Below are 144,179 nucleotides of genomic sequence, written 5' to 3'. Positions count from 1 at the left end.
GTAAAACTGAGGTTCTCCTCATTGGTACAAAATCAACATTATCCAAAACTGATCATTTTTCATTTGTTATTGATAATTCCTCTGTCTGCCCTTCCCCACTGGTGTTATCCTTGACAGTACTTTATCCTATCAGTCCCACACCAATAACATCTCCCAGTCTGTGTAACGTTAATCGTATTCACCCCTCCGTCACTCCCCACACCACTGCTATCCTTGTTCATAGCCTCGTCACTTCTCGTCTGGATTACCGCAATTCCCTTTTCTTTGGTCTTTCTCGCAAATCTCTTTATAAGCTTCAACTGGTCCAGAACTCACCTGCCCACCTGCATCATTACTAGAACCCCCTCTATTCACCATATCACGCTTGTCATGCAGCAGCTTCACTGGCTTCCAGTTCAGTTCCGTATTCAATTCAAAATTCTTCTCTTAACTTTTAAGGCTCTCCACAGCTTCACCATATGAACTCCTCCATGTTGCCATTCCCTCCCGTACCCTTAGATCCTCTTCCTCTATCCACTTGACTGTCCTCTCCGTCCATCTTACCACTTACCACAGCTTTGGAACTCACTACCACTCACTTTTCAAATCTAAACTCAAAACTCATTTTTTAAGACTGCGTTTTCTCTATGATTACAATTGCTCTGTCTGATTATAATTTTTATTTTTTAGTTTTGTTTATAATCTGTGTTTTATCTGTTGTTTGGTGACCTTAAGTGTTTAGAAAGGCGCCTACGAATAAATTAAATGTGTTATTATTACGTCAGTCTTGGCACTACCTGGCAGGTAAACACTGGAATGCCAGTCCTTCATCCCTGTGCTCAAAGCATTCCTAGTCTTCTAGTGAAGGGATTTTTTCTCCCTTTTTTCTTTGTAGCATGATATGCATAGAACATCCACTAGAGGGTGGTATTGTTTCATCATAATCATTTTCTGTACAGGCCCAGCAACAATTACAAACCCCTTTAATAATTATTTACATTTACAGTGGGTATAGAAAAGACCCCCTCGAAATATTCCCTTTTTTTTGCTTTACAGCCTTAAATAAAAACTCACACAAACCAATATTTATTCCCAGCTGTACTTACTCAGTGCCACCTCTAACATCCAAGTGAAAGATATCACAGCTACAGTTCAGAAAAATTATAAAACATCCGAACCAAGACCTACTGTGATGAATAAAGGATCACCCCCATGTCAATGTCATTTTGTTGTCCCCCCTTTTGTTTTAATGCCAGCCTTGACTCTGTTGATTCTTCTTTATCAGCTCTGCACACCTCGACTGAGCCCACTCAATATTTGTCCCCCACTCTTCTTTACAGTTGAACTGTTCAAGTTCGGTCACATTGGCTGGTGAGCGTTGGTGGTCTGCTATCTTCAGATCTTTCCACAGATTTTCAGTGTGATTTAGGACTGGCCACACCAGGACATTCACTTTTTTTTCCTTCAGCCACTGGATGGTCAATTTTGCTGTGCCCTTCAGGTCGTTGCCATGTTGAAGGTGAACATTCTGCCCATCTTCAACTTTCTGGCAGAGGATAGCAGGTTTTCCTCCAGAATTTGATGGTTTTTTGCCCCATCAATTTTTCCTTCTACCCTAACGAGAGCCCCAGGCCCCCCACATCAGGACGCTGCCCCCTCCATGCTTTACTGTAGGTATGGTGTGTTGTTTGGTGAGCTGCATTAGTGTACCGTTTGGTATCGAGGCCGAATAGTTTGATTTTGGTCTCATCTGACCAGAAGACCTTTTTCCACTTGGCATCAGAATCTTCAAGGTGCATTCTGGGAAAGCTCAAACGAGCCTTAATGTGGCCTTTCTTCAGAAGTGTGACTCTCATGAACAAGCCACAATTGTGGAGCGCTTGTGAAATTGTTGTCATCTGCACACCATTAATGACCACTCTGTGCCGTCAAATCCTGTAACTCCTTCAAAGTGGCCATTGGCCTGTTGGTGGCCTCTCTTGCCAGTTTCCTCCTTGCTCTTCCATCAAGTTTGGAGGATCCAGGGAGGGTCCTAGTAGAACCAAACACTTCTTTATGATGGACTTTACTGAGCTCCTTGGGATTAATAAATCCTTTGAGATCTCCTGCCTCATGTCTGTCCACATCTCTATCCCTGAGATCTTTTGAAAGTGACTTGCCACCCATAGTCAGTTGTGTGCTGCCAGTTGCTCTACCAAGCAAGCGAATGAATGGACCAGGAACAACTTTACTAATCACACTCATTACAACTGATCACCTGTGGAAGGAAACCAGTAACGGATGTTAGAGATTGCATGTGAAAAATGTTGGTTTGCGTGTTTTCATTTAAGGCTGTAAAGCATAAAAAATGGGAATATTTAATCCTTTTCTATACCCACTGTATATTATACTTTTCCCGTTACTCAAAGTGTTTTTCATAGTGAGTGGGGAGCCACTTCAGCCACCACTAATGTGCTGCATCCACCTGGATGATGTGATGGCAGCCATTTTGTGCCAGTATGCTCACCACACATGAGCTGTTAGGTGGTGAATTGGTGAGATAATTAGCCAATTAAAAACTGGGGATGATTACAGGGCCAGAATGACCAGGCCATAGTGGGTAATTTATCTGGGACATCGGGGTACACCCTACTCTTTACGAAGGAGGCCCAGAGATCCTTTATGACCACAGATAGTCAGGACCTCAGTTTTATGTCTCACCAGATGGATGGCGCCATTTTTACAGCACTGTGCCCCCGTCATTGCACTGGAGCTTTGGGATCCGCATTCAGACCACAGAGTAAGCCCCCCATGCTGGCCTCACCAACACCTCTTCCAGCAGCAACCCAAACTTTTCCTAGATGGTCTCCCATCCAATTACTCAATGGGCCTGAACATGCTTAGCTGCAGTGTACAGTAGGTGGCATGGCTGCTGTCTAAAAGGGAAGAAAATGAAAAACGTCTGACTTGACAGTCCCAGTCCCTGTGAGGCGCTATACAGGATTATTGCCATTGGTATAAAGGAGCCCCTTGTTGTGTTTTCTTGACACACTTCTGCTTTTGATTCATTGGCTGAAAGTCCTCAGAGTTACTGTGTCATGAGGAGGATGTGCAGCGTTGTTCATGATGGCGCTCAGTTTGGTCTTCATTCTCTCCTTGTCTTCTGCCTCCAGGGGGTCCAGGATGCATCCCATAACTGAGCCCACCCTTTTAATTAACTTGTTGATTGGGTGGGCCCCTCTTGAAGTGATGTCACCAGCCCAGCCCACCACACCGGCCATCACAGAGTTGTAGAAGATGTGAAGGACGTCACCTCCCACAATGAAGGAGCCCAGTCTTCCTCTGTAGTAGTTACCCTTTGTTCTGAGAACCGTCCAACTTATCATTGATGTGGACCCCCAAGTATTTGCAGAAGTGGGCCACCTCTTCATCCACTCCCTGAATAGTGATCAGACACAGAGGCTCTTGGATGCGTCCAAAGTCAATAAGCAGTTCTTTGGTTTTGCTGATGTTAAGTTGCAGACGATTCTCAAAGTTCTCAAGTTCTCCCCCTGACTCTCCTCCCCCTTTATCAATAACCCCCATAAGTGCCAAGTCATCTGAGACTTTCTGCAAGTGACATGACCTGCTCTTATATCTCTAGTTTGAGGTGTACAGATTGAACAGGAATGGTGACAGGCCTGTTCCTCGTGGTGCTCCAGTTCAGTCCATGAGTCCCACAACCTGTGCTCTGCCCCACAGATCGCTCATCATCCAGGACCCCCCGAGGCTCATCCACCTGCATATCTCTGACTTTACCCCTTAACAGTGTGGCCTGCAGGGGGCGCTCCTGTCGCCCAAACCTGACACAGGCAGACGCAGGACACAACTGCAACACACATGCTTTTATTCTTTTATCCATCTATCCATTATCCAACCCACTATATCCCAACTACAGGGTCACAGGGGTCTGCTGAAGCCAATCCCAGCCAACACAGGGCTCAAGGCAGGAAACAAACCCCAGGCAGAGCGCCAGCACACACATCAAGCCCACACTAGGGACAATTTAGGATCGCCAATGCACCTAACTGGCATGTTTTTGGACTGTGGGAGGAAACCCAGGCAGACACGGGGAGAACATGCAAACTCCACACAAGGAGGACCTGGGACGCGAACCTGGGTCTCCTAACTGCGAGGCAGCAGCGCTACCACTGTGCCACCCAAAAAGTTTTCTTTAAATTTTAAATAATCATTTAAAATAAGGGTATTTTAAATATTTACCATCCAAGGTTAAAATTAAGATCAGGGACCTGAAAAGGATATTAACATAAGGAGAACCCCCAAACAGGTTCCTTAACATACAGGACCCCTATAAAAGATCAACCCCAACATCAAAACCTCCCAAAGGAGAGTCTTAACATTAGAAGCCCCAAAGGGAGATCTTAAGATTAGGACATAAATATAATGACTTTAAGATTAGGGTTTTAGGAAAGGGGTAGGACACATATGGAAAATATTTTTTAAACTGGTCCACATATAACATTCATCCAGTACCCCAATAATGCATTGGCACACTCGCAAGTAAAGAGTTCTTTCTGATCTATTTGTCTCTCTACTTGAAAAGGTGGATTTGGTAGAGTCACAAATTGATTAAACCCGGGTCTCCTAACTGCGAGGCAGCAGCGCTACTCACTGCGCCACCGTGCCGCCCTTTATTCTTTTATCCTTGTGGGAAATGCTTTCCCCCGTATCCCACGTGTACAGCACAAGCACTGTCCAGCACTAAACGCTCTTCCTTCTCTCTTTTTCTTCTCTCTCTTCGTCTTCTCCCACCCGACTCTGGGGGCTCCCGGAGTAGCGGCTACTGGCTCCTTTTATAAGGAAGTGCTCCAGGTGCTCGTTGACATTCTTCCAAAAGCACTTTCGGGTGTGGCGGAAGTGCTGCAAACAAGGGCACAGTAGTAGCTGCAGCACCCCCTGGCACTGCCCATGGAACCCAACAGTGCTGCACCAAACTCCAGCTCCCTTGGAGCCCTGCGGGAGTTTGAGGCACCGCTGCAACCTTGGGGGGCTGCCACCTAGTTCTCCTTTAATGCTCTGGATATGCTTCCTCTTCTGGTCCTTCCAGCGTAGAGGCGACCCCTGATGGGCAAGTGCCCCGGCCGTACTCCATAACAGGGATGGCTGGATGGTATTGCAGGCGCTGGAGAAATCAAACAACATCATCCTCATAGTGCGGCCAGCTTTGCCTGGTGGAGCAGACAGACAAACTGCAGTGGGTCCTGGTGGTCTACCACAAGAGGACTCGGGCTCTCAAACTGCAAATAATCAAATGTCGTGTTATCTTCTCGAGCGGGTTGATTCAGCCTGACAGGCTTCAGATTGGCACACTTTGTATCGACGTGACATGTTTGAAATCGCATTCTTCATCCTGGGTCACAATGATCCACTGAGTGCCATCTTCACTTCCATGGCCGCCGATGACATTACAAACCTCCAATGTGTTCCTCCTGCAGATGAAAATCAGATTTAGTTGGAACTAATCGGTGAACTAAGTGGAGGGGGCCTGGCTGAGTGGGTTCGCCTGCACAGGTGGTCCTGCTGCTAGAGGGGGCCGTCATGGCTGACAGGATGCTATTCTATGCCTCGTCCTCTGAGCCAGGCACGCCCGTCCAAATGATTACATCCTCTCCTCCTCGTAGCCGAGATGTCAGTGCCAGCCAGCAGCTTTTCAGGCTTTGATTGATTAGGTTGAATGTCAGCTGGCGTCGGAGATGTTTCGTAATTTTTTTTTTTTTTTTACGCCTGGATAGAAGATGACAGGGTGAAAATGAGATGGCCATTTACATGTGAAAGGGAAGTCGAACTGAAAGGTCTTTGAGGGTCTCTGCTGTGTGTGTGCGTGCCAGCGGCGCTGTGATTTCTCACGTTGTACAGCTGCTGGCGTTGCTGATTTTGTAACTGTGGTGGCGGCAAGAGGTGGTAGGGACGGGGGGCTCAAAGCCATGTAGGAAATAAAAAATGACACAGACAGGGGTTTGTGAGTGGTGCCACGTGCACTGCCAATACTTATGCCCGTCAAAAGGGGGCACGGGAGTGGTGCAGTCACACTTGAGCATCCCGTTCAGCAATCTGTTTTCTGAATTCTCTTACTCCAGTAACTCCCACCAGGCCCGTTTAGTGTCACAAAGAGCAGACGCAAGAGTCATAAAAGGGTTTGGGGCAGCCACCCGTATATAATATTCCCTGGCTGCAAAAGGGTACATTGATGGCACCGATGTGCTCAGAGCGGAGACCAAAACATAACTGATCAACTGTTTGTGAAATGGCGGTTTTAAAGGACAAAACAGGATATGATGTCAACAGCGGGCGGATCTGAAAGGGTCTTCCTCCATAGGCTCGGACCCAGAAATGACATCATAAAAAGGACCCTCCTCCATGGGTTCAGCACTGTGATGTCACCAGAAGGCCCGGAAATGGAAGTGACATCAACAGAAGCCCTGGAACCAGAAGTGATGTCATCAGGGTGAGGTGGCATTTCCTGTGAACGGTCTGCATTAAAGCAAGAAAAAAGGTCAGCGCACTCTGCCATCCCCTGGTCTGGCGTGGTATTACTCTCATTTAGACCCTTTAGCTGCCTCCCCATGCATTCATTTGTGTGACATTAGACACGCCAGTTAACCTGACTTGATGTGTCGCCTCTTGGGTTTGTTGTTTGGGATGAGCGGGCATCCTGACTCAGATGGAGGATGGTTCCCTACCAAGGAGGGAGGCCATAAAAGAAGGATACGGTTGGGCTGCCTTTGTTGAGAGGAACAGAAGGTGTCTGCCCGTCAGGGTTATGCATTCCCACATACTCATGGTGGAAAACACTTATACAAATACCCATAGGGCATGCTGGGAATTGTAGTCCAGGGGGAGTTGCCTGGCCCGGAACTACTTCCAATGTACAGTACTGTGGCATCACAAATACACCCCAATCCCATCATAAAAGAAGTCACAACTCCTACATTGGCAGTTAGAGTCGGGAGGAGGTGGATGGGACTACCTGAGAGGTGTGGAAGGAGGAATGAAAGCCTGTGATTGTGTGATATTACTTTGGAAGAGGATTTGGCTGTCTGTGGAGGTATGGTGTACAGTAAAACATCTTGTGTTTGAACTCAGGACTGTGCTGTCTAGATGGGTTTAGGGGATTTAGGTGTTGCTACGCTCCCTGGTGGACACATTGTCAAAAGACCAAAAGAGTGGCGCCACCCGGAGGAGGTGAAGATGGTGCCTGCTGTTAGGCTTACAGTGCACTCAGAAAGCATTCAGACCCCCTCACACTTTACACATTTTGTTGTGTTGTCATCCTTGAGCTAAAATCGTTTCATTTTTCTCACTGTTGACTCCATGTGTGACTCTGAGCTTGCCCAGAAGGCCCAGCCAGAAAGAGTGGTGCCCAACGTAAAACTACAATTACAGCACACAGGTGACAGGTATGGCCCTATACCCCAATAAAAAAAAAAACACTGTAGTTTGGCTTTCGACAGGAAAAGGCGCTATATAAGCTAAAGTGTGATAGCTTATGTGAGAGCATGAACTGTGCCCTCTAGTGGCCAAGGTGTTGAAGCATACTACACTGTTGGTAGTAGAAAGGCAGAAGTGATTGAACTACACCTTGTGGCCGGGTGTGGAATGACACGCAAGGCAACTCTTAAAATCTGGGACACCAAGCGGGTCGTCCCATTTACTTCGACTCTAATGTAAAAAGAAACTGCCGCCAGCCGGTGGAAAAGAAGAACAGCCTCTTGGGAAATAGAACAGAAATCACTCTCGGCCCCTTCATGAAAATAGCGGGTCATTCTTGGGAGCTCCGTCCGGCGGTTCGCTCACATGAGGAATGACACCTCCATCCATGCTGCCAGCTTCTTTACAGCAAGAACACAGGAACGTGGGCTAAGGGCCCTCAGTTGGGCGGCGAAGGAGAAGAGAACGTTATAGTGACAGCGCCCCCTCTTGCCCCGGTGGGTTATCACATACCAAGAACAAGCCTGTGAGGAGTTTCTTCGATGCGCATACGTGACAACTTATAACAGATGGAGGAATATTTCAGCCAGAATTAAAGAAATAAATACATAAATAAACAAATAGATAAAAAATGTGACAATAAATAAAATAAAAGCATGAAATCCATCCATCCATCCATCCATTTTCCATCCCGCTGAATCCAAACACAGGGTCACGGGGCTCTGCTGGAGCCAATCCCAGCCAACACAGGGCACAAGGCAGGAACCAATCCTGGGCAGGGTGCCAACCCACTGCAGGACAAAAGCATGAAATGTCGTCATAAAGTAATTTGGACGCGAGTGTCAGTAGGCTTTGTGCCCTGGGAACCAAGTTACCCAAACTTTTTGATAACATTTCACTAATTATTTACTGCTCTGATGCTGATCTTTCTGATCATAAAATTGATTTGGCTCAAAAACTAATCAGCACATCATCAACTCATCACAAGCTTAAGCGTCGGGTTTGGTATTTTTCCATCCTGCCGTTTTAGCTGTAGACCATCCTCAAGAAACTGTGACACACCCGTCCTTGAGATATCGACGTTTTTGGTATCGGGGACTCTGAAACATTGAGATCTGCCAAAAGCCGAAGATTGAAATTTTGGCCAAATCTAAAGTTTTTGCCCCTATTTCTCAAATTTGTCCGTCTTTTAACCAACCATTTTAATTTACACCATATAATCATTAGGTTAAAATTGTAGGAAAATCCATTACAAGGATTAAAATTTCTCTTTTAAATCATATTTAAATATAGTATAAATAATACTATATAAAAAATTATTAAAAATGTCATGGGGTTCAAAAATAGCGCCCCCTATTGAAAATTTTTAAAAAGTAATTAATTTAGACTTTTAAAATTTATTGATATAAAAGCTCAATTTTTAACTATAATTGAATGGATAAATCCTACAAAAACCTCATATATTGTGAAAAAAAAGTTTTCTTTAAATTTTAAACAACAATTTTAAATAGAGGTATTAAAGGATTAATCTTTAACATCCAAGGCTAATATTAACACCAGGGACCTGAAAAGGATATTAACATAAGGAGAACCCCCAAACAGGGCCCATCTTGAATGCTAGGGTTACCCCAAACAGGTTCCTTAACACAAGGGCCCATCTTGAGTTAAAATTAAGATTAGGACATAAATATAATGACTTTAAGAATAGGGTTTTAGGAAAGGGGTAGGACACATATGGAAAATATTTTATTAAGTTGGTCCACATATAACATTCATCCAGTACCCCAATAATGTATTGGCACACTCACTTCTGATCTATTTGTCTCTCTACTTGAAAAGGTGGATTACAGACTGCATTTGGTACAGTTGCCACAAATTGATAAAATATTGTTATATTTTGCATATTTTTTTTATTTTTATTAGTATGATAAGGTGGAATCTGGGTCAAATAGATCATTGCCTGAGGAAAAACCTCATGCAAGGCAATCATCAATTCTGAAATCATACTTCTTTCATACAGTCCAGTATTCCCATTGACAAAAGTAATTGTTTTACATTCATCTGGACTGGCCTTTTTACAAAAAGTCACAGAATATCTTTTTTGAATATCTAATGTATTTATTTAATTTTGTCCACAATATTAAGCATGACAAGAAATTCGGCTTGAATTTGAAACTGTCACTTTCATTTGTCAAAGCTGAGAGGCATGAGCCACTATATGAACTTTTTCAGCAATTTGTGCTGCCGTGGCTCTTCTGTGGGATTGGACCAGACGGACATCCGTGTGCCTTGGGCGTCCATGACCCTGTTGCCGGTTCACCAGTTGTTCTGCCTTGGACCACTGCATCCTAGGAACACCTCATAAGACGTTTTTGGGTTAGGATTTTGGAGATGCTCTGAACCAGTGGTCTCTTCATCACAATCTGGGCCTTGTTGAAGTCGCTCAGATTGTCACGCTCGCCCATGTCTCCCCCTTCCAACACATCACCTCCAAGAACTGACTGTTCACTTTCTGCCTTTGACATCCCACCCACTGACAGGTCCCATTGTAATGAGATACCTAATGGTATTGCCTTCACCTGCCACTGGTTTTAATGGTGTCACTGATTGGTGTGGGAGATATCCAGAAACAGTTGTGCTGTACCTGCAATGCATCTTGGGATTGGGTTCAATAGGACAGTTGCTATATAAAAGATCTGAAAGGTGCAATGCATTGTGGGATGGGGTTCAGCAGGAACTGAAAGGTGCAATGCATTGTGGGATGGGGTTCAGCAGGAACTGAAAGGTGCAATGCATTGTGGGATTGGGTTCAATAGGAAAGATGCTACATGAAAGAATTGTGCTCTGCCTGCAATGCACTGTGGGATGGGTTTCATCAGGAAGTGTAAGGTGCAATGCATCTTGGGATTGAGTTCAATTGGAAAGATGCTGTATAAAAGATCTGAAAGGTGCAATGCATTGTGGGATGGGGTTCAGCAGGAACTGAAAGGTGCAATGCATCTTGGGATTGGGTTCTATAGGAAAGATGTTATAATAAAGAATTGCGCTTTACCTGCAATGCACTGTGGGATGGGGTTCAGCTGGAACTGAAAGGTTCAATATAAAACATCACAGGCCGCAGGTTTTTGACTCCTTGTGTGACGTCAAACGAGTTGCTTTACTTCCCAGAGCAGACATCGTAGGATTGCAGAAGTAATTGCTGTACTTCTGCATGGGCCTCAGGATGCAGTTTTTCTAGGAAAGGTGGCGTATTAAACACAGGTCTCCAATTCATTTAATTCCATGCATGATTCAATAATTGTCATTAACCTTCTCAGTTTATAAAAGTGAAGAAGCAATCGTGCTCTACCTGTAACATATGTTAATATGGGGTTCAGTAGGAAAGGCGCTATATAATGATATCAATGATGTCAGGTTCGTGCCCACTCTTAACTCTTCATGTAACATCAAGTAAAGTCCTTCACTTGCCAGTGCAGACATTGTACTAATACTGACACATATTCACTACAGATGGCCACTGTATTTATACAATAAAATGTGCTTATTGGATGAAATGGGAGCCCTCAGTGTAGCCCCCTAGTGGCTAAAGATGACTTCATTCTTACACTGAGGTATGTGCCCTACAGGGTCTTCCTAAAACTAGCCCACTATGCTTCCCCTGTGAAATTTGGAGCCACCCTTCCAATCTAAGACTCTGCATTGAGACCAGATGAGGCCATGACAAGCTCCGCTGAAGACAGGGGGCGCTCTAGAGAGGCTCGATTTGACTTAATGAACTTTTGACTTCAGTCACAGAGAAAGAAATGAACCGCAGTCACACTTTCCCTCGTCACCCCGTGAAGGGGACAAAGTTTTAAAAGTGCTGAATTCTGATCTGCTTTTGAACAAATAACGGCTCTAACGTTCAAGATACGTGCCCTCTGTTCCACTGCTATTGTTAGCGCACTTGGAGCTTTTGCTTAGCAATCCGCGTTATTATTATCTTTTTTTTTTCTTTTTTGTCAAAATGCAAAATTCTTCACCCTTGGGACACGCTGAGATTCCGAAATCCACGTTGCTAAGCAACCAAATCCAGCCTGTTTAATGGACTTCCGCAGCCTCCTGGCGCCAAAAAAAAATAAAAACACCTCAAAGAGAAAGACTTGAGCGGGCCGCGCCTTTGAACTTTTTTCCTCTCAAACCTGGCGCACCCTGTTCTCTCTTTTGATTACTTCAAGCATTATTATGGAGACGAGGAACACTCGACACACAAGCGGAGCTCGCCATCAGCCGATGGAACGTCAAAGCAAATGCGGAATAAAGCAGAAGTAAAATGTCCTCTTCTCTTTCAAGGAGATGGGAGATCAGCTGTGCCGGCGCCTCAGCCATCACTCCCTGGCAGCTCATAATTCATCCTGGCAGCAAATGATGGTAGTATGTTTGGGTGGTGAGGGTGGGGGGGGTTCATGTTAATTGTGTCACTTCTCGGATTCTTGCATTTCAGCCTTATGAAGGTCAGTGTCAGCTCACTAAATGTGTGCCTTAGCCGCGATTGGATGATCTGCTTTTTGTACCCTAGGATCAGACTGTTCTGATCTTCACAAGATGCAGAAAATATTTTCAAAAAAGGATCAATTGAACGAGGGCATGACCAAAAATACGAGATGAAAACCAAAAATGTCTCCAATATGAATCGTTAACCAAAAAATCTGACCAACGACTGTAACCCCTAAAAAAAACAAAAAAAAAAAAACAAACAAAAATAAACATAAAAACGCGGAATGCCCTTTGAATCCAAAATGGACTCTCACAGGACGGCCAAAATACTGTTGTGTCAATGACGCCTGCAATTGCGACCTCCTGGTGGACAATCGCGATTGTCGTCAAAGTAACGGGAATGCTAATCTCTCAAAATGGTGGCTGTGGAACAGTGTGAAAAAATATAAAACTTCTGAACCAGAATCCAAAAAAATTTGAATAATTTTACAAAATGATTGGTAAATTTGAATAATTTGAAAAAGTTTGGCAAATTTAAATATTCTGAATTATCGGCTATACCTGCAATGCATCTTGGGATTGGGTTCAATAGGAAAGATGCTACATGAAAGAATTGTGCTCTGCCTGCAATGCACTGTGGGATGGGGTTCAGCAGGAACTGTAAGGTGCAATGCATCTTGGGATTGGGTTCAATAGGAAAGATGCTATACAAAAGAATTGCACTCTACTTGCAATGCACTGTGGGATGGGGTTCAGCAGGAACTGTAAGGTGCAATGCATCTTGGGACTGGGTTCAATAGGAAAGATGCTATATAAAAGAATTGTGCTCTGCCTGCAATGCACTGTGGGATGGGGTTCAGCAGGAACTGTAAGGTGCAATGCATCTTGGGATTGGGTTCTATAGGAAAGATGCTACATAAAAGAACTGAAAAGTGCAATGCATCTTCTGAATTATCGTTAAATTTGAATTCTGTGGAGTTCAAATACAAACAATCAATATATTGTATGAAAGGACTAAAATAATGGGAGGAAAATGAACCTCCTTGGCGTTAAACCCGTACACGAATGACTCTGGCTTGGAATTTCTTTACAATTACGGTTAAACCCGAGTCAGGCTCAGGGTGATGTGTAATGATCCATTTTAAAGTGTTGAGCCCGAGTAACTTTCGGGACAGTGTTCTGCTGCCATCTAGTGAACAAAATGAATTTTCTATGTTTTCTGGAACTTTATGGTAACTATAAGGTAACTCATCAATATTTATGAGTAGGGCGGAGCCTCCAACAAGAAACTCAATGGCAAACGAAATGCTGTAAGGGCAGTTTTAATGAACTGAACCATCGGTCGACTTCAGCGATAACGATGACCATGTGAATCGTTCATCAGCCGTTGACATGAAAAGTGAAACTAATGCACTGTAAGACCAAAGTGCCATGATATGCCTGGTCGAGTGAAGCTTCACCGTGGTGGGGCAGTAGCTGAATGATAAGTGGAAAGACAAGAAAGACGTTAGCCCACTCAGCAATTGTTGATGTTCAATTTTGGAGAAACGTGGAAGTCACTAAGCTTTGCATCGTGGTAGCCTAGAAAAAATCCACAAGGGGACACGTCCATGGTGCAGATCAGGCACTGATATTCTACCCATTTATGTGCAAGCAACAGAAAAAAATATAAGAAAAGGGCACAAAACTCTAGTGTCCCAAACGTGACGTCAGGTTAGGCGTTGGTGACTGTTTCAAAAAGATGTCACACAAAGGACGTGCACTAAATCCACATCAGTACACCAGTGAGCACTCGAGAGGCCTCTCCTACTGCATTGAAGTTGACGCTTTGGTATTTACAGGTTTCTGTGCCACGTAAAGATGTTTTCTCTTGTTGTTTCACCAAGGAGGCTACAAGAGACAAAGCCAATCATAACGCAGACAAACAATCTGCCTGCCATATTACCTGCTCCGACTAATGGACATGACGCTGAGTCACACTTGGTGGCCTGTAGCGCCCATTTTTATTTCATTTTGCCCTCTGGTGGCAGTTGTTGTTATAATTTGTGGTTATAAAATCCATCACCTGTTTTGTGAGTTCTTGGTTTTGTTCTTGAGGCTTTATTTTACACCCTAGAGCCCAAACTTACTGGTAGATTGTAGATTAGTGGCTTAGTTTTCAGTTCTATAACTTTAGTAGGGTTGTTTTTTGTCACCGTGTTTGTTGTTTCACGATTACCTCTTCTTTGTAACTTCCCATGTTGTGCTGAACCCCATCCCACAGTGCATTGCAGGTACAGCGCAATTTTTTTAAATAGCATCTTTCCTACTGAACCCAATCCCAAGATGCATTGCACCTGTCAGTTGCTGCTGAACTCCATGTCAATGACACGACAGGTTAAAAGATCATCGACTTTCTGTCCGTATCGGTGCTTTCCAAAACCCTTCTCTTTCGCTCAATTCAAATTCTTTTCCTGAAAGTTTTCTCCCGTCTCGATTTGTGCTCTTACTTATGACGTTGTGTTTGATCCACAAATTGGCTTTGGTAAACGGTGTGTCTGAGCTCCCGCTCTTCGTCTCTTTTTGGGTTTTAAATTCCTCCTGGTTATTTTCAAAGAGCACTCGCTAGTTTTCTAGCAGATCAACTTTAAGTGTAGCAAGCATTGAAATCTAATGATTCACATAGATATCCTCATCAGTTTCATGCACCCTGACCCACCTCTGGATTTCATCACCCAGTTGATGTGATGTCAGAGCGCAGACTGGGCTTGAGACTGTGGTGGACGGTTGGATCCTTACCCGGCTGGGACGCCCTGAGCATGGAAGGACCAGGTGAGAGAGTATTTCCAGGACAGTTTCTCCTCCGTGCCAACAGGGGGCAGCCCCCTTGGTTTCTAGCAGGGCCACAGGTCATGAGTAAGGGAGCTCAACCCTGCTGGGGTCCATGGCCACCACCAGGGGGCACACGGACATTTTCAGGCCCTATTTGGCCACACTTCTACCACACCCATAAATATGGCCAGAAGAACCTCGGTGGGCACCTGGAGAATAAAGGGAGCCAGTCGCCACCACTCAATGGCCAGAGTCAGGAGGAAGAGGACAAAGCCTGAGGAGGAGGAGTGGAGGCGGAGGGGCTGTCGGCAGAGAAGGGACTGTGTTGTGTTGTGTTGTGTTGGTGATTTGTGCACTGTGTGCTGAACTGAGAATAAACGGGGTGTTGTGTGGCTAAACCTAATGTCCTGCCTGTCTGCTTCAGGGTTAGGGTGGCACTTGGGCATTACAAGACGAAAACCGATCAGAAAGAAAGGCAAAATGAGATGGCGGTTAAAAAAAAGGAAGGAGTAAAGAAGTCGTTATTGGGGATCGTTTAGTGAAAAGAGCGACTCGGATGAGGAAGGTGACTTCCTAGCGGACCCGTTCGTCTATTCTCAGGCTCTCTGTCTCTCTTTCTAGTTTTTCATAATCTTTCTCAGACAATTTGTGATGGAGATTAATATGTCATATTCTGATAATTGTTTGTAAATTGTCATTCAAGAATTAATAGCAACTTCTTTAAGTAATTTCCTTCTTCCTATGCTTTTAGGAATGCCATTACCTTTTTGTTAAGTGCTGCTCTGGAAGTGTCATTTATTGCTGGGGGATTGCTATGTTAGGAGCATGCATCGAAACCAGTTTAGCAAGGGGGGGCTTGACTCTGGCTAAAGGTGCCACCGGGATGAAGACACCCACCTTGGATGAGGGTGTCTGATTCTGAAAGACTCAAAACACCCCACGGACTCCAAGGCTACTGTCCGGACTCGGCAGGAAAAACAGAAAACTAGTGTAAGCGTAAGTTTAACACGTCCATGTGCTCTGAGAAAATCCGTCTCATAAAACCTGATTTTTACTCACATGTGGTACGGCAGACACACAGCCGGACTAAGAACAGAAGGTGACAGAGAGGTGGACGAAGACAAATGGAGGCCGTGCGCAGTCAGACTGCGAGATGCTGTAGCCGTGTGCTGTTTACGTCAGCACAGAATTGTGTCCTTGTTTGGAATTGTATCTTCATCTGAGGGGGTCCTGGACGTGAAGAAACAGTTGTGATGGATGGCCGGAGGTTCAGTCCAGCTGGGACGTCCCAGAACAAGAAGAAGGGAGAAGAGCAGCCTTTTCCGGACACTGCCCCCGCCCCCGCGGGACGCTAGGTGGCAACTCCCCTGGATGACAATGGTTCCCCGGATTCCCTCTGGGCATCCTGGGACATGGAGTCTGTTTCTTCAGCCCTGTTGGGTGCCGTGGGTGCCGCCAGGGGGAGCTCACAAAGGAACTGAGGAGTCCTACTGTTACTACGGCCCGGAAGTACTTCAGAGGCACGAGGACGGAAGCCCGCAGTACTTCTGGGCTATTTGAGAACTGAGGATGTGGCATTGACCCGGAAGAGAAGAAGGAGTACAGTAACCCCTCCTTGATCGCGGGGGTTGCGTTCCAGAAGTAGAAACCATATGTTTGTGTAGTTATTTTTATATATTTTAAGCCCTTAGAAACTCTCCCACACTGTTAACATTATTAGAGCCCTCTAGACATAAAATAACACATTTTAGTCAAACGTTTAAACTGTGCTCCACGACAAGACAGAGATGACAGTTCTTTCTCACAGTTAAAAGAATGCAAACATATCTTCCTCTTCAAAGGAGTGCGGTCAGGAGCAAAGAATGTCAGAGAGAGAGAGAGCGAGAAAAGCAAACAATCAAAAAATCAATAGGTGCTGTTCGGGCTTTTAAGTATGCCGAAGCACCCCGATAAAGCAGCATTTTTTAGAGGCGCGTCCGTATCTTCTAAGCAAACAGCCCCTCTGCTCACAGCCCCTCCGTCAGTGCAGAGAGAGTGAGAGAGACATAGAAAAGCAAACAATGAAGCACCGCGCAGGAAGCACATCGTATAGCATTGAGGAGTTTTAGTTAATACGTAATACATGCTCTGATTGGGTAGCTTCTAAGCCATCCGCCAATAGCGTCCCTTGTATCAAATCAACTGGGCAAACAAACTGAGGAAGCATGTCCCATACATTAAAAGACCCATTGTCTGCAGAAATCCGCGAACCAGCGAAAAATCTGTGATATATATTTAGATGTGCTTACATTTAAAATCCGTGATAGAGTGAAGCCGCGAAAGTCGCAGCACGATATAGAGAGGGATTACTGTACTTCCGGTTCATGGACTATGGGAAATCCAGCAAAGAGAGCCGGAGTTGGGAGGTTGGGTGACGAAGCTGCTGGGAGTGGAGGATTGTTGTATTGTGGTTATTGATTATTGTTATTGTTATTATTGAGTATTGGAAAATCGTGGAGTGTGCTGTGCTTTGTGCACTTTATTAAAGAGAAATATTAAAAATTCTTCTTAGTGCTTTTATACAGTACGTGTGTCTTGGACGTCTGTCTGTTGGGTTTCACGGGGCAACAGTGCCTCTAGCGTCCACACAGTTTAAAGCCTTGGGACACTGCCCGGAACACCTTTGAAGCCAACGAACAGATGGGAGACGTCGCCACCTGATCCTGAGAATGCCTTCCACAACAGACTCCACTCCTCAGACCCCCACTCCAGGACTGGGGTCTTGTCACTGGCTTCATTCGTCATTGTCCTGTCTCCAGTGTAAGCCGACATTAATCAAAGCTAAGTTATTTCTCCTATGTGATTTCTTACCACCGTATCACCAGGAAGGGGTTTCGTCTTTTCTGTTATATCTATATAGATTCGGGTTAAGTAACATGCGGCAATCACAAAAGAACTCATTCCCAGCAAAAGAGCAAAAGGCAAAACAAATGAAAATAAAAATAAATGAAGAGAAGAGGGACGAAATTCAAAGCGAAATAGCAGGCAATACATCAAAAAACCCGGCAAGACATGTAAAGTAAACCCACAGACTAGACTGGATAAGGCTGTCTGCTGATTAAGTCAAGGTCACGACCCTGGAGACCACGCCCCGAGACACGTGGGACGTGAGCCTGACAATGGTACACAATATGGCTTCCCTAACAGGAAAACGCTACAAAACCTCAATCTTCAGCCTAAATCATGACATCACTTCCTGTCAAAAATGAGTCCTCTGGACGTATCCATCCTGCTTCCCAGGGAAACGATTATGAAACCGATTTAGAAGACAAGGGGCATGAAGGGCATTAAACTTGACCAACGAATGAACCTCAGGACCATAACCCTTCCAAGGCACCAGATATTCATTCCACTGTCGACTGTCGTCTTCTAGAATTCCCCAGATATTGTAACCTCATACTCTTCAGTACCATCTACAGAAATAAGGGGTGGGGAATACTGAGTGTAATATGGGCTGCCACAAACCCATGTTAACGTAGAAACCTTTATCTCCGTCTACTGATTAAGTCAAGGTCACAACCTCAGAGATCACGGGGACCTGAGCCTGACAATGGTACACAATATGGCTTCCCTAACAGGAAAACGCTACAAAACCTCAATCTTCAGCCTAAATCATGACATCACTTCCTGTCAAAAATGAGTCCTCTGGACGTATCCATCCTGCTTCCCAGGGAAAAGATTATGAAACTGAGTCAGAAAGCGAGGGGCTTGAAGGGCATTTATCTTGACCAAGGAGAGATCTTCAGGACCATACCACTTCCAAGGAACCAGGTATTCATTCCACTGTCGACCATCGTCTTCTAGAATTCCCCAGATATTGTAACCTCATACTCTTCAGAAGCAGAAATAAGCAGTGGTGGGGGAATGTGGAGTGTATGGGCTGCCACAAACTCGTCTTAACCTAGAAACCTTTATCCCCATCTACTGATTAAGTGAAGGTCACGACCCTGGAAACCACGCCCCTAGACACGTGGGACGTGAACCTGACAACAATACACAATATGGCTTCCCTAACAGGAAAAGGCTACAAAACCTCAATCTTCAGTCTAAAATATGACATTACTTCCTGTAACAGACGAGTCCTCCAAAAGCATCCATCCTGTTTCCCTGGGAAACGATTATGAAACCGATTTAGAAGTCGAGGGGCATGAAGGGCATTACACTTGACCCAGGAATGAATATTCCAAACCATAACCCTTTCAAGGCACCAGATATTCATTCCACTGTCGACTGTCGTCTTCTAGAATTCCCCATACTCTTCAGAACCATCAACAGAAATAAGCAGTGGGGGAATGCGGAGTATGCGGACTACCACAAAGTCGTCTTAACCTAGAAACCTTTATCCTTGTCTACTGATTACAGTAAGTCAAGGTCACAACCCCGGAGACCACACCCCTAGAAACACGGGACGTGAGCCTGACAACAGTACACAACATGGCTTCCCAAACAGGAAAAGGCTACAAAACCTCAATCTGCTGCCTAAATCTTAACAGCTACAACACCAAGGATGCGTCCCAGTGCATTTGTGAGACGTAATTGCATAGGTGAAAATGTAAAGAGACGAATAGGAAGGGAGACATGGGCAGCAAAACACTCAAAAGGGTCAAAACCAGAAAATGTTGCAAAATAACATCAAAGAAATTACAAGGAAAGATTTTTCAGGAAGTTCAAAAAGTCTTACTGTGTTACCATTATTGCTTATTGGTGTACACAGCCATTTTTGACTCAAGGATAGCCAGGAGTGCCCAACTCTTCCACCCCTTGACTGCGATTTTGGTTATTGTTAGGCCTTTGGTGAAAGACATGATTGACATTTGGCTCCTTCTTCTAACTCAATTTCACCTTTTAGTTCTACATTTTCTGCCTCTTTCTGCTGAGGTGCCTCTCGTTTCGCTGCCTCGCCTATGCCAGGGGCTGATGATCGTACAGAGAGGCTGGGTAAGGCCAATCTCCTAAGTACCGCTGCGGACAGTTTCCTTTGACCCCAAGAACAAAGATAAAGCTCTCTATTAGTAGCTCCAGTGGACATCTGCAATATCATATTGTTCCCTTTGGACTTCATCGACTCCCACGACCTTTCAACGTTGTTGTGGACAGACTGCTTAAGCTCCAGAATATGCCAGCACCTGAGTGGAACTGAAGAGTCGCATAGTGTGGGGTCTTCTCAGTCTGTCAGTGGAGCAGGACGGTGACAGCAGTCTGTCACTGAAGCTGTTCCTCTGTCTGGAGATGATCCTGTTCAGTGGATGCAGTGGATTCTCCATGATTGACAGGAGTCTGTCTGCTCAGATGTCAAACTGTCCAGTTACGTGCCTACAACAGAGCCTGCCTTCCTCACCAGTTTGTCCAGGTGTGAGGGGTCCCTCTTCTTTATGCTGCCTCCCCAGCACACTACCACATAGAAGAGGGCGCTCGCCGCAATCGTCTGGTAGAACATCTGCAGCATCTTATTGCAGATTATGTTGAAGGACGCCAGCCTTCTAATGAAGTATAGTCGACTCTGTCCTCTCTTGCACAGACCATCAGTATTGGCAGTCCAGTCCAGTTTATCATCCAGCTGCACTCCCAGGTCTTTATAGATCTGTACCCTCTGCACAGTCACCTCTGATGATCACGGGGTCCATGAGGGGCCTGGGCCTCCTAAAACCCACCACTAGCTCCTTGGTTTTGCTGGTGTTCAGGTGTAGGTGGTTTGAGTCGCACCATTTAACAAAGTCCTTGATTAGGTTCCTATACTGCTCCTCCTGCCCACTCCTGATGCAGCCCACCATAGCAGTGTCGTCAGTAAACTTTTGCACGTGGCAGGACTCCGAGTTGTATTGGAAGTCTGATGTATGTTGGCTGAACAGGACCGGAGAAAGTCCAGTCCCCTGTGCTGCTGACCACAATGTCAGACCTGCAGTTCCTGAGACGCACATACTGAGGTCTGTCTGTAAGATCGTCCACCATCCTCCAAGGACACCAGGTGTGAATCTACTGCCATCTCAGTCAGCTTGTCTCTAAGGAGCAGAGGTTGGATGGTGTTGAAGGCGCTAGAGAAGTCCAGAAACAGAATTCTTACAGCACCACTGCCTCTGTCCAGGTGGAAGAGGGATCGGTGTAGCATACAGATGATGGCATCCTCCGCTATCACCTTCTCCTGGTATGCCAACTGCAGAGGGTCGAGGGCGTGGCGGAGCTGTGGCCTCAGGTGGTGAAGCAGCAGCCGCTCCATGGTCTTCATCACATGTGACGTCAGAGCAACAGGCTGGAAGTCATTCAGCTCACTAGGACGTGATATCTTTGGGACTGGGGTGATACAAGATGTTTTCCAAAGCCTCCGGACTCTCCCCTGTACCAGGCTCAGGTTGAAGATGCGCTGTAGAGGACTCCCCAGCTCCAGCGCACAGGTCTTCAGCAGTCGTGGAGATACTCCATCTGGACCCACTGCTTTGCTGGCACGAAGTCTCCTCAGCTCTCTGCTCACCTGGGCTGCTGTAATTGTGGGTGGGGATGTCTCACCTATGCTGATATCAGCAGAAGGATGGGTGGAGGGTGCAGTACTCCGAGGTGAGGGTGGGTTAGGGTGGTCAAACCTGTTAAAGAAGTTGTTCAATTGGTCTCTCCACGTCTCTCTTGATGGTGGCACACCCATTCGAGCTGCAGCCAGTGATGATCTTCATCCCATCCCACACTTCCTTCATGCTGTTATTCTGCAACTTCTGCTCCAGCTTTCTCCTGTACTGCTCTTTCGCTGCCCTGAGCTGGACTTGGAGTTCCTTCTGCACGCGCTTGAGCTCATGCTGATCACCACCTTTAAAAGCCCTTTTCTTCTGGTTCAAAAGGCCCTTGATGTCACTTGTAACCCATGGCTTGTTGTTAGCATAGCAGCGTACTGTTCTTACTGGAACTGATTACTGATTACCTTTTGACAAAAGTCGACATCAACCCTGAAAGAGTTAACAATGGTCAGTGTCATTGGGCAAGGTGATGTCAATCTGTAACAGCTGGCCTTATCCCAAAACTAAAAGGTAGATGCGGGCTTTCTTTGGGCTAGGGGGGTACTATTGGAAGTTCGTACCCTAAACTTCTGAGAAATCTGTGTCTTTGGCAGACCTTACAGGGAATTGGGTTTCTAATGTGGTGGTATGGAATGATCCTGAATTCCTCTGACCGCTCCTAACTTTTCTTTGCCTTTTCTCCTCCAGACGGATGCATCTGAAACTGGACCGGGTGTTGTGTTGAGTCGGGTCGTTAACACTGCTGATCATCCTGTGGTGTTTTAAGGATCTGAAAATGATGGACCAAGAAAAGAAATGAGGTGTGGAGTGGAGAGAAAGATGCTGTCACCATTCACACACATTGCGTATTGGGATGGCCACATATGAAGACGGGAAGCCACAGGTAACAAAATGGTTTTTGGACCTCATGTCCCACAACTTCAATGCACTGCATTGTAAAGGAGATCATGTAGGTGTTCTCTCTGGGGTCACACAGGTCCACTGAGAAAAAAATTAACAATAAAGACGAAAAGGACAATCATAGTAATAATGAGGTGCCCTGTAATGGACTGGCGCCCTCTCCAGGCCTCTTTTCTGCCTTGCAAATGTTTATGTCAGAAATGGCTGAATTAAGCTGGTTAGAGAATGTTGGGTGCTACTACTACTACTATTATTATTATTATTAATAATAATAATAATAATAATAATAATAATAAATAATAATAATAATATGATAATAATAATAATAATAATAATAATGACGATAATAATAATAAAAATAATAATAATATAATAATAATAATAATAATGACGATAATAATAATAATAATAATAATAATAATAATGACGATAATAATAATAAAAATAATAATAATAATAATAATAATAATAATAATAATAACAATATAGGGCAGCATGGTGGCACAGTGGGTAGCGCTGCTCCGTCACAGTTAGGAGACCTGGGTTCACTTCCCGGGTCCTCCTTGCGTGGAGTCTGCATGTTCTCCCCGTGTCTGCGTGGGTTTCCTCCCACAGTCCAAAGACATACAGGTGAGGTGCATTGGGGGTCCTAAATTGTCCTTGGTGTGTGTGCTTGGTGTATGGGTGTGTGTGTGCGTGCCCTGCGGTGGGCTGGCGCCCTACCTGGGGTTTGTTTCCTGCCTTTTGCCCTGTGTTGGCTGGGATTGGCTCCAGCAGACCCCCGTGACCCTGTAGTTAGGATATAGCGGGTTGGATAATGGATGGATGGATAATAATATAGGCACAAAATGACATCATCTGCTTCAGGTCCAGCATGTCTAATCCACATTTCCTCCAATGGTTAGAATGAATTGTCCTGTTTTGGGTGTTCTGGTGAAGGGTCCTGTCTGCTTCCTGCCTTTTGCCCACTGTTGCTGGGACAGGCTCTGGTCCAACTATGACCAAGAACTGGTTTTAAATGGTTTAAAAATGAGATAATCCCACAAAGAACAACCCAAAAGATCGGCTTTCATGTCACACTCCCGTTGTGCCCAACAGTCAGTGTATCTGACAGACCTTCAGTCTGTGGGGCACGTCAACGCTCTGTGGAGGAGGCGTCCGCCATGCTGCTTCATGTTGCAGCTATGCGAGTCTGCCATTCGAAGCAACATGTCTTACCAAATTAAAGTCAAAGTCGTCACTCGCGTCTTTGGGGAAAACTGAGGGGCAAAGTCAAGGGCTGCCTTAAGTCGGCTGCTCTCCCATTACCTCCAGCCAATGATAATTCTGATTTCATATTAAGGTGACATCTTTATGACAAGCTCATTACAAGTTCAGAATGCATGGCTGCCAACTTACTTGGGGTCACATACAGTAGGTGACAACTGAACTGGCAACCCCACACAAGAGCCACCAAGCCCCACTGGAAAATAAACGGCAGGTTCAACCAAGACATGGAGCAGAAAATCACCTTAGAAAGAGCAGCTGATTGACAACACCCTGGGAATGGCAACGAGTCCCTCCACGTCAGTCTGTTTATTATATAGCGCCTTTCATATCTCTCTGTTCTACAGTATCTGTCTGTCCATCTGGATCAGTGGTTCTCAGTCTGTGGGGCGGGCCCCCCTAGAGGGGCGCAAAGTAACAAAGAGGGGGGCGCGAAGATGTGAAAAAAAAAAACAAGAATCGAAAATATGAAAAATACATCTATTGAAACCAAAACAAATGAAATTAAACTACATTCTGATACTCGAAAAATAAATATACAGGGGTCCTCGGGTTACAACGTCTCGACATACAACGTTTCGAGTTTACAACGCTCACTCCCATAAAAACTTTAAAAAATTGAGACGTGATAAGAAATAAAGGTAAGTATTTTTTTACACTCATTTTTTACAGTGTACAGTACAGTATATTTATGTCCTTTTCCTTTTTCTGTAGCTTAGTTGTGTTTCTGTGTTCTAGATTATGATTTTGCAAATGTATTAAGATAGGTAAGTGACTCAGGCTAAGGTGTGTTTCGACTTACACCAAAATTCAGGTTACATCACTGTGGTGGGAATGGAACTGAGTCATAACCCGAGGACCCCCTGTACTGTAGAGTTAGATAAATGTCGATAAAAGTTAAGTAGGTATAATAAAATATGCATCTATGATATATCATTCATTAAAAAAGAACACATTGGTATTAGTGGGCTCCTTTCAAAAAAACGTTAGGGGGGCGCAATTAAAACTGTTATGAAAACTCGGGTCGCAAATACGTAAAGGTTGAGAAACGCTGATCTAGATTTAAAAACTGAGTTTAGTTAAACCAAGCTTAGAGATTCCACATCTGTAACGTATTTGGTTATTTGTGTTGTGAAAGTTTCTATTTATTTTTATTGTTTATTGCAATTTTTTCTTTGACTTCTAATAAAGAATCTTGAGCTACCTTCTTGGTATGAAAATGTGTTACTGTCCACTATATTGTGACTTTCCTATCTATCACAATGCTTTACTCTGTTTAATTCAAATTGTAACATCATGTAAAACAGGAGCATGAAGGCACAGAAAATGAAGATAAACCAAAAGTGCAGCCATCCTGGTTTGTCTTAAGTAAAACAGTTGGGTCGGTCTGTCTGGGAAAGAGTGCCATCCTGTGGTCTGCTCAGTTTTTAAATGAGACGTCTATCTATCTGATCCTGCCTACTACACTAACACTAAAATCTATCTATTATATAGTGCCTTTCACTTCTATCTATCTATCTGTCTATTATATAGTGCCTTTCACTTCTATCTATCTATCTATCTATCTATCTATCTATCTATCTATCTATCTATCTGATCCTGCCTACTACACTAACACTAAAATCTATCTATTATATAGTGCCTTTCATCTATCTATCTATCTATCTATCTATCTATCTATCTATCTATCTATCATATAGTGCCTTTCACTTCTATCTATCTATCTATCTATCTATCTATCTATCTATCTATCTATCTATCTATCTATCTATCATATAGTGCCTTTCACTTCTATCTATCTATCTATCTATCTATCTATCTATCTATCTATCTATCTATCTATCTATCTATCTATCAATCATATAGTGCCTTTCACTTCTATCTATCTATCTATCTATCTATCTATCTATCTATCTATCTATCTATCATATAGTGCCTTTCATATCTGTCTGTATGTGTCAGTCTGTATTTTTTGCCAGGCAGCCCCCTCTCTGAGTGTTTTATGCTTTTTGTCGTAAGTCTCAACTTGTTATTTCTGCGTTTTTCTGTTTACTAAATCAGGTTTTTCAGTTTTCCTGAATCCCCAGTGCTCTGTGTTTTTATCATTTCTCCACCATTACCATCTGGCCTTAATATAACTATTTAAACATTTTATTGCTATCAAGTGCCAAGAATTAAAAAAATATAGTGGTGCTCAGGCTGTCACAGTGTCAGTGCTTCCATCTTACGGTTAGAATCCTAACTAGGAAAAGAAGCACATCACCCCAGTTTTGATGTCACTACACTGGTTACCTGAGTCATTCAGAATTGCAGACTTTAAAATCCTGCTTATGGTTTACAAAGCCTTAAATAATCTGCTCCATCTTATATATCAGAATGTCTGACATCTTAAATTTCAAATCATAACCTTAGATCTTCAAATGAGTGTATCCTTAGAATTCCAAGAGCTAAACTTAAAAGAAGTGGTGAGGCGGGCGGGCAGGCGGCCTTCTGCTGTTATGAACCTCAAATCTGGAATAGCCTGCCAATAGGAATTCACCAGGCTGATACAGTAGAGCAGTTTAAAACACTGCTGAAAACACATTACTTTAACATGGTCTTTCTATAACTTCATTTTAATTTAATCCTGATACTCTGTATATTCAGTTTATTATCATTACTATTAATGGTGGCTTTAAAATCCGCACTGACCCCTATTCTCTCTTCTGCTCTTTTCCCGGTTTTCTGTGGTGGCGACCTGCACCACCACCACCTGATCAAAGCCCCGTGATGTCCCTTCATTGATGAATTAAAGGCCAGAAGTCCACATGACCGTCATCATCAAGTCCTTGCATGAGAACCCTGAATACAAAGAGGGCTGATTGAGGTCATTGATGTGAGGTAGAATGCCTAGAGGGGGCTGGGTGGTCTCGTGGTTGGGACCCCCTGCAGATTTGATGTATTTTTTTTCTCCAGCCGTCTGGAGTTTTTTTGTTTTTTTCTGTCCTCCCTGGCCGTCGGGCCTTACTTTTATTCTATGTTAGTTAGTGTACCCTAATTTTAATGATTTATTTTCACCTTCACCTTGTAAAGCACTTTGAGCTCCATTGTTTGTATGAAAATGTGCGACAGAAATAAAGGTTGTTGTTGTAAGGAGACTGGGGTCCACGTCGCGGGTCCTCTTCTGACAGCCCAAAGACATGCTGCCCCCTGATATGTCTGGTGCCCACTACGAGGTCCGGTCCTGCCTTGCGCCCTCTGCTTGACTTAGAAATCTGTGCGTTTTTTTTTTTTGTACATTTTTATTTCTTTATTCTTCGCCCAGGTTCAAAATACGAGGTACAACAATTTAGTTTCTGTTTTTACTTTTTAATGAATTTTAAAAACCTTTCTGAAGACGGACGTGTCGTCACTTTGGGTTACTGTGTGTATCCATTTCAAATGAAATCTACAACCTAGTAAGGTGTGCAGAAAGTGAAGGGGTCTCATGTATGTGGGGGCGAGCATTAAAACTGTAGGGGGCCCCTCCAGAAGAGCCCAGTGACACAGAGGTCATTGCAGGCTGTGACTCCTCCAGGGCACTAGAGGGCAGCGTGCAGGACTAAGAGCTGAGCGACCCTGTCCTGCAGTGAGCACATGAGGCCAGCAGCAGCCTGACGTGACTCACAGGTCAGTTACGATCGTCTGGGCGTTTCCACAGTTTGAGTACCGCAATGCAGACTGGGGGGCTTTTGATATTCTGCCCTCAGAATACATCAGTAATAATTTGTTGTATAGTGCCTTTCAGAGCTGACACAATTCCAAAGCACCTTACAATCCAAACACAAGAGAGGTCACAGGACTTGATGTTTGGCATTAGAAGTCGTTGTCACAGTCAAATCAGATGAAAAGGGAAGCGAAATAAGAGGAGCAGAAGAGAGGCACAGATGTTCCTTTTTATTTGCTTTTCATGTTAATGGGCTCTTCCTGCAGAAAATGAGGGAGGCAGCAAGAAATAGAAGGATGTGCCAAGCGGCGGTACTTTCAAGGGAACAAGATGGATGACACCAGTGAGCACCGAAGAACAGGAAAGGTGACTTTAGTTTAGCGCGTGTCCTCGGAATAAACCCGAAAGCTGCAGATCTTAAAAGGGGGTCGGAAAAATCGCTTGGATTGGCTGAGCTGCTAGTCTCTACTGAAGAAAAAAAAATATATAATGTAACGAAACACACAGCGCTTTCTAACCTAAAAAAGTTAAAAAGAGGGCACTGTGCCCAAGGAGTGCATTGAGAGGTGTCACCTTCATTTTATATGGTGCCAACATGGCCTGGCGCCTCAGCTCCAGAGTCCTGTGTTCCAGTATCTTTGTGGAGTTTGCTTGTGCTCTCTGTGTTCCCTACACTGGACTGGCAGGAGTGGGCATTGGTGGGCCCTGAAATGGACTCACGTTCAGAAAAGTTGAGTACCCACCTTGTACTACATGCTGCTGGCATAAGCCTAAGAAAATCACTGAATGTATAACTCACTGGTGAGGCCTCATCTGGAGTGCTGGCTACAGCTTTAGATACTTGTGCTCGTCCCCTTTTACAGAAGCTCTCTCTATGTATTGTCACCAATGTGTGTCAAGGAGCCACCTTTCTGGCTCTGATGAGGTAAGCAATGCCACCTCGGGACGAGAGAGGGCGTTGACACTTCTCCTTTCTTTCCCCCAGCCAAGAACAGAACACCCAAGAGGGACGGCTGATCCCGCCCCCCACACCTGAGAAGCCCCGCCCCTACACCTGAGAAGCCCCGCCCCATCTGGTCCTCAGAATCTATGAACGACTTCTTCTCGGCAGATGGTGTCAGATGCTAACCTGACAAAACACGGTGCACAAAGTCACACACAGGCTGTCTTTTCAGTTATTCAGGTGGTACCCCAAACTTTTTCTGGGGCTCTGCCTTGTGAAAGATGGCCCGGACACAGACAGACAGACATCTTTACTTCACCCAACACACTTTTATTTTCCACAAATATTTACGTTACGTGCACCCCCAGTGCCTTCAGCACCGATCCCCCAATGTCCAGGCCTCACAGTCCAGATGCCTTTCTGGCCGCCTCCAGTCCTCTCTCTCCAGCTCCGTCCTTCTTCCACCCGACTTCCGCTACTGAATGAAGGGAGGCCCTATATAGGAACCCGGATGGGCTCCAGCTGCTTCCCGGCTTTCCTCCGCAGACACGCCCCAGTGTGGCGGAGGTGCCGGTTGCGCACCTGGAAGCCCTCTGGGTGTCCCCTGTCTTCTTCCCCCCAGCACTTCCTAGTGTGGCGGAAGTGCCTGGCGGTGCAGGGCTGGGCTTTCAAGCCCTCTACCCGTGGCCCCCAATACAACCAGGGCAGTTGCCCCCTCGCGGTCTGGAGGAGGTACAAGCCCTCCTCCGGTCCTCCTGGGCGTCCCGACTAGGCTCCACCCCCAGCCGGATGCCACAGCCTTGTCTACCCACCTAGCTGCTTCTTCTTGCCAGGTAACGCTTGTGGTTGCTCGACCAGTTGATAGACGTCCTCTATGCCCTTTAGTTGCGAGAAGTAGATCACAGACATGTCATTTAGCATAAGTACAGTAGGTATAGAAAAGATTCCCCCCCTTTGAAATATTCCCATGTTTTTTGCTTTATAGCCTTAAATGAAAACACACACAAAAATATTTCTTCCCAGCTTTACTTACTCAATGCAGCCCATAACATCCAGGTAAAAAACATCACAGCTACAGTTCAGAAAAATTAGAAAAAAATCCCTGGGCTGCAGCGGTGCCTCGGACTCCAGCAGGGCTTCGTGGGGGTTGAAGTTTTGTGCAGCCCTGTTGGGTTTCATAGGCACTGCCAGGGGGTACTGCGACAGGAGCGGCTGGACCCTTCTGGGCACTGGTCTCGCTACACCCGGAAGTGCAGCCGGATGTACTTCCAGGTGCCCAATAAAAGGAGCCAGCAACCACCACTCAGCGGCCAGAGTCGGGTGGAGGAGGACAAGGCTGCCTGGGAGGAGTGGTGGTACAGAGGAGCAGAGCATTTCATTTGTGTGTTGGTCTGTTGGGACTGTGTTGTGGCTGGGGGACACGGGGAAGAAAAATGAAAGTTTAAAATGTGCCTCCGTGTCCAATCTGTGTCGGGTCGGGCCCATAAATAGCGCCTTCTTACAATATATATATATATATATGTATATTGTGGAAACTCAGCCCTGTACACAGACAGACAGACACCAACTGTCCAAAAACACAGACGTTTAATTACATTCTTGCTTAAAAGCACCACACAATGCCTTAAAAGCCACAAATTACTCAGTCCCTACTCCTCTGTCGCCTTGCTAGCTCCGTCCTCTTCCTCCCAACTCCGGCTCGACAGATGGAGTGAGGCAGCTGCTTTTATAACACCCCAGATGTGCTTCAGGTGCTTCGTGATGATCTTCTGGTGGCACTTCTGATTGTGGCCCTGATCCTCTGAGCGCCCCCTGGCAGTGGCCAGGGGCCTCAACGGGGTTGAGCTTTTCAGCTCTTATCCCCCATGCAGACCAGTGCGTCTGCCCTCTCGTGGCCCAGAGGAGGTATTGTCCCTCTCTCCTGGTCTTTTCAGGTGTTCCAGCTGGGCAGGATCCCCAGCCGTCCGCCACAATGGGGTCTAACCTTTGCTCTATTCCTTAAATGAAAATCTGGTAATCTGATGAATATGTGATTTAAAATTCAGGTCAGGGTCAATAATGACCCCTAAATTCTTTACCTCTGTCTTTTATTTCTAAAATCCTCATTATATCCATTGTGAAGGACAGCTGGGTGCCATGCCCCGCAGGGACGCCCCTGCTGCTTATGTTCCAGGGGAGCCACCATGGGCAGCCCTATACCTCCCCCGGGACACTTGGTGGCAGCCTCCATGGCCGACGGTAATTCCCCAACCATACGCAGGTCCTCCACAGCTTGGTTGGCACCCGGGGTGGCCGCTAGGGGGGGCTGTCTGCTTCCAACAGCCCGGCTGGACGAGTCTTCAGCCCCACCTGGGCAATCACCTGGAACGCTTCCGGGTGGGCTATAAAAGGGTCCAGCCACCACCACTTGAGGAGCCAGAGTTGGGAGGAAGGAGACGAAGCTTGAGGAGGAGTGGCGGTAAAGGAACAGTGTTTCGATTGGGGTTTGTTGTGCTTTTGGACTGTGTGTTGTCACATTGAAGAAAAATAAAAACCTTTAGTTATTTCATACGTGCCTCAGTGTCCATCTGTGTCGGGTCGGGCGCAATAAAGCGCCTTTCTTACACCATTTTTGCCAATCACTAAAATTTCTGCTTTCTCCTTAATAAGTTTTGAGAAAATGACTACTCATCCATTCAGAAACACAAGTAAGACATTGGGGTCAGTGAGATAAGAGAGTCGGGGTCATCAGGCGCTATTGTGTGTCGCCAGCATGTCGTCCCTGGCAAGCCCGTGGTGACCTCCTCCACATTCCTCAGAGCTCCAGCGGTGAAGGGGATCTTGACGTGCATGACGCGCGACCGTCAACGGTAATTAAGACTCTCGTTTCCAATTGCATTTTTCATGATCCCATGGCTGCTCGGTCAAGTGCGTCCTCGGAGTGGGAATACTGAATGGCCGCTAAGTGCATGGCGTGTCTGCTTACATTACACAAACGAGCCGTCAAGAAGAAGTCGGATTTCAATTAGAAGTGAAACCTGAGAAAGTTAGTCGTTCGTTTTGGTGTTCAGGGGCCACCCATGAATGTTCAGCCTTGGTGACGCTTGGACTTTCCTAAATTGTCACTTCATTCCTGCAGTCCCTGCTGACAGCGTCTCGAGTTTGGGATGAAGAAACTCATGTCGAACGAATCCATTATGACGTCAGCCTCAGGAAATAACACGACGTGACATTTTGAAACCTGCTTCATCAAGTTCGAGGCCATGGTAGGTTGGTGTCTATGGACTTGGTATGAAATCAGCTTGACAGATGTGGGCAGTGCCCCCCCATTCTTGAGTCAGCCTAAAGTGCTCGGCCTGGCTGCCTTTCTGCTGCTGACCATCGTTTCACTAGATTTTTGGCGGGCAGCACCCCCTGTAACTTTGCACCAATGCCCATCCTCATGGGTAGTTTTAATCATATAAACCGTGTTTCAATTGCCAGTAAAATCTATGGCACTGCCATCTGTCTCTGGGGAGCTCATCTGACTCAGACCGCATTATGATGGCTGATGCATTATCTAGTGGTCCCAGATTTGACCATCTGTGATTTAGCTTGGCATCGCTGGCACTCATAGATATTGAAGAACTCTGTGAGCTGTAAAGTCTCCCAATGCCATCACCTGATGGGCACAAGAAGCTGCACTGGAGGCTTGTTTGTAGAAGTCAGGGCATGGCTTCTGTAGCATCACCACAGCTTCACATGGTGTGCCAAGGCACGTCTACCCGGCCATCTGCTGTGGTATGTTCATCTGCAGATGGCAGCAGACGTTTTAAGCTGCAGGATTTTTGCTGACACTCTTAGTCATTGGCACTGAGGCTCTGTCATATGGGAGTCAATCCAGTATGTGGCCAGGCTGGGCAGGCTGCCTGCTGGCATGGATAGAAGTGGGCATCAGAGAGTTATAAAGGTGATAAAAGCTGTGGATGAGGGGGTTCATATTTCAAAGGACACAGATGACAAGGCATTTCTGTGCCATGGATTGACACGTAAGAATCCAGAGGAGTCCACACTGTGAGACTTACAGGGCTCCATGTGGCCTCGTTAAAATAAGCAGAGATGCCCCTTAAAGAGACGTCATCCAGAAGGCAGCAGACACTCGATAAACATCTGCACCTCAAAACTAGCGAGGCATCTCGACTTTTCCCCATCTGTGTTTGTCAAATCGTTTGTCGTTGTGCAGACCTCCAGTTTTCTGTTTTATTAGGCCATCCAGATTTTCATGGTTAAATGGGACGTCCAGTCAGCCTATTTAATAAAGGTCTTAGACAGACGTTCTTGTGTGTGTTTGCTAAGGTCATGGACTAGGAGTCCCAGTCCCAAAACACATAAGTTCCAAAACACTTAGAAAGAAAGACGAAAAGAGGGGGGAAATCACTGCCAAACCCTGGCAAGTAATAAACGCAAACACAGGTCAGGTCAGGTTGGGGAGCATTCACTGGTACAGCGCGTTGCCACACCCTCCACATGACGAAACAGCTCGGGATCCTGGTTGACAACCCCCCTAGGCCGACGCACGGTCCTGTATCATCCTTCAGAATTGACCAGGTGTTACGTGGGTGTCCCCTTGGCCTGGTCCTGTTGCTTGGGTCCTCAACAGTGAGGATTACCCCCAGGTAATCACACTACATGGTCGCAGTGCCATAACTCACACTCCCTCCCAATGCAGGGACTCCATGAGCAACACAAAGTCACACCAGCGTACCCAAGGATTCTCCGAGGAGACACACATGGAGGAGTCAAGCCTTCATCTCGGGTCGCTGGATAGCGTCCATGTTTCGCAACCACATAGGAAGACAGGAAGCACCAGGACTCTAAAGACTTGGACCTTCGCCCTTTTGCAGAGATATCTGGAGCGCCACACACCCCTTTATGACCTCATGACCCCCCATGCTCTCCCAATCCGTCTACTGACTTCATAGGTAGAGTCACCAGAGTCACATGAATGTCACTGCTGAGGTGAGTAAACCTCTCGATGACGAGGTCGACACTCTCTCCGCAGACAGACACACTGCTGATGGCCGTGCCCAAGAGGTCATTAAAGGCCTGGCTCTTGGTTTTTATCGGGACACCTTGCCACACACACACACGGATTTTATAATTAAGAATATTTATCATCTCAAAAATACTTCATCTCACTCCAAAAGGAACAAAAGGCAAACATCAAGGACCAGAAAGGCAATCTCAGAGAGACAAAATCCCAAAAACGCAATTCAAAGGTGAACTCAAAACCAGACCATGAATACTGTAAAAAAAAAAATAAAAAAAAATAAAATCAATACATTAAAACACAATCACGCCCTCTGAGATGGACTGGCGGCCCCTGCAGGGTTTGTTCCTGCCTTGTGTACGGAGTCAGCACAAAACCTTTCGTGTATTGGGGGCTCACTAATTTTTAGTACATCCCTCCCCACTCCACAAACCTGAACTTAACATCACTGCTTTTATAGCGCCTTTCCCTTTCCTAACCCTAATCTTAACCAATCTGAAAATCGCAATACAGCCCTAATCTTAAAGTTTGTTTTGGTCCCTGAAGTTAAACTGCTCCTCAGGGTCACACCATCATCCCTTAATGTATTCCCCTTATACTGTATTTGATTTTTTAGAAAATTAGATATTTAACTATTTTGGATACTCTGTTTATCTTTTGACTGGTTCTTAAACTTTAATTTAGCCGGTTTTAAAGTGACATGAACTGTTTTAAATTGAAACTTAAATTATTTTGGATCAAATTTTATAACAGATCTTATGGCATTTATTTACACAGTTGTGGAAAAGAATGGGAGGCACGGTGGCGCAGTGGGTAGCGCTGCTGCCTCGCAGTTTGGAGACCCGGGTTCGCTTCCTGCATAGAGTTTGCATGTTCTCCCCGTGTCTGCGTTGGTTTCCTCCCACAGTCCAAAGACATGCAGGTTAGGTGCATTGGTGATTCTAAATTGTCCCTAGTGTGGGTATGTGGGTGGGTGTGTGTGTGCCCTGCGGTGGGCTGGCACCCTGCCCAGGGTTTGTTTCCTGCCTTGTGTCCTGTGACCCTGTAGTTAGGATATAGCGGATGGAAAAGAATTTTCAGTCGTAGACAAGCAGGATCTTTAGAGTATTTGATAATGGGGACGTCCTATAGTGATAACAGATATGGGGATGGGTCCTTCAAATAAGAATTCATTTACAGAATGAGTGTGCCACACTTGGGCAACCTATGCTAACCTGGATAGGCTCTGGCAACGTCACCTCCGAATAAGCAGGTCAGAAAATGACATGACATGACATAATAACAAAAAGCGGAGCAAAACACAAGTAAGCTCACCAACTCCCAAGCGCATTCAAAATGAACCACCAGGAATGCTATAGGGCGGAGGGCAGTTCCTGGCACTGACTGGCAGCTGGCACCGCCTCTTGAGTGTTACCACCCACAAAACACATGGAATATAACAGAGGCATCTTACTTACATAAAGAAAATAATAATAATAATGCACACAACAACAACATTTATTTTTATAGCACATTTTCATACAAATAATGGAGCTGAAAGTGCTTTACATGATGAAGAAAACACAATCACAAACACAATCAACCAAAGTAACATTAACAAAATCAACATGAATCAAAGAATCAAAAATGAACAAAAGAGACACCAAACGTGAATCTGAACACCCCTGGCTGAGACACGACAGCTATAATATTTATATTTTTCTTGTGTTTCAGGAACTTCAAAAACGTTCTTCCCAAATATTACGATTCGGTTGTCGTGATTTGGTAGGATTTCGAGTCCTCAAAGGCCCCCAGTGTTTATTTCTGATGTTAGGTCCGCTTCCAGTGTTGCTAGGGGCGTGGCCTCCGAGGTCGGGACCCACACGTAATCGACGTGACGGGATTAAAGGACGGCTATGAATGCAAATCCTTATCTGTTCTACAGACATCAGATCTCTGAAGTATTCCAACTTTATCTTTGTGCTCTTTTTCTCGCACCTACTTTCGGTTTTGAGCCTCTTGTTCTGTTGACCACAATTATCGTCTCTCGTATTGGGCTGCACTTTCGTTGAGGTTAGTTTTTTTACACACGTCTCCTGGTTTTTGTTGCCAGTTCACTGGTGGAACATTTGGCTAAACTCTTGTCTAAGCAATTCCAAGGAGACAAAACATGGAATGTTGGCGTTATACATAACCGATGCCCGTTGAAGCGGTCTCTTATCCAACGGCGACATAATAAACACAATCGATAGTCAGGATACGTTACGCATACCTTCTGTCACTATATCTACGCTCGCTGTTATTCCTAGTGTTTCTAGTTATGTTAATGACCTTCATGATAAGTGGAAAACAATATGGCGGAATTTAAAGACAGCTGGTATTTTGGCTAAACAATCGCCGGACAGAAAGTGTAGAAAAGCGTCCATCGTAAAAGTGGGTCAGGAGGTATAGTGTCTATCTTTGGGTGCCATCATGCAAACTGGTGCCTAGATATATTAGTCCTTATGTTATCAGACACAGAGTGAGCCCAGTATCTTACGGCTTCCAGCAGACTTTAAAACCCATACCGCTTGTCACGTGTCACAGTTACAACTGGTTCATTGTAGGCCTCATTATACCCCCAGTGGACGGAACCGAGGAGTATGAGGTTCAGTATATCAGTGATTCTAGGCTACAAGGATCAACAGTGGAGTATCTTGTCCATTGGAAGAGGTTACAGACCCTAGGACCGCTCATTCCATGGTTTGGTTTGATGCCCTTCATGCCCCTCACCTGTTGGCTCGTTTTCTGTCATTAACATTAGAACATTAGAACCCTCTAGATGAGAACAGGCCATTCAGCCCAACAAAGCTCGCCAGTCCTATCCACTTATTTCTTCCAAAAAAACATCAAGTCGAGTTTTGAAAGTCCCTAACGTCTTGCTGTCCACCACACTATTTGGTCGCTTATTCCAAGTGTCTATCGTTCTTTGTGTAAAGAAAAACTTCCTAATGTTTGTGCGAAATTTATCTTTCACAAGTTTCCAACTGTGTCCCCGTGTTCTTGATGAACTCATTTTAAAATACAAGTCTCGATCCACTGGACTAATTCCCTTCATGATTTTAAACACTTCAATCATGTCACCTCTTAATCTACTTTTGCTTAGGCTGTAAAGGTTCATCTCTTTTAATCTTTCCTCATAATTCATCTCCTGTAGCCCTGAATCAGCTCATTTGCTCTTCTCTGGATCTTCTCCAGTGCTGTTATGTCCTTTTTGTAGACCAAAACTGCAGCCAGGACTCCAGATGAGGCCTCACCAGTGTGTTATGAAGGTTGAGCAGAACCTCCCGTGACTTGTACTGCACACATCAAGGCGCTATATAACCTGACATCCTGTTAGCCTTCTTAATGGCTTCTGAATACTGTCTGTAAATCGATAACTTAAGAGTCCACTACGACTCCTAAATCCTTCTCGTAAGGTGTACTCTCAATTTTCTGCCCTCCCATTTTGTATTCAGACCTCACATTTTTACTTCCTTTGTATAATTCTTTCCATTTACTGACATTAAATTTCATCTGCCACAATCTGCCCAAGCCTGTCTGCTGTCCAAGTCCTTCTGTGATGATATAACGGATTCCAAATTATCTGCTAATCCAACTATCTTGGTATCATCTGCAAACTTAACCAGCTTGTTCTTTATATTCCTATCTAAATCATTTCTATATATTTTAAATAGCAGCGGCCCCCCACACTGCCCCCTGCTGGTCACCACTCTTAACATCGGCCAGTTCTGAGGAGATTCCTCGCACCATCACCCTCTGCTTCCTGTGTCTGAGCCAATTCTGCACCCATCTACAAACATCACCCTGAACTCCCACTTCTTTTAATTTGATGCCCACCCTCTCATGTGGCACCTCATCAAATGCTTTCTGAATCTCCAGATAAATAATCTCATCTGCTCCACTCTGATCGTATCCTTTTGTTGCCTCCTCACAGAATTCCAGCCTGTTAGTAAAACACGACCTCCCTCTTCTGACCTCACGCTGACTGTCCTGACCTTGCCAGGTGTTGCTTAATCTTCTCCTTAATAATTCCTTCCATTCATTTTCCTGTGATTCACGTTAAGCTTACTGGCCTCTAGTTGCTCTGATCTGCCCTGTCACCCTTTTTATATAATGGGATGATATTTGCCATTTTCCAGTCCTTTGTAATATCTCCAGTGTGCAGTGACTTCCTATAGATATGTGTCAAGGGTTTATATCTGAACTCACTGGCCTCCTTAACAACATGAAGATAAATATTATCTGGGCCTGGTGATTTGTTTCATTTCAGCTTATTTAATCTGAGCAGCTCTTCTCTCTCTACATTTCCAAATCCCTGAGCACCTCCTTAGTAGTCCCTGTTACTGCTGGCAGGTTATTCACTTCTTCACTTGTGAACACCTCAGAAAACGTAAGTTTAGGGCATCCGCTATTTCATTGTCTGTATCTTGTAGTTCCCCTTTACTTTTTCTGATGCATTTCACCACCTCCTTGACTTAACGGGTGGTTAGCTCAAGTTTCGGTATAATTTTGGATCTTCATTAACATTAATATAATCAACATGAATCAAAGAATCAAAAATGATTAAAAAGAGAATAAACATACAGTATCAATCTGAATACCCCTGGCTGAAACATAACAACTATAAAATTTATATTTTTTTTGCATTTCAGTAAAAAAATGTTCTTCCCAATTATTAAAATTCGGTTGTCATGATTTGTTAGGATTTTTGGTCCTCAAAGGCCACTAGTGTTTATTTCTGTCGTTAGGTCCACTTCCAGCGTTGCTAGGGGTGTGGCCTTCGAATTTGGGAATCGACATGGTGGGATAAAAGGACGGCTATGAGTGCAAATCCTTATCTGAACTGCGGATACCAAATCTCTGCAGTATTCCAGCTTCATCTTTGTGCTCATTTCTAGCACCTACTTTCAGTTTTGACCCTCTTGTTTTCTCAACCACGATTATCTTCTCTAGCATTGGGCTTTGGTTTCATTTCGCTTTATATCTTTTATGTTTTGTTTTTTTTTCATCTTACGTTTTTTGTTGAAAATGTTTTTCTGCCTGATCACTGACAGAACATTGGTTTGGCTTTTGGCTTATTTAATTATTAAATTAGTTCCCTCTTGTACTTCAATTGGGTTTTACTTGAGGTCGAGGATTCTGTTCCTGCTGCTGTTTGCTTGAATTTCCTAACTATGTAGGTTTTTTTTTTTTGTAATGTCTTGTACAACATTTTAGGTCCTTGATTGCCACCATTTTGAGGTCTGTGTCTTATAATTCTAGAGTGTGAGAGAATAGTATAATTACCTAAGGGATTTTGATATGCATTCCATATTCAATATAGCATTCATCTTGGACGTAGCATAAAGGGTGTGGAAATAATCACAAGGAGAAATGTGAAGGTTCTTGGTGACCACCCCGTATACTTGACAAAAGGCCAAAATGAAGCAATATTATGATGTTTGCGAGAACAAAACAGAACTGCCGTACATTGAGATAGATAGATAGTTAGAGTGAAAGGCACTATATAATAGATAGATAGATAGATAGATAGATAGATAGATAGATAGATAGATAGATAGATAGAGTGAAAGGCACTATATAATAGATAGATAGATAGATAGATAGATAGATAGATGATAGATAGATAGATAGATAGATAGATAGATAGATAGATAGATAGATAGATAGATAGATAGATAGATAGAAATGAAAGGCACTTTAAATAGACAGAATGAGAATCCCATGAATTCAGTCAGCTGTCATTTATGTGAGGTAGAATGCCCAGAGGGGACTGGGTGGTCTCATGGTCTGGAATCCCTACAGATTTTATTTTTTCTCCAGCCGTCTGGAGTTTTTCTGTCCCCCCTGGCCATTGAACCTTACTCTTATTCGATGTTAATTAATGTTGATTTATTTTGTTTTATAATTGTGTCTTTTATTTTTCTATTCTTTAATATGTAAAGCACTTTGAGCTGCTGTTTGTATGAAAATGTGCTATAGAAATAAATGTTGTTGTTGTTGATGTTGAAGATTCCCTGTACAGTTCAGGATGACTTATACAGAATTTTCGAATATACCCCGACCCCCAAATGCCATTATAGCGCGGTATGAGCGCTGACAGTAATCAGACCCCCATCCCGCCCCCACCCTAAGAGACCCCTCTCCCAACCGAGACGCGGCGCTCTAATTGTGTTTGTTGCGCTGACGTTTTTTCTTTCTTTTCTTTTTTTTTCTACTTGTCCTACTTTTTTGTTTTCATTTCTCAGACGGCTGAATTTTCCCAGTGACATGTGCAAGCGCTGGATTTTAAAGCTGTTGGAATTTTGTTTTTTGGTTACGTTTGAAGCAAATTACATGAACGTTTGTGTTGTTGATAAACATAAAGAGATTTTTTTAAAGAGTGGACACGATTCGCACCAACATGCCCCGGGTAGGCTGAAATCAAACCTCAGCACAAAGTCCAGCACAGGGCACGGGGCACAGAGTGATGGCCTGTCACAAATACTGAGACAGAGTACCGCAGGCAGACACTCTGAATGCGTCACCTAAAGATGTGGCGGAAACGAGCACCTCGGGGGCCGTCAAAGAACGACTTCAGGTTATTTTGGAAAGATGAGGTGAAAATGAATTGACGAACCTCTTAGAAAATGTCTTAATAAACTTACTATCCACTATGAAATATTAAAAGTTAAAATAACAGAATACAATAACACTGTCTGTCTTGAGAGGCACTGCTATTAATCTAAGATTATAAATAACAATGCTAGTAATCCCAGAGTCTTATTTTCTACAATTGATCACCTACTAAACCAGGTAACACAAAGGAATGTCTCCAAAGTTCTTCCAGTAAAACCTGTGAGGCTATCGCTGTATTCTTCAATCAAAAAATTAATGATATTAGAAATAATATACAGTGGTGTGAAAAACTATTTGCCCCCTTCCTGATTTCTTATTCTTTTGCATGTTTGTCACACAAAATGTTTCTGATCATCAAACACATTTAACCATTAGTCAAATATAAAACAAGTAAACACAAAATGCAGTTTTTAAATGATGGTTTTTATTATTTAGGGAGATAAAAAAATCCAAACCTACATGGCCCTGTGTGAAAAGTAATTGCCCCCTGAACCTAATAACTGGTTGGGCCACCCTTAGCAGCAATAACTGCAATCAAGCGTTTGTGATAACTTGCAATGAGTCTTTTACAGCGCTCTGGAGGAATTCTGGCCCACTCATCTTTGCAGAATTGTTGTAATTCAGCTTTATTTGAGGGTTTTCTAGCATGAAGCGCCTTTTTAAGGTCATGCCATAGCATCTCAATTGGATTCAGGTCAGGACTTTGACTAGGCCACTCCAAAGTCTTCATTTTGTTTTTCTTCAGCCATTCAGAGGTGGATTTGCTGGTGTGTTTTGGGTCATTGTCCTGTTGCAGCACCCAAGATCGCTTCAGCTTGAGTTGACGAACAGATGGCCGGACATTCTCCTTCAGGATTTTTGGTAGACAGTAGAATTCATGGTTCCATCTATCACAGCAAGCCTTCCAGGTCCTGAAGCAGCAAAACAACCCCAGACCATCACACTACCACCACCATATTTTACTGTTGGTATGATGTTCTTTTCTGAAATGCTGTGTTCCTTTTACGCCAGATGTAACGGACATTTGCCTTCCAAAAGTTCAACTTTTGTCTCATCAGTCCACAAGGTATTTTCCCAAAAGTCTTGGCAATCATTGAGATGTTTCTTAGCAAAATTGAGACGAGCCCTAATGTTCTTTTTGCTTAACAGTGGTTTGCGTCTTGGAAATCTGCCATGCAGGCCGTTTTTGCCCAGTCTCTTTCTTATGGTGGAGTCGTGAACACTGACCTTAATTGAGGCAAGTGAGGCCTGCAGTTCTTAGACGTTGTCCTGGGGTCTTTGTGACCTCTCGGATGAGTCGCCTCTGCGCTCTTGGGGTAATTTTGGTCGGCCAGCCACTCCTGGGAAGGTTCACCACTGTTCCATGTTTTTGCCATTTGTGGATAATGGCTCTCACTGTGGTTCGCTGGAGTCCCAAAGCTTTAGAAATGGCTTTATAACCTTTACCAGACTGATAGATCTCAATGACTTCTGTTCTCATTTGTTCCTGAATTTCTTTGGATCTTGGCATGATGTCTAGCTTTTGAGGTGCTTTTGGTCTACTTCTCTGTGTCAGGCAGCTCCTGTTTAAGTGATTTCTTGATTGAAACAGGAGTGGCAGTAATCAGGCCTGGGGGTGGCTATGGAAATTGAACTCAGGTGTGATACACCACAGGTAGGTGATTTTTGAACAAGGGGGCAATTACTTTTTCACACAGGGCCATGTAGGTTTGGATTTTTTTCTCCCTAAATAATAAAAACCATCATTTAAAAACTGCATTTTGTGTTTACTTGTGTTATATTTGACTAATGGTTAAATGTGTTTGATGATCAGAAACATTGTGTGTGACAAACATGCAAAAGAATAAGAAATCAGGAAGGGGGCAAATAGTTTTTCACACCACTGTAGTATATCCCTCCAACACTAAGGATTCTCCTAAACCCCAGCATTCTGTTATAAACAAATTAAACCCTTTCACTAGGATAGATTTACCTGATTTAAAGAAAATTATTTCTCAATTAAAATCCTCCACCTGTGTCCTTGACTCAATACCAACAAGGTTTTTCAAAGAAGTATCGGGCGTGCTAATTGATAATATTCTTGACATAGTTAATTCGTCATTAGATACGGGGGTCTTCCCAGACTGTCTTAAGACTGCTGTAGTTAAACCCCTTCTTAAGAAACATAATCTTGACCCCTCAGCTCTTGAAAATTTTAGCCCCATCTCTAACCTGCCTTTCTTAAGTAAAGTTCTAGAGAAGGCAGCCATTATGCAGTTAAATGACCACCTCAATAAACCTGCTATTCTTGATAAATTTCAGTCAGGTTTTAGAACAAATCACAGCACAGAAACTGAACTCGTTAAAGTAGTAAATGATTTGCGAGTCAATGCAGACAGAGGCCATTTATCTGTTCTCATCCTCTTAGATCTGAGTGCTGCATTTGACACCATTGATCACAACATTCTTAGAAATCGCCTTAGTCAATGGGTGGGCCTCTCTGGCAGGGAGAAAATTCTTTGTTAGTTGTAGTAATTACAACTCAAAGACACAAGATATCCAATATGGTGGTCCACAAGGCTCTATCCTGGTCCGCTGTTATTCTCAATCTACATGCTTCCGTTAGGTCAGATTATCTCAGGGCACAACGTGAGCTACCACAGCTATACTGATGACACACAGCTGTACTTATCAATAGCACCTGATGACCCCGACTCTCTTGATTCACTAACAGAATGTCTGACTTGTATCTCTGAATGGATGAATAGTAACTTTCTCAAGTTAAATAAAGAGAAAACTGAAATCTTAGTGATTGGCAATAATGGATACAATGAGGCTATTAGAAATAAACTGGATACATTAGGATTAAAAGTCAAGACGGAGGTAAAAAGCTTAGGGGTGATTGTTGACTGTAATCTGAATTTTAAATCGCATATTCATCAGATCACTAGGACAGCATTTTTTCACTTAAGAAACATAAGTAAAGTTAGACCTCTTATATCACTGAAAGATGAAGAGAAATTAGTTCACGTGTTTGTTTTCAGTCAACTAGATTACTGTAACGCACTCCTCTCAGGACCACCCAAAACGAGTGCAGAATGGAGCTGCTAGAATCCTAACTAGGAAAAGAAAATCCGAACACATTTCTCCAGTTTTGATGTCACTACACTGGTCACCTGTGTCATTCAGGATTGACTTTAAAATTCTGCTTATGGTTTATAAAGCCTTAAATAATCTGCTCCATCTTATATATCAGAATGCCTGACACCTTATATTCCAAATCGTAACCTCAGATCCTCAAATGAGTGTCTCCTTAGAATTCCAAGAACAAAACTTAAAAGAAGTGGTGAGGCGGGCGGCCTTCTGCTGCTGCAAGTAAGAATTCGCCAGGCTGATACAGTAGAGCACTTTAAAACACTGCTGAAAACACATTACTTTATCATGGCCTTTCTATAACTTCACTGTAATGTAATCCTGATACTCTGTATGTTCAATTCTTCATAATAACTATTCATGGTGGCTCTAAAATCTGTACTGACCCCAAATCTCTCTTCTGTTTCTTTTTCTGGCTTTTTTGTGGTGGTGACCTGCGCCACCTCCACCTACTCAAAGCTTCATGATGCTCCAACAATGATGGATGGATTAAAAGGCAGAAGTCTACGTGACCATCTTCATCAAGTCCTTCTGTGAGAACCCTAAATCCAAAGAGGACTGTTTCATTTATGTGAGGTAGAATGCCCAGAGGGGACTGGTCAGGTGGTCTCATGGTCTGGAATCCCTGCAGATTTTATTTTTTCTCCAGCCGTCTGGAGTTTTTTTTGTTTTTTCTGTCCCCCCTGGCCATTGGACCTTACTCTTATTCGATGTTAATTAATGTTGATTTATTTTATTTTCTTATTGTGTCTTTTATTTTTCTATTCTTTATTATGTAAAGCACTTTGAGCTACTGTTTGTATGAAAATGTGCTATATAAATAAATGTTGTTGTTGTTGTTTTAGTTAAGAAGGTCCAACACTATATAAAAAACAATAATAATAGCCCGTGAGGGGATGACGCCCTCTCCAGTTGATGTTCCTGCTTTTCTCCTGACTTGGTGGGAAAGGCTCCGGCTTCCTACCGTACTCAAGACAAGCAGATTATAAAGATGGCATAACTTTACTTGAGCTTTTATTATCTCTTACACCTATCCATCTGTTTTTACATCCATCCAATTTCCAGCCTTAATCACGCCAGGGTGGAGGGGAGGCGGAAGCACCAAGTACCAGACGCCAGTTCAAAGAGCATACAAGATCTTACACACCCACATCCACATATAGTCACACACACACACACACACGCGGGCCAATTCAATATAAGATGACTGAACATTTCAAAAACCTGCCGAATATTCTTCTGTTTTCGGGAGTAGGGGCGGAGCCTATCCTGCCAATATAGTGCGCAAGGCGGGAACCTAGGCGCGTGTTCGTCGCGGAACCCACTCACTCACGCGCTCGTACCAACACGTGACCAGACCAGCGCCAGCTGCCAGTTCATCTTTGACATGTGCGTCTTTCGGATCTGGGAGCAGACTTGGGCGAAACGTGTCCTCGCCCGGGCACTTTAATTATTATTATTATTATTATTATTATTATTATTATTATTATTATTATTATTATTATTATTAGAAATACTACTAATAATAGCTGCAGTACACCTGCGGGATAGGAAATGAAAGCCGCTAAGTAAGAGACGGGTACAAATGAAAGCCACAGTGTATGGAATAAAAATAAAAGTCACTATAGGAGAAAGGTAGAAATGAAACATACTTTATAATTGAAATAGAAGATAGATAGATAGATAGATAGATAGATAGATAGATAGATAGATAGTGTGAAAGGTGCTATATAATAGATAGATAGATAGATAGATAGATAGATAGATAGATAGATAGATAGATAGATAGATAGATAGATAGATAGATAGATATGCAATACACTATAAAATATATTGAAAATAATGAATGGCACTATATTTCTTGGTATAACCGACAGATACAGAGAAAACGACGTTTTCTAGGACAAAGACAGAAACAATGACAGACACTATATAAAAGACAGATTGCAATGAAATGCTTTTTATTACGAATATCGATAGATAGCAGGATAGGAAATGAAAGACACTATAAGAGACCGTAGCACAATCGGCTCTGTTCCGCACACCGAGGCGTGGCCACATGACTCTGACGTACAGCTCTTCCTTTTTTTTGCGTTCTGATTCAACAGAAGGCGCGTCAGCCGCAAGCAGAGTCGGACTGACTTACCGCCCAAGGACCTGAAGGACTCTGATTCTAACTTGAGGCTTCATTCAGCCAAAGGAGTTCTAGTGGGATTTGGTTTCTCTAATCCGCAGCGCGTTTCTTCAAAGTTCAACTGTTGTCGAAATCCAGGTGATGCATCGGCTTGCAAGGTCACATCGACTTGTTCGCTGTCGTCTCCTGTCCTCCTCCTCCTCCGAAGATACAAGTTGTCAAGGTGGGTATGTGGAGAAAAGTGGGGTGGAGCTGAAGCCTGATTGCATGTTTGATCGAGCAGAACGGGATCTATCTATCTATCTATCTATCTATCTATCTATCTATCTATCTATCTATCTATCTATCTATCTATCTATCTATCTATCTATCTATCTATCTATCTGTGTCCACCGATGAGCGCCAGTGCTGGATGTTCGGACTTGTGCGCCGCCTGCCAGTCCAGATGTAAGCAGTACGCCGGTTCAAACTGCTCACCGACGAGATGCGCCTTCATGTTTGTGCAATCCAGTTGTTGCCATAGCGAGCCGATCGGAGCTGTGAGGTAAAGGTGTGTGTGAGGTCTCACTGCAGAAGGTCGGCGGTACGCCTTTTTTTTTTTTTTGCACACACGACCAGACTTTGGCACTCTGATCGCCTTCACGGTAGGATTTTTGTTCCGTGATGTTCTTGTGGTTTAGCGACTGGCACGTCAGTAGTGAATCCGTTAGCCGCCAGAGCCGAGCAGCCGGCTGAAGGAAGCTTTGAGTAATGAATGATTATAAATAATAAAAAAAACGGGCAAAGCTCCGTGCCGCTGCCTGTGTCGCCTTCTGTCATTGTTTCGTTTTTTTCATGCTGCTTTGTCGCTTGCCTTCCGTTACGGTCAAACCCGAAGTTTGTTAATTAGCTCAAATAAATTATTTTATTTTTAGTCAGATAGTCCAGAAAGCAAGGAGAACGAGGTGAATCTTCTCCAAGGCGAGACGGTTTCCTGCTGCGCGTGTGGCGCTATACTGGCGTTATCATTACTGCCGCATTTGTCGTGTGGTGAAAGACGTCCGGCTGTCACACGTTTCTTGTACACCTTTGCTTTTCAATGTCATGGCTACAGTGTGCAGTTTCGTTTCTGGAGTCCCCTAAACATGGTTTCTACATTAGGGCTGTACACACACCCGTTATTATCAATGCAGATGGGCATACTGTGCTGTGTGCACTAAGAAGCATCCTGGTGCTCCATCGTTGTGCTCACGCATCCATTTTTTTATTTAACCTGCTTACTCTAAATCACGGAAGCCGGTGGCCAGAGTTTGTTCCGGTGTTCTGTCAATTTGCGCTGCCTTGTCGAAATAAGCTGCATATGCAAACAGTTATACGTTATAAAGTGAAAACGTCGAAATGAATATAACATTTTTATGGTACTGCTCATTAACAGCCAATTGTTTTTCTAAGATTGCACATACCAATCACGCTCGGCTTACAATCACAACAATGTTTAAAAAAACAAACAAACAAAAAGAAAACAACAAAAGATTAAAATGGGAAAGGCATTGTATTGAGGCATCGGATAAGCGTCCTACTAATGGCTTAAACGACCAATACTGTTTTATTAGGATCTGTTTTCATTAATTTAATTATGCAGATGTATTAAAGAAACTTATTTATTGACTGTCGTTTTAGAAAAAAAAATGTAGACTACGCATGCGCAGAAGCATATTTCGATGGGTTACGTGGTTCTACAGAACACTGGCCAAAACGGAGGGGCGCTGGAGGAGGCATCAGCCCATAGTGGGGGCACTCACACAGTCTCAGCTGAGACCACCAGTGTTTGAACACGGAGAAACGGGGGTCCCACGTATAGGAACCTTGGGGCAAAATCGGTGTCGGTGTCTTTCCGTACACCTCTAAGGGCCGTTTAGACAGGTACACGCAAACACAAGTCTGTCCTACGCCAGACGGTACGGCGTCACAGCTCGAACCCTCCAGTTCGCTTTCTGACAGTGAAGTCATCTGTGCGAGAAGATCCGAATTCGTGTTGACTGGTCTCACTAAAGTGGTCCGGTGTTGGCACCCTACCTCCGTTTTCATTCCTGCGTTCGCTACAGGACTGCATTGACACAGAATAACGGACGGCGCCTACCTACGTATGTGCTGCTGTTGTTAATCATCGCCCAAAGCAGCAAATACAGTTTATTCATTTAAGGAAACTGTCTTAGGTGGCTTTCATTATCCGAGAGACACACGTTGTTAAGTTTTGATTTCGCGCACACTGAGCCTCACCGTGGGCGGGAATCAAGCGTGGGCGGGGCGTACTTCTAACCCCCACCTTCTCTGAGGTAGGACGGGAAATGTGGGGTTGCGGGCGGGGGCTAGACTGCAGACACGGGTGCAAGGGACTGCCTGACTCTGCGGAGTTAGTGACTTCCCCAACACTTCCACATAGTTTGCTTCAAAGATTAATTTGAAAATTAGGGAAAAATACGAAATAAATATTTTAGAAAACGAGAGCAATCATCCCTCCAAGGATTGTCTCCAGCCTTACCGTTAATGCACTGATAAGCCCAACGGCCTTTGCGGTTTGACTTTTTTCCCCCAGTCAAGTCAAGGTCGATGGGTAAGTGGCGGCTCTACAACATTGGGTAACGACGTGCCAATATGTGATTACACTTTGGAACAGGATTATGATACAGACGTTTGTTCAAGATGGTGTGAGCCTGATTCAAATGATTTGACTGAGCCATCCTGAGCTTTTGGGCGAAACATAACGGGTGATGAGACGAGGTTGAAACTGTTGGCTGATGTTCTGTCCTCTTTTGTTTCTTTTCTCATTGTCTAGTTGTATTTTAAAGTGTCAACTTCATAACTATGCTGATACCCAAAGAGAATAGAAAGAAATTACATAACAGATAGATAGATAGATAGATAGATAGATAGATAGATAGATAGATAGATAGATAGATAGATTGTGAAAGACAACTCACTATATAGTAGTTAGCTGTAAAAGACATTACGTGACAGATAGATATATGGAAATAAAAGGCACTATATAACAGGTAGATAGAAATTAAAAGCACTATATAATACATAGATAGGTGTAGAAGGCACTATAGGATAAATGGAGAGGTACAACATTAGAATGTCTTCTATATGATAGCTAGATGGATATGAAAGGCACTGTATAATACAAAAATGTAAAAGACACTATTTGATAACTAGACAGATAGGTGTAAAAAACACATAATAGATAGATAGATAGATAGATAGATAGATAGATAGATATGAAAGGCACTATTTAATAGATAGATAGATAGATATATAGATAGATAGATATATAGATAGATAGATAGATAGATAGATATGAAAGGCACTATTTAATAGATAGATAGATATGAAAGGCACTATATAATAGATAGATCGATAGATAGATATAAATTAAATTCACTATATTAGATATATAAATATAAATAAAAGGTATTATATAACTGATGTAAATGAAAGGTACTATGTAAAAGATAGGTGTAAAAATACAATGTGATAGTTGGATAGGACCTTAGAACATTAGAATTTGTTCTGTATGATAGGTAGATAGATATATCCATCTATCTCTCTCTCTATATATATATATAGATAGATAAATGTAAAAAGTACTATATAACAGATAGATAGATAGATAGATAGATAGATAGGCACTATATAACAGATAGATAGATAGATAGATAGATAGATAGATAGATAGATAGATAGATAGATAGATAGATAGATAGAAGTGAAAGGCACTATATAATAGATAGACAGATCACCTCAAATTACTCACAAGTTCTTTTTCATTCACCATACCCTGGTCTCACTTTTGTCTTTTGAATTCTCGCCACATGTCAGCTGATGCTGTGGCTGACCACGAGAGTCCAAGGGGGGCTCAATGACACAAAGACACGTGGCCGTCCAGTTTGTTTGTGGCTTATTGGGTAAAGGTATGAAAATTTCAATGTGCTTGAGCTCTTTTAATTCTTAAAAGGATTGGCAAACCAAACGAGTAACAAACACAATGAAGTCGCTGGTTACACTTTGCCTGAAGTCTAAACAGCCACCAGTGACACCTTTGACTTTTCTTATTTCTTCAGGAGTCCCACTGAGCCTAAGTGGTCTTTTCTTGTTTTCTTTTAATTTGAGTTCATTCTCAAGATGTCACTCCTCTGCACCCCAGAGCTTGGTTAGAAAATGCCAGGCCACATTCATTTGAAATTGCAGCTCTTTTACTTACTAATATTTCTGAGTTGGTTAAAGTTAAATAACGTGGGTTTGAATGTCAATGTGTGCAGCTTACCTGTTTCATGACATAATATTCTCCACCACACTTAATCCTAATTCGGGGTTGCAGGAGGCTGGCAGCAGTCGCAGGTGGCACACCAGTCCATCACAGGCCCCAGTTAGTCACTCAGCTCTATAAGCTGAGCAGTCGAAGTGTCTGCTGTGTGACTCGTGTTTGATGGGAGGACATGCGGTGGCTGAGAGAGCGACTTTCTGGCCAGTGATGGGCCATCATCATTAAGTGACAGTCTCCAGCTCTATAAAGGAAGGCTGGCAATTGAAGTCCAGTGCAGTTTGTTACAAATGTGCTGTGGTGTATTTTGGAGGGTCCTGTTGTATATTCTTGGATTTTTTCTCTGGTTTTTGACTTATTTTGTCCCGTTACTTGAATTATTCTACTGGATTTGAATTTGCTTGGAATTGACTTTTAGGCCAGTACGTTTTTTTTTTTTTGCACCTTTGTTGTGTGTTTTTTTTTCTTTTTCTCTTCATTTTCCATTATAAAGAATTCTTATGGTCTTGCTCTGTACAAGCCAGGAGTTTACAGGGGTCCTCTCCCTTGTGGGACATTTCAAGTGCTCTCTCTCTCTCTCTCTTATTTTTGGTCATTTATATACGTGTTTCATTTCACCCTTTTTAGTATTTTTTCATGAGGAATCCTGATTTTGATGCTTATTTGATTTTCTGTGTTAATTTTAATACTATTAGTATTTTGCAGCCTCCTGTAATTTTGCATTTATTAAATGCCATTTAGATGTCATGTAACCTGTCCTGTCTCACCAGTGACACATTGACCATTACATATATTTTCAGCACCACTGGATCTCCGAGTTTGCCTCAATGGATAAAGAAAACACTTCCACACCATTTTGGGTAATTAAGTTTATATAACAAGTAGTGAGATTTTATTTGCCTTTTGCTTTGTTTTTTGGTTCTCTCCTTTAACTTGACACGCAGTTTATTGTTCTTTGCCTGTCTGACTTGTAAATTTAAAACTCATAGTAGCCTTTGTGTACCTGAGTGAGCCATGACAGACAGACATTTCTCTTGTGCTAGACGAGCTAGCAAAGTAAAGAGAGTGAAACCAGAACTAAAGGTGTAAGTCAGAGGGAAGCCGATGTTTTATACTATCTGAAATTGGAAAACATCAAATACTCAGTTAGAGGATCTGTACAGAATTTATTCAAACCCTGGCAGGATCTAATCAATAATATTTTAGAATAAGCGCTTAAAGCACCGACGAAGCAATTATCTCCACATTTCTTTTTCTTCTCCATTCATCTCTGTTGGCCTATTAAACTCATCAATTTAGGTATGTTTACAAGCCTTAAGCTTTACCCCGTTGGTCATGCGCTCTCTGTCTCTCTCTCAATTTGACTTGTTTTCAATCCTATTTTTTGTAAAAATTGATCGATGTGTATGGAATGATTACAATAAAATTAATAAAATCTAAAAAAAAAAAAAGAACTAAAGGTGTAGTTGAAATTCAAAGACAAAAGGGCCCGAAACTGGAGAGCAAATCGTACTCAGGTCAGAAAAGTCAAAAACAATGCAGACCGAGGTCAGTGCCCAAAAGATCAAAGACAAATGTGAGACAAACTTACTTACAAAAGTTAGGCAGGTTTCATTTCGAAATTCTACGCACAACAGTCATAACTGGAACCTACTTTCGTCCATATACTGTATACGGCCATAGCCTGCAGCTCGGTCGCCGTGTGAGGCGGAGTTCTGCCTGCCCATATAAGGCCTTCCGTCAGCAGCTATCCAATAGACACGCTGCTGCAAAATATTCGCGGGCGGAGGACCGTGCTTACAATTGAGAAGGCAGCAAAAGAATATGAAGCGAGTGACGCATACAAGCATATTCATGAGTGCAGCTACTGCGGAAACAAAGCACACGGTGGAAACCGTAAGTTTAAATTAAGTTCATAGACAGGCTGCCGCTGGCGTTTGTCATGCCTACGACGAATACGATATTCGTGAGATACAAGTTTATTTAGAAGACGCAGGGAATAAACGAGACTTTAAATCACTTTGTAATGGAGTTAAAATTGCTGGTGAAGGACTGTGCTTATGCAAACTAACATGAGATGGTCAGGGATAGACTAGTGTTAGGGATCAAACTCAGCAAAAGTGTGACAGAAACTTTTAAGTGGCGGGTCTGAGCTAACATTAAATAAAGCCGTGGACATCGCGAGGTCGCACGAGACAGCACAAGCACAGCTGAGAAGCTTCAATGCATGTACTCCGAGCGGCTCACGTCAACTGACTGACTGCGAAGCGCAGGTATTTTGCTAGTTTTTAAATAAAGTAAAAGCGATTATTATAAAATGAAGAATTGTGCAGAAAACAAAAAAACTTTTCCAAGAAGTAAACATAATGCAATCAACAATGGGAAAAACAGAACGTTCCACAAACTAGTCATTCATTTTGTGTTCTTGTTGGTTTTTCTTCCAGCTCGTCACAAGCCCCTCGCTTGATTTTCGTTTGTGTTTACTTATTTATTTATTGGTGAGGGGAGCTTTGTCTTTTGCTAATTAGTTTCATTCTGAAGTGTTTATACATTTGTCTTAATTATTTACGCTTATTTCTATCATTCATGCACCTTTTGTTTTCGGTCAGTTAACTGATGGATGATTGGTGGATCTACTAGTGTTAATCCCTGTCTCTCTGTCATAGGTATTTCAAATGGGTTGTTGCTGGTTAATGGTCTTATGTTATTTTTCATTTTTCTGTTTATATATATATATATATATATATATATATATATATATATATATATATATATATATATATATATATATATATATTGTTTAATCACACAACATACATTTATTTACAATATTTACACCAGTGAAGCACACACAACCCAGTGCCGCAGCACCAATCACCCTCAAGTCCAAGTCCAGGCCTTTACACAATACCTCTCTTCTGGTCCGCCTCCATTCCTCTCCTCCGAGCTCTGTCCTCTTCCACCCAACTCCAGCCATCGAATGGAGAGAGGCGGCCCCTTTTATCCTCACCCAGACGAGCTCCAGGTGCCTCCCGATAACCTTCCACCGGCCCTCCCAGGTGTGGCAGAAGTGCCAGCTGTGCACCCGGAAGCACTCTGGGTGTCCCTGGTCTTCTTCCCCCCAGCACTTCCAGGTGTGGCAGAAGTGCTGAGGGCCAGGGCTCTACAGGCATCGGGGCACCCCCTGGCAGTGACCACGGGTCCCTATAGGGATAAGCTCTGTTCCCGTGGTCCCCAAAGCCACCAGGGTGGTGCCCCTTCGTGGTCTGGAGGAGGCATAAGCCCTCCTCCGGTCCTTCTGGGCATCCCGGCTGGGTACACAACATTATATATATATATATATATATATATATATATATATATTTAATTTTTGAAGTTCATTATTGGTTTGCTTCATCCTGAAGAAGTTCTTTCTTGAAACGCTTTGGCCAGATCTACACCTAAGCAGGTTCTGAATCCAGTGACACTTCTTCTTATGTTATGTCTATTCAGGCTTCATAATATATGTTGTTTTTGATAATTAATTAAACAATTAGGGCTGATAGTTCTTCTTCCAGCTGGTTAACAATGTTTATTATTTTTTCTATTATTGTTTCTATTGTATTGTTTGTATTGTGATGGATGGTCAGGATTATTACCAGGCTGAGACACCAGTCGGGTGGAAGGACCGAGGGAGTAAGCATGGCTGGGACATTATCTCCCCCGGGATGCTGGAGGGCAACCCCCTCTGGGTTGCTGAGGCACCACAGATTCCCGCAGGGTATGCTGGGAGTTGGAGTTCAGAGAAGCCCTGTTGGGTTATGTGGGCACCACCAGGGGGTGCTGCAGAGACGATGGAGCCCTTTAAGGCTACACATGGAAGTGCTGCCGAAAGAAGATCAGGGAACACCTCACTCCAGTCGAGGAGCCAGAGGCAGGAGGAGGTGGACATGACTTGCTGGAGGGGGAGTGGAGGCAGAGAATGAGGCCAGAAGAAAAGAAGGGACTGCGTTATTTGGTGCTTGTACTGCGCAGTGTTGGGGGGAGCAAAAGAAAAGCGCTGCCCCAATTAAATAAAGGCGTGCCGTGTGAGAAGACTCGCGTTCGCGTCTGTCTGTGTCGGGGTTGGGGCCTAGTTTCCACAGTATATGCTGTATATATTTATTGTATTCTTTTGTGTCTCTACAGTATTTACAATATACTCAATTCATATTTTTTGTTATGATCCTTTGGCATGAGTAGAACACCAATTTTGTGTATTTTTTTTGTTGTGTTTGCAAATTTTGTTGTATTACACGTGGCCTACTTTATAACTAGCTTGAGGGAAGATTCTGTTTTTCCATTGTTGAGTGCATTGTGTTTACTTCTTGTAAAAGTTTTTTGTGTTCTGCATGATTCTTCATTCTATAATAATTGCTCTTACTTTATTTAAAATATTGAGTGGAATTATATACTGACAACTTTTTCTCTTTTCTTTGATATGCATTTAAAATTCATGTAGGTACCTGTTTTGGGTTCTGCTTACTTTATTTTTTGGTAATTTTCCCAGTAAGCAAGTTGTTTACATCTTTCGTATTTTTGCAGTAGTGGTTGTTCTAATGGAGGCTCTGATCGGGGGTCCCGAGAGACTGAGCGAGGGGTCCTGATAAAAAACAAGAGCCAGGCCTTTATTGACCTCTTGGTCACGGCTGTCAGCAGTGTGTCTGTCCGAGTCGACCTCATCGAGAGGTTTACTTACCTCGGCAGTGACATTCCTGTCTCTGGTGACACTTCCTATGAAGTTGGTAAACGGATTGGGAGAGCATGGGGGGGGGTCATGAGGTCGCTGGAATGGGGTGTGTGGCACTCCTGATATCACAATAAAAGGATGAAGGTCCAAGTCTTTAGAGTCCTGGTGCTCCCTATATGGTTGTGAGACATGGATGTTATCCATGGACTCCTTCATGTGTGTCTCTTCAGAGAATGCTTGGGTTCTGCTAGTTGGACTTTGTGTCAAATCGGCCATGTGGCGCGATCACCCGAGGGTGATCTGGCTCACAGGATTCTCATTTTTGAGGACCCGAGTGGCAGGACCAGGCCAAAGGGATGCGCTCATAACACCAGGCTGCGGTAGACAGAGGGTCATTTCCAGAGGGTAGGACTGGACCACGTGTCTGTCTGGGGGGTTGCCATCAAGGATCCTAAGCTGTTTCATCATGTAGTGGGTGCGGCAACACACCGTACCAGTGCATGCTCCCCAACCTGACCTAGTTGTTCTATGATTTAGAATCCCAGACATAACAAAAGGGGTGTGAGGCCTCCAAAACAAGCCCCAAAAGTAAGGCCTACCTGGAATAGACCTCAGCCCAGGAGCTTGATCCCAAACTCTACAGGCCTGGCTTCGGCCTACATGAGTCTCAAAAAGGCTTTGGTGTCAAAAGTTCAAAAATACTACAAGTATCTCATAGTGGATAAAGAATGTCTTACAAAAGATGGGAACTGATAAACTCTGGCACAAGTAGAGATCATTTTCAGCACAAGGTCATTAAATAACAAAAATGTTTATTCACAGACTAGGAAATGTTGTGTTTTATTCAGAGTTCCTCTGCTAATTTGGGGTCAAATTCCTTTTTTATGTCTTTCTTGTTCATTTTTGATTTTTCATTTATGTTCATTTTGTAATTCATGCGTATTACTAATATAATTATGTAGTCTTTGTCAGTATTAGTAATCATTTAGTTTTGATCTCTCTATGCTTGTTTTGTTATGCCCCTTATATGTAGAAAGTGGTTGTCCAAGAGGTGGGGACACCTGCCCTTCAACATCAAGGGACCACCCACAGCCCTATACAGGAACTACGAGGAAACCCTCAGTCCCTTACAGTACATCGTCTGCACTGGTGTGTGTTGGTGCATTCTTGTGATTATTATCATTGTTTTTATTCTCTCTGTCCAACCCCTCGTAAGTGGCTACTGGTGCTAGCTAACATAGCACCCCTGCAACGATCACCATGGGGCTGCTACTTCAGGCCTTAGAACAAAACATGACAAGCAAGACTGTTTACTGGTTTATGGTCCGCCATTCGAGACTTTGTCTCCTTTCCAGGCACCCAATTTTGTGGTCGCCTAGGGATATTACTGTTGATGATGCATGAAAAAAGCTATGAGAGGCTGACCCTCCTGTAAATTCTTTCCTGGGTGGGACAAGGTCACGCTGAACCGCAGCTGAACAGGGGCTTGGCAGATGTGCTGCAGACCTACATAGATGGTTTTATTGCGACCACCCGGTCTGCTCCTGTAGACAACAGCAAAACAAAGCCCACGTCGTCAGCAGCTGTTCCATCCTAAGGTTCAGAGGTGGTCATGCCATGCTGCATAGAGCCTTGGCATCTGCCATTGACTGGCTGAGATGAGCAACAAACACCATTAGATAGATAGATAGATAGATAGATATGAAAGGCACTATATGATAGATAGATAGATAGATAGTGAAGGTCACTATATAATAGATAGATAGATAGATAGATAGATAGATAGATAGATAGATAGATAATTTTAGTGTAGTTGGCAGGATCAGATAGATAGCTAGATAGATAGATGTTTTAATAATAAGATTTTGATTAGGGCGGCACGGTGGCGCAGTGGTATCGCTGCTGCCTCGCAGTTAGGGGACCTGGGTTCGCTTCCCGGCTCCTCCCTGCGTGGAGTTTGCATGTTCTCCCCGTGTCTGCGTGGGTTTCCTCCGGGCTCTTCGGTTTCCTCCCACAATCCAAAGCCATGCAGGTTAGGTGGATTGGCGATTCTGGATTGGCCCTAGTGTGTGATTGGTGTGTGGGTGTGTTTGTGTGTGTCCTGCGGTGGGTTGGCACCCTGCCCAGGATTGGTTCCTGCCTTGTTGGCTGGGTTTGGCCCCTATTCGGATTCAGTGGGTTAGAAAATGGATGGATGGATGGATTTTGATTAATATAATATTATATATTATTTTAATAATAATAATAATAATAATAATAACAACACGAATGCTGGTTTGTAAATTAACTGGATTTTCCTGATTGCGATGACAGATGAGGTCAAACAGGAGTATCTGTGGACTATCTGTGGTTTTTCGCAGGTAACATTGTGGTCTGTAGTGAGAGTAAACAGCAGGTTGAGACGAACCCAGAGAAGTGGAGGAACACACTGGAGAGAAGGGAAATGAGAGTCAGTTTTAGGAAGATGGAGTCCATGTGTGTGAATGAGAGGGAAGGTGGCGAAAGGGTATGACTGCAAGGAGCAGAGGTGGTGAAGGTGGATGAATTTATATACTTGAGTTCAATAGTCGAAAACAACACAAAGTGCATCAGAGAAATGAAGAAGAGAGTGCTGGCAGGGTGGACTGGGTGGAGAAGAGTGTCAGGAGTGATTTGTGACAGATGAGGACCTGCAGGAGTGAAAGAGAAGGTCTACAGGGCGGTAGTGAGACCGGCTATGCTGTATGGTTTGGAGACGGTGGCACTGACAAGAAAGCAGGAGACACAGCTGGAAGCGGTAAAAATGAAGATGCTATGATTTTCACTCGGAGTAACAAGGGTAGACTGGATAAGGAATGAGGATATTAGAGGGACAACACAGGTAGGACAGCTTTGTGACCAAGTGAGAGGGGTGAGATTGAGATGATTTGGGTGCATTCAGAAGAGGCACGAGGGGTACATTGGGAAAAGAATGTTGAAGATGGAACTGCCACGCAAGAGGAAAAGAGGAAGGCCAAAGAGGAGGTTTATGGATGTGGTGAGGGCAGTCAGTGTGGCAGAAAATGATGTACGAGGTGTGATCCAAAGACTCCAGGAATACATTTATTCTGAAGCCAGAAGGGTTTGGTTATATCAGTCGCCGCTAGATAGCAGTTCAAGTTGTCCTTGAGAGCTGTTATCACGCGTTATAACGTCAGCGCAGTTGTTTTTCAAGTCTCAGTTCTCGTTTAAACTTCGGTTGTGTCTGTGAAGGGTTGTTTGTGAAAATGAGTGATTTGAAAGACCCAAAGCTTGACAAGTTCACAGCAACACCAAGTCAATGCTCATTTGCTTCTTTGAGGTGAAGGATGTCATCCACAAGAAATTTGTGCCTCAAGGACAGACGGTGAATGGCGCATTCTACAGGGATGTTCGGCGTTTGCGAAATGTGGGCTGGCAAGTCATTTCTTTCGCGTCACGACAATGCACCAGCTCACATATCTCTGATTTTTGGCTTCTACAAAGTTTACTGCCATTCCCCACCCTCCGTACTCCCCTGATTTAGCGGCGTCTGATTTTTTTTATTTCCTAAGATAAAGATGAGGCTCAAGGGACGCAGATTTGAGACGGTGGAGGAGATCCAAGCGGTAACAACCGACGTCTTGAATACACTGACAAAAAAACGACTTCCAGAGGTGCTTTGAAAGGTTGAAATCTCGCTGGGATTGGCGTATCAACTCAGCGGGTGACTATTTTGAAGGAACTGTTCACCATTAATTGTTATTTGGTGTGTATGCTTTTAAATAAATGCATTCCAGGAACTTTTGGATCGTAAAAGACAGGGATAGATCGAGACGGATGATATGCTGTGGTGATGGAAGCAGCCAAAAGAAGACGTTGCTCTAATTTATTTTTTTTTGAGCTCTCTGCATTTTTGACTTGTTCACCACTGGCTTGCCTGTTTTTCTAGAAGGCACCTCTTTCTTTGCTTTTTGTTCTCTTCAGAACTTTTTGTGCTTCAGAGCACGTGAGTAAAATACATTTTTTTTTATTTGATAAAGATTCTTCTTTATATTTTTACAAGCTGGAAGTTGACAGATCTTTCCCCTTCTGGAGCTTTTTTATTACAGGTTTTGGGATTTTTATTAAGGTACTTCCAACCACATGACAATGAAATAAGACTCAGAAAGAGCAAACAATTCCTAATACACAAGTCCAATAGCAGAAAATCCAACAGACAGAGGAAAAATGATCAATAATCGAAATGAAAAACAATACATACTGTACAAACAACTCACTCCACTGCAAACTCAATGCACTACTGCTGAGGTCCTCTTCCTTGACACAGAGAGCACAGCCAGATCTACCAACAGGGTGACTTGGGTGCCCACCCTGCGGCATGTGGGGGTTTTTGTGTGACTTTGAGTAAGAGGGAGGTGTTAGCAGCACTGACATCACTGTAGCTCCGCCTCTTCGGGTACCCCCCTCAGAACAGGACGACAGTAACAAAAAAATATAAAAGTTACAATAATTATATGAATAATAATAATTTACAATGAGCAAAAAAGGCACAAAAAAGGAAAACAAGCATAAGTCAGGGAACACACCCCTGTTGTAACATAAAATGGAGCCACAGAGTGTCGGCATGTCGCATTTTTGATTAGCACGCCCACAGAAGGATTTCACTGCACTCTCTGCATGTGATAATAAGGAGCCTGCAAACATGTAAATTAAATTAACTCTGGGAGATCAAACAAAGAAAAATGGCACAAAAACATCCTGGCAGATTCCCACAACTGTTATGATTCACAGCACACAAGAATGGAGTCACAGGGCGTGCCGGGCTCCATGCCAGCCTGCCTAGGTAAGGGTCACTCCTGGGCAGCCTGAGGGCCTACTCTGTGTTAGGAACTGGTTGTGATGAATTGTTCCTGTGGGATTTCTCTTTATCAATTGACTTACCACTCATTTTAGGGGGCTTTTCTAGCTCCACATTTCAAAGCTGTGATTCTGACCCTCTGTTTTATTTGTAGTTTTTGTCTGTCATGTTGGCCACCACCATTTTGTGTCTCGTCATTATGGTGGTGCACCACGTTGCTATGGCTGTATCTCTTATGATTTTTACAACACTGAATTATAAAACAAGAGTTTCCTGTATGTTTTGTAGTTTTTATTTGTTTCATGCGGATTTAATAGACTAGGGGGCTTTGCTAGCCAACACCCCTGCCTACCCTACGCCCCAGCCACTTTGCGTCTCTGTCACTCACGTATGTTGATTTCACTTTCACCAAACAACAAATCTTTTAATTCTCGCAGGATAGGCCCCTTCATTATGGAGAAACACTACTTTTCTTTGATGGCAACACAAATTAGATGATCTACAAGTCTCAGACTTAAAGTTTAAATCCGAACCAAATCTACATACTTCTGTCATGTCACCTATATCCATATATTCGATCTCTTTTCGCTGTTCCATTATTTCACAGAGTAATAATTTCTGTTTGTTAGCGCTAATGTGATCTTTACTCTCAGTTTCTTGAGACTTTTGAATTTTAGTACTTTCATAATCTCTAACCTGCTCTGCATGTGTATCACGCCAACGTTATTGAACCCTTTTGACGACGTTCTACTCTGTCTTCTACTCTTTGTCTTTTATTTCCGACCCCGCTTGGAGCTGAGAGCTCAGGAACTGTGTCTGACCATAGCATTCACACGAATGAGAAGTGAGTCGACCGTGGGCGTGGTTGTAAATATTTGAGAGGAGGGCGGGACTTGTCAAAATCTCTTGGCAAAAAGTCTCATCTCGCGGGACCTGAAATTATCTCTGAGAAAGACTCATCCCTTTTATAATAGACATTGGCGCTACAGACTTATTTGCGCATTGCTCCGGCCGTAACTTTCGATCAGCCGCAGCTTGTTTCCTTGGTGACTTGTCACATCCTCCTCACCTGCGGCTCGTTATGATGTCATTATCGAGCGCCTGTTACAAGCCAGTAAGTTGTGGGCCAGTTTACTGAGTGTGCGCCATATTTTCCTAAATGCCAATCATTTGAATTCCTTTTGTGATCGTTCTTTTGACTTTGAGTTGTGTCTTGCTTCTTGGCTTTGTCTCTTTAGTTGGCTGATTTTTTCTTGTTTCTGAAGTTTTGCTTATTTAAACTGATTTTTTGGCCCATCTTCACTTCTTCATCCAGGTTTTGCGGATTCCTAAACCTTTTTTTGTTTTACCTTGTGTGCTGTTCTAAAACTTAACGCTTTAATCTTTTTGGTACTGACCCTTGCCTGAGTATTTTAACTTTGACTTTTGTCTCTAAATTCAGTTTGGCACAAGTTTGGCTTGATCTCCTGGTTACAAAACTTCTATTTAACGTTTTGACTAGGCCTTTCGGTTTCCATCGTTTATTGAGCTACCTTGTCTAGCTTAACATTCTGATGGCTGGCACGTTGGGTTCAAAAATTGTAAAATTATGGCAAAATCCCAAAGAATATTCAAAATTCCCTAAAAGGAAAGGGATTACCATCAACCCCTGGCTTATCCAAGAAAGGGCAGTGAAAAGAATCTTTAGATATATATAAAAAAGATTTATTGACAATAATAACAAATTACTCAAAAATAAAATAAGTTACCTAAAAGGCTATCCAGAATGAGCAAGTCGAAATGCAAAAGTTATTGATATCCAAATTACAGTCAAAACTTTCAAGAAAACCAAGTAAATCAAAATAAGGGCGATGCTCACAATAGAAATCTCTCTTCTACCAAAACACATTCAAGTGAACCACAAGGAGCTCAACTTCCCCAGCATGCCTTTATAAGCTAGTGATGGGTGGGGGGTCCTTGTGGTGAGGCAATGGAAGCCCCACCTGTTGGGGGTCAACCAAGAAAACATAAACAGCATCTGAGAACAAGACCACCCATAGAAAAACTAAATAAAAATAAAACTGACGTTGAGTGCAGAGAAATAACAATAATAATATAGTGTAAACAAAAAACATTAACATAAATTATATTAATTAATCAATGAATAACGAACAAAAAAGACACAAAAAAGAAATTTAAACATAAACCAAGGAAGGAACCCTGACTTAAATATGGCATCAACAAGCCCTGAAAAAGGAGCTGATTATGGACAAACCCGCAAGGGTTCACTCCACTCATGTGAGTCAGGAACTCATTAAATATCGTGTTTTTTAAAAATGATTACCTTTGTCATTTTTGTTATTATTTGTTGTTATTTTCATTTACATGACGTCATTGTGTCTTTTTACTAGGAATTGTACGTTGACGTCATTACTTTTAGTGCAGTTGTCACTGTTATTATTTCTATACTAATGTCATCATTTTGTCCGGGATTCTCTTCCATTTGCCACCATTTTGCGCCATAACAACACCTAATGTTAGCTGATTTATTGTCCTGATGATCAGGAATTTGTTTTTTTATTTATTTATTTATTTATTTTCAAAACCTTTATCCTTGGCCTCTGAAAAACATGCTGGTAGAGATTTGGAGGTTTTAGAGGTCATGAAATTGAATGATCTGTTCTATTTTGTTAATTTTGAAATACGTCTTCCAAAGGCGCCATTTTTTTGAGTATAGTTTGCTATTTTTTTAATGTAGTGTTGTTAGGGAAGACGTTCTGGAGTGTGTGATGTTCTTCTGTCTCTGCAAGAAACGGTGAAAAAGATTTTAATTAAAAGATTAGGAGAAGAAATGAAAAAATAGGAGCAGGGCGCAGGACCTAAAAGACAATCCGATCTCTCGCCAGGCCTGAACCATAGAACAAGAATCAGAACGAGTCTCAAAACACAGATAAACGAGAACGGCACAAGCAGGAAACTGTAGATCTCTGGGATAACGATACGCGCCGCACACTCCTGCAGAACTCTGGATGCTGAACGCTTCTGCCACAACATAAAAGGCTGGCTGATTGTGCTCAGTGGGTGACAGAATGTCCTGAGAGTCGTGACAAGTCTGATGCCTTCTAATGAAGAAACGCCTTCGAGGGCCACACTTTGCATCCATACCAGAGTCTATGGGATCAACATCATCTAATCGGTCCTCACTATCTTTATCACTGTCGTTATAATAAAACAATTCACACTGCAATAATTCTAGATCGTTTCCAAACATCAGCAGCTTTATACCTTTTTTCACAATGACCTAACTGCGGACCATCTATTTATAGCAAAAATTTCCACAAACTGTTCCACCAAAAGAAATAAAAAACATCTGGCCAGCCACTAGATGGCAGCAGTGCAGTAGGTAACTGAGACGCGGCACATAGATAAGTTGACTGCGTCAATGGTGGCTGCATGCTGAGGTCCGAGTTCCTTTGTATGTTGCATCTTGGCAGACTTAATGAGATACGACTTAACTCGTACCTCGCATTCAAAAGAGTTAAAAGATTTCTCTATCTTTGATTTACAATACTCTGGTTTTTGACTCTCTCGCTACGTCTCTCAATTTACGACTTTATCCGTTGTTTGTTCAAATCTCATCCTTTTGATTTCAACTTTAGCTCGACTTTTTTGTTTTACGTTCCGTCTCCTGATTCCACCCTAATAAAAACTGCCACCACCATTTGTGATCATTACAATTATCGATATCACGTGATATAAATCCTCACTGGGTCTAAATTATGTTTTCAAACTCGGGAAAAAAAAAAATCAAACAGTCAACCTCATTGGCTAATTAGGGAAACGATAAACAGGAAGTCAGGAACCTCGCTGTCTTGTCTCTCTTTCGACTTTGTTTTCCTGCGAGGAATTTCGGTGTTTGGTTTCTTTTGGTTTTACATCTCAAATGCTTTCTCTGATTATTCTCGCGCTTAAAGTTGACGCGGTTTTCTCGTCTGATCCACAAAGGTTATCCTCCTGGTTGGACTTTTCCACTCTGCTCAGTTCCGCACCATTTTGTGCTTTGTCGTTCATGGTTGCCTTCATATTGTTTAACCCAATGATGCCCGCTGTCAGCTATTGTTGTGATTTTGTGCTATTAAAAATAGTTTTCTGGTATTTTTCGATGGATTTATCTTGGTTTTTTTTTTTCATTCCCATTCAGTGGGATTCATTTCCCTAATTATTTTGTGTATTTGAGGTCGTTTCAAGAGTCCTAAATACAGTGGGTATAGAAAAGAACCCCACCCCCCCTTTGAAATATTCCCATTTTTTTTGCTTTACAGCCTTAAATGAAAACACACAAACCAATATTATTTCCATGCAATCTCTAACATCCAAATGAAAGAAATCACAGCTATAGATCAGAAGAATAATAAAAATTCAAAAACAATAAATCCTGAGATGAATAAAGGATCGTATCCCTCCTAAACTCACTCAGGTGTCAGTGCCCACCATTTCCATTTCCGTTACTGGTTTCCTTCCACAGGTGATCAGTTGTAATGAGTGTGATTAGTGAAGCTGTTCCTGGTCCATTCATTCCCTTGCTTGGTAGTGCGACTGACAGCAAACAACTGACTATGGGTGGCAAGTCACTTTCAGAAGATCTCAGGGACAGAGTTGTGGACAGACATAAAGCAGGAGATGGAGACCAAAAACATCTCAAAAGGCTTTATCAGTCCCAAGGAGCTCAGTAAAGTCCATCATAAAGAAGTGTTTGGCACTACTAGGACCCTCCCTGGATCCTCCAAACTGGATGGAAGAGCAAGGAGGAAACTGGTCTGTCACATATGCTCAGGTTGACCCTGCTCTCATCTGTGAAAAGCACAGGGCGCCAGTGATGGACCTGCCAATTCTGATATTCTATGGCAAATGCCAATCCAGCTCCGTGGTGCCCACTAGAGGACATTGTCGGGCTCTCAGGCCTCCCTCATGAAGTCTGTTTCTGATTGTTTGCTCAGAGGCATTCACACCAGTGGCCTGCCTGCCTGCTGGAGGTCATTTTGTAGGCTCTGCCAGTGCTCATTCTGTTTCTCCTTGCCCAAAGGAGCAAATACTGGTGGGTCCTGCAGATGGGTTAAGGACCTTCTACGAGGGGCCTTGTCCAGCTCTCCTAGAGGAACTGCCTGTCTGTCTCCTGGAATCTCCTCCATGCCCTTGAGACTGTGCTGGGAGACACAGCAAACCTTCTGGCAATGGCACGTATGGCTGTGCCTGCCATCCTGGAGAAGATGGACTACCCGTGCCAGCTCTGTATGGTCTAGGTATGGCCCCCATGTCACCAGTAGTAACACTGACCGTAGCCAAATGCAAAATAAGTGACAAAACAGATGAGGAGGAAAAACTGTCAGTGGCCTCCCTCCACCTGTTAAACCATTCATTCCTATTTTGAGGGGTCGTCTCATTGTTGCCCCTCTAGTGTACTGATGAACAAGCCCCTCTGCTACTGAACTAAGCAGATCAATAGCCCACAAATGTCACTGACTTGATGCTATACTTGGATAAAAAAGTGGTCCTTTAATTTGTTTGAGCAGTTTATATACACAAGGGAGTTTACTTTCACTCCACTTCAGCACTTTGGACAAGATTGTCAAGATCCATGAATCAAAATCCAAATGAAAATCCATTTTAATTCCAAGTTGTAATGCAACAAACCCCAGGACAGCAACTGAGGGTGATGAAGACCTTCGCGGGGCACTTTACGATCACAGGAGAGAGTAGGTAGCTTGAATGGAGGAAACGGGAGAATAACATGGTGTGAGCTGGCCAAGCACCGGTCAAAACAGAACCGGGACCACCAAAGAATGTTTGGGGCACCAGCCGGGTCGTCCCATTTAATTCCCTGCTTTACTTTTCAAACTGAAACAAGTGCCTAATGGCGACAACTACTATCACCCTGTGGGGCAAAACACCAAAGACAATAAAGGCTCCGGTTTAGCCGTCAGAACAAAAGAAAGCTCTCTCGTTGAGCTCTGTCTTGTCAGGAGTCGGTCCCAAAAAAGAAATCTCAGTGCAGGCAGCCGGGCATTTTATAACAGGAGGACCTGAAGGGGCGGAGCTAATTTCCCTCACTTGGGTGGTCTCTCGGAGAAGACACAGTTAGCGACAGCGCCCCCCTTTCGTCCCGGTGGGTTATGACCTACCTCGATTGAGCCAGCAAGGAGATCCTCAGACGCACATGTGTGACAGGTGGTCAGAAAGAAAATCAAGAATCGACCATCAAAACCCGTAACACAACAACAAAATGCAAATATCAAAATAACAAGGAGAGACTGGCGTGTTTTGTCCAATCTCGGATACTTTGGGGGCTTATGACGAGTGACCTTTATATCATCGCTCTGGATGATGTCGTCAACACTTTGAGCCGCTGCATGATGGTAGCGTTACTGAGGTAACATCGCCCATTTCCGAAGCAGGATGGTTTTAAAATTAACATTATTAAATGAACTATTAAATAAAGGCTCCAAACAAAATTGGATTCTCTGGGTAAGAACACCACAGAATATATATAAAGATCATTTATTGAACTTAAGATAAACCATTGCTGGATGACGTGATTTTGGAGGACGGACCCAACCAGTGAGCTCACTAGAAGAATAGTATACAGGTTGGTGTTGCGGATCACTCATTGTCCGAGATTCCAGATAAAACACAAACCACCATACGTGATTAGTAGTGAATTTGTGGTTATTTAAAAATGTCAGCTTTGTTGTCTCACCTGTTCTTTAGGTTACCGTATCGGGCTTTGTACTCTTTGGTAATGCAGTCATATGATAAAGTTTGGGAACCCCTCGTAATTCTTTGGATTTTTGTTTCTCATTGGCTGACCTTTGAAAGTAGCAACTTCCTTTTAATATCTGACATGCCTTATGGACACAGTAGGATTTCAGCAGTGACATGAAGTTTATTGGATTACCAGAAAATATGAAATATGCATCATATAATTAGACAGGTGCATAAATATGGACACCCAACTGAGATATGACATCAATACTTAGCTGAGCCTCCTTTTGCTCCTTTGAGCCTCCAGACGCTGTCCTCCTGTAGCCTGTGATGAGTGTCTGGATTCTCGATGGAGGTATTTCTGACCATTCTTCATACAAAATCTCTCCAATTCAGTTCAATTTGATGGACAGCCTGCTTCAAATCATCCCATAGACTGTCGATGATATTCAAGTCAGTGGACTGTGACGGCCATTCCTGAACATTGGACTTCTCCATTTGCATGAATGCCTTTGTAGATTTCCAACGGTGTTTTGGGTCCTTGTCTTGTTGGAATATCAAACCCCTGCTTAAGTAACTTCAACTTTGTGACTGATGCTTGAACATTATCCTGAAGAATTTGTTGATATTTAGTTGAATTCATCCGACCCTTGACTTTAACAAGAGCCCCAGTCCCTGAACTGGCCACACAGCCCCACAGCATGATGGGACCTCCACCAAATTTGACAGGAGGTAGTAGGTGTTTAAATGGAATGCAGTGTTCTTCTTCCACCATGCAAAGTGCTTTCTGTTCTGACCAAATAACTCCATTTTGGTCTCATCAGTCCAAAGCACTTTGTTCCAAAATGACTCTGTCTTGTCTAAATGAGCATTTGATACAACAAGTGACTCTGTTTGTGGCGTGAGTGCAGAAAGGGCTTCTTTCTCATCACCCTGCCATACAGATGTTCTTTGTGAAAATTGTGCTGAATTGTAGAACGATGTACAGATACACCATCTGCAGTGAGATGTTCTTGCAGGTCTTTGGAGGTGATCTGTGGTTGTCTGTCACCATTCTCACAATCCTGCCTCTGCATGTGCCGCTCCTGGATTTTTCTTGGCCTGCCAGGTTTAACAGCAACTGTGCCTGTGGCCTTCCATTTCCTGATTCCATTCCTTACAGTTGAAACTGACAGTTAAGACCTCTGAGATGGCTTTTTGTAGCCTTTCCCTAAACCACGAGACTCAACAATTTTGTTTTCAGATCTTTGGAGAGTTGCTTTGAGGATCCCATGCTGTCTGTCACTCTTCAGAGGAGAGTCAAAGGGAAGGAAGCACAACTTGTAACTGACCACCTTAAATACCTTTTACCACTCGTGATTGGACACACTGGTCTATGAAGGCTTAATGAGCTCATCCCACCAATTTGGTGTTGCAAGTAATCAGCATTAAGCAGTGACAGGCATTCAAATCAGCAACATTACAAGGGGACCCACATTTTTGCACAGCCAATTTTTCACATTTGATTTAATTTCATACTGCGTCACTAAAAATCTATGTTCGGAAAACACTGCAGTACTCAGATGTTCCTTGGAAATGAAAGACATGCCACTGTCATCTTTGTTGTTGAAAGGAGAGTAAATTATTATGCAGGATGAGAGGGGTTCCCAAACTTTTACATATGACTGTATGTAGCAGTGCTACCTGAGTGGAACTACGTGTCCCAGCATGCCGTGGGATCGCTGCACCACCCACCAGACTTTCCTTTGTCTACTACCCAGGGGTTGCTGGGAGGACGCCTGTTAAGACACAGAATTGAACAGGATCCCAGCTAGACAGAAAGAGCAATAACAACAACAACATCTATTTCTGGAGCTTGTTTTCATACACATGACGTAGGTCAAAGTGCTTTACAAGATGAAGAAAGAAAAAAGAAAAATGTAAAAATAAAATTAGGCAATGCTAAGTAGCAAAGACATAATGTGAATTTCTCCTTGGGATTAATAAAGTATCTATCTATCTAAAAGTAAAGTCTGATCGCCAGGAGGACAGGAAAAAGCAAAAAAAAAATAACTCCAGAAGGTTGGAGAATAAAAAACAAAATCTGCAGGGGATCCGAGGCCATGAGCCCACCCGACCCCCTAACATAAATGATCTCAATCAGTCTTCATGATTTTCAGGCTTCACATGGAAGAATTAGATGATGCTGATCATGTGGACATCTGACCTTCGATCCATCAATGGAGGGACTGCACGGGAAAACTGGGAAAATAACAGCAGAGAAAGTATGGGTTAGTACGGGGTATGGAGCCATGATAAAAATGATAATTCAATGCATATACAGAATATCAGGGTTACACTAACATGAAGCTCTGAGAAAGCCATGTTAAAAGAATGAGATTTTAGCAGTTGTTTTTTTTTAATTATCCACTGTATTTGCCTGGCAAATTTCTATTGGTTAGGTTATTCCAGATTTGAGTTGCCTAGCAGCAGCAGGCCGTCTCACCACTTCTTTTAAGTTTAACTCTTGGAATTGTAAGCAGACCCTCATTTGAAGATCTGAGGTTACGATTTGGAGTGTAAGGTGAGAGGCATTCTGACACATAGGATGGAGCAGATGATTTAAGGCTTGGTAAACCATAATCAGGATTTTAAAGTCAATTCTAAATGACACAGGTAACCAATGTAACAACGCTAAGGCTGACGTGATGTGCTCAGAGTTTCTTTTCCCAGTTAAGGTTCTGGCAGCTCCATTCTGCACTCGTTGCAATCGATTGATAATTTTTTGGGTGGTCCTGAGAGAAGTGCGTTACAGTAATCTTGTCGACTAAAAACAAAAGCGTGAACTAATTTTTCAGCATCTTGAAAAGTTATAAGGGGTTTAACTTTTGCTATATTCTTAAGTGAAAAAATGCTGTCCAGGGGCCTCATGCATAACACCGTGCGTACAATTCACATTAAAACTTGGTGTAAGGACAAAAGCGGAAATGTGCGTATGCACAAAATAATCCAGATGCATAAATCTGTGCGTTCGCCAACTTCCACGTTCTTCCGCTCTATAAATCCCGGTCAGCGTGAAAAGTAAAGCATGTGCCTGCTATCCCGCCCAGTCTCCTCCTAGAATTATGCCTCCTTGAATATGCAAATCAATATAAATAGCCCTTAAGCTCAGCATTCTGTGAAAAGGGAATGGGAAAAGTATGAGGGGAAATAGAAGAATTTCAGCGAATACCAAGTGGAGGAAAAGAAAAAACGTACTATTTGTTGGTTTAAACAGTGATATAAACATCAAAAGGAAGTTGGTCGAGTGACATAAGAATGCCAGAGAAACTTGAAAGCTCAAGTTCACAAAGTCACACAGTGCCTGAAATAAAAAAGAAGTTGTCAGATATCAAAGTCGCTGTGAAAAGGCGAGTCGTAGCCCACCGTCTAAGTGTCATATGAAAGCTTATTAGGGTACAGAGAAAAGAAAAAAAAAATAGGGACACAGTGGGAAAAAAGCACAAAATGTCAACTTTAATCTCGAAATTTCCACTTTAATCACGTAGTTTATTTTGTCATTAAAGTAGAACATCATAAACTTCATCTTTAAATCGTTTAATTTATTAGTTTCTCAAATCCCATCGTAACTAAAGTAGCATGTTTTTTGATCTTCTATGTGCTCTATGTCTGTGAATCACTACGTGCTTCTGGGCTTTCTCATCCTCCAACAGGACACAGACTCCATTACATTTGTGATATTACAGCTCTCTTAATAATTTAAATACTGAGATGTATACTTGATATCATTTTCATGATGATAGGAGATTGAGGTGATTGTATTTATAAGTACTAACAGTTCTACAAGGAGCACTCGATGGACTGATGGAGTGCATTTAGAGTTCTTGGGATGAAACTGTTTGTGAACCGTGAGGTCCATACAGGAAAGGCTCTGAAGCGTTTGTCGTATGAGGGAAGTTCAAATAGACTTTGTGTATGGCTGAGGCTGTGTGTGCGTGATGCTGTATACCGATAATTCTCTTTCTCAGCTGCTATAGATCTTTCATTCACACTCAGATACAGTGATATAAATACCCTGAGTGGTGCAGTGAGAGTAATATGGAAAAAGATGACCTAGCGCGAGCAGCTGAAAGAAGGAGAAGAAGGTGCAGGGAGAGTAACAACGCTAAAGGAGCTATGGCATTTAGAATAGTTTGACCATTCTGTGGACCATTATATTGTTACAGGTTAACTACAATCAGATGCCTTAAAGTAATAAACAATATGCGGTTAATTTCAGTGTCTTTATAAAGCCACGTCAGGGATGTGCGTCTAAAAAAGAAAGGGAAGCCACACTGGAACAAAAGCACTGCTTTGACGCTGGGTGCCGCCAGTCTGCAAAACCAAGCGGTGAACTTGCGTATGGCAGGGATTAAGCCGACATGAAAATGTGCATGGCTTTACGGCAAGTTTAGGTTTTATATATCGCAATTTGAGCGTGTAAACAGGAGTATGCAACATATTTTTGTGCGTACGCACCGTTTATACGTGAGGGCCCAGGTGATCTGATTCATATGTGATTTAAAATTCAGGTCAGAATCAATAAATACCCCTAACTTTTTTACCTTCGTCTGGACTTTTAAGCCTAATGGATCAGGTTTATTTCTAATACCCTGATTATATCCATTTTTTCCAATCACTAAGATTTCCAATTTCTCTTTATCTAGTTTGAGAGAATGACTACTCATCCATTGTCTTTTGTTCGTTTTTGCATATCAAAGCTATAGAAGACCTCATTGTTCTCACACCTTAAAGGTTCTCATCAGGATTTGTGTTGATTTTCATCTTGTCCGTCAGATTCCTGTGTGTTTGGGGTCATCGCTCCGTCCACAGCGGATCATCTTGGGATATTCGTATACTTAGACAGCATTTTCTGGTGGGCTGTTTGCAGGTTTTTATTTTTCCAGATATCCTCGTCATCTGCATCTGATAATCTGGTGTGAACTTAACGGTTTATTATTTACCATTAATAGCAGCATACAGTGGATCCCTAAAGCCTTTGGACGCCTTTACTTCACTTTTTCCCATTTTGTCATGTTGCAGCCGTATGCTAAAAATCATTTTGATTCATTTTTGTTATGAACTGAGGGTCCCAAAAAACACTAAATCTTAGTTTCTTAAACTATGGGTTGGGTCGCGGGTTGCTGCCGTTTGTGTCATACCTCATCGTCATGTACGGTTTGTGAGGTGTCCCACGAGGAGTCAAAACGGGCCATTTTTTTGCTCCACTGTGACAGTTGGTGACGATTGTCTGATGGGAACGACCTCCCCACCACCCACAGTGTTTGTAAATCGTTTTTCTTTGAAATATACGGTGCACTTTTGATTGTTTGTCTCAATGGTCAGTGGGTGGGGTGCATGCTGCACCAGGCTGGGTGGCTTTTCCATTTAAAATAAATAAAATCATATTTTCATAGTGTGACTCTTAGTGCTTCAGGACCACTACAATATTGACTTTGGTTATATTTGGACTCTGATTTGGTGGCATGGGGGTGCCCTGGTAGCACGGGTCTCCTTGTAGTATGGAGTCCAAGGCTGCCATCTCGAGGTCCTCCATGTGTGGATTTTGCATGTTCTCCCCGTGTCTGTGCTAGTTTCCTTCCACTGTCCAAAGACATGCAGCTTCGGAGAGTTGGTGACACTAGGGTGGCCCTAGTGTGTGTGTGTGTCTGACACCATGCCCAGGGTTTGTTCCTGCCTTGTGCCCTATGCCAGCTGGGATAGGCTCCAGCACCCTGGGACCTTGGTCTGGACTAGGTGGGTGTTAGAAAATGAGATGACAATCCCATCTCCTGGTCCACATTTCCTGCCTGTTCCCAGCTCTGGCAGAGCCACTGTATTGTACATGAGGGACATGAGGGTTGGGGGTCCCACAGGATTATCAGTTTAACTTTCACGTCTGTATTACTAAAATAAAGCCTGATTGTGCCCAATTTGTCATTATTTATGAAAATAAACTTCAGAGTTTCTGGGCTCTGTTTTCCTCCAAAGTTGGTCCTCCGACCTCTGGTGAGACTCTCAGTCATTTAATGCCATGACCAGAAGGGTCTTGGCTCAGGCTGGCAGGGCAGTGACATAAGTGGTCCTCTGGGTTTTTCTACACCTCCTCTCTAAAGGAGACAAACGAAACAAAAGTTCAGTGCCACAAGTGGGTCCCGTTATTGGCTCAGCACCGACCTGTAAGATCTCCCCATCAAATCTGTCACTTGGGTCACAGTTTTGCGTTCTTGGTTTTCTTATGGGTGATGCCAGTTCCTGCCGTGAAGGTGGCCATGTTCCTTATGGCAATGGTCACAAGGCCATTATAATGCCATGTTTAAAGTTTGGTATTCTTCAAGTTGAAGTTATCTCCTCACAAAAGTGCTCTGTGTGCATTTGCCAAGTCCTCTAAAGTTAAGCGTTTTCTATAAATTGAAAAAAAAAAAACAATGATGGTGCCCGCACTGGCGCTTAACAATGAAGGGTATGGGAACTGGAGGAAAAAATGAAAAACTTAACTGAATTTTCAAGTCAAGACAGTTGTGGAGCATCGACCTTCCGTGATTCCAACGCGTGTCTGAGAGAACGAGAAAGATCTGGAAATAATCGTTTCATCGTGTGCTCCTGGTGCTGTTTTTCTCATGGTAAGGAAACGTTTTCTGTTCGCTTGTGTGAATTCTCACGTTACGTACGAAAGCCCACCACATGACGAGCAGTGTTTACTGCACCGGGTTGTCACTGCTTGTGATGTCATCAGGCATGCGCGGGGTGTACATCAGAAATGTGCCAAATGAGAGGAGACCATTAAGCCCCCCCAATATGTCATCTCGATTCTTCCTAGAGGTTGTCGAGGTTTCATCTTCAACTCCACGTCTCGGTAGTTTGTTCCAGAATCCCATAACTCTCTGCGTAAAGAAGGGCTTCCTGGCTTCAGATTTCAATTTCTACTGGTGTCCTCGAGTACGTAATTCACCTTTAAGCTGAAAGAATGTGGCTGGGTCTCCTTTATCGACGCCGTTGAGGATTTTCAATACCTGGATGAGGTCCCCACGCGGTCGTCTCTGTTTAGTCCTCCGAGTCTGTCAGAGTAGGACGCGTCCTTCAATCCCATGATGCACCTGGTTGCTCTCCTCTGCACAGCTTCAAGTGTTGCTATGTATGGTGACCAGAACTGCACACAGGATTCCAGATATGGCGTCTTGCTAGTGTATTATATAGTTTGAGCTTGATGTCCCCTGACTTAAATTCAAGTTTTTATGATATAATCTTACACTTTTTAATTGCTTCTGTGCATTGCTTAGTAGATGAAAATGTTGCGTCAACACAAACCCCTAAATCCTTTTCTGATGTTGCTTCCTGTAGCTCAGTGTCTTCCATCTTGCATTCATAACTGCTATTCCTTTTGTCCACATGTAGCACTTTTTTTTACATTAAACTTCATTTTCCAGATGTTCGCCCAGTTCTGAAGGTTGTCCACGTCATTTTGAATTCTCTCTCGATGCTATAGTCGCTTCCCATTGGGATTTGGCAGCACGCCGGAGCTGATCAGTCCGTGCCGTACATTCGTTGAGCAGCCAGCTCGTGACCACTGGCGCCCACTGCAGCATCACTGTCCCTGGGATTCAGCCCTGGCACTAGACTGGCCTGCCAGCGTCAGCGCTTACCTCTGTGTGCTCGTGTGCAGCCAGTTCAAGCGCAGTGGACTCGGTGATTTACTGAATTTCATCCATGGCCTCAGTCACACTTTGTACATATTGTTCCAGTAGTTGTTTTTTAACATTGGCAGTGTGTCACAGGAATTGTGATGCTCTTTGCATCAAAGAAATATATATATGCTCCATTAAAATTTCACTTTTTCTTTATGAATTGTGACGTTTACTTAAAAAGTGCAGCAAAAAAGTATTTGATGTCCAGGGGGGGGGGTACATTAACCCCCAAGTATGTGGCAGTTTAAGGGTTAATAATACTCCTATTTATCCAGATTGAGGTTTTTTAGTCTTTTTGTTTTATTGCTTTTCAGAATAAACTAAAATGCCCCCCATTTAGTCATTCAGAGGTGGCACCGATTATCGTGACTTGACCCGTGGACGGACTCTTTCCATTGCTGCTTTCTTGACGCACATTCTGACTTTGATTTTCAGTTACGTTTTTTTTAACTCTTGCATTGCCTTTATATTCCATTGTTGATCCTCACTCTCTCTTTTCATTTCATACCCCACTTTTTCATTTCTTTCCTTTCCCAATCCATTACAGAATTATATTTACATGACCACAAAATACGCAAAGAATAAATGCTGAGAGATGGATGATCAACCTCTTCTTGTTGAGGTCGCCCTCTTTTTGTTATGCCACTTGCCAATGTGGAGGCAGAGATCAGCAGTCCAGACTCTCATCGCCCATCGTGTTGCCATCCACCAATCGTTTAAGGTGTAGGACGAGGCGCTAATGAAATTCTCCGCTGCTCCTCAATTCACAGATGAGCAGGTACCTCGGTGTCGCTGGCACCATGACTGTGTTCTTAGCCTCATTAACCCTTCCAGTACTAACTGGGAGATTTGACTTTCCCCTCACACTTCCCTGTTGCTTCATTTCCTCTCTAATTTCTCTGCTCGGTTTTCTAGTAATACACTCTGCTCTATTGCTATACATAATATTTGCAGTTTAATATTATTACATATTTTTGTGTAAATATAAACTTTATTTGCATAATTTTATAAACTAACTGTGCTACCCATCTATGATAGGTTGAAATCTAAGTAGCAGGCCTCAGCGCTATTGGAGTGTATTTCGCAATGCAAGTAGAAATTAAATGAATTGCGTTTGTCATTCCAACAGATGGCGCATCACAAACATTTGTAGTAATAAAATACATTATAATTGTCATTCCAACAGATAGCACATCACAAACATTTGTAGAGAACAGTTATATTTTATTATCTAAATGTTTGCAATGCACCATCGGTTGGAATAAGAAATGCAATGCTTACGTCACTGTAATATCCCATTTGGTATGGGATTCGTAAAGGCAGTGTTAATATTGGTAATGTGCCATCTGTTGGAATGACAAACAGAATGCATACATCTCTGTTATATACCACTTGAAGTAGGATTCATAAAGGCAGTGTCAATATTTGTGTGGTGCCATTTGTTGGAATGACAAATGTAATTAATTTTAATACTAAAAATGTTTGTGATGCACCATCTGTTGGGATGGCAAATTCATGCATATGTCTTTATTATATGTCATGTGGTATGGGATTTGTAAGAGCAGTGTTAATATTGGTAATGTGCCATCTGTTGGAATGACAAATGTAATCCCTATGTCACCGTTATATGCTATTTGGTATGGGATTCATAAAAGCAGTGTTAATGTTGGTAATGCTCCATGTGTTGAATTGACAAATGCAATACATATGTCACTGTTATATCCCATTTGGTATGGCACTCGTAAAGTCAGTATTAATATTTGTGGTGTGCCATCTCTTAAAATGACAAATGTAATGCATATGTCGCTACAAATGTTTGTGATGCACCATCTGTTGGGATGGCAAATACATGCATATGTCTCTACTATATGCCATGTGGTATGGGGTTCATAAAAACAGTGATATTGCTGGCAATGCAGCTCCATCTGTTGGATTGACAAATGTAATGCACACATCTCTGTTATATGCTATTTAGTATGGGATTCGTAAAAAAACATTGTTAATGTCTGTGATGTGCCATCTCTCCATGACAAATGTAATGCATATGTCACTGTTATATCCCATTTGGTATGGGATTTGTAAAGGCAGTGTTAATATTTGTGGTGTGCCATCTGTTGGAATGACAAATACAATGCATTTTAATACTACAGATATTTGTAATGTGCCATCTTTTAGGGAGTCAAATATACGCATATGTTTCTACTATATGTGGTATGGGATTTGTAAAAGCATGCATCTCTGTTATATGCTATTTGGTATGGGATTCGTAAATGGACTGTTAATGTTTGTGATGTGCCATCTGTTAGAATAACAAATGCATGCATATTTCTCTATTATATGCTATGCAGTATGAGATTCGTAAAAGCAGCGTTAAAGCTGGTAATGCAACATCTGTTGGAATGACAAATGCAATGCATGCATGAATCTCTGTTATATGCTATTTGGTATGGGATTTGTAAAAGCACTTTTAATGTTTGTGATGTGCCATCTGTTAGAATAATAAATGCATGCATATTTCTCTATTATATGCTATGCGGTATGAGATTTGTAAAAGCAGCGTTAAAGCTGGTAATGCGACATCTGTTGGAATGACAAATGCAATGCATGCATCTGTTATTTGTCATTTATCGCATATGGGGTTTGTAAATGGAGTATTAATATGTGTGTTGGAATGACAGGGACACAGCCACTGGACAGACATACAGACACTTATCTTTTTTATTAAGGTAGATGTTTTTATGATTGGCATATTTTTTTACATTAAAAAACTATTTTATTTCCTTCCATTTATTCATTTTTATATATTGCAGTTTTCAGGAGGATTTTTATTTGTACAGAGCTCCGCAGTCCCAAAACGGGTACGAAGCACTGATTCCGATGACAAGTATGAATATGCCATGTCACTTTGATGTGCCTGCCATTTGTTCAGGTAGATCACCTTTACCTGCCGCCACAGGTCTTATCTGCCTTGTCTTTCCAAAAATTAGGAAAAGCTCAACAAATATGCAGTACCTGGGGTTCACGTAGCTTTTCACACGACTGTAAATATTAGTCATTCAATACAAATTCTAACAATGTATGAGGCTGGCCGACCTCCGATTCCTCGCCGATTCGTCTTATTGTAAATTAACTCAAGTTACTGAGCCCCCCCCCCCACTTCCCGTAGATTTGCGCCATAAACTGTCACTGAAACTGCTCGGTCATTGTCACGTCATCATAGCACAGTCTCCTTTAATCTGAACTGTTTTCCTGTTTTCTGATCAGCTAAATTAATGCTTGTAAGTGACAGGAAATACAAGCATAAAAGACGGACGTCTTCATAGCCTTTAATTACGCCGATGAGGGCTTTTGCGGTTTGTGTTTGCTTTGGGTTGTGTTTACACACAGCAGAAGGTGAAGCAATGATTAAAATTCTGAAGAAAAATAACAGAAAGCTGCAGATAAACAAGTGCTGTGAATCAAATGGGGTATCCACTGCCAAGTAAGGTTTTGGACTGTAAAGCACAAGGACACGGGTTCAAGCCCCCCAAATGATTTTCACTTTGTGATAACTGCGAGAGTTTTCTGAAGTCCTGTTAGTGAAGTCCATGAAGAGATGCGCTGGGATGAACCTCTGAGGCACCCTGGCCTGTCCTTCACTCTAGAAAACAACAGCTGCTTATTGTCGTCTTTTTCTTCTTCTTCTTTTGTGTGGTACACGTTGTGGTCACTTGTCCACATTTGAGGGTCCTGTTGAAATGAACAAAGGACCTGGCAGGGAAATGCCTCATTGATGGCAATGGAAGTGCCACTAGGGGGCAGACTCACTCCATGATATGCATCAAGCCAGAGATGGCAAAATTGTGGCAGGCACTGATTGTCTGGGACTCGGGGATTTCAGGTCTGGTGACTGGGAAGGACGCTGCAGAACCCTGAGCTCCAGGTCAGGTTAGTTCAGGGAGCAGGCACCCACCACACGATGAAACAGCTCGGGATCCTGGTTGGCAACCCCTCAGGCAGACTCACGGTTCAGTCCCACCCTCTGGAAATGACCCTCTTATCCGCCATAGCCAGGTGTTAGGTGGGCGTCCCCTTGTCCTGGTCCAGCCACTCGGGTCCTTAACAATGAGGATCCTGCCAGCCAAATCACCCTCGGGTTATCGCACCACATGGCTGTAGCGCCATAACTGACGCTCCCTCACAATGCAGGTCATGTGCCTCATTTGGGACTCCATGAGCAACACAAAATCAAACCAGCGGGATCCAAGAATTCTCCAAAGTGACGCCGACGTCCAGTCTTCGTCTCGGGTCACTGGACAGCGTCCATGTCTCACAATCATATAACAAGACAGGAAACACCAGGACTCTAAAGACTTGGACCTTCGTCCTTTTGCAGAGATATTTGGAGGGGGGCCACACACCCCTTTCCAGTGACCTCTTGACCCCCCCATGCTCTCCCAATCCGTCTACTGACTTCATAGGAAGAGTCACCAGAGATGTGAATGTGACTGCCGAGGTAAGTAAACCTCTCGACTCTCTCTGCTGCTGATGGCCGTGCCGTGCCCAAGAGGTCATTAAAGCTCTTGATTTTTATCAGGACACTCACAAGCCCAGACCCTCAGACTCCTCATTCAGTCTCTCTCGAGACCCCCAATCAGAGCCTCCACTGACTCTACGAAGATCACAGCATCATCAGCAAAGTTAAGATCCGTGAAACATTCTTCACCCGCAGATGCCCCACAGCCGCTGGACCCCCCGATCCTGCCCACCATCCAGTCTATGCAAGCATTGAACAGAGCAGGAGCAGAACACACGGCTGACGGACCCCAGGATCAACTGGGAAAAACACAGAGGGTCTGCCTCCTCCACTCTGCACACCACTCACCGTACCAGTGGACAGGCTGGCCATGATATCCAGCAGCCTTGAACCATCAGGATGTCCCAGGAGCTCCTTGTCATGTTCACGAAATTAGTTTGTTTTGTGGCATGGCGCCATTAGAACTTGGGTGAGTCGGTGGCCATGCAGGGATGACCAGGGTCAGCAGCAACACTCAGACCCGAAACTCACTGAAGTCGTGCATTGATTGGATAGTCAGAGTCCATTATCTACTCTCTCTCTATATATATATATATAAAATCTGAAGCCGATTCTATGTGACATTTTTATGTCACGTTTTTTGTCACGCTTTAAATCGAGCTTATTTTAAAACCTACACAAATATGTTTGGTTTCATTCTTTTCAGAATTTAGCAAACTTTAATGTGATGTTGTTAGATTTTCAGATTCCTATTCTGTTTTTAAATTATAAACTAAAAAATATCAAGAACTCATGTCCTGTGAGATAAGACTTTGTGCCAAAAGATTTAACCAGGCCGGAAATAAAAGACAAAGAGTAGGACAGCAGCTGTACAGGCTTTTAAATGTTCGAAGCGCCGTGCGAGATGCAGATTAGCAGCAAGCCAGCAACTGGTTGAGCAAAGAGGAGGTAAAAAGTAAACTGTATTTGTTTCCCATTGTGTCACCGTTTAACATGCACACGTACCGGTCCCGGTACATAACGACGATTTTACGACGTCACAATCATATCACAGCCATGTGTACATGCCCCTCTGTCATGCACCTCGACATGCTACACATCAAATGAAAATTCAGAGTCTCGTCTTTCCAAAGATATAAACCATTTTGACACACAACAACCACAGCACTGACACTAAATCCTTTTTTACAGAGAAGTAAATACTTTTAAGAGCTGACTTTTCCTACCTTTGACTACCTTTGAAGGCTCTCTGCAAGTCAAACATCAATACTTCCGAGCAAGATTGGATCTCATTCTGTCCGTAAGGCTCCAGGGAATATAATCCAGTAAAACGATTAGGTCCAAAACACACGATAGATCCTCAAAGGGACAAAAACTCCAGAAAACCTAGCTCCGACATTTTTTTTCACTTCTATTGGTCATATCAGACGTAATTTGTTTCTGTCGGCAATAACCGTGCTAAAGCATGTTACACGGAAGTGTTAGCTTCTGATTGACACCTAAGTTGGCCAATTACGATGGGTCTGGGGGGTGACTGGCACCTCGTATAGCCAACGAGTGTCACAGACAGCTGAACGATGACGCACAACTCCAAACCCTGGTAGAATCTACCAGTTTGATTGGACGCTGTGAGTGACACTCCAAACTTACAGCCAATGAGCAGCTGAGCACGCCGATATGTAACTTGCCATACCAACTTGTAAACAAAACCGATCGGAGCTGCGCGAAGAAAATTCTTTTCAAATTTGAAATGTGAGTAGTCAACAAGTTATTCTGTTGGTACATCGTGTGTTTCTGTCCCCACCTACCTACTGCAGCTTTAGAGGCCTTTATTTTCACAAAAAAACTTAGGTGAGAACAAAAAAAATCATTTTTTCTGTGAATTCTAATGTGCATAACTTTTGATCAGTCACACCTACAGTGATTCTGACTACTGAGGGTGAAACTAGAGAATGTTACCTTTACAAAGAGACCAAACGTGTGTTTATACTCCAGATAGTTCAATAACAGCAATGATTCTAATTTGGAGAGGTCGAATTACAAGCGATTTAGCAAAAATGACCCCGCTTAAGAGGGGGTTTGGGAGGAGCAACCGCGTCTCCTTGGCATGCGTTCAGCACACGAGTGGCAGAGACGCAAAGTGGGTGGCGCATAGCGCAGGCAAGGGGTGTTGGCGAGCGAACCGATCAGGGGGCCAACCCCCTAGTTTGCATATATGAGGTGCAGTCAGTGGGCAGTGTGGGTAAAAAATGATGATTTCATTATACTTTAGTTTCATCTTTCATTTTTTTAACTGTATATGTTAAGGATCTGGTTATTAAGATTAAAATAAATTTCCACTGTTATCTTAAAGAACCTGTTAAGTTGGGGGTTTAAATAAAAGCTGTCTGAGTTTTGTTTTAGTTAAAACATGAGAACAATCAAGACGAGAACAGGCCATTCAGCCCAACAAATCTCACCTGTCCTACCTGCTTAATTCTTCTAAAATAACAAGTTGAGTTTTGAAAGTCCCTAAAGTCCTGCTGCCCACCACACTGCCTGGTCACTTGTTATTCCACATGTCTGTGTGAAGATAAACTTCCTGAAGTTTGTGTGAAATGTCCCCTTCACAAGTTTCCAACGGTGTACCCATGTTCTTGATAAACTTATTTTAAAGTCACCGTCTCAATCTACTGCACTAATCCCCTTCGTAAATCTTAAACAGTCAGGTCTCCTTTTCATCTTTTTTACTTGAACTGTAAAGGCTCAGCTCTTTGAATTTTTCCTCATAACTGATCCCCTGTAGCCCTGACTCAGCCTAGTCGCTCTTCTCTGGACCTTCGCTTGTGCTGTTATGTCCTCTTTGTATCCTGGAGATCAAAACTGCACCCAGGACTCCAGACTAGGCCTCACCAGTGTGTTATAAAGCTTGAGCAGAACCTCCTGTGACTTGTACTCCACACATCAAGGCGCTATATAACCTGACATTCTGTTAGCCTTCTTAATGGCTTCTGAACACTGTCAGGAAGCCGATAGCTTAGAGTCCACTAAGACTCCTAAATCCTTCTCATAAGGTGGACTCTCATTGTGTATTAAAACCTCACATTTTGACTTCCTACGTGTAATCCTTCTATATAAAAGCGGTCAGGATTGTCCTTCCATCCCGTGAGTGCTACGCAGGCGCGGAGTTTCACACACGCCCCGTCCATTTTGCAATGCATGATGGGATTTGTAGTTTTGTTTTTCCCGGTAAAAGATGATTTTCTACTCCAGACTGTGTGATATCTTCTTCTTCTTTCTTACTATATAAAAGCAGTCGGGATTGTCCTTCCGTCCCGTGAGTGGAAAGCTTATCACAGGCTTACTACTTGCAGCTTGTGGTACGAAGCGACATGATGTGAGCAGAGTTCTGGTGTTCCCATCATTCCCTTGCTTTTGTGTGCGATGCGCTGGAAAAACAGACAAAATTATGTCTCTGGAAGTAATTAATGTTGATGGAGTACAAATGCCTCACCGCGTAGTAAATATCAGGGGGGTTCAAAAGGGCGACCTCAATATAGAAAAAAAGTTAAAATTTCATCACAAAAACAACAGAAACTACGAGTATTAAAGTAATACCGCTCAAATTCAATATAAGCAAATGAATGAGTTTGTATAAAATATCAAATTGTTCTACATATTGAATTGCCTTAAGAGGTGGTCAACTTTAAAGGCGGGTGAGCCTAGTTCTTTACATTTACTGACATTAAATTTCATTGTCCACAAATCTGCCCAAGCCTGTCTGTTGTCCAAGTCCTTCTGTGATGATATAACGGATTCCAAATTATCTGCCAATTCACCTATCTTGGTATCATCTGCAGACTTCACCAGCTTGTAACTTATATTCCTATCTAAATCATTTATAGATATTAAACATAGCAGCGGCCCCCATACTACCCCCTGCTGGTCACCACTCTTAACATCGGCCAGTTCTGATGAGGTTCCTCACACCATCACCCTCTGCTTCCTGTTTCTGAGCCAATTTTGCTCCCATCTAAACACCAGCCCCTGCACTGCCACTTCTTTTAGATTGATGCCCACCCTTTTCAAATTCTTTTTGAAAGTCCCCAACAATAATCTCATCTCCTCTACTTTGGTCGTATCTTTTTGTTTCCTCCTCATGTAGAGAAGAGCCAAGCAAAATTACCCCTTTTATTGGCTAACTAAAAAGATTACAATATGCAAACTTTCGAAGCAACTCAGGCCCCCTTCTTCAGGCGAGATGTGATACAGAAACTGAAGTTCCCTGTGTTTATATCCACACACTAGGACAAGAAACAACATTGGTAAATCCATCCATCCCTTTTCTAACCCGCTGAATCCGAATACAGGGTCACGGGGGTCTGCTGGAGCCAATCCCAGCCAACACAGGGCACAAGGCAGGAACCAATCCTGGGCAGGGTGCCAACCCACCACAGGACACACACAAACACACCCACACACCAAGCACACACTAGGGCCAATTTAGAATCACCAGTCCACCTAACCTGCATGTCTTTGGATTGTGGGAGGAAACTGGAGTACCTGGAGGAAACCCACGCAGACACGGGGAGAACATGCAAACTCCACGCAGGGAGGACCCGGGAGGCGAACCCGGGTCTCCTAACTGCGAGGCAGCAGCGCTACCACTGCGCCACCGTGCCGCCATTGATAAATCTTTAAAGGAAAAATCTTAAATGTAAAAAATTTATAGGTTCACTCAGGCTAAGATTCATTTAACAAGATAGAGAAGAACAAGTTCTGGTCAAGAGATTTTTGGATAAGATAACTCCAACAAAGTCCTTTGAAGTCTGTGATGAATTTTTCAGAACAATGTGGGTCTGTAGTCAGGTTGTCTGTGTCAGTCTGAGAGATGCAAACAGTCCTCATACCTGACCATAAGACCCATGTCTCTATTCAAGCCATGCTGTAATGTATTTAATTTTAACATGACGTTAATTTCCCATTCTTTTCTCTCTTGCTGTGTTTTGAAGTTGCCCATAAGCCCTGGGACTTTAAAGTCCCTCTCACAGTGTCCATGGCTGTTGAAGTGTGCCGCTACAGGAACATCTGTGTTGCCACGTTTAATGTGGAATCTGTGCAAATTCATTCTCTGGCGGAGTGTTTGTCCAGTTTCTCCCACATAGAGTGCAGTGTCAGGACATTTCATGCAGAGAATTAGGTAGACCACATTAGATGATCTGCAGGAAAATGATCCCTTTATGTGATGTTCAAGTCGGCAGTGTGGTGTAACTATACGGTCTGTATTGTAGATGTGGGCACACGTTTTACATCTTTTCTGTAGGCAGGGAGATGTGCCATTTGCTGTCAGTTCATTTAGGAAGCTTTGGACAATTAGTTGCTGAAGCTTTGGTGGTTGTCTGTATGCCAGGAGGGGAGGTTCAGGAAATACATTCTTCAGTGTTTGGTTGTTGTTTAGCATTGGCTGACGTTCTTTTATAATTTTTCGAAGTGTTTCAAGATGTGGGTTGTAGGTGATAAACAAGGGGGATGCGGTTCTTGTTGTCTTTGTTTTTATATTCCAGAAGGTGGTCTCTGGGTATGGCAGTAGCTCTTCTTCTTTGAGTGTCTGTTGTTTTGGGGGTATAACCTTGTCTAATGAAATCTTGTCTGAGCTCCTGCAGTTGTTGATCCCGGTCTGTCGGGTCTGAGCAAATACGATTGTATCGAATTGCTTGGCTAAAATAATGGAGCGCCTTATAGGCTTGGGGTGGAAGCTGTCACTTCTTAGGTAGGTCCGTCTGTCTGTTGGTTTGTGAAAAACAGAAGTTGCAAGGGTGTTGTTTTTTAGTTGAACAGTGGTGTCAAGGCAGCTGACTTCTGTTTTTGAGTAATTCATCTTGTTGGGGTGAAAAGAATTAGATTCATTATGAAAATGGAGGAGGTCCTTCTCACTGGCAGTCCAGATGATGAAGATGTCATCTATGTAACGGAGATATAACACTGGTTTTAAGATGCACATTGACATGAAATCTTCCCAGGGCCGCTGCTGGCCAAATGGGTGCCCTAAGCAGAAATTTGTGCCCCCTCCCCCAAATATTACGGAAGTAAAAATAATATAATAGAAAAAAAACACCTATTATAGGGGCCAAAATAGAACTTTATTCAAATAAAAGTAAATACATGAGGCGCGTCATCACGTGTGCTTAGCTTACTCTGCGTTCACCGTAAAATGCAATATATACGTTTATATTTTTGTTTATTTGTATATGTATATTATTAATTTATTATTATAATATATAAAAACAATTTTTTTGAGCAGCTGGGATGGTGCCCCCCTGGGAGTTGGTGCCCTACGCAGACTGCGTACTCTGCGTATAGGGAGCGGCGGGACTGAATCTTCCTCCAATTTTGCCATAAATAGGTTTGCATAGTGAGGTGCAAACCGACAGCCCATTGCAGTCCCCATTTGTTGCAAGTAGCAATCTTGTCCAAAAGAGAATAGATTATGTGTCAGAGTGAATTTTATCATTTCTATTACTGACTTTGTGGGTAAATCATGTTGTCTGAGGTACGTTTCACATGCCAATATGCCATCATCGTGGGGGATGTTTGTGTGCAGACCCTCAACATCCATTGTGGCCAGTAAGGTTCCATCAAGTAAGGGGCCTAAAGCAGACATTTTTTTAAGAAGTCAGTGGTGTCCTGGATGTAGCTGGTTGTGTTGCGGGCGAGGGGTTTAAGAATGAGTTCCACCCTAACCCTGAAACCTTTTCTGTCAGGGAGCCAATTCCTGAGATGATAGGCCTTCCTGGGTTCCCTTCTTTGTGGAATTCCAGCCTGTTAGTAAAACACGACCTCCCTCTTCTGACCCCACGCTGACTGTCCTGCCCTTGCCATGTGTTGCTCAATCTTCTCCTTAATAATTCCTTCCATTAATTTTCCTGTGATGCACGTTAAGCTTACTGACCTCTAGTTGCTTGGCTCTACCCCGTCACCCTTTTTATATAATGGGATGATATTTGCCATTTTCCAGTCCTTTGGAATTTCCCAGTGGGCAGTGACGTCCTAAAAATATGCGCCGCGTATTTATATCTGAACTCAGTAACCTCATTAAACGCTTGATGATAAATATTAGCGGCTCCTGTTGATTTGTTTGATTTGTTACATAGAATTTTTTTATTTACTATACTGGAAATAATTCATAAAAGATTTGCCACAAAAAAGACAGCACAGTTTTTAAATAATCATTTGATTTATTGAAGGAAGAAAAAGTTCAACCATGTAGACAAATAGGTGCCCCCATAAATCTCATGTACACCTTTGGCAGCCGTAACGGCAATCAGACATTCGGCCTCACTGTACAGTTTTGGACTATGGCCTGCCCTTTTCAGGCTCCACCACAACATACAATACAATACCATTTATTTTTATATAGCCCAAAATCACACAAGACGTGCCGCAATGGGTTTTAACAGGCCCTGCCTCTTGACAGCCCCCCAGCCTCGACTCTCTAAAAAGACAAGAAAAAACTCCCCAAAAAAAACCCTTGTAGGATAAAAATGGAAGAAACCTCAAGAAAGGCAGTTCAAAGAGAGACCTGTTACCAGGCAGGTTGGGCGTGCAGTGAGAGTCAAAAAGGAAAAGGGGGTCAATCCAACACAATACACAGAACAGAACAAATCCTCAATACAGTATACAAATAAACATTTTAGAAGTATGTAGCAGAATTTAGATGACAGTAGATGACATCCCATAATATGATTTGGATTTATTTAGAGTCCTGGAGACCTCATCCATCAAGCTCCCTTCCCCATTTGGCCATTCCACAGCTGAAATAGCGCTAATCCGATGAAAGGACCCCTCTTTCCCATGATTCCTGCAATCCTCCATCAGAGATGACTTTAGCTCAGACAGGCAAAACAACTTGGCAGGTGGGCCGTGGGCAACAAGTGGCACATTTGAGTACCGAGAAGAGAAACAGAAGAGGTGAGGGTTAGTATCAACTTACTGATGTTTTAGTGCTAATGACTAACAACAGAGATGCAGTCTGCACAGTTAATCAGCAGCTCTAGTCAGGGTGACCTAAACTGGAGTCGTGAGATTTAAAAGCTGAGACCAAAGGGGCATCTCTTATAGTAGCAGACAGACCACTCCACACTTTAGGTGGGTCCTGTAACTAAAAGCTCGACCCCCCACTGTTATTTTATTAATCCTTGGAATCATAAGCAGACCGATATCTTGAGATCTTAATGTGCGCTCAGGTTTGTAAGTCAGGATAAGTTCAGACAAGTAAGCCGGACCTCGGCCATTTAATGCTTTATATGTTAAAAGGAGGATTTTGAAATCTGCCCTAAACTTAACCGGGTGCCAGTGTAAAGATTTAAGAACTGGGGTTATGTGTTCATATTTTCTTGTTCTTGTAATAATTCTTGCAGCAACATTTTGGATTAACCAGAGGCTGAATAAGGAACAGTTTGAATAGCCAGTGAACACCGCATTGCAGTCGTCAATCCTACTAGAAAATAAATGCAGGAATTAATTACTCAGAATCCTGTTTATTTAGAAAGCACCTTAATTTCCCAACATTTTTAAGATGGAAGAATCCTGATTTGGACAACTTTGTAATATGCGCTTTAAATGACCTGCTAGAGTCAAAGAGAACTCCGAGATTGCGGGCTGATTCAGTAAAATTAATGCGGATTCTAGCTGAGTTAAATGATGACAGAATATTGTTGTGATCCGCGTCACTCCCTTCAACAATTAACATCTCTGTTTAAAAACAAGTCGGTCTCATCCATCCACTCCTTTAATTCGCTAACACAACTAATTAAAGACAACATCGAGAAACTTCATTTGATCTAAAAGAAAGGTAGAACTGGGTGTCATCTGCGTATGAGTGATGTTTCCTAATGAGAGATCCCAGTGGGAGCCTGTAAAGTGAAAACAGTAAAGGGGTCCCAAGTACTGAGCCCTGCGGGACACCATATTGAACTTCTGTGTGTATCGATGGAGTCCTGTCAGCACATTTCTGTACGTATTGGAATCGATTTGATAAATAAGAACTAAACCAAGCGAGCACAGTCACTGCCTGTAAGCCCAACATCATTTTCTAGCGACTCTCAATGGGGTTCAAGTCACAGCTTTGACAAGGCCATTCCAGAACCTTCATTTAGTTTTTTTTAACCATTCCGAGGTGCTCTTGTGCTTTGGATTGTTGTCCTGCTGCGTAACCCAACTGCACTGGAGTTTCACAAATTGATGACCAGACATTCTCCTTTGGCACTTTCTGAACTCCCACTGCTCTCTATTTTAGTCGCTCCGACCCTGAAACAGCAAAGCATCCCCACGCCATCGCCCTACCGCCACCGTGTCTGACTGTGGGCATGATGTCCTCATTGTGGAAAGGACAAAGTAATGGGACTCGTGTCTTCCAAAAACCAGCCCATGGAATGCAATCCCATAAGCTTTATGGCTAATCATGTTCTTGGCAAAGCTTAGACAAGTCTTTATGTTCCTCTTGCTTTCACCTCGCAACTCGTCCATGGATACCATTTTTGCCCAGTGTCTTTCTAATGGTGGAATCAGTAGCACTAGGGTGTTGTACCGTGTCAGCCATTATGGATGTAATGAGAAGTCAAGCCAAATGACCTCTTTCATTGGCTGACTGAAAAGATTACAACATGGAAGCTTTCAAGGCAACTCAGGCCTCTTCATCAGGCGAGATGGAATACAGAAACTGGAGTTCCCTGCGTTTATATGGAGACACCAGGACAGAGACAGCATTGGGTTACACTAAACTGAAGCTGTGAGAAAGCCATGTTAAAATAACGAGTTTTTAGCAGTTTGTTTAAAGTGCTCCACCGTATTAGCCTGGCGAATTTCTATCAGTAAACTCGTATTTCAGATTTGAGGTGTATAACAGCAGAAGGCTGCCCGCCTCATCACTTCTTTTAAGTTATAAGCAGACCCTCATTTGAAGATCTGAGGTTACGGTTTGGGGTGTAAGGCGACAGGCATTCTGAGATACAGGATGGAGCAGAAGATTGAAGGCTTTGTAAACCATCAGCAGGATTTTAAAGTCAATAATGATCCCTTTATGTGATGTTCTGGTCGGCTGTGTGGTATAACTACACAGTCTGTATTATAAATGTGAGCACAAGTTTGGCATCTTTTTTGTAGGCAGGGAGATGTGCCAGTATGTGTTGGTTCACTCGGGGTGGCAGTAGATTCAGTGGTTGTCTGTATGCCAGAAGGAGAAGTTCTGGGAATATCTCTCTCAGCGTTTCATCATTATGTAGCATTGGCTGAAGTCCTTCAACATGTGGGCTATAGGTGACAGCATAAACACTGACATTCACTGAGCTGAGCGAGACTTGCTGTTCCTTAAATGTTCATTTGGGTTCTTCTATGAGTTTTCTATGTGCTCTTGGTGTTGTTATGCTAGGCCGGCCACTTCTGGGCAGATTTAACTGTAACAGTCATCCAAGTTTTCTCCACTTGGAGATGATGGTTCTTGTGGTGCTGTAAAATAAAAAGAGAGGAGGATAATAATAAAGAGCTAGGGGTGCTAAGATAACCCCCCAGTATAATAGGATGCTGCAAAATTAAAAAACAAAACACAACCACATCTCTGCAGACGCGAGTTCCAACAGAACTGCCAAAGATGGTGGAGATTCCACCTTTCAGTCCTCCGGGCGGGCAGAAAGAGGCGGGTCCAGGTAGATGGACACTGGAAGTGATGTCAGAGGTGTTCTAGCTGTCAATCATCTGGTCTGCAGAGGGACAAAGAGAGGTAGATGTTAAGACAGAGCGCCAACCCCTGGTGTGGCGGTTGAATTACAGTTACTAGAGCCCTTCATCTGTCCCTCATGCATATGCGCATGACAGTGGAGTTGCAGGATTTTAGAGATTTCTTTATAAAACTTTCCCAACTAATGTGTTTCAGTAGCTTTCATTATCTGGTCTTCTGGGCTTTCTTTTGATTGAGTGCTGTGGGTTGAGACCTTTTAGCCAACTTCACATTGCTGGAAAAGTTCTGTTGAAGGGCTGGCAGCAGTCAAGTTTGGGTGCGTTCACTCCAATCTAACCCATTGCCATTTCCATTTGGTTCATTGGTTGATTAAGTGAAGGGGGCAGTTACTTTTTCACATGGGTGATAGAGGTGCTGGTGAGCGTTTCCTCCTTCAATAAATCAAATGATCATTCAAAAATTGCACACTGTGTTTACTCGGGTGGTCTTTTGTACGTATTCTACTAAATTTGTTTGGAGATCAGCAACAATGAAGTGTTAGAAATAAGCAAAGAAAGAGGTAATTAGGAAGGGGGCAAATACTTTTTCACAGCACTGTGTATCATCCTGTCTGGTTAACCGTCTTCCATTGGCCAAAGAGGACAGTGACATCGGGATTTGACGGAGAGCGCCTGGTCAAGTGAGTCAGCTCGTGTTAGCAGCGTGTTGTTAGCGCGAGAGTCGCGCTCTGTAACCACGGTGATGTGGTCATGTGATTTGGTTTGTGATGTCACAGTGGTAGATCCTCCCCCTGTGAAAGCAATTATAAGGTCGCCAGGTCTTCTCATTCTGTCTTTACCATCAACGCTTCCATTCTTGATGCTCTAAAAATTCGACTCTTCATAGATTAATTTTTCTCCCAAATTATGAAAGTAGTTTTTTGGGTGATGAGGTTGCCTATGAAAATATTAAGTCTCTTTGCTATTTTCTTTGCAGATGTGTGTTCATACGAGTCAATTTTTATTCCATCAGATGTTTATTGTGTCAGCTTTTTTTTTTTCTGGTGGACACTTCTATTTTATGGCATCATTACATAGACATTAGTTACAGCACATGCTTCTGACCGTACAAAAGCCGTCATTAATGAATTGGTGTCATCCAAGATTGTCGATGTGTTGTGGTCATAAATTCTGGTCTTGAAAAATATTGCAATTCCTTTTGACTTTTCATGTTTGGGTAGCATTGGGAAACAACAATTATTTTGACTACCTGGTTACGACTCTTTAAAGGCATTTAGATCTGTAATTCAACTCCCGGTCCATTTAAAGTTCTCAATCTTCTTAATTATCACTGGTAGAACATTCAATGTGAGTTAAACAAATCAGTGCCATGCATAAAGAGGAAATGCAATTCATATGTGATTGATCTTTTGCATGGAAGACAGGACTCTTAACCAGTGAATTGGGGGGTCTTCTTGACCAATAAATGAGAAGGAGAGGCGGATCTTTCTGACCAATAAATTAGGGGAAGCGAATCTTCTTGACCAATGAGTAAGAAGGAGAGGCGGATCTTCTTGACCAATGAATGAGGAGAGAAGGATTTTCAATTCAAAAGATCGATCCCAGCCAAATTGCATTTCCTGTTTGTTCTTGGCACTGAAGCTTTCCAGAAGCTTTTAATCCAATAATATTTTACCAAAAAATGCATGAACTGTATACGTTGTGAGCTGTGATTCAATACCCGGCCCATTTTAAGTGCTCAGTATGCTCAATTTTCACTGCCAGTACAGTCATTATGAGGTAGGCATATTCAGTGCCAGGCATAAAAAGGAAATGCAATCTGCAGGGGATTGATCTTTTAATTTGAAGACTGGACTCTTGACCAATGAATGAAGGTTGGAGGTGAATCTTCTTGAGCAGTGAATAAGAAGGAGAGCCCGATCTTCTTGACCAATGAAACAGGGGGAGAGGGAGGCATCTTCAATATAAAAGATCAGTCCCATAAGAACTGCATTTCCTGTTTGTTCCTGGCACTGAAACTTTCCAGAAGCTTTTATTCCATAATATTTTATCAAAAAACGCATGACGTTTACACACTGTGAGCCGTGATTCAATACCCGGCCCATGTAAAATACTCAATCTGCTCAATTTGTATCTGCCAGAATGGTCAATGCGAGTTAGGCACATCAGTGCCAGGCATAAAAATAAAATGTAGTCTGCATGGGATTGATCTTTTGAATTAAAGACTGGACTCTTGACCAATGAATGACATGGAGAGAGAGGGATCATCAATACAAAAGATCAATCCCAGGCAAGTTGACTTTCCAGTTTATTCCTGGTGCTGATTTTTCCAGAACCCTTTATTGAACAAAATGTATTCAAAAAGTGCGTGAAGTTTGCATGTTGTGATATCAAGCCCCATATCTGAGTATACGAGAAAGTCTAAGGGGAGACCACTCCTGATTTTTAATAAATGTGCAATCTTGTTTTGGGATATTAAGTTTTGCTTGACGAGAGAAAATTTTAATCGAAATCATTTTTTAGCAATGGGCAGCAAGAAAACAAAAGTTGAAAACAGTCTGACGGGGTCTGAGGCCTGGGGTCTGAATCCACTGCAGCTGGTTGTGACATTTCTTGTTATCCTCCATTAAGAAAAGAACCCAAGTGCTTAGGCGGTGCCTTTCTTTTTAGGTGGTCTGACCGCACAATACACAGTGTGTCAGGTGGGATTCCTGTCTTGATTTCTGTGCTGCTTGGATAGGCTTTGGGGGCACCAGATGACAGGTCCTATGTACTGTAAAAAAACGAAAAACGCCTTCGACCGTTCATTTAACAATCACAGTGAGAGCTACTGCAGTCATTCATGACACATATTCTTTTTTTTTTTAGATAACACCCCACTTTTTTGCTTTAAAGTCCAAATCTTGCTTACATTTTGTGGTAGCCGACCTGGAAACAGACAGGCGGACAAGTTCATGTCACCCACAACACGTTTATTTTCCACATTTACAAGTGCACACAACCCTTAAGTCCCCAAAAGTCCTGGCCAACACACAACGCCTTCTCTTCCTTCAGGCCGCCTGCTTGCCTCCTCCAGAGACCTCGTCCTCTTCCACCCGACTCTAGACCTCATATGAAGGGAGGCGGCCCCTTTTAAAATCACCCGGATGTACTCCAGGTGTGTCCCGGAAGCATTATGGGTGTCCCTGATCCTCTTCACCCCCAGGGCACCAAAGGAATTGAGGCACCCCCTGGCATTGACCACAGGCCCCTACAGGGTTGAGCTCTCAAAACTCTGTACCCGTGGCCCCCAAAGGTACCAGGGCGGTCGCCCCCACATGGTCTGGGGAAGGCGTAATCCCTCCTCCGGTCCTCCTGGGCATCACAGCCGGGTCGCCACCCCAGCCATCTCCAACAATTTAAAGAGGTGAAGTACCATGGGGGATCAAAGAAAATGAATATGCCCCTTGGATGGCACACAGAGTGAGCATACACGCACAATTCAGAACACGGGCAGGTTGAATTTCCAGTCGCAAATCTGATTTATCCTGTGGTTGTCGGACCCTCCGCTTCAGGCCGATGCTGACATCCCCGCGTTTTCCACATTTTATTTATTTATTTATTTTTCATGTTTCGGATGCCTGGCTAAATCCCACCACAGACTATTGCAGGCATTTTTAATTCCCTCATGAAAAGAAGAAAAATGTGCTGTCTATTAGGCTGCAGCTCATGAGCTCAGGTCCTCGTCTCCATATTGATATTAAAATTTTGCTTTGATCTGCTCGAGCGAGTCCCCCAGGAGCACCGAGGGGTTTTTTTTTTTCAGCAAATCAGTCTTCACCCTTCTTCTTTTTTTTTTTTGTCACGTTGAAGGGAATGTTGAGACTGCGGCGTGTTGTCTGAACGCCTCCCAGAGCGGCGTCGCATGTCGGGCAGCCTCCTCCACTCAGATCGGGGTTCAAGAGGCAGTGAAAGGGTCTGTGGCCCACACATGGGCTTGTGGCCAGTTCAGCTGCACACTTCGCTTCTGGAAACTATTTTGAAAGTACATGAAGTCAAATTAAGAAAACGTTGATGATTTGATTTGCCCAGAGTTTGGACAAGAAGAAACAGTTTGATTTGCCCCAAACCTCCAAACACGATCACAAGATCACAGTCCCCGGTTCAAATAAAGGATGTTTATTAAACACAATACCTCTAAAGTTGACGCAAGCACAGGTTCTCTCTTTCTTTGTCCACAATACCTCAAAATTCCTCTCATTACCGCACTGCCATCCTCCAGTCGAGTGTTGCTCTCCAAACTCCCAGCTCCAACTCGCAGGCCCGGGATGCTTCTGGTGCCAGGACTGCTGCCCATATGGTCATATGGAAGTCCAACATAACAGCACATCTCCCTGCAGCACCCTCTTATGGAACTCACAGAGACAAGCTGGGCTGTTCTGCTGGACTACATCTCCCAGTGTGCCCTACTGGGTAACAATATCTGCGTCCGCTGCCAGCAAGTGCCCTGGGGGAATAAAGAGTCCCCAGCAACATCTTCCTTCAGTGGGGTGTCCGTCCATCTCTGGTCAACACTTCTAAGTCTGGAACCTTTCCCTCTCCTGGTTGGGATTCTTGTCTGCCTGCATGGAGCCTCCTGTCCAGGTAAGGAACCGTCCCCTCTTCTGATCAGGATGCCAGTCCAACCCATGTGGCATTTCCACTGATAATCAACACGAATGTTGACAGACTGATTGAGCTTTGTCATCTGGCAGTGTGATGGTACGCGGGTCGGCGTCATGCTACCAGGTCCTTCCGGACAGCCTCTTGAACCCGCTGCCGCCGATAACGTGGTACCTGAGTGATGAGCCTAGAAAATGAGGTCACAACACACAAAGCAAGGGGTAGCTGCATAAAGGGGCCCGGCGCTTTTATTTAAACCCAACAAAAAACAAATAGTGTCCAAAAGAGCAGTGCATTCAATCAATAAATATTCCAATAAAATGAAGTGATGGTGGAGGTTAAAAGAATCAATTAATTAATCCAATAAAACGAGGTTACAAAAACACAGTGCAGGAAGCCGTCCATAAAAACACGAAGCCTGGTGCAACCTTTTTAAAGATGACGTCTCCTTGGCTTAACCCCAAGCGAGTCCTTGTAGCCAAAGGTGGCGTCTAACTGGCGGTGCTGCTCCCTGGCTCGGACCCCTGGCAGCACATATTAACTTCAGATCCTTGATGGATGCCTACAGTGTAGTCAGTGTTTTCAGCACCTATATACTGTGATGGAACCCCCAAACCCCAACACGAACACACAAGCACTGTCCCGGGTACAAATAAAGGACAGTTTTTATTAAACACAATACCTCTAAAGTAGCCAAAGCACAAGTTATCTCCCTCACAATCACCTCTCCTCTCTCCACCACACTGCCCTCCTCCAGTCGGGTGTTGCTCTTCGCCCTCCCAGCTCCGACTCACTTGGATAATGGAGTACAATCCCTTTTAATGACGACCTGGGGGGTACTTCTGGTGCCTGATGGAAGTACTTCCAGGTCATACAGAAGTCCCATGAATTGGAGAGTGCAACTCCCTGACAGTCCTTCCCTGTCCTCTTCTTCTGTCCTGGCCGGAAAAGGTATGAAGTCCTTGTCTGGTTGGGATGCCTGTGCATTTATTTGAGGCTTACCACCCGGGTAAAGAACCATCAGTTCTGGTTGGTGTGTCCATCCATCCCTTAGGTCCGCCTAGCTCTTTCAGGGCTGATGTCAACTTTTGTCAAAATTCAGGAGTAGAGGACGGTAATCAGCCGTAAACTGCAACAAAACTCGCCCTTACATTTCTGTTCGTACATAGCTTTGCTGATTTAACGTCAATACCCTACGCGTGCATGAGTAAGTAGCGAAGAGCAAACAACTTCTAAAATGGCACCGATATCTGGTCAGAGACCAAAGCGAATGTACAAAGCAAAATGCTCCATGGACATTTTACGTAATTTTGTTGAATAGGACTACGAGTTTGATGCAACTGATCTGGAGATGGAGATCAAAAACGAAAGTGAGGTACCAACATCATCTGATCGGTACCCAGGTAATCGTGTTGCTGAAATGCCTACAGCAGCGTTTGCCGGGTAGGACCACCACTTATGATGTCAAGAGGTACAAACCAGATTGCGTCACACTGCAACAGCCACCACCACCCACCTGCTGCGCGAAGACAGACAGGCAGCTGGCCCACCGTGCATTCCTGCTGACCATCAAGGTGCCCCCAACGCAGCCACTGCCACCAGAGATGCCGAACATGCGCCAACAGCAGTCACAGCACATAGCAGCTGACGTTTTATGTTGACTTAAGTCTGAAACCATTGCTGTGTGTGCTTTTCAGAAAACTGAGTTCTTTGGAAAAAATATTCAGCCCTCAAAGAGCTAGTCCAGGTTTCCTCTCTTGGCTTGGACGCCTTCCATCCAGGTAAAGGATCTTCTTGGTTCCTGGCTGGGATGCCCGTCCATCCCGTGTGCCACCTACAATACATGGAGACACTTGTGAGGTCCTCCGCTCCTTTATGTCACCTCAGGTCTCCCGATGCATAGCATCTAGTGATGCCACCTCTGCATGGCATCAAATCTAAATCCATTCTGTTTTCTTGTGTAGGTCCTGGTTGGTGGGATGAGCTGCCCACTGTGATTCAATCTGATGATGAGTTCAAAAAGCATTGGAAGCCTTTCTTGTTGTTTCTTGTGAATTTCTATCTAACTGTTGATGGCTTTGATGGATTCTCATAACCAAGGAAACCTACCAATCTGGCATTTTGCTCTGAGCTCTTAATTTCTTAACCTTGCATTGTCACATTTGTCCCCAAACGGTCCCCCAGACAGATGTTTACTTGATTATGTTGCCCATCTTTGTAAGTTGCTTTGGATAAAAGCCTCTGCTACGTGAATAAATGTAAATGTAATCAATGTGACCGGTTAGAAAGTCAGCTGAACGTTCGCCTCCTCATCCAAGTGGGGATTCAAATCCCTTTGGCTGAAGTAATTTTCCGGTCTGATTTTTGTGAAATTTTCGCTTACATTGGTCTACGATTTTTGTCTCACGTCTACAGCTTGACGATTGCGTCTTTTCAGCTCCCAGTTTTGACTGATTCCGATCCCACGTCTGTCTCCTGGTACCCATGATGATGTGTCCATTTGCTGAGATAACACTAAAATGTTGACTATGACAGCCAATGAATGAGTGGTTACCGGGCAGGAATGACCAATGAGTGATGGCAGAGAGGCGGGTCTTCAATTCAAGAGATCGTTCCTGTTTGCTCGTGCGTCGCTGTCATGCGTGGAAATGGTTTACTTCAAAAAATATCTGAGCACAGATTCACGTGTGTTGGGATGTGAGCATACGCCTGTGGTGGTGAGGGTCCTGCTCTGTGTTCCCAGCCCTCTTCCTGGAGCCTCTCCACCCAACACCGTCGATAATGTAACCGGATGAGCTGGTCTGATGGGGACAAATCAAACGGAGCAAGGGGATGGTGGAAAAGCGCAAAAGTGCTTTTTATTAAAAACCTAATAACCAAACAAATCAAGCATTGTCCATAGTGCAGTGTTCAAAAAACATTTCAATCCATAAATAATCCATCCATTATCCAACCCGCTATTTACTAACTACAGGGTCACGGGGGTCTGCTGGAGCCAATCCCAGCCAAAACAGGGCACAAGGGAGGAAACAAACCCTGGGCAAGGCGCCAGCCCACCGCAGGGCACACACACACGCCAATTTAGGATCACCAGTCCACCTAACCTGCATGTCTTTGAACTGTGGGAGGAAACCCACACAGACACGGGGAGAACATGCAAACTCCACGCAGGGAGGACCCGGGAAGCGAACCCAGATGGGTCTCCTAACTGCGAGGAGGCAGCAGTGCTACCCACTGCATCACCATGCCACCCTGTGATTAATATGTGATTTAAAATTCAGGTCACAGTCAACAGTTACCCCTAAATTCTTTACCTCCATCTTGACTTTTCATCCTAATACATTAAGTTTATTTCTAATAACCTCATTATATCCATTATTGCCAATCACTAACATTTCTGTTTTCTCTTTATTTAGTTTGAGAAAATTAGTACTCGTCCATTCAGAAACACAAATAAGACATTGAGGGTCAGTGAATCAAGAGAGTCGAGGTCATCAGGCGCTGTTAATAAATACAGTTGTGTGTCGTCAGCATAGCTATGATTGCTCACGTTATGCCCCGAGATAATCTGACCTAACAGCAGCATGTAAATCGAAAAGAGCAGCGGACCCAGGATAGAGCCGCTGCCCGTCTTGGCTGCCTCCGCTCAGAGTCGGCTATCCACCCATCTTCCTTCTCGCACGCGTAGTCGTCTCTCAGATCCCTAAGAAGGACTCCCCCTCGATCGAGCCCCTATCCTACACATTGTCAGTCAGTGTGACCCGTCCCTTGAGCACCGCCCAACACGGCAAATATGGACTCCTTGCATAAACGTCATGTCGTTGTCAATCAAAGCCTTTGAAACTTAAGAAATGCTTGTCATTCTACTTCAGTATACCAGAGAAACATCTGACAAAAAGATCTAAAAACGCAGCACGCAAACTTTGTGAAGACCAACACTTGTCTCATTCTCAGAACAACTGCACACACCTAATTTTGAAGAAATTATTTTCTGTCCCCTTCATCCCGATTTTAAAGTCACATTGCTTTACTTTCCAAAATTTTTATAATGGTGATGTGGCCTGCAGGGGGCACACAGCTCCCCACACCCGGCCCAGACAGATGCAGGACACAAATTCAGCAACACACGTTTGATTTGTTTTTCTGTGAGAAACAGTTCCCAGTTCGTTTCCCACTAATGCAGCACAGTTATACGAGCACAGATAAGCACTTTGTCTTCCTCTTCTTCTTCCTCCTCCTGCCGTCTCTGGTTCCTGGGGCAGTGGTGACAGGTCCCATTTATGCCACTTCTGGTGGCCCATTAGCATGATCTGGAAATACTTCTGGCTGAGATGGAAGCCCAACAGAGTAGGGCTCCACAGCACCCCCTGGTGGCACTTCCTGAACCCAAAAGGGCTGTGCCAAACCCCAACTTCCATGGAGCCCTGTGGGAATCTGAGGCACTACTGCAACCCGGGGGGTGAACTGCCATCTATCGCTCCAGGGAAGATAATATCCTGAGCCCACTCTCTCCCCCAGTCCTTCTTACTAATACTAAAATAGAATTCTAAGCATGATGGAGTAGTAGGCAGGATCAAAGGCTCTTTTCCACACAAGAATTGATGCCATTAAGGCAGGAGGTCAGCTTGTCCTTGGGTAAAGTTCTCCAGAGAACGGACGTCATATAAAGTTACGTGTCATCAGCATCAGCGTTATTTCTGCAGATTGATGTTTTTCTTTAGCTGAAATCTAAACTCCCCGAGGCACTTCACAATGACTTTGAGCCTCGCTCGTATTTGGAGCTGTTTTGCTGATCAAATCTAGACAAAGTGGTGTAGTATATCTCTGATTCATTTAAGATGTTTGTCTCAGAGGACTGCAGAATAAGGCTTATAAAGTAGAGCAATGTGGTTCATGAGAAAGAAGTGTTATATACTTCAGTAACATATCAAGGGCGGAAAACAGGCTGCCAAGAAGGAGCTGACATTCAATCCCGACTACTTTATGTTCTCAATTTAGTCCAAATAAACAACCCAGAATTAACACCGCTGTCTCTCTCAGGATGTGTAACGCCTTAGTCAGAGTAAGAAGACAAGCTGGATAACCTCCAGAAAGTGAGAGGGCACGAAAGAAGGAAGACCTTAACAAGACCCCCAAGACCACTCACAGTAAGAGATAGCAGAGATCTGCCATTTGTCACTTTCTTTTGCATGTTTGTGTAATGTAGGCTGCCTTGGAATGTCTCTACATGTGGAAAAAAAACAGCATTTGAGAATAAAACTATGGAGTAATGTCACCCGAAGAGAATATTTTATGAATAACAATATAAAGAATGGCAGAGAGATAAAGGAAATAATAAGAGCAAGGGGGGGGCAACACTGGGGCCAAAAACAAGTGTGTTTATAAGACATTGCTAAAGTCGTTTTATCCAATAATCAGCACTGAAGTTCATACAACTGAGTCCAGAACAAGACTGAGGATTTAGGGAAAAGGGGCAGGCTTTTAAAGGGGAAGACAGGAAGTGAGGTCATAAGGATCAGGCTCATGTTCTTTAGCCAATGGTTCGAGCCCGGATGTGACATCACAGGGGCCGGAGCCGGTAAGGTCTCCTTCCATTGGCTCGGTCCCGGAAGTGACCACCAGCCAGATGGAATCTCCCGGGAATGGTCTACAGGAAAGAGAGAAAAAGAGTCAGTGCACTCTACCAGCTCCTGGCATGCCTCCGAACTGCCATCACTCAAGCCCTTTAGCTGCCTCCCATGCGCACGTGTGTGACACTATCTGTCTATTATATAGTGCCTTTCACATATCTGTCTGTCTATCTATCTATCTATCTATTATATAGTGCCTTTCACATATCTATCTATCTATTATATAGCGTCTTTCACACTATCTATCTATCTAGCTATCTATTATATAGTGCCTTTCACATATCTATCTATCTATCTATCTATCTATCTATCTATCTATCTATCTATCTATCTATCATATAGTGCCTTTCACATATCTATCTATCTATCTATCTATCCTAAATGTCTAACAATACAGAACTGAGTACAACTACACAAGAGACCTAAATTACTAATGTGAGCAATAAAAAAACACAAAACCATTCAAGTTTTAAATTAACACATATCATATACAGTACTATATATGCATACAGAATACATCCATCCATCCATTATCCAACCTGCTATATCCTAACTACAGGGTCATGTTGGTCTGCTGGAGCCAATCCCAGCCAACACAGGGTGCAAGGCAGGAAACAAACCCCGGGCAGGGCGCCAGCCCACCGCAGGGCACACAGAATACATCATATAGAAATACTAACAGTAGGAAGAAAAAATAAATCAATTTAATCTAATGCTATACTGTTTGAATTCATTCTTTAAGGTTTATTAATGGCACCAGTCCATTGATTATATAAGCCATCTTTGTCCAGTATGACTGCATTGGGAGCTGCAGCCTACTGTAGGAACAATGAGCTTAAAATAAATAAATAGGAGGGTTAGGAAGGGAGCTGACAACAAACCTATGCAGCTAAACATTTGATTAAATGTTACCATTTCATGTTACAAAAATGCCCTTCTTTTGGCATGTTACAAAAGTTCCCTGAAAGTTACAAATGTGCCCTATTTAGGTTATAAAAACATAAACATCTATCTATCTATCTATCTATCTATCTATCTATCTATCTATCTATCTATCTATCTATCTTATTGTGTCTTTCACATCTATCTATGTATTGTGACCACAAGGGTTAGGGTTAGTCTGACGCACAAGCGGGCCATAGAACCACAAGCCCAAGACACAGTAAAGCAACAGCTGTTTCTTAGAATAAAATTAAAAGTTTTTATTCACACCAAGCACTTCATAAAATCTTCCTTCCAATAATCCTCTACAAACAAAGTATACAAGTATTCCTCCTCTCTGTACCCTCACTGCCTCCTGACTCTGATTCAATGATATGAGGCAGCAGGTTCTCTTTTATGCTTCTGGTGCCACGTCATACCCTCAGGGAAACACTTCAGGGCCATAAGAAAAGCAGGGAGGTTATCCCCCAATGGTGTTCCCATTGGCATGTAGAGACCCCGACAGGGCTGTACTTCTGGACTTTGTACAATACAGTATAACACAATTTATGTTTGTATAGCCCAAAATCACACAAGGAGTGCCACAATGGGCTTTAAAAGGTCCTGCCTTTTGACACCCCAGCCTTAACTCTCTAAGAAAAGAAGAAAAAACTCTCCAAAAAAACCTTTGTAGGGAAAAAAATGGATGAAAGGCAGAGGGAGACACTTTTCCAGGTAGGATAGGCGTGCAGTGCGTGTCAAAAAAAGGGGAATAAATATAATACAATACACAGAACAGACCACAAGTAATCCTCAATACAATATAATAGTGCAATATAAATATTACAAGTACAGAGCAGAATTTAACAGCAGATGATATCCCATAATATAATTTGGATTTGTTTAGAGTCCTGGAGACCTCAGCCATCAAGCTGCCTCCCCCATTGGCCATTCCACAGCTGAGTCAGCGCTGGGCCAGCCAATTCGATGAAAGGACCCTTCTACCTGACAATTCCTGCGATCCTCCATCAGGGATGACTTTACCATAGGCAGGCAGAACAACTTGGCAGGTGGGCCTTGGCACCAAGTTCTGCATCTGAGTACTGAGAAGAGAAACAGAATAGGTGAGGGTTAGTAATAAATTCTAACTCTCATGTTACTGATGTTTTAATGCTAATGACTAACAACAGAGATGCAGTCTGTACAGTTAATCAGCAGCTCTAGTCAGGGTGTGCTAAACTGAAGTCGTGAGTCTTCAGCCGGGAGCTGAAAGGCAAAACCGAAGGGGCATCTCTTATAGTGCCAGGCAGACCACTCCACAGTTTAGGGGGCCCTGTAATTAAAAACTCGACCTCCCCCTGTTATTTTATTAATCCTTAGAATAATAAGCAGACCGGCATCTTGAGATCTTAATGTGCGCTCAGGTTTGTAAGTCATGATAAGTTCAGACAAGTAAGCCGGACCTCGGCTATTTAATGCTTTATATATTAAAAGGATTTTGAAATTTGCCCTAAACTTAACCGGGCGCCAGTGTAAGGATTTAAGAACTGGAGTTATGTGTTCATATTTTCTTGTTCTTGTAAAAATTCTTGTAGCTGCATTTTGGATTAACTGGAGGCTGAATAAAGAACAGTTTGAACAGCCAGTGAACACCGCATTGCAGTCGTCAATCCTACTAGAAATAAAGGCAGGAATGAATTTCTCAGAATCCTGTTTATTTAGAAAACGTCTTAATTTCACAACATTTTTAAGACAAAACTTTGTAATGTGCGCTTAAAATGACCTGCTAGAGTCAAAGATAACTCCGAGATGTGGGCTGATTCAGTAAAATTAACAGAGATTCCAGCAGAGTTAAATGATGACAGATATTGTTGTGTTCAGCGTCATTCCCTCCAACAATTAACATCTCTGTCTTATCGTTGTGTTTAAAGACAAGTCATTCTTATCCATCCACTCCTTTAATTCACTAACACAACTAATTAAGGACAACATCAGAGAAACTTCATTTGATCTAAAAGCAAGGTATAGCTGGGTGTCATCTGCATATGAGTGAAAATTAACAAGATGTTTTCCTAATGAGAGATCCCAGTAGAAGCATGTAAAATGAAAACAGTAAAGGTCCGAGTACTGAGCCCTGTGGGACACCATATCTCACTTCTGTGTATAATGATGTAGTCCTGTCAGCGCATTTCTGTACGTATTGGAATCGATTTGATAAATAAGAACTAAACCAAGCGAGCACAGTCACTGCCTGTGAGCCCAACATCATTTTCTAGCCTGTGCATTAAAATCGAACGGTCAATGGTGTCAAATGCTGCACTCAAGTCTAACAACATCATTACAGTGGAGTTTCCTTCATCAGAGGATATCAGAATGTCGTTTACAACCCGCGTTAGTGCCGTTTCTGTACTATGACCAGTGCGGAAACCAGACTGGAATTTCTCAAATAAATTGTGACGTGTAAGGTGTGACTGAAGATGATTGGTTACTACTTTTTCTAGTATTTGAGAGAGAAAGAGAGAGTAAATTTGAAATGGGCCTATAATTATTAAGTATATGTGGGTCTATGTCTGACTTTTTAAGTAATGGTTTAATGACTGACACTTTTAGTGTATCAGGTACTGTGCCATGCAATAATAAACTATTGATAATGTTTAGAATTGGCGCTGCAAGAACATCTATTGCACTTTTTACTAGTTTTGTTGGCACTGAATCAAGGGAACAAGTAGTGGGCTTCATTTTAGAAATTAAAAGTTAAGACTTCTTGCTCAGTTACAGGATTAAAATTTCTAAAGTGTTGAATGCCAGGTGTGACAGGGTCTGCTAAGCTAGCATGCGGCTTGCACTGTGGTGATGAGATATGGGATCTTATGTTTTTCATTTTCTCATTAAAGAAGTTTATAAAGTCTGTACTGCTAATATCTATTGGTATTTTGCACTGTAGATCTGAATTCCCTTTTTTAAATTAGCCACTGTTCTAAACAGAGGATTTTTATTATTGCTATTTATTATTTTAGAATAGTATTCTGAGCGAGCTTTAAAGAGAGCTTTTTTATATTTTTTGTCCATGCATTTTGAAAGACCTGCAGCTTTGTTGTTCTCCATCTGTGCTCCAGTTTTCAACACTCAAGTGTTCACATTAAACCAGGTTGTGTTTCTGTGATTTGGTCACTTTTGTTTTAGAGGGAGTCACTGCGTCCAGAGCATCTCTCAAGGTCACATTATAATGTGATGTTCGCTGATCTAAATAGTTTTCCACAACTACACTTGAGTTACTCAAAGTATCTATAAATTTTGAAGCAGAATTACAATCTAGATGTCGCACTGTCTTTGTTTTAATCTGTGAGTGTATTGGTAAAGGGCAGAACCAAATCAAACGTAATTAAGTAGTGATCAGAAATAACTTCATTTAATTTAGTAATATTTAATTTTTTTAATTTCAACTTTATAAGTTATAATTAAATCTAATGTGTGGTTATGATTATCAGTTGGACCTTAGACAATCTGACAAAATCCTACTGAATTAAACAAATAAGTAAAGCATTTGCTAAAGTGTCAGTTTCCACATCAATGTGTACATTAAAATCCCCCATCAGTACTACGTGATCATAACTTATAGCCAAATCAGGTAAAAGGTTGCCAAATTCAGTCATGAACAATGAATATGGCCCTTGTGGTCTGTAGACTAGCACTATAATTGTGTTGGAATCTGTTTTAATATTTAAAATGAATGCCTCAAAGGATGTGAAGTCACCTCAATTTTTAGAAGTGACTTGCATTTTGTTACAATTAATTATTCCAAGGCCACCAGAATCTCTAGACTTATGAAGAAATGAGTATCCATCCAACTTCATATCCCAAGCACCCCTGTGGGTATCCTGACTGGTTTGCCATACAAAGAACACTGCCACCTGGCATATGGGGTGTGGAACTGCTCTCTATCCTGTTATCACTGGTCCATCCATTACTTTATACCAGCCAAGTAAAAAATTATTTTCTTGTCTAACCGGTCAATTCATCCATCTTTCCTCTCTGGCCTCCCATCCTGGCAATGAATCCTCATGATGCATGTTCTCCTCTTACAGTATCTATATAGTATATCCATATGATATGAGCCACAAAGCAGCTCAGGGACTTCACTAACTTGCCTGGATGAAGCCTCACCCCAGTCCAGTCTGCTGCCAACTCTTATCTATAGGCTGCATCTTACACAAGCCAGCTTTATAATCACAAAATACCGGACAGTCCTAAAAGATGTCAAAATGTCTTCCAGGGGAGAGAGAAGCCACGTAACTCTGACTTGTAGAAACAAATCTAACAAATCTTCTTCAATGAAGAGATTTGTTGAAATAAATCCAAAAAAGCAAATAAATATAAAAAGGGTAACCAGAGTGTGAGAAATATTTAACTCAAAAGGCAATTCAAGGCAAGCCAGTCGCAGTCCTTAATCTGATAGCAAAAATCCAAAGATGAATCCAATAAACCAGCAACTCAAGAAATGACAAAAGTCCTGTAGCCAACTCAATGATCCACTGCTTGGCTCGTCCCAGTAATTTAAATACAGGGTGATTCAAAAAGATTCATCTGATTTCAAAATGATCTAATTCACTTGGTGTCTGCGTGGGTTTCCTCTGGGTACTCCAGTTTCCTCCCACAGTCCAAACACATGCACGTTAGGTGCATTGGCGATCCTAAATTGTGTACACGCACTGTGGTGGGCTGCCGCCCTGCGCTGGGTTTGTTTCCTGCCTTGCTCCCTGTGTTGGCTGGGATTGGCTCCAGCAGACCCCAGTGACCCTGTAGTTAGGATATAGCGGGTTGGATAATGGATGGATGGATGGATATTTCACCTGTAAATCATTACAGAACAATGCAGTCAATTTTAAATGGTTTATGTGAGCATAAAGTTTATTATGTAATTTGACAAGTGCTCAATATGACCTCCTGCAGCTGTACAGACAACATCAACGCGAGAGTCAAATTCACCCCATACTCAATCGAGCGCGTCGGGTGTCACTGCACTCACGGCTCTTTCAATGCGATTTCGGAGATCATTCAGTGTTGCTGGAAGTGGTGGCACATAAGCAGATTACTTAATGTAAAGTCACACGCCATGAGATCTGGTGGTCGTGGGGGCTAGAAGTGGAGTTCCAAATTGTGGGCTCCTTTACAGTGATGAGGGAGCTCATTGTTAAGAGAGGGAGCCATCTTCTGGTGACATTCAGAAACTCTAGGACCATCCAGGTGGTATGTGATTGGTTCCTAGGCACTTCACGCTTGTGAAAACATGGCACACTGAAATCGGATGAATCTTTTTGAATCGCACTGTATAAAGGCAGTGGGAGGAGCCAGCAGCAGTGACATCAGAGAGGCCCCACCCACTGTCTTGGGTGAGTTTTATATTTAATTTAAAGTATTTGGGACAATCTTTACATCTTTTATGGGGTTTTGTCAGCTAAGGATTTCAATTCTGTCACTCTGTTAAGGTATTCTGAGTAAACTTTATTACACTGACCCTTACGCCACGACACCATTTTGTTTTTCTTGCGGGCACCGATATTTTTTGGCAATGCCATTGACAGTTGCCGTGGCAATGTCTCTCAAACTTCCCCGCCATTAGAATTTGTTTGATGTCATCTATAGAAAGGTCAGCACATCCATTTCATTCCATTTTTATCCGAGGCTGAATAACATTCTAGTGATCATTTCTTTGGTGCTTTCTTAAGGTTAACGGCTTGATTCCGCTCCTTATTCTGCTGGTACATCCGTTTGATTTACATATTTTCGATTCTTGCGCATCTTTGGGTTACGGTTTCTTTCCTGCCCTTTACACAAAAAATGATCTCCTCTCTGCTAAGATAGAACCCCCACAAAGTTAAAGGAAGGGTCGGACATTGAAAGACATAGTACATAAAATATTAAATGATAAGTGGAGAAGAGCGTGGGCAGGGTGGAGTGGGTGGAGAAGAGTGACAGGAGTGATTTGTGAGAAACGGGTATCAGCAACAGTGAAAGGGAAGGTCTACAGGATGGTAGTGAGACCAGCTGTGTTATATGGGTTGGTAACAGTGGCACAGGAGACAGAGATGGCGGTGTGACGAGGATGGACAGGATTAGAAATGAGGACATTAGAGGGTCAGCTCAGGTGGGACGGTCTGGGGACAAAGTCAGAGAGGTGAGATTACATGAGGACATGTGCAGAGGAGAGAGAAGGGTGCTAAGGATAGAGCTGTCAGGCAAGAGGAGAAGAGGACATGCAGGTGATGGGTGTCAAAGAGCAAGATGCAGAGAACAGAAAAATATGGAAGAAGATGATCCGCTGTGGTGACCCCTAATGGGAGCAGCCGAAAGAAGAAGAAGAAGAAGAAGAAGAAAAACATGAAAAATAAGACTTGATAATGAGTAATAGAGCAGAAAATACACCTGATTCTAAGGCTGTCATTGAACTGCTGTTATTTCTGTCTTATCTTTATTGTAATGAGGAGAGCAGACGACCCAAAAAGATTTAGGGTTGGCCACCCCATATACTGAGAATGCAGCAAAAGAAAACACGCGGTTACAATCGAGCTCAAAACAGAACGGGATACGAAAAGCAGAACACAGGAAGGGGATGGTCCAGGGCAGTGGTGGCGAACCAATGGCACGTGTGCTAGATGGGGCACTCGTGCCGTCGCTCGCAGCACGCAGTTCGTTACTAGAAAACCAGAGGGACAGGGGGCCAGACAGCCCCCCTCCCCCTCTCCACGGATGAATGAGGACATTTCTCACATCACCCGCCCCTCTGCCCGGCAGCCCAATGGGAGCGCATCCTCGCTCTCCTGTCTGGAGTAAGGTGGGCGGCTCACATACGGCGTGATGGTGCGGCGCAAATGGCGGCCTGTTGAGTCATTGGCGAAGGTGATTCCCATGGTGGGGTTGGAGGGGATGTGGTATAGCGGGTCCACAGCTCAAAACTGAAAAGGACAGTTTTAATAGATAATCGCGGCTTAGAGGGGGGAGAGGAAGTGCGGCTGGAGCTTCGTGATGCCGGCGGTCCTTGCTTAAGTGCAGAGGTGAGGAGTCGTCCATATCTGTAATTGTTGCCAGGAGATGCTAATCACCACATCTGATCCACGTCCCTGTAATAAATAATAGAAGAGCAAGGCAGATGGAAAGGGGAAAAAAAAGAGAGAGAACGGGAACGGAGGTTAATGGGGAAGACCCGCATGAAACAATGGAGAAGATAGAAGGGATAACAAAGGACAGCACAGCTAGTTCTGAAAATGAAATCCTAAAAGTGTGGAATTCTCTGCCAAATAATTTTAAGTCAATGAAAGCACTTGGGATTGCTTTCTTACGTTGTTTGGATCATCTTATGCTTGTGAGAAGCTGTTTTCAACTTTGAATTCTATCAAATCTGACAGCAGAAACAGACTAACAGATGACCTGAGTGCTGCATGTGATACGGTTAGACAAATGATCAGCATGCACACAACAGCAAAAATCACATTAATTGTGCAAAAGCGCGCCAAATACAAATTGTTACCTTTCCATAAAAAGTTGTTTGTATCATTGCAAGTTCTGTTATTGAGTTTTTCTGTTAAGACAAAAGATGTTAATGTATGAGTTGTTTTTTTCTAAACTAAAACCTCAGTATTCAGGTTAAATTGCTGTGTTGGCACTTTGCGATAAATTAATGGGTTTTGGGTTGCAGTTTGGGCACTCGGTCTCTAAAAGGTTCGCCATCACCAGTCCAGGGTGACCGGAAAAGGAAGCGGCGTCTTCAGTAGGTGACTTCTTGAAAGGGAAGTTGTCATCAGTGAAGGCCAGAAGTGATGTCATTGGAGGGCGGGTTTGTGGTGACATCACTGATTAGCTGGTTCTTCTGCTGGTCTGCAGAGGGGACAAAAGAAGAGATGGTTAGGTGACAGCACCAACATTTGGTCTGGCTGAGAAACAACATTATTTGAGCCTATCCAGCTTCCTCCGAGTGCACATGTGTGACATCTGTTATATTGGGCCTATATCTATACAATACAATACGATACAATACAATTTATTTTTGTATAGCTCAAAAGCACACAAGAAGTGCTGCAATGGGCTCTAATAGGCCCTGTCCTTTGACAGCCAACCACCCCCTGCCACCCCCAAAGCCTTGACTGTCTAAGAAGAAACTCCCCCCAAAAAAAAAACTTGTAGGGAAAAAAATGGAAGAAACCTTGGGAAAGGCAGTTCAAAGAGAGAGCCCTTTCCAGGTAGGCTGGGGGTACAGTGGGTGTCAAATAAAGGGGGTCAATATGATACAATACACAGAACAGAACACAGGTAATCCTTAATACAATATGATGGTACAATAGTAATAATTGGGATTAATAAAGTATCTATCTATCTATCTATCTAATATTACAAGTACAGAGCAAAACTCAAGAGTAGCTGATATCATGTAATATATCTGTCACCAATCATGTAGACATTGTCATTGTCTTGAAGAAAAGTTAATTCCAAATATTGTTTTTACTGAAGGTTTAAAGTAAAAGTGAAAATAATGCATATGTAACAATTCCCATGAAAATAACAATCTCTTTAAATTGTGTATCCGGGTAACCAAATCTGGGGTTGGTGTGCCAAGCGAGCAGGGGACAGAGCCCCATAGTTCAAAATAAAAAAAGAAAACTAAAATCTCACACTGACATGGGCACTCAGACCCTTTTCCATGGTACTTCTGGATTATCGTGATATTTCCCTCTAGTGTCCCTTTACCTTGCGGTAAGTGTGTTCGTTCAGATTCGTTAACGGGTTGGTCTACTGTTGCACCTTAAGATTATTACACACACACACACACAGAGACCCTAAGCACAACAGTGCCCTATGAATGACACACATACAGCTGGTTAACCTCTGGCACTTTAAACCACACAAATGCTTTAGGAATAACACAGCCTGTCACTCTCTCAGCACTTCAAGAGACTTACTCATTATCAGCACAAACAACATACGACGTTTTAATGATATGTCAGACCTAAATATTACTTTTGGTCTCCAAGAATACATTTAAACATACAAAGGCACAGTATCCTTGACTATCGGCCATTTATCAGCCAAGAATGCCTTACTTTACGTCCTGTTCCCTACTATTGGGTGGAGCTCTCACCCTCAGCCTTAATAAACTTCGCAGAATAGAGTGTATGGAAAATTCCAGCTGCACCAGGTGCTGAAAGAAATCTAACTTATTACTTCAATCACTATAGACATGGAGACAAAATTAGAAAGTTAAAAGCAGCATGGTAATAATTATGAGAATAATACCAGTAGAGAAAAGCATAAAAGAAAATATGGATATCAAAGTCTGGATATATATATTGCGGGATAACCAACCAGATGGACTCCGGCAGTTCTTAAAACATATCTGTTTATTCATAACTCAGTCACCAAGACACAAGTACCACACGCACACAGTGCTACCAACACCAAACACCCTTACACGAGCCTTTTAACGTCCGTGGGCCACCTTTCTTTGTCTCGCTGGAGCTTCATCCTCCTCCAGCTCATGACTCTCTGTCCCTGAATGTAGGAAGGCGACCCCTTTTATATTCACTTGGATGTGCTCCAGGTGCTTGTTGATGACCTTCTGGCGGCACTTCCTGGTGTGATGGAAGTGCCGCACGAGCACCCGGAAGCACTCCGGGCGGCCCTGGAAGGTCCTTCCTCCACCTGCCCAGGTGTAGCAGAAATGCAGATCTCCCGGGCTCCACGAAGCTCGGCGCACCCCTTGGCAGCGGCCATGGGACCCAATGGGTTTGAGCCTCCTTGCTCCGTCCCCGTGGTCCGCTCCTTATCCAGGGCGGTTGCCCCCTTGTGGCCCGGGGGACATACAGACTGCCTCCGGGTCCTTCCAGGCGTCCCGGCTGGGTCTGGCCCCCAGCCTCTTGCCACGATATATATATAGTCTTTAGAAAAAGCTTCTGAAAAGTTAAAAGGATGAATGTCACAGGCAGCTTGTCATCGAGCACTCGTAGTTGTTCATTAATGTTTTTCTAACGATCAGATGGAAACTGCCACACATTGACATCGCTCTGATCTCTTCTTCTTCTCTCTCTCCTATGTCGCTCTTTAGACAAGGCATATTTAGTATAAAATTATACCAGGGGTTTTTGCAAGATGTGATTGTTAGATATTCCGATTGGCAGGCTGTCAATGTGATGAATGAATTCACTCATCTGTTTTCCCAAACAATAAAACTATTTCAATTGTTGCTTAGTACCTACTGGCATGTCTTCCTTTCCCAGGCTGTAAGCCCATTTAGCAACTTATTGCCCCAGATGCCCACCCTTTCTCTGGTTATAAAGTAACTGATAGCCTAAAGCATCGCCATTTCTTCCTCTTTTGCTTGAACAGCTGTTTTAAAAGTGAGGCACAATTTGGAAGAGGATGTGCTTTGATGTGTCCTGTATTTGAATTCATCTGTTCTTTTGTCTTGGACAAAATATAACGAAAATAAATGAGAATACAGACAAAGATCTGCAGATTTGGTACCCCACAACAGCAAGGTCCTCTTAAAGCCCATTGCAGCATTTCTGATGTGATTTTTAATTATACAAACATTTACTGCTGTATTGATGATTGATTGGTTTGGGGAAAAAATAAATTGAAATGATTTAAGTCACCTTGGGTTTGGATCTATTATGACACTAATGAAACTAAAACTTTAGTGCTAATAATCCCATTGGGGCCCCAGAAGCAACTTTAGTCTAAATGTTATGTGTATATTATTAATAGTAATAGTAATATTCTTTAATATAATATAAATAATATAGTGTAATGGAATGCAAAATAATAGTTAAAATCAAAATTAAAAGCTTATTAAAGCATCAAAAATAAATAAAATGTCTGGTGACCTGTCATGGAACAACCCCATTGAAGAAGACAGCAGTCTTATTGCTGATTACGAAGGGACCCCCATAACAGAGCAAGCTTCAGGACCCCAGGGTCCACCACTGATTTTAGCAAAAGGCTGAGATATAAAATGTGTAAACAGTGAAGGGATCCTTCCTGACAGCTGTGTATTTTAGAGTGCGCCTCATATATATATATATATATATATTTTTTTTTTTTCTTTATTAATTTTATTGCAATCCATACAAATCAATCAAGTTTTTACAAAAGAAAAATTGAGTTAAGAACAGATCGATCCCCACCCTGAGAGAGAGAGCAAGCAAATGGCATAAAATTTAAGGCTTGTAAACATACCTAAATTAATAAATTCTCTGTGCTTTATAAACTTATTTTAAAATATTACTGATTAGATCCTGCCATGTTTTGAAAAAAGTCTGTACAGATCCTCTAAATGAGTATTTGATTTTTTCCAACTTCAAATAATATAACACATCGTTTCCCACTGACTTAAAGAGGAGAGTTTGGGTTCTTCCAGTTTATCAGAATAAGTCTGCGTGCCAAAGTGTAGTGAATGCAATCACAATTTGTTTGTCTTCTCCACTTTAAGCCCTCTGGAAGAACCCCAAACACAGCTGTTAATGGGTTAGGAGGGATTGTGAGTCCAAGGCTGTCTGAGAGGTAATTAAAATTTTTGTCCAGAATAATGTTAATTTGGTGCAGGCCCAGAACATGTGACCTAGTGAGGCTGGGACTTGGTTGCAACGTTCGCAGGTTGGATCATGCCCTGGAAACATTTTGAGAGTTTTAGTCGAGACAGATGTGCTCGATATATAATTTTGAGTTGTATAATTGTATGCTTTGCATATGGAGCTCGAGTGAATTCTCTGCATTGCTACTTTCCACTCCTTTTCTGATATATTAATTGAGAGATCTTTTCCCAGTGTCCTCTTGGATCTTTGAAAGGAAGGGATTGTAAAATGATTTTATATATTGTAGAGATGGAGTCTAAGTCCTTAAGATTGAGCAATATTTTTCCAGCATGGATGAGGGTGCAAGATGAGGAAAATCTGGAAGGTTCTGTTTAACAAAGTTCCTGATTTGAAGATAGTGAAAGAAATGTGTAGCTGGAATGTTAAATTTGGAATGTAATTGTTCATAGGATGCAAAGACGTTGTCTATATAAAGATCTCTAAGCAAGTTAATTCCAAATTTTTCCAGATATTAAAACTGCATATGTTTGTGAAGGTTGAAAGAGGTGGTTCTCTTGCAGAGGTGCCACAGATAGAAGCTTCTCCGTCTTAAAATGCTTTCTACATTGGTTCCAGATTCTAAGTGAGTGGAGCACAATTGGGTTATTAGTGTATTGCCGATAGCGTGTGTTTATTGGAGCACAGAGCAAGGAATACAAAGAAGTACTGCAGGATTTTACTTCTATTGCGGTCCAAGCCTGTGTATGTTCTTCTATTTGTGTCCAGGTTCTTATCGCCTGTATATTTGCTGCCCAGTAATAAAACTGGAAGTTAGGTAGAGCCATGCCGCCTTCTGCCTTTTGTCTTTGTAGGGTCGCTCTTTTGATGCGTGGATGTTTTGAATTCCAAATAAATGAGGTTATTGTTGAATCTAATTGCTTAAAAAATGATTTATTAATGTATATTGGAATGTTTTGAAATAAAAAGGAGCTTAGGAAGAATATTCATCTTAACAGTGTTAATTCTTCCAGCTAGTGTGAGATGAAGGGTTGACCATCTATGCAAGTCTTGTTTAATTTTTCCATGCAGACGCGAAATTTTGTTGATAAAGAGCTTTATGTTTACTTGTGATGTTTACCCGAGGTATTTAAACTGTTCTGCAATGATAAAAGGTAGGGTGTCTAATCTAATATTATATGCTTGAGAATTCACTGGAAAGAGTACACTTTTATTCAGATTAATTCTGAGACCAGAGAGCTTTTGAAATTCTGTGAGTGCTGCTAAGACTGCAGGCACAGAATTTTCTGGGTCCGATATATACAGTACCATGTCATCTGCATATAATGAGATTTTCTGTTCCAGTCCTTCTCTGCTAATCCCCTTTATCTGATCAGTATTTCGACAATGTATTGCCAGTGGTTCAATGGCAATTGCAAACAGCAGCGGTGACAAGGGCATCCTTGTCTAGTGCCACGTTCTAGTTTAAAGTAGTCTGAGCAAATGTTGTTGATGCAAACTGAAGCTTCTGGGTTAGTATACAGTAATTTAATCCATGCACAAATGTTGGGCCAAACCCAAACTTCTCCAAAATAGTAAAAGGTATTTCCATTCAATCATGTCAATGCTTTTCTGCATCCAATGATAATAATATTTCTGGGGTGTTTGATTTAGTTGGTGAGTATATTACATTAAACAGGTCGAAGATTTGAAGATAAGTGTCGGCCCCTAATAAATCCAGTTTGATCTTGTGATATTACCGAGGGGAGCACTTTCTCCATCCTTCTAGCTATGATTTTAGAGAGTATTTTAACGTCGTTATTCAGAAGTGAAATTGGTCTGTATGATGCACATTGTAATAAGTCCTTATTTTGTTTTGGAAAGACAGTGATTAGTGCTTGGCGAAAGGTTTGTGGAAGAGATTGGTTATCTCTGGCTTCTGTAAATGTTGTTAATAGGAGGGGAGCTAGCTGAGCGGAGAATTTCTTGTAAAATTCTGCAGGGTAGCCATCAGGGCCTGCTGCTTTCCCGCCTTGGAGTGACTTTATAGCATCTAGTAATAATGATAACACAGAGGTTTATCAAGTTCCTCCGCACTAAAAGTGTCTATTTGTGGTATCTGTAATGTATCCAGAAATGCATTAGATTGTATATTGTCTTCTTTAAATTTAGTAGTATATAGGGATTTATAGTAGTCTCTGAAAGTGTGCATTATATTTTTGTGTTCATGATTTTATCTCCATTCCCGTTGGTGATTACTGAGATTGCGTTGTGCACTTCTTGCTTATGAATTTGTTGAGCTAAAAGCTTATTAGCTTTCTCCATTTTCATAGTAATGATGTCTGGATTTATAAATTAGTTGTTCAGTTTCTTTAGTTGTCAAGAGGTTTAATTCCGAATGTAGAGCCTGCAAGAAGTTATTGTCTATAAAGAAGTAATCAATCCTTGAGTAGCAATGATGTTCTGGTGAGTAGAAAGAATATGTTCTTGAATTTGGGTTTAAAAACCTATAAGGGGTCTGATTATCTTTGCGGTGTTAGATACCGTTCCCCCTGTGGAAGAAGTCCTTTCTAAGAGTGGATTTGGCCAGTCCAGTCTTTTTGCAGCCGGAACTGATCCTTGCTTAGTAAGTGGGTCTCCTGTAAAAATACTATTTTAACGTTTAGACCAGTTAGGTGGGAGAGTACTTTCTTTCTCTTTAATTCATGATTCAGGCCTTTAACATTTCACCTCACGAAGTTAACTGTCCCATCATGGAGACATTGATTCTGAGTTTTTGATGTCATTTTATAGTCTTAACTGGAAGTGAGACAGCTTCGGCCTTAATTTTCTATTTCCCCTAGAGTTGTTGCCATGCAGTTTATTATTACATTGGTAGCTATAATTATAAAGATTAATAGGATAGATTAGGTATAGACCAAGTCTGCTCTCTTTCTCTTCCCCCCTTAACCCCCCACCCTCCCTTTTTGCTACCCCAAGTGAGGCTAAAACCCACTTCACACAGTCCCAGTCCTCTGACATACCTAGAGACAGAGCACGTCCAAAGCAAAACAAGCCCCCACGCAGCAGCATTTTAGGGTTAAAAAATAGAGATATCTCTTACCAATATAGTCTAAAAAAAAAATTGTGCACTTAAAATATGTATATGCTTCAGCAATCCAAGTGCATTAAGATAATACACCCAGATAATAAACCCGGGGGATGGTGTTAAAAATATAATTTTATCTGTTATACTAGCCGTCCCCCGTGGCTCCGCCCATGTAGAAGTGAAACAGGACAGTGAGGCGGGCCCAGCACTGCTCCCTACTCCTGACGTCATGCTTCCTCCTTCCCTTGGCCCACTGCGTGTTTCTCGGAATAGCGCAAAAAAATCGGTGCTGCAACTGAACTCTGATACTTAGCATTAGTGATGAGCGAGCACCAAAGTGTTCGGGTGTTCGTTCCGAACACATTGCGATGTTCAGTTTAATGTAAGTCAATGGGAGACATCCAGGCACCCCCTGCTCTGAAGAGCGGAGGGTGCCTGGTCCATTGGAAAAGGACAGAAAGTGACAGAAACACCACCCAAATGGACCGGGAACAGCATGGGGACGATGTCTGGATGCATCTTGGACTCCCAAGTCGCTGCTGGGAACCAGTTTGTCCGAGTTGTATACCACTTTTACAGACTGACAAAAACATGCCCAAAACCCCCCCAAAAAATCAATTTTACAGGCAAAATGACGCTCTAAAACATTATATGCCAGTGCCTGCAAGTGAGCTGACGCTCTAAAACATTATAGGACAGTGCCGGCATATATAGCACCCGATGACGTGTTCCGGCCAGCCAATCACTGTAATGCCAGCACCTGACATGGCTACTGGCATTACAGTGAGGGCAGTACGTACCTGCCCTTTGATTGGCTGTCTCCAATCCACGAAACGTGCGGGGCGGAGACTCGAGTATGGCGCACGAGCACATGTAGTGCTCGTTGGAGTAGCACCATGCTCTGAGCATAGCGATGCTGGTGCCGAACACATGTTTGGCCGAGCATGCTCGCTCATCACTACTTAGCATGATGAGAGAAGTCGCAAAATCAACCGGAATGTTCAGACAAATTAATAGAAAAAAACCCGATCTAAATCCGTTAAGTAGTTCTCTCGTGAAAAGCAGACAGACAGACACACAGACGATGGATTTCATATAGAGAGACAAATAGTGCCTTTCATGTCAATTCACGTATCTGTTATGTAGTGACCTTCATATTGATCTAATAAAGTGTCTTATAAAGTACCAGTATCAGATGACACATTCCTGTGTTTTTTTAGACTGCTTTTGACTTTAAAGCTTTAAGTGAACAGAACTGGCAATCTTTTCTGGGCTTAATGGCCCGTTCTCCTCTTCATTCTTCTCATCTTCTAAAATCGCAGTTTTCTTTGCTGTAGCTGAAAGTCACTCTGGGCTATTTTTTGCCAAAGTCAAATCTGCATATGCCTGGAATATTAATAACTACGCGCGTCATGTGCCATGCTGGCCTTTATTCGTTTATTCAGAGCGCTGACCTTCTTGCTGCTTCTTTACCTCATTTACTCCCGTGGCTTCAGTCTGCCAGGCTGCGTTGTGCCCAGACTGAGACTGAGCAGACTGATCTGAAAATGAATTCACAGCAGCCGCGAAATGTGACGACGTGGCGAGAAAGGAGCCGGCGTGAGGTGACATTACGGTGATGGTTCGCATTATAATAGAAAAACAAACAAAGCCACCATACTGCCGCAGTGGCGGATTTAGGTTAGGGCGACATAGGGAAGTGACCAATTATGCTGGGGATGGCACGGGGCTCCCGCACCCAAAAATTCGGAGTGGTATTAACAGCCGGTCGGGAAAACGTTTATGAAAGTTAAGGGGGGCGACGCTCTGTAAATTCCGAGGTGATGTACACAGAGGCGCAGTTTGGGGAAGAAAAAGGGGCGTGCGCTCCGTATATCTGCGAGATGTAAGTAGCGCGTCCGATCTGAGGAACGGCGCCGTTTATGTAAATGAAGTGGCGCCCGGTGCGGAAATCCTGCGGTATGTTAATAGAAATGCGCCGTGTATGTAAATAAAGGGACGCACGCTCCGGACACAGAGGGGTAGTCGAAGTCTAATAGTGACTACCCGCTATGGACACTGATAGGCGCTGTCTATCCCCTCCTAGAGCTCTAAAATGGTCTTCGATCCACTCGGTGACAACATCTACTCATTTTTCTTCACACGTATGATTTGGAGTTTGATACTTTTCTTTCACTCCTTTGAGATATTCTGTTTTTCATTCGCTTCATCGTCTCTAATTACGTCAGTGGCCTTATAATTGGACCGCTTGGTTTGGCTAGCTGCAAATAATGAAGTTGGAAGCTTCTGCTTCTTTTGTTACGCTGTCTTTATTTACATATTTAAAAGACGATGACTTCTGTTGACTCTGATCTGGGAAAGCCAGATAGAAAATAGGCAGATTTATTACATTTATTTAGTGAAACTATGACGTCTCTCGATTCATTGTTAATAATGTGGAATTTATCAGACGTCATTTTTCTTTCTTTCTTTTTTTATCTTGTGCTGCGACGTATTGTGTAATTCACAGCATAGGCGGAGTTTAGGCTCCTTTTTATCTTTCCTCATTTTTTAGGCCACAGCTAATGTAAATATGTTAATAATCAACGAATGCGGATCTGATTTTTCCTATGTAAGCAACTCCTCCTTGCACGCCATATACCCTTAAAACAGGGGAGCATTCTGCATTACATAAATCACGGACAAGTCCAAGGCTTCAGATTTAGTTTGAAGAGCAAATAACAGTCACGCGTCACCAGCACCGTAAATAAAAAAAAAAAACTAAACCTTTAATTAATGTCTCTGTTTTTAAACACCCGCTTCGCACTTAAGAATCAAGGTGCCAGAGAGATACCATAGGGGAACCATTTTTGATCACAAAAGACCTATCAACAAGAAGGTTCAAGAAAATACCTTTATTTATTTAGAGTCGTAAAAGTCTCCTTACAGTAAATAACAATCTATCTATCTATCTATCTATTATATAGTGCCTTTCACTTCTATCTATCTATCTATCTATCTATCTATCTATCTATCTATCTATCTATCTATCTATCTATCTATTATATAGTGCCTTTCACTTCTATCTATCTATCTATCTATCTATCTATCTATCTATCTATCTATCTATTATATAGTGCCTTTCACTTCTATCTATCTATCTATCTATCTATCTATCTATCTATCTATCTATCTATCTATCATATAGTGCCTTTCACATCTATCTATCTATCTATCTATCTATCTATCTATCTATCTATCTTATTATATAGTGCCTTTCACTTCTATCTATCTATCTATCTATCTATCTATCTATCTATCTATCTATCTATCTATCTATCTATTATATAGTGCCTTTCACTTCTATCTATCTATCTATCTATCTATCTATCTCTACACTGTAAAAACATGCCAGTGCATTTAACGGTAAAAATACTGTAAATGGTGAAAGTAAAAGACCTTTTCTGAAAAAAAGGAAAGTTACCTTATGTTCTACTAAAAATTGCCTGTATATCTTAAACAATACATTTCATTATTTTTTACAGCCAAGTTCTGTAAAATCAATATTTTTCAACCTTCAAAATATGCTAAATACTGTTTATTGATGCATAACAGTTACACTGAAAAAATCTGTTAATTTTACATTGTAAAACTGTTAAATAGCGAAGGTAAACAACCGTAAAATGTAAAACGGTAAATCACTGTTTCAGTAAAACCAATTACGATATTTGCATAAGGACACTCCCCTTTTTACAATATTGTTCCTGGTGAACAGCATACCCTTTGAATAATAGGGAAAAAAACTGAAACTAAGAGAGCAGACGTATTTTTCCCTGCGTGCTGAAGGTTTTTTGAGGTTATGGAAGCTGATTTATGGTGGGTTGTATTCGATAAGTAGGACACCATCCACCACAAAAGAAAACTTTACTTCCCCACCAGACAATGTGCCGTAACGTCCTCTAATATTGAATTGTTTTCAATGTGTATAATTGAATGGTACATGCTTGCTATTGGTTGTTGTTATTTTACTGATGCAAACTGTTTACTGGGGTTTGGCCCTGTCAATACATGTTGTTTATTGATTGTCATATTTATTACACAACATGCATTTCTGGTTATGATTAAACATTCCTAATTTCCCATCTTTTAGAATTTGTTGCAAAAAACAAATAGTTTTTGCTGCAAAATTATACTGTAGACCTAAAAATATTGTCACCTTATTATTTATTACAGTAAAGGTTTGGCACCTCAGCTGCCAGTGTTTTACTGTAAATGTAACATTTTTTTACAGTGTATCTATCTATCTATCTATCTATTATATAGTGCCTGTCACATATCTATCTATCTATCTATCTATCTGTCTATCTATCTATCTATTTGTAAAATGCAGATAAGACCAGTAAATGCAGAGTTGCATTGGGGCATCACGAGTCTCCACAGTTAATGTCCTAGCTTGTCCTGATTGTTTGGTGACATCAAGTTGACGTAAGCAGTGTGACTTTCTCTCTTCCCGAGTCCCTGCTCTGGTCTGTCAGTGACCTCCTGGGGCCTCATGTATAAACGGTGCGTACGCACAGAAATGTTGTGTAAGAACTTTTCCACGTTCAAATCGCGATGTATAAAGCCACGCACTTTTCCACGGTACCTCATAGCTTGTCGTACACAAGTTCTACGCTCAGGTTTGCAGACTGGCGGCACCAAGCGTCAAAGCAGTGCTACTGTTCTTGTGTGATTACTCCTTATTTTCATGACGCAGCTTTATAAATACACTGAAACTAACCGCATATTGTTTATTAGTGTAACGCATCTGATTGTAATGAACTTGTAACAATATAATGGAGCAGGGAACAGCCATAGTATTCCAAATACCAGAACTGCTTTAGTGCTGTTACTCTCACTTCTTCTTCTTCTTCTTTCAGCTGCTCCCGTTAGGAGTTGCCACAGCGGATCATCTTTTTCCATATTACTCTCACTGCACCACTCAGAGTATTTATATCACTGTATCTGAGTGTGAATCACAGCAGCAGCTGATCACAAAGAGAATTATCAGTATACAGCTTCAAGGACACGCTGTCTCAGCCACTGCAAAACGTTTTAAAGCCTTTCCTGTACGGACCTCGCGGTTCACAAACAGTTTCATCCTAAGAACTTTAAATGCAGTCAATCAATTGCACCTTGTAGAACTGTTAGGACTTATAAGTACAATCACCTCACTGTAAACTTGCACTACAGTTATAATATCACACAACCTGAGCCACTTTATAAAGCGCGTATTTACATATGATGACGATATCATTTTTAAGATGAAATGCAGCAAAATATGTTTGTTAAATTATACAGATAAAACTTTAACTTCATTTAAATAATCTATATTCTTCACTGGGAGTGTCTTTAAGGATAGAATAATTAAACATGTACTACAAAGATATTTCAATGTTCTTTAAACGTTTTAAAGAATCGGCGCTAAGCTTACAGATGGCTTAACTTCTATTACAGAGCTGATTGTGTGGCGATCGGTTACTTGGGGAAAGAAAAGCACTGACTGCAGTGACGGCTACGCCAGTATATATTGAATATGAAAACAGAGAAAATAACAACACAGCTAAAAACGCAGAGACAAATTTCGACAAAAGTTAAATGCTTGTGTCATGAGCACGAGGCGGCTATGCAGTGTCTGTAACAGACGTGGCCATCCACCGTGCATAAGCTACTTTACTGACATTGGCGGGCGAAGGAGCCACCGATTCTTCCTCTGCCCAGTGCCACCACAAGCCTAGAGCCGCCCCCTGAGTACTGCTGCAATAAATTATTTCATCGAAGTGAAACATGTTTAATAACGTGCTTTAACTCCTATCATCATGAAAATGATATCACGAATACATCTCAGTATTTTAGTTATTCAGAGAGCTGTAATATCATGAATGTCATGGATTCTGTGTCCAGTTGGAGGAAGAGAGCCGGTTTAAGAAGCAAGTAGTGATTCACACACACAGAGCACATACGAGTAGAAGATCAAATACAAAACAAAGCATTTAACGTTCGACTTTAATTACGATGTGATTTGAGAAACTGGTTGATTAAACGATTTTAAGATGAATTTTATGATGTTCTACTTTAATGACAAAATAAACTACGTGAGTAAAGTGGAAATGTCGAGATTGAAGTTGACATTTCGTGCTTTTTCCCCACTGTGTGCCTTTTTTTCTCTGTACCCTAATAAACTCTCATGTGACACTCAGACAGTGGGCTACAACTCTTCTTTTCACGGCGACTTTGATATGTGACTTCTTTTTTATTTCCGGCACTGTGTGATTTTGTGAACGTGAGCTTTCAAGTTTCTCCAACACGCTATGTCACTCGATCAACTTCCTTTTGTTGATTATTCTACGGTTTATTTGAACAAATAGTATGTTTTTCCTTTGCCTCCATTTGGTATTCGCTGAAATTCTTATATTTTCCCCGTGCTTTTCCCATTGTCTTTTCACAGAAGGCTGCGCTTAAGGGCGATTTATATTGATTTGCATATTCAAAGAGGCGTAATTCTGGGAGGATTTGAGGCGTTACATAATGCGTGTGCACGAGCGTTAGTTTTCACGCTGATCGGGATTTATGTAGCAGAAGAACGTGGAAGTTGGAGTACGCACAGATTCCTGCATCTGGATTTTTCTGTGCGTAAGCACATTTCGGCTTTTGTGCTTACGCCATGTTATAGTGCGAGTTCTACGCACGGCATTATACATGAGGCCCCTGGTCTGGTGTCCTTAGATAGGGCGATGAAAACAGAAGGGGTCGAGTGTTTTCAGTTTGACTCAAAGTGACTTTACGGCTCCTCCAGGCTGTGCTACTCCATTTTAGGGCAAACAGTGTTGGTGTCACATCTAAATCCTTCCCCACAGCATGCACTAATATCCGGCTGCAGAACGGCAGAGCCATACGTCACCACAGTTGATGAGTGTCTTGGTAGAAGTAAGATGAGGGTAACTTAAGGTTGGTGTTGTTAAGGGTAGGACTTTGTGTGCTTAGCCAGTGGTGCAGACGTCTCGCTAAACTGCCGCTCATTATTTTCAGTGACTTCCGTGTGCGGCCAAAACCTGCAGCGACATGTGGCTTTGGTGGCTTTTATTTGGATGCTGCTCGTAAGGTGAGATGTCCCAGACCCCTGCTGACACACCTCAGGCTTGGGTGTTTGCCACTTGGGTGGTCTACAACATTAGCGTTGTCCTTGATGAAGTTGGCAAATTCCTGCAATGGTTTACAAGACGTTTGAAAACTAAACTGCATGTGTTTCTCGTCATTGTACTTTTCAATCAGACTTCTTCCTCTTTCGTTACCGTCATGCGTGCCAACAGTTCTCAAAGTTCATTGACGGTCGGATTTCCTCTCCACTGTTCTGGTAGTTTCTTTGCCTTTTTCTAAGGTCCTCAACGAAGGTTGCTTCTCTTTCGGTTATCAGATCTTCCACCTCCAGCTGTCGTGCTTCTGTTTTGAAGGAGAGTGTTGATTTATTTGTTTTGAATAAAATGTTTGCAGTTTTGCATTTGGTAAAACCTCAGAATAATCAGCTAATCGAAGTCATACTGAGTCGATAAGTAGTTGATTATTTAAACACGTAGTCGTTTGTTACAGCAGCACTGTGATGGTCACGTCTGTGCCTGCTGTCAAATGTTGATCAGTAATTTCAACCGCTTATTCCCATTTTCCATATTTTTCACTTTTTCTTCTCGTTCTCATTTCAGGTTCTTCCTCCCCGGGCAGCTCCAGTGACCTGTAGGACACGTTGGCTCAGCAGTGACCCCTGAAGACAAGAAGCCAAATCTGAAACTGAAAGCAACCGCCATCATGGGGACAATACCCAACCCACAGAGGACAGTGACGGTTCAGATGGTGACGTCTCTAACCATGGGGGACCGCTTGGGAAGTAAAGAAAATTCCGGCAGCTGGCAGATGCAGTCGAGCTTAAAAGCTGGCAAGACGTGCAAATCGTCCGCTAACCACAGGCCGGAGGACAGCTGTGTGACTGAGCCAGACGGCCCTCCGACTTGTGAGACCCCAGACTGTGGCCAGCCTGGTGGCGCCGATTTCGGCGGCTTAGACAACGCAGAGCAAAGGGACTCTGAAAGTGGACTCCATGCAGAGCCGAGCTCGTCGCAGTGCAATAACAGTCCTGCCTCAGAGAACGTTGTCAGGGCCGGTCATCCAAGTTTGGACGAAGTCTCGGAGCCACGGAAGGACCCCCCTCCACGTGAGTCGACCGCCGCTTTTCAGCCCGTTGACTCCCCGGAGGACGAGAAAGAGTCCAACTTGAAGAACGGACCATCAAAGACACTCCATAAAGCGGGGTGTCCAGGACTTCTCAAAAGTACGGCCGGTGAAGACGATGCCCCCGTCAAGTTTAAGGACGAAAAGCCACTGAACGCCAATCCGCCGAACACAACGGATGTATCGAGTGCTCAGTCAGCCACACCGGAGGGTCCTGATCTCAGAAATTGTTTGCAAAATTCCAGACAAGTAGACTCAAAAGCACAATGTCACAGGGAGGCGGGCAGAGTCCTTCCGGAAAAGACAACGGCATTGGAAAGCAAACACGAGGAAACAACGGCGGCACAGAATCCGGAAAGTGGACGGTCGAACACGGAAAGGACGTTGGGATCGGGACTTGTTAAAACAGAACCTGACATCTCTGAGGACCTAAAACGTCATGAAGAGGAGATCCCAAGAAATGACTCTGCTTGTGGAAAGCGACCGGTAAATGTCTCCGGTGTCTCAGAACCACATAAAGCCGAAGGCCGTGACCAGGGTGTCCTCCGAGATTTGCCACAAGTCCACTCCGAGAATCAGAAGCAATACAAGGAGGCGGCAACGATGACCGTGTCTTACGAAAGCAGTCCTGTTCCGAGGAAAATATGCCAGGATGCCGAAGTGCAGGCGGTGACCAGCATCCAATGCAAATCGGCCGCTACCAGTCCATACCTGTACCCACCGGCTGTGCCGCCCCACATTTGTTGCTTAGCGAAAGAAGACGCTGAGCGCCTCACTGTTGAGTATGACACGAGCGGCGCACATCCCACGAAACCCGTTTTGAAAATCACCGAGGGTCCAGAGCAGTCAAAGGAATCTTCCGTCACCCAAAGCCCCAGCTGCGAAACTCCGTCTTCACAAGCAAGCGTGGGTCACTTCACTCAGCATCCATTAGAACATTCAAGAACATCCAAGGAGAACACCAACATAACCGAAAGTGCTGGTGAGAGGCCTGTCCTCTCTCCTGCTTCAGTGTCCATCGTTTTAAATGACCAAGACAAGAACATCGGAGCGGAGCCTAAACCACTAGCGCAGTCGATGACGTCCACCGATGTGACGCCTTTAAAACCTGCATACCAGATTCAAATCGGAACCAGCAAGCCGTCGGATCAGACCTCCATTATTGGGATCCCAATCAGTGAGCCACAGAAGCTTTCGGCTGAAACAAAGCCGCCTGAGACGGAAATTGTAACAACAGGTACTGATTTGAAGGGTTCACTTAAGGAGACACCCAAGATTGGTCATACATCTGACGTCACGGCAGAAATCTCACCCTTGCCTAACCACATGAAGGAAGCTGTGAAGACGTGTCCCTCGATAAAGGATTCTCAACCGGGATCTGAGCCCCCGCACGTCATAAAACAAGAAGCGGCCTCAACGGACGCTCAGACGAATGTCACGCGTGCCAAGGCAGACCTTAGCAGCACTTGTGTGAAGCCCCCGGGGGCCGACGATCCCTTAAAGAAGATGGAAGAAAAATCGGAAGCCAGCAGTAAATCGGTTCATTTCCAAAGTGATGGCGTCGCGGCATGTAACTCCTCTGGCATCAAACAAAAAGCGGGAACGGGCAAACAAACCACCGGTGAAAAAGCAAAGAGTACAACGAGCAAAGAGGACAACCCGGCAAAGCGGGTCCGCGATGTGGTTTGGGACGAGCAGGGCATGACGTGGGAGGTGTACGGCGCATCCCTCGATCCCGAATCTCTAGGCTTTGCCATCCAGAGTCACCTGCAGAGCAAAATCAAGGAGCACGAGAGGCATATTATAACGCAGACGCGGAAGTCCGTTTCATCAGCAACTTCCCCCAGCAAGCGACAGAAACGGCGACAACAGAATATTTTCCGGTCCGTTCTTCAGAACGTACGGCGGCCCAACTGCTGCGTCCGGCCGCCACCTTCCTCGGTGCTAGACTGAATGACCGGAAATTCTCATTCTCCACTGAGAACCCACCTAATGTTTTCCAGGTTTCTTCCGTGTTGACTACACAGGTCGTCTTTTCTCGATTTGGTCCAGAAACTGCAATATTGACTGATAGCCGGCAGACATGTTTCTGTCTTTGATATCGACCATGTTTGAAATTTATTGTATTTACATTTTTTTTTTTTTTTGTCTCACCGGGGTGTAGCAACCCAAGAAAACAGTGCCAAAAAATGCAAAGTTAGAGAATATTTTACAGGACGCGTACACAACAATTAATTAATAAAAATTCTCACGTAGTCATAACACTTGAGAGCGCAATAATATATTTGTGTAATAGACACATGAAAACGAGACAAAATGTTAAGTTTTCGTGGGATTTGTCACGGGGAATGTTGATTTTGGGTCTGATTTTCGAAAAGCTGGTGAAGAGTTAATTATGGAGGATTATTGGGGCCAAAATTAAATGCGACCCTTCACGTAAAAGACACTGAAATGCAATGCGTTTTTGAGTTGTTTATTTTCTTTTGGCGCAATTGAGTTACGTAATAATTTACAAAGAAAGCAATCGAATGATTCATTGCTCTTCGACACGACACGTGACAGAGCGATTTGCAGTTCTTTCCAAGACCGTGAATTAAACCGATGTCACATTACGCGATTTCGAGTCGGAGAGAATGTCAGGTGTGCCGTCTACAGTTACATATCTCATCGGCGGACCGTGGCAATTCAACCGATGAAAATCACTGGGCAGCACATCGATGCATCTGCGTGATCATTTTTCCAGCACAGTCATGCTCCTCCCTTTTCCTGACAGCCAATAGCATGCTGCCTGATGGAGCCAGTGCTATACGAACGGTTAACAGCTACGGCGAGTTCAGCCACAATACTCGGCCATTTTGTTCTTTTTTTTTCCATTCTGTCATGGTACATAAAACATGAAACACCAGAGACGCAAACTTCTCTTCTCTTTGTGAGGTCCAAATTATTTGTATTTGTAAGCATTCATTGGTTGTCAGCTGTCACGCACACAATACAATACAATACAATACAATACAATTTATTTTTTGTATAGTTCCAAAATCACACAAAAAGTGCCACAATGGGCATTAACAGGCCCTGCCTCTTGACAGCCCCCCAACCTTGACTCACTAAGAAGACAAGAAAAAACTCCCAAAAAAACCCTTGTAAGGAAAAAATGGAAGAAACCTCAGGAAAGGCAGTTCAAAGAGAGACCCCTTACCAGGTAGGTTGGGTGTGCAGTGGGGGTCAATACAGTACAATACACAGAACAGAACAAATCCTCAATACAGCATAAAAATAAACATTTTAGAAGTACGGAGTAGAATTTAACAGGAGATGATATCACATAATCTGTGGTGGGCAGACCCCCGTGACCCTGTAGTTAGGATATAGTGGGTTGGATAATGGATGGATGGATGAATGGATGATATCACATAATATGATTTGGATTTGTTTAGAGTCCTGGAGACCTCATCCATCAGGCTGCCTCCCCCATTTGGCCATTCCACAGCTGAGACAGCGCTAATCTGATGAAAGGACCCCACTTTCCCACGATTCCTGTGATCCTCCATCAGGGATGACTTTACCTTAGGCAGGCAAAACAACTTGGCAGGTGGGCCGTGGGCACCAAGTGCCACATTTGAGTACTGAGAAGTGAAACAGAATAGGTGAAGGTCAGTAACAAATTAGAACTGTCATGTTACTGATGTTTAGTGCTAATAACTAACAATAGAGATGCAGTCTGCACAGTTGATCAGCAGCTCTAGTCAGGGTGTGCTAAACTGAAGTGGTGAGTCTTTAAAAGCTGAGACTGAAGGGGCATCTCTAATAGTGGCAGGCAGACCACCGTAAAGTTTAGGGGGGTCCTGTAACTTAAAGCTCGACCTCCTGCTGTTATTTTATTAATTCTTGGAATCCTAAGCAGACCGGCATCTTGAGATCTTAATGTGCGCTCAGGTTTGTAAGTCATGATAAGTTCAGACAAGTAAGCCGGACCTCAGCCATTTAATGCTTTCTATGTTAAAAGGAGGATTTTGAAATCTGCCCTAAACTTAACCGGGAGCCACTGTAAGGATTTAAGAACTGGGGTTATGTGTTCATATTTTCTTGTTCTTGTAATAATTCTTGCAGCCGCATTTTGGATTAACAGGAGGCTGAATAAAGAACAGTTTGAACAGCCAGTGAACACCGCATTGCAGTCGTCAATCCTACTAGAAATAAATGCAGGAATTAATTTCTCAGAATCCTGTTTATTTAGAAAGCGCCTTACACAGAGCACATCCCTACGAATAAAGACAAATGTTTAGCCAGGGTGAATGGCGGATTATTTGGAGTGAGTCGCTGGTTATGCCAAACTAGGCCACAGTCCTCCAAATCACTGTAAAGTCTATGAGCGAAAATCAAAGGAAAAGCCATCTAATGTGACAAGACCTTAAATTGCACCAGAACAAAATGAAATCAAAAGACCAATCAGCATCAAGCGGCGGGACAAGGGGCATCAATAGGGTAAGAGGCTTGTGTTTAGGACAAAAAGCCTAAAATCCGTAAATATGATCTGCTACCCTGCACTGCATTAGTACCGAAACGAGCAGATAAGGTGGGACTTCCGACTACACCAGTAGACGGGCTGGCAGAGGAGCTACTGGTGGCTTCATTTCGCTACTGGACTGCTCTTATTACCCCACTGCTGCTCAAGACCATCCATGGCTTGTTATGATCTGCTCATTTTAAATTTTCCCGAGTTTCCTTTTGGTCCTTTTGGCGTAGTTTGTATTACTTATACAAATAAAATACGTCTCGATCATTTATTTTTTTTGTTTGTGCCGATACAACAACAACAACAACATTTATTTCTAGAGCACATTTTCATACAAATGATGTGCTTTACAGGAGAGAAAAAAGACAAAATGTGTAAGAAATAAAATTAGAGAACACTAATTAACGTAGAATAAAAGTAAGGTGGTCCAATGGCCAGGGAGGACAGAAAAAAACAAAAAAAAAAAACTCCAGACGGCTGGTGAAAAAAAAAAAAATCTGCAGGAGGCCACGAGTACTCTGGGCATTCTACCTAACATCAATGACCTCATAATCAGTCGTCATGGAAGAACTTCATGATGACGGTCGTGTGGACTTCTGGCCTTTAATCCATCAGTGTAGGGACATCACGGTGCTTTGATTAGGTGGTGAGGGCGCAAATCAGCACCACAAAAAACTAGAAAAAGAAACAGAAGAGAGAGTAGGGGTCAGTACGGATTTTGGAGCCACCATGAATGATAATGATAGTTAATTGAATATACAGAGCATCAGGATTAGATGAAGCTCTGAGAAAGCCTTGTTAAAGTAATGTGTTTTTAGCAGTTTTTTAAAGTGCTCCACTGTATTAGCCTGGCGACTTTCTATCAGTCAACTGGTATTCCAGATTTGAGGTGCCTAACAGCAGAAGGCCGTCCACCCGCTCTTGGAATTCTCACTCATTTGAAGATCTAAGGTTATGATTTGGAGTTTAAGGTGACAAACGTTCTGACATACAGGATGGAGCAGATTATTGAAGGCTTTGTAAACCATACGCAGCATTTTAAAGTTAATTCTAAACGGCACCGGTAACCAGTGTAGTGACGCTCAGACTGGGGTGATGTGCTCGGATTTTCTTTTCCTAGTTAGGGTTCTAGCAGCTCCATTCTGCACTTGTTGCCATCGATTGATGTCTTTCTTGGGTGGTCCTGAGAGGAGTGCGTTACACTAATCTAGCCGACTGAAAACAAAAGCGTGAACTCATTTCTCAGCATCTTGCAATGTTATAAGAGGTCTAAGTTTTGTTATATTTCTTAAGTGAAAAAATGCTGTCCTAGTAATCTGATTAATATCCATCCATCCATCCATTGTCGAACCCGTTATACCCTAACTACAGGGTCACAGGGTCTGTGATTTAAAATTTAGGTCAGAGTCAATAATTACCCCTAAATTCTTTACCTCCATCTTGACTTTTAATCCTAATGCATCAAGTTTATTTCTAATATCCTCATTATATCCATTATTGCCAATCACTAACATTTCTGTTCTCTCCTTATTTAGTTTTGAGAAAATGACTACTCATCCATTCAGAAACACAAGTAAGACATTGGTGTCAGTGAGATAAGAGAGTCGAGGTCATCAGGCGCTATTGATAAATACATCGTTGGCAGAGCTGTGGTAGTTCACGTTATGCCCCGAGATATTCTGACCTCATGGTAGCATGGAGATCAAAAAGAGCAGCGGACCCAGGAGAGACCCTTGTGGACCACCATATAGAATTATCAGGGGTCTTTGAAGTATAATCACCACAACTAACAAAGAATTTTCTACCTGCCAGGTAGGACTCAAACCAATTTAAGACCCTACCAGAGAGGCCCACCCACTGACTAAGGCGATTTCTAAGATACGCAAGATTTATGCAGAAAAGCACGGTGGTGCCCACCTTGGAGGTGTTCTTATAAACAAGGGTAGCTAATGTGGTCCAAATTGGCGGTACGCATACATTAACTAAAGGGAGCGGGAAAATCTGTGATTCCAGGCCAATGTCAAGCAGGGACTTTACCCCACTGCCTGGTGGTCCGTACAGGGGGCTTACAGCGGCGATGCGTTTGCTGCACGTCAACGTAACAGGTAGGGAGTTCGATGTGAAAAGGTCTTACGAGGTGAACTAAGACAAGCCATAATAACATGGGCAGAACACGCACACAACACTCACGGCCCGACTTCGAGCTACACATCCAATAACTCCCCGTGTGGCCAGATGTTTGCTGGTCGGTACTGAATGAGGCCAAAAACAACTGAAAAATAGATTTTCTCCATACAGACCATACATCTTTCTGCTCTTCTTTGAAACAGGAACATCAAACCGACGGCTTGTTTTTGACAAAGTGAAAGGCGCACAAGTAGCGCGTTTTTGCACGGTGGGTTGTCTTGTGTTCGAAGCATTCCTAACATTCATCTTCCTTCTTTTTTAAACTTTAAGTCACTAGACTGGACCTCTTTGCTGGTGTGGCTTGGAACTTGGAAAAGCTCAAACCTTACCGATTTCTAAGCCCGCTAAATCATAATTAGGGTCAAGGGGGGCTGGATCCTATCCCAGCAAGCACATGGCACCAGTCCACCACTGGGTGAACACACTCACACCAGGGATAATTTAGCGTCACCAGTCCAACCAACCTGCAACACTCATGGAGAACATGCCAACTAAATGCAGGGAGGACCAGGGATGTAAACCCTGGTCTCCTTAGTGTGAGGCAGCAGTGCTACTGCTACACCACATCACCTCAAAGCTCAAACTTCAAAAGGCAAATACGTGACAACAACAGTCGGTACAGGTGGACATGCAATCTGTGAAGGCTACGGGGCACCACTGAGTTCCAAACCCCGATCACAAACACATAAAACAGTCCCAGGTACAACAAACCGGTTGTTTCTTCTCTCCTCTACTCTTCTCCCCACACTTTTATTCCTCCAAGATGAGTGTTGCCTTCCTTCCTCCCAGCCGTCACTTGCAGAGCTATGGAAGCTGGCTCCTTTTATGCTGGACCCCAGGAGCACTTCCGGTGATGTGACTTGGCCAAGAACACCAGGGAGGTCCTCACCTGGCAATGCCCTCTACCGTCCACCAGGGAGCCCTATAGTGCTGCACCTTGGGACTCCAACTCCCAAATTGGGACTCTTTATGAGGGACTCGGTCACCTTTTCTAATTACTCCCTGCCATCCTTTCTTGCCAGTTTCTGTAACCTTTGGGCATCCCAATCAGGACAGGAGTCATTAGACGTCCCAGCTGGGTATTGCCCCCATTCAGTCCATCCTTGCATTATGGCATTCCAGTTGGGTAAGAATTCCACCACTGACCTGGGCGGGACATCCAACTGTCCTCTGGGGCATCTACAACACACACAGAGAAGAGCATAGAGGACACTGCGGGGCCAATTGGTCCACCCTTCACCTATTAAAGAAGCATGATAAGTAACTTCACTGAGCATTTGATAGAAAATTGGGAAAAATGAAGACAAAGATGAGAGATATATGTAGGAAATTGTGTAATGAAACAAAAAGAAGATCTGTTGATTGATTGATTGATTGATTGATTGATATTAATCAATGAGTTAATTGTCAGTTTTGCCAGTAATAAATTAAATTACTTGGTAAGGCTCCCACTTTATTTTCCTTACCTTTCTCTGTCAAAGGCAGTTTTCAGCCATTAGACTTCCATCAAGGTAACTGAAGCCCACTCGTTTTAACAAACAGAATAATACAATTTATTGATAAACACAAGGATTATAGAAATATGATAACTGCATTGAAGACAGGACTCTAGACAGGCTAACATGTGACACAGATGGGGCTCCCTGCTTATGGCTACTTCGAATTCTAATTTAAATTGGCACAGATACGCAGTTTTATGTCAACAAGCCTTCAAGGATGACGTCCAATGACGTGTAGAGTTGACCCTGACCCGTCGGCGGGGGCACAGAGAAGGACCGTGACCGGACAAAATGCATATTCTGAAACAGGCAGAGGTCAAACTCGAAAGGCTCAGCCATCCAAATGGTCAAAATACAGAGAATAAGACGGGAATTAGAAACCGAGAGACGAAAACCAAATATCGGGAGATTAAAAATAAGTAAATCACATGGAGAAAAAAACACAGAAGGGATTCAGGGATTCTAAAGTCAGGGGCCAAGACATCATTTAGGATGAAATTTAAACCCAATGCCAAGTCAGACATCGTCAAACAACACAAAATGGTGGCGCTTGTTGGGAACCAAGACAGCCACATGGTAACGAAACAAAGCATTAAATTAGAAAACCGATGAAAAATTCAGAATTCGTAGTGTAGGAGAAACCACAAAACCAAGCATAAATCATAACTTGGGATGTTACAAAGCCCAAGAAGAATAAAAAAAATGTAACAGACATGGTCAAAAAAACAAAAACAGAATCGAGTCAAATACTGGGAGATCAAAAAGCAGACCAACGAAGACGATAAAAGATCTGGGCCACAAATATCGTCCGGAAAAACGTCTTAAGAAAGGCAAAGGTCTTTGATTTGAATCCGTGAACTCGGATGATGAAGTTTTACCCTGATGAATCATGATTGACCTCAGAAGACACGTCCCCAACAACACACAATGGGAGCTCAAAATGATGTAAATAACCAAATGGCTGCCTGCATAATAATAATAATAATAATAATAACACATTTTATTTAGATTGCACTTTATATTTTAGCAATCGCAAAGTGCTACAGAGTAAAAATAAAAATAATAAAAGAAGAAAATCTATTTATACTTTAACAAAATATCTTTCTAAAGAGATGAGCTTTTAGATTCCATTTAAAACCATCAGTCGACTGTGCGGCTTTCAGGTAGTCTCGGCTCCACAGATGAAAAGCCCTGTCACCCATACTGCGAAGCTTGCTTCTAGGGACTTGGAGAGCGTTAGTGTGTACAGAGCGGAGGGTGCGTGAGGAGGTATGAGGGGTAAGGAGCTCCTGTAAGTAAAGGGGGGCATGTCCAAAGATGCACTGATGGGTGAGGAGAACGACCTTGAACTCAATTCTGAGTGAGACAGGGAGCCAGTGAAGGGTTTTCAGGATTGGGCTGATATGGTCATGCTTTCGCACCCTCATCAGGATCCTGGCAGCGCAATTCTGAATATACTGGAGTCTCTTGCCAGGAATCCCGATGAGGAGTGCATTACAAGTAATCCAGCCTGGAGGAGACAAAGGCATGGACGAGCATGGCCCAAATTGAATTACAAAACCAAAACTAAGCCGTAAGGTGAGAAACTCCTGAGAGCACCAGAACCCTTGAGGTTACCCAAAGACAAAAGAGCAAGGACTGGGTGGATCTAGCGTCAGGGCATTCTGGGTACACAACCTAGGCCTGTGATGACAAGGGGCGTTTTTTTATTAATTTCCCCCTCGCTTGATGAAACGCGGAGATAACCAAGAGGGTCAGGGATTCGAGACAGAAACAAGAGTGAGGATTAACGTGCCGCCTTAAACAACCTGGCATCCATGCGCTGCATTGTTTAACGTACGGTCAACTCTCTGGTAAGGAGCTAAGCCACCCAGGGGTCTGTTTTTATATTAATTTTGCCTTGAGCAAGGAAAAGGTATATGAACAAAATCCCCCAATAGTTTGGCCATTCAGTTTCGGTTTTGGAAAGAAACTCAATGCACTCCAACCCTGACGGAAAGTGAAGAGTTTTGCCTTTAATGAAGCACATTCAGTGCACAATCGAAATTCACCACACCTTTGTATTGCATTTTAGGCACGAGTACCGTATGCTGCATTGAAAAGCACTTGAATACGAATTGATTTGATTTTAACGATGCCACAAAATGTCACGCCAGACTCAATTATCCATCCCGCTATATCCTAACTACAGGGTCACAGGGGTCTGCTGGAGCCAACACAGAGTGTAAGGCAGGAAACAAACCCCGGGCAGGGCGCCAGCCCACCACAGGGCACACACACTAGGGACAATTTAGGACTGCCAATCCACCTAACCTGCATGTCTTTGGACTGTGGGAGGAAACCCATGCAGACACGGGGAGAACATGCAGACTCGAACGTGGTCTCCTAACTGCGAGGCAGCAGAACTACCACTGTGCCACCATGCCACCCAAACTCAATTATGCTTTGCGTTTTGTTGTACCTTTTCATTTTGGATTGTACATTCGTTTTTCCACAGATAATCCTCCATAGTTTTTCCACCGGCGATTCACCTAGACACACAAAGGCAGGATCTTTTACAATATTCCTTAGAGTCGATTTGTGCAATGTGCGTTGGTGTTCTGCGAGCCGTGTTTTTTTTAAACGTTTCGCGTCCAACTGTGAATTTCAAACACGTGTAGTAATCGTTCGCGGGAGGAAATTTTTGGTTAATAAATAAATCAATAAGTAAGGCTCCAAGTTCCAGCAGTTTTATTTGAATACTCTTTTGTATACTCGTAAACCTTTTGTTTTTTGTTTTTTTTGTTTAATAAGCAACAGTCCGATTCGATGTTTGGGGTATTTTACGAGGAAATGAAAATGGCGATTTTCAGGATCGTTAACAATGCCGTGATGGAAAAATCATCCTCAAAAAATGCATTTTCTTTATTGGAAGCTGGCATCGAGGGAGCACACAATCAATTTGTGCTGAAGTCTTTGCTATTTGTAAATGGGATTTAAAAAATGATATGTTTGCTCTTTTCAATGTTCTGAAAACTAGAAACAAAACTACCGGTAGAGTCGAGGCGTAATTCACACCTTATTTCTTGTAATTCTGCACCGTTTTTTGTTCATCCAGAGTTGACCGAGAACTGGCAGGCAAGAGAAGAGCGAGGAGCTGAACACGTAACCCAAAACTAACAGGGGACAAAACGAGGAACACAAAACCAATTGTGCTAATAAACTTAAGGATGAAGTCAGAAGAGCCTGGCTATAAAGTGAGAAGAGTCCACTGCAGGGCTGCCATTAAAAATACCGGAAAGTCGGGCAAAGTCTGCACTACTACGTTTTCGTTTAAAAATTCAAGCATTAAGTCGCCATTTTTCGTCCGCACAACCCCCAGTGTTTTTGTCTTTTGAACTTCGCTCTCTAGAGTCGCCACATTTCCAAAAAACACAGGCTTTGCGGTTAGTGTGGATCGGTCAGAAATGCAGAGGTTTGAAAACGTAGACTCTAATCAGGCTCTGAGCTGTTTGTGCTTCTTTACGAGGTCCTTCCCTGGTTGGATTCTGCTCATTACGGTCACCCTATTCCAACTTAGCGGACATGGAGGAGTTGGGTTACAAGGCGCTTGTTGTGTTGCTTACCCGTATGCATCTAAAGTTGTGTTTTGTACAGTTTGAATGCTGCGTACCTTCGCAACACTTCTAGTTTTGTGATAAATCCCACAGCTGTTGGCGTTACCATCCCTTCCTCTGTCGGTTACCACCGACGTGCGTAAGCCAACTGTAAGTGAATGGCCGCAACGTGCGCACTTTCAATTGTTTTAGTGTGGGCGGCAATACTTTCGTTAAAGATAATAATGAATAATAACAATACATTTTTCTTATATAGCGCCTTTCCCATGTGAAAACGCTAGTGTGGACGAAGACCTGTTTCGTTTTTTAAGCGACAAAGTAGCAGCGTGGAGGTAGCCTTAGATTTGCACACCACCCTGTTTTATCCAAACCCCAGATACATAAGGGATGCTCGTGTCACTCATCATTGTGGCGGCTCCATTGACGTCATTCCTGGATGCTTCTGGGTTGCACATGACAGCAAACGTGGACGCGGTCCCTCCACAAATGGCGCTGCCTGCTAGAAAACCGCAATTATTTTCAACATGCCGTCAAAACTAACGTTACGATCGGGTTCCTTGATATTGTCACAAGAACGACACAAAGACATCGCGAAGGTTTGGGGCAGCCTCCCGTATAACATTTCCTGGCTGCAAAAATGCTTATTATGAACAGACGTGTTCACAAAACTGAGTCTGAGTATCATCTTTATGATGGCGGCTTTTAACACTCACTTGGCGAGTGATGTCATCAGGGCCGGAACCAGAAGTGACGTCATTGGCTACCCCAAACAGGGTGGGATTTCCCAAGAATGGTCTGCAAGGAATTAAGGGAGAAAATTAGCACACTTCGCCACCCCCTGGTCCGGCGTGGAACTGCATTTATTCAGGCCCTTTGGTTGTGTGACAATATTCACTCCTAAATGGATAACCAACAAATGCATCGAAAATGACCGCTAATCGTAAGCACCACAAAGTCCTTCTCCTGTCTTCCATTAAAACCTTTCACAATAAAAGCCATATGTGATCCGTGTTTCCAACAACACATATGTGGTAAATAACAAAGAAAGGCACAACGGGCCACGGAGGATGTTTCTGATAACGTAATAAGAACTAGAAGAGCGACTATGGGGCGCGCCTGACGGGATGTCCCGCTGACTTCATAATCACCAGCCGTTACTTTCTCCGTTCCTTTTGATGTACTTGTCTGTTTTTGACTGATTCAGATGTGGTTCTCTGCCCCTTAGCAAAACAAATAGCAATACCGCCCTGTAAGAATTTTCCTTGCATGGTCATCACGTGTATCTCATCTCGGATCAGCGACCCCTCCGGCCCGTTAAACGGGAGCTGAGGGATTCCCGTCTGCTGCTTTACAAGTTCCGGTGCCAGGACTTGTACATGAAGTCTCGAAGAACAACACACTCCCACCGTACTTTGCTCCTTTGCATGTAACAGCGATAGTGACAGATGGCAAAGAGTTTCTCCTGAACATTTTGACAAAGTGTTGCATGGACGGGGCAAAAAATATGCAGACTAATTTTTTTTTTTGTATGATTTTATTTGGAATTTGTGCAAAACTGTAAGTACAAAAACCCTCTTATGGAAAATCGAAAAGTGAAGACGTAAGTTCAATATGTTATTATTTTGCAGAATAAAACAAACATAATGTTTGTGTGCATTGGTCTCCATTTCTTCAAAGATTTGTGTGGCTTGTGACCAGTAGAGGGTGCAGCAGCAGCCCAAACCCCCCAACACACAACCACACATCACAGCCCTCGGCCCAAACAGAAGATATTTTTTATTATTTTACAATACCTCCAAATCCATCCCACAACGACGCAACACAAAATCTTCTCGTCTCCTTCCACATGTCCCATCCGCTCTCCTCCTGTCTCTGACTGCCCCATTAAGATGATGCGACTCCTTTTATCTTTGACCCCAGAGCACTTCCTGAATCTCACATCCCTCTTCAGCGCCCCCTGGTGGCACCCACAGAACCCAACAGGGCTGTGTTTCAGAAATTCAATCTCCATGACGCCCTGTGAGTATCCAAAGGGGACACGAATCCCAAGGATGCTGCCCTCTAGCGTATCGGGTGACAACGTTTCAGGATGCTGGTGTCTCTCTTGGCCCATCTGTTAAACTGGCCTCCCAGCCAGTAAGGCTAACCTTGAACCATGCCAGCCCAAATGCCAGCCTGTGTCCACTACAGTCTGTAGAAAACAAATTTAAAAAAGGAATTGCGTTATGCGGTGCAAAAACACAGCAGTTTTGTCAAACGGTGACACGTCTCTTGTTCTTGATAAAAACGTGGCTGTTTGAGGTCTGCGTTCGATGAAAATCCTGTGGTACCCACGGAACCCGACTCAAGGTTTGTGCATTTAAGAGTTGTGAGCAGTCAGACTCGATTCACGCGGTCTGGCGTGAGCATTTAGAGGGGGGGTGGCAAAATGTCTTTGACGATGGGTCAGAGTTTTGGTGGGCCACATATGAAAAATCGAGGTTAAACTTGTGCAGCTGTTTTCAACCTTTTTGACTTGTGGACCAGCAGAAGAAGGAGATAATCGAACCGGCGCCTGAGGTGGAAATATGTAAGTGTCACCGCTCTCTTTATAAGTCTGATTTCTCAGTATGGTAGAGATTGTACAATTGAGATTTATTAGAACTTTAGATTGGAGAAAGGAGTTCCTTCTTGGACTCTCAAGACATTAGATCAGAGAGTGGGGTCCATCCTGGAGTTCCAAGCTCCCAGATTTAATAACATTAGATTAGAGAGATGGAGTGGTTCTTTCCTGGAGTTTTGAGGGTCCACATTTACTAAAATTAAATCAGAGAAGGGGGTTCACTCTTGGAGATTTAAATGTCCAGATTTAATAACATTAGATTGGAGTGGGGGGTGGGGGGATTCTTTCCTGGAGTATTGAGGGTCCGAATTTACTAATATCAGTTCAGAGAGTGTGATTTCTTTTTGGAGTTTTGAGGGTCCAGATTTACTAACATTAGATCAGAGAATGGGGTCCATCATGGAGTTTCAGATTTAATAACATAACATTTCCAGATTTTATAACAAACGTTTGGAGGGGGGGTTCCTTCCTGGAGTCCTCAGATACCACATTTACCAACATTAGATCAGAGATTGGGGTCCATCCTGTAGTTTCAAGCTCCCAGATTTAATAACATTAGTTTTAGGGATTCTTTCCTGGAGATTTGAAGGTCCCGATTTAGTAACATCAGATCAGAGAACAGGGTTCACTCTTGGTGTATCAAGCTCCCAGATTTAATAACATTAGATTGGAGTGTGTGTGTGTGTGTGGGGGACCTTCCTGGAGTTTTGAGGGTCCACATTTACTAAAATTAAATCAGAGAAGGGGGTTCACTCTTGGAGATTTAAAGGTCCAGATTTAATAACATTAGATTGGAGTGGGGGGTGGGGGGATTCTTTCCTGGAGTTTTGAGGGTCCGAATTTACTAATATCAGTTCAGAGAGTGTGATTTCTTTTTGGAGTTTTGAGGGTCCAGATTTACTAACATTAGATCAGAGAGTGGGGTCCATCCTGGAGTTTCAAGCTCCCAGATTTAATAACATTATTTTTTTTCTTTCCTGGAGATTTGAAGGTCCAGATTTAGTAACATCAGATCAGAGAGTGGGGTCCATCCTGGAGTTTCAAACTCCCAGGTTTAATAACATTAGATTGGAGTGTGTGTGTGTGTGGGGGGGGGTCCTTCCTGGAGGTTTGAGGGTCCAGATTAACTAACATTAGATCGGAGAGCGCGGTTCCGTTTCAGAGTTTTGAGCGCCCCGATTTGCAAGTTAATAACATTACATTGAAGCGGAGAGAGTTGTGTGCAGTCCGATTTGCTAACACTAAACCCATGGCACAAACCCACGTTCTCCTTACTAACAGTGTAACTAGATAGCAGTACATTATGCGTACGGTTCAATACAGTGGGCTATGACAGCAAAAAGGTGTAGCAGCAATTCGGAAATATGTCTCTGTGGGAGAGGAGTGCAAGATTTAGAGACTAGAGTAGCGTGACGGGCGTGTGCAGGACCTCATTCAGGCCAGTAGAGTCACAATGGCAGTAGATTGGTGGCCCTTTTGGGTACATCCTGCTATTAAAGATGAATCAAATCACACATTGAAAGTGTATAAGGTATGGAGAGAGACCGGCACTCGTGCAGGACTACTGCATGACCTGTGGGGCCTGACTCAATGGCTTATGCAGTGGGACTGATTTTCAGTATTACGGGCGAGAGTGGGCAGTCAACGTCCTTGTGTGTGGGAGCAAGAAATTTCGGCAAAAATAAAATTGAATTTAAAACAGAACGTACGTACATTCAAATGAAGGGTCTCCTACATCATGTATGCATGTTAGAGGGTCACAGATACATGCGGGATGTTATTCACTCCAGCAGAGTTATGATGGTAGATAGGTGGTCTGCTATACTGGCCTTTCGGGTATATACCGGTAAATCGGCCTGCTGGGTTCAAAGGGTTAAGTTCCATGATGTACCTGGTTGCTCTCTACCGCACAGCTATATGTGCCGCTATGTCCTTTTTTGTCGCCTGTTCCATCATAGAGTGTGAGTTTAACATCCCCTGATTTACATCCCACACTTTCGATGATGTTATTAGCCATTTTAATCGCCTCTTCACGTTGCTCAGATGATGAGAATGTGGTGTGTCAACATAAACCTCTAAACCCTTTCCAGAGGCTGCTTTCTCCAGGTCAGTTTCTCCGATTCTTGAGTTTATACGTCGGTTAGCTCAGGTGTAGCACTTTTTTCCATTAAACTCCATTTCCCAGGTGTTTGCCCAATTCTGAAGCTTGTCCGGATCTTTCTGAACTTTTTTTTTTGCTGCATCCTCATTATCTGCCATTTACTAACTACATCGGAATGAATGTCATTAATATAAATCAGAAGAAGGAAGGAGGATCTAAGGACAGACCCCAGAGGGACTCCATTGATGACCCCCCCCCATACTCTTTGTTGAGCTCCAGTTTTGTAGGTGACCTCTGATGTCTGCAGCTTCGAATGAATCTTCGGTGTGGCAGGATGGAGTCAAAGGCTCTTTGAAAGTCGAAGCAAATTCAGTCTCTCATATGCAAAATGGATTTTCCACAGTGCTCCAGTGTTATTCATTGTGATCTTTGTCGAATTTCAAAAGTCCAAGGGTGGCCAATCTCTTCATTTCAATATCAAGTCCTCCACTAGGAATTTGGGGGTGATTATGGATGACGATTTTAAAATGGACAATCAGATTTCTTCTTCATCTTCTTTCGGCTGCTCCTGTTAGGAGTTGCCACAGCGGGTCATCTTCCCCATCTCTTCGGTCCTCTTCATCTTGTTCTGTCACACCCATCACCTGCATGTCCTCTCTCACCACATCCATAAATCTTCTCTTAGGCCTTCCTCTTCTCCTCCTACCAGGCAGCTCTATCCTTAGCACCCTTCTCCCAATATACCCAGCATCTCTCCTCTGCACATGTCCAAACCAACACAATCTCGTCTCTCTGACTTTGTCTCCCAACCGTCCCACCTGAGCTGACCCTCTAATGTCCTCATTTCTAATCCTGTCCATCCTTGTCACACTCAATGCAAATCTTAGCATCTGTAACTCTGCCACCTCCAGCTTTGTCTCCTGTGCCACCGTCTCCAACCAATATAACATAGCTGGTCTCACTACCGTCCTGTAGACCTTCCCTGTCACTCTTGCTGATACCTGTCTGTCTCAACTCACTCCTGACACTCTTCTCCACCCATTCCACCCTGCCTGCACTCTCTTCTTCACTTCTCTTCCACACTCCCCATTACTCTGTACTGTTGATCCCAAGTATTTAAACTCATCCACCTTCATCAACTTCTACTCCCCTCATCCTCGACTGACCTCCCGCTCATTCACACACATGTATTCTGTCTTGATGGTCCTACTGACCTTCATTCCTCTCCTCTGATATCTCCACCTCTCCAGGGTCTCCTCACCCTGCTCCCTACTCTCACTACAGATCACAATGTCATCAGCAGACATCACAGTCCACGTGGACTCCTGTCTAATCTCGTCTGTCAACCTGTCCATCACCATTACAAATAAGAAAGGGCTCTGAGCCGATCCCTGATGTAATCCCACCTCCGTCACTCCCACCGCAGACCTCACCACAGTCACACTGCCCTCGTTCATATCCTGTGCCACTCTTACGTACTTCTCTGCCACTCCCGACTTCCTCATACAACACCACAGCTCCTCTCAGTCACCCTGTCATTTACTTTCTCCAGGTCCACAAAGACGCAATGCAACTCCTTCAGGCCTTCTCTCTACTTCTCCATCAACATCCTCAGAGCAAACATCTCATCTGTGATTCTCTTTCTTGGCATGAAACAATCCTGCTGCTCACTAATCATCACCTCACTTCTTAACTGACCTTCCACTATTCTTTCCCATAACTTCAGTCTGTGGTTCATCGATTTTATCCCTCTGTAGTTCTGCAGTCCTGCACATCCACCTTATTCTTAAATATCGGCCCACCAGTTCACTTCTTCTCCACTCCTCAGGCATCCTCTCACTTTCCAAGATTCCATTAAACAATCTGCTTAAAAACTCCACTGCCATCTCTCCTAAACACCTCCATGCTTCCACAGGTATGCCATCTGGACCAACGGCCTTTCCATTTTGCTTGATTTGCTTGGTTACCATTTGACAATTTTAAGAAAGTTTTTCGTGCTTTTATGTCACCGTGGCTCAATTACTGTAAACGCCCTGCATTTTGGGGTCAGTCAGGCTTCCCTCTCCCACATTCAGCAGGTACAAAATGCTGCAGCACGTCTCTTACCAGGCACTAAGAAGTGTGACCATATCACCCCAATACTTGCATCCCTCCATTGGCTTCCAGTACAGATTGAGATAAATTTTAAGTTTCTCATCTTCGCTTTTATACTATAAACTATAAAACTATAAAAGGAAAGGACCCAACACTGCTTAAGAACCTGATAATTCTGTACACCCAAGTAAGGTCCCTCAGGTCTGCTGATCTGTTTTTGTCGACTGCTCAAAAGGCTAGGCTGAAAAAGAAAGGAGACCGGGCTTTCTCTGTCCTAGCTCCGAAACTGTGGAATGGTTTAGCGAGGAACAAACAACAGCAAAAATAGCATCGACAAATGGCGAGAGATCAAAGCAAACGCGGAAAGCGGAATACTCTGTAGGTAACGCTTTACATATTATCGCCGAGTTGAACTCTGACTTGTCGGTCTCCGATTTTGATACAAGTGATTGAAAATTGACGTGGGTGTCCCATCTCGTGCAGCTGATGGCAACATTCACCTGGGAGGACAATGACAAGAGGATAAGAGCAGATTGTGATGCACTGCTGCTGTACCCGCACCTCGCCACGCAAATACAGCCTGGCAGCCACAGCATACGGGCAATAGACGTTTTGTGTTGATTTCTGTGTGAAACCAATGCTTTGTGTGCTTTTCAGAAAACTGTGTTTTTTGGAAAAAATATTCAACCCCCAAAGGGTTAAACAAATAAACCGTGTGCTGTGTGGCAAAGTTGTGTCGGGGAAAGGGTGGCCGTACGTGCCCTGGGCATCAAAATATAGATATAATGTCACACACGTGCGAGTAGGAGGCAGCTAAAGGGCTTGAGAAATTGTAATACCACGTCAGACCAGGGGGCGACGGGGTGCACTGACTGTCTTTCTCAGTTCCTTGCAGACCCTTTCTGAGAAATCCCACCAAGTTCCGCCGCCTTGGATGATGTCACGTCCGGTCCCGATGACGTCACTTTCCTTTTCCGGTGCCCTGGATGATGTCACTTTTGGTTCCAATGACATCACTTCTGATCCTCGGGCCCTTTGACAGCATCACTTCCTGTCCCGACAGCATCACTTCCTGTTCCGGCCCCCTTTGATGATGTCACTTCCTCCTTAAAGCCGCCATCTTGCCTGTAGTGAATCAGTTCTGTTTTGGACTCGGTCTTGTGAACAACTCTGTTCTTATCTAAATCTTTTGCAGCCAGGGATATTATATGGGTGGCTGCCCCAAACCTTCATGATGTCTGGTGTCAATTATTATCACAATATACTGGATGTGCACTCACTGGTCACTTTATTAAGTACACCACTCTTTAGATGCTTGTTACCATAAATATCTAATCAGCCAATCACATGGCAGCAGCTCAATGCTATTTCGGCCTGTAGACGTCATCAAGACCACCTGCTGAAGTTCAAACTGAGCATCAGAATGGAGAAGTAGGGGGACTGAAGTGACTTTGAACGTGACATGGCTGTTGGTGCCAGACAGGACTGGTCTGAGTTCAGAAAATCTACTGGGATTTTCCCATATAACCATTTCTACGGTTTACAGAGAGTGATCCGAAAAAGAGAACATATTAGTTAGTGGCAGTCCAATGCCCTGTTGACGCCAGGGGTCAGAGGAGATGGCCATACTGGTCTGAGCTGATAGAAAGGCAACAGGAACTCACATAAGCACTCGTAATAACCAAGGTGAGCAGAAGAGCAGTTCTGAGCACACAACACGTCAGACCTTGAAGCAGATGGTGAACTACAGCAGCAGGAGATAACAATGGGTGACACTCCGGTCAGCTAAGAACAGACAACTGTGGCTACAATTCACACAGGCTCACCAACTTTGCACAACAGAAGACTAGAAAAATGTCACCTGGTCTGATTTCTGCTGTGACATTCAGATGGTGGGGTCAACAACATGAAAGCAGGGATCCATCCTGCCTTGTGTCAACGGTTCAGACTGGTGCAGCTGGTGCTTTAATGGTTATGTTGATATTTTCTTGGCACACATTGTGCCCCATAGTACCAACTGAGCATCATTTAAATGCCACAGCCTACCTGAGTCTTGTTACTGACCTTTTATGACCACAGTGCCCCCATCGTCTGATGGCTCCTTCTAGCAGGATAACGCACCATGTCACAAAGCTCAAACTGGTGTCTTGAACATGACAAGGAGCTCACTGGAGTCAAATGGCCCCCACAGTCAGCAGATCTCAATCCCATAAAGCACCTTTGGGATGTTGTGGGACAGGAGATTCATATCACGGATGTGCAGCTGACAAATTTGCAGCAACTGTGTGATGGTGCCATGTCAATGTGGACCACAATCCCTGAGGAAGGTTTGCAGCACAATGTTGAATCAATGCCATGAAGAATTACGGCAGCTCTGAAGGCCAAAGGGGGTCCAAGCAAAGTGTACCTAATAAAGTGGCCGGTGAGTGTAAAATCCTCTGCTTCTGGTTGTCGGCTCTGTGCAGGCTGCAAGCCTTCTTCTTCAGTTTGGGGCCAGCCTGGATTTTGTGGAGCTCCTCAGACTGTACCAATCGTATTCAATTGCCATTTTTCTAAATGGTCTAAGGGCACATTTGGCATCAGTGCCCCCTGTAATTACTAAATGCATTGTTTGTGGTTGCGATTCCACTTTACTTCTTCTACCTTATTTTCCCACTTCGACCAAAGGAGTGCAAGTCCTCCATGTGTGCCATCGATTTTTTGGCTCCCTTTCTTTTTGCAAATTGGCACAACCAAAAACAGCTGCCAGCCCTGCAATACTTCTGTCATTTTCACTTTAATTAATTTGACTTCATTTATTCCTATGGTGTGCACGTCCTCTTATTTTCCTGTGTACAGAGGGTGGCTTTATGTTCAAACTCAAACTGCAGCAAGTCAACCGAATTCTGAATCAAAGATTCTGTACCCTGTAACAAGACCACTAGGGGCGTGTGCCAGCCACCCAGCCCGACACAGGCAGACATGGGAGGCACACTTATAAAAACAAATAAATGTTTTATTTTTCTTTTTTTTTCGCC

At 43.1% G+C, this 144,179-nt stretch overlaps 1 protein-coding gene across 8 annotated transcripts; it reads left to right on the top strand.

Moving 5' to 3' along the window:
• Positions 1–44,834: 44,834 nt before the first annotated feature.
• gprin3b (GPRIN family member 3b) lies at positions 44,835–125,491 on the top strand. 8 transcript variants are annotated; one of them, XM_039750170.1, is made up of 3 exons: positions 44,835–45,202; positions 50,080–50,139; positions 122,045–125,491. In XM_039750170.1, the coding sequence occupies exon 3, from the start codon at positions 122,148–122,150 to the stop codon at positions 124,518–124,520; it is 2,373 nt and encodes a 790-aa protein (XP_039606104.1). In that variant the 5' UTR covers positions 44,835–45,202; positions 50,080–50,139; positions 122,045–122,147; the 3' UTR covers positions 124,521–125,491. The 8 variants fall into 8 exon arrangements, with proteins under 8 accessions (XP_039606104.1, XP_039606101.1, XP_039606108.1 ...); XM_039750167.1 differs by lacking the exon at positions 50,080–50,139; XM_039750174.1 differs by lacking the exons at positions 44,835–45,202; positions 50,080–50,139 and adding an exon at positions 45,219–45,426.
• Positions 125,492–144,179: the final 18,688 nt, after the last annotated feature.

The sequence above is a fragment of the Polypterus senegalus genome, chromosome 4 (assembly GCF_016835505.1).
Source record: "Polypterus senegalus isolate Bchr_013 chromosome 4, ASM1683550v1, whole genome shotgun sequence".
Classification (NCBI taxonomy): domain Eukaryota; kingdom Metazoa; phylum Chordata; class Cladistia; order Polypteriformes; family Polypteridae; genus Polypterus; species Polypterus senegalus.
Note: the sequence above shows the minus strand (reverse complement) of the source record. Positions and strands in the feature narration are given on the sequence as shown.

What these genes read in the sequence shown, in the direction of transcription:
- gprin3b (XM_039750167.1), top strand. Translation starts at nt 122,148, where the DNA reads ATGGGGACAATACCCAACCCACAGAGGACAGTGACGGTTCAGATGGTG.